General features: G+C 41.5%; 1 protein-coding gene and 1 non-coding gene across 2 annotated transcripts; both read right to left on the minus strand.

The window, feature by feature from the left end:
• Positions 1 to 8,124: 8,124 nt before the first annotated feature.
• LOC126485145 (ufm1-specific protease 1) lies at positions 8,125 to 66,721 on the minus strand. Its single transcript, XM_050108808.1, has 4 exons — positions 66,422 to 66,721; positions 65,741 to 65,920; positions 46,518 to 46,733; positions 8,125 to 8,472 (listed from the first exon to the last, which is right to left on the minus strand). Exons 1-4 carry the CDS (start codon positions 66,560 to 66,562, stop codon positions 8,323 to 8,325), a joined length of 687 nt encoding a protein of 228 aa, XP_049964765.1. The 5' UTR covers positions 66,563 to 66,721; the 3' UTR covers positions 8,125 to 8,322.
• A 12,035-nt stretch (positions 66,722 to 78,756) lies between these two features.
• Trnas-uga (transfer RNA serine (anticodon UGA)) lies at positions 78,757 to 78,831 on the minus strand. Its single transcript has one exon. It is a non-coding gene; the product is annotated as a tRNA-Ser (tRNA).
• Between the last annotated feature and the right edge of the window lie 65,348 nt (positions 78,832 to 144,179).

Genomic DNA, 144,179 nt, shown 5'->3' on the forward strand with positions numbered 1-144,179 from the left:
CCTAGTGTTAATTGCGGAATGTGCAGGTGCACCATCATGCTGATACCACATACGTTGACGCATTTCCAGTGGGACATTTTCGAGCAACGTTGGCAGATCATTCTGTAGAAACATGATGATGTTGCAGCTGTTTGGGCCCCTGCAATGAAGTGAGGACCAATGAGGTGGTCGCCAATGATTCCGCACCATACATTTACAGTCCACGGTCGCTGTCGCTCTACCTGTCTGAGCCAGCGAGGATTGTCCACGGACCAGTAAAGCATGTTCCGTAGATTCACTGCCCCGTGGTTTGTGAAACCCACTTCATCGGTAAACAGGTAGAACTGCAACGCATTCTCTGTTAACGCCCATTGACAGAATTGCACTCGATGATTAAAGTCATCACCATGTAATTGCTGATGTAGCGACACATGAAACGGGTGAAAGCGGTGACGATGCAGTATGCGCATGACACTACTTTGACTCAGTCCACCAGCTCTCGCAATGTCCCCTGTACTCATGTGTGAGTTCATGGCAACAGCAGCTAACACACCAACTGCACCCGCTTCTCCTGTGACGGGCCTGTCACAGACCCGTCTGCATGCTTCGACCATACCTGTTGCATACAGTTGACGGTAGATGTTTCGCAATGTGCGGCACGTTGGATGCTCTCTGTCTGGGTACCGTTCTGCATACACACTGCAGGCTTCAGCTGCATTTTGTCGACACTCGCCATAGATGAGAATCATCTCCGCCTTTTCAGAGTTCTAATACACCATGTTACACTAGCCCCTCTCCTCACGTTCGGTCTGTGGAATCGGTTCGTCAGTATTTGATGTGGTTTACGAAATATATCCAGCGGTAACATTAGGTGACATACTACTATATACAGACAAGATATTCTTTAATATTGTTATCAAAAAGGTCAAAAAGTTCTTGAGCAATTTATTTTAAATTTTTACGTGATGCTCAAATAAACATTCAGACAGACATGAGCTATATATACTTTTAAAAAATAATGTATAGGTTTTCTGTTAAAACTGAATGTGAGAAAGAAAATGCTGTACTATAAAAATGTGCAGTTTCGCTCTTTTTCTCTCAGTCAGTTTTAACTATAGCAATATTTAAACCATTAGAAAAGTTTTTATCCTACACATATTTTTTCTCCTTATATATCATTTTAAACAAAAGCTGTAATCACAGCAATGTGCTGTTTCATTTTCTTCCTCATAGTTGGTTTTAACAGAACACAAGACAGTTGTATTTATGGCTTAACAGCTTGCGATTAGAATACTACTGCACAATCTCATAATCTGAAGTGTGAAACTTTGAAATCCTGCCTCTTCACAGATTAAAAATATGCGAAATACTGTCATTGAAACTGTTATCCTCACTGATTCAGCAGTAGGAGAGGCCTCTCATACCCCTTATACCAATTATCCCAGATGATTTGCCCATTCATTTCAATCAAGGTTTCATTTTTAATACTGAAAAACAAGGCTCAAGGTCAGCAAAAGGGATGAAGAGATGGACAGGGGGGGGCAGGAGATGGTCAGACGGGTGGGGGGGGGGGGGGGGGGAGACGGACAGAGAAGAGGGGGCAGGAGATGGTCAGAGGGGGGGGGGGGGGGCGAGGAGATGGACAGAGAAGAGGACGCAGGAGATGGACAGAGAAGTGAGGGGGAGGGGGAGATGAACAAAGAGGGGGGGGGGGGAGCAAGAGAGAGAGAGAGAGGTGAGAAGGAATTAAGAGATAGGCCAGTTCCCATACATATTTAACATTATGAAATATTTATAAATAATATTTTTGTTGTGTGAGGCAGATGCATGGAATGTCAAATACATCCAGTAGTGCTCGAAAGTATTGTGACAAACATATTAATTGGATTAATTAAAAACAAATATGAAACCTGAAAATCAGTAATTTATTTCATAAGCAGATATTCAATGTTCTACAGAATATTGACCAAGCAGCCCTTGTTCGCAATATGATATAGAGTAATTTTTTTAAATGAGGGCATTGGTGGAGCAAAAGTATTTTGACATCATGAAAAAATATTTTTTAAACACACAATTAGCATCTACCACAATAAGAAAATCAATATTTGGTGGGATATTCCTTGGCTTTTATGCAGCCGCATACCATGCTGGCATTGAGTTGGCCTACTTTTGGAAATTAATCCATCAGAATTTTATCCCACTCAGTTTTGAGATATCCAAGAAAAACATCTTTGTTCAAATAATTTTTTATTCTTAGTCTGCAATCCAACTCCTCCCACAGATATTCCATAGGATTCAAATCTGGACTTTGATTTGGCAACTCCAAAACGTTGACTTTTTTGTGTTTTAAAAAAATCACTAATGTACTTGGACTTGTGCTTGGGATCGTTATCTTGTGGAAAATACCAGCCAGCTGGCATGTGGTGTTTAGTGTGTGGTAACATTTGAGTCTTCAATACTTTTTATAAATGAACCAATCCATATTACCTTTAATTTGAACTAACAATCCAGCTCCAGAGCATGAAAAACATCCCTAAACTACCACACTGCCACGTCCATATATGACCATGGGAATGTGGTACTGAAACTCATATCTTTTACTTACAGGAACATACTTGATACCATCACATACCATTAAATTAAATTTGCTCTCATCACTCCACAGGATTTTAGACCAGTCTGAACTTGATCATGATCTGTGCCATTTTGCAAATGCAAATCGGCCTTCCTGGTTTTCATAGATACTAAAGGCTTTTTTGTGTCTTCGTCCATGTACTCCAAAGAGTTTCAAGTGCCATTTGACAGTGGAAACATGAATTTCAATGTTATATTTTTCTTTCAGTTCTCTTTGTATCATTACAGCCAGCTTGCGAACATCACTTGTTGATAACTTTTTTATGATATGATTGACTTTAGGAGACATTTTTTGGACATCCTTACCTGAGTACATTATAATGGCATTTCTAAAGTCACTGGAATATTCCTTAAGTTTTGACGTATTGAAATAATCACTGTAAGTAAATATCAGTAGAAATCAGAACAAGGAAGCAAGTAACATCCACAAATTCATGGAGCAAACTATGTGTCAGAATACTTTTGAACTCGCTAAAAGTTGCATTCATCCAGCAGCACAAAGTATAAACAAACAAGTCGCAACCTGATACCTTCAAATAATCGCAGTTATACTGCTCTCCACTATACACAAGAAACTGACCAATAGTGTTTTATTCTAAGAGAAATAATAATGAATTTTATGCTGTCAAAATACTTTTCAGCATTACTGTAATCATACAAAGAATATATAGAATAAAAACGCAACGATTTGCCATGATGACTGTATTATCTTTGTGACAATATTTCACTAAAATTTTCAATACATACTTTGTTTTCAGTTCAAGGTGTTCAGTAAAAATGAAATTAGAATCTCTATATTTCGTCTTCTTTCAAAATTATGAAGTTTGGGAAATACAACTATTCAAAAATGCTGTCAAAAGAAACAGAACTGTTCAAAATGTATAGGTAAACCATTTGAAGATCCAGTACTACTATTTTGTGGAGCTAGCTTTTCTGTGTTTTAAGATGTGATGTACACTATTACTGGGAAAGCCGGCTAGTTACTGAAAATTTCCGATACAAGAATTTGTTTCTAGAATTTCTCTACTGCATTTTATTAAGAAGTGTTGGAGCAATGTGCACATCTGAAAGTCCATCTGTGAAAGTAGAAACAAATATTAGAGTCATTTAAAGATTACAGGGATCTGGTGAAATGGGAAAGTTTTAGGTACATTATATAGTGGTAAAACAAAGATTCTGAAAGGAAATTGTAAACTGCGTAACATTTCCACAGGAGTAGACTCTGATTAACATTTACTGGTTACAAATTGCTAATTAAATCTTGAAGAAATTGCAGGTTAAATAGAACTGAACCAGAGGTTGTTGGGAGTTACAAAGGGAGCTTTAGGCTATTGTTGACAGAAATGGGGAAAGAAATATTGGGAAGTTGTACAGGTCTCTGCAGTTCCTCATTGGGTTGGCATCACTGCAGTGTGAAGGTTTTGTTTCTCATTATTCAATCTTTTTCACCAATTTAGAGTTTGACTATCACAAATAGGAGCTTGCGTGTTGTTAACAGATTGTTTTGGTTATTTTCAAGGCTAATCAGAATGGAGTTTCAAGTAGAGAAAGATGAACACTTCCAACACATTTTACCCTTAAAACTTAATTGAGGATCTAGTGTTGCAGAAGCTACAAGAATTTGTAGTGCACATGTAAGGGAATTATTTGCTGAGAGGATGCTACAGATATGGTTTTCTCATTTCGGAGAAGGAAAATTCAACTTTTGTGATGTATCCCATTGTGGAAGACCACTTTTTTCATGAAAATTACCTGAATTAGTAGGTTCACAATAATCCTCACCACATGTGGGAAATGGCACAAATTATGGAATGCAACCACACAACTATTGTGTGCTATTTGCATTCACAAGGTGAGAAGTAAAAAGTTCTAAGCATCAACAAAACTCAATGACAAATTATGTACTGTTTGCCCTATCACAGGCACAAGGCGTTCCTTGGGAACATTGTTACAGGTAACAAGAAATAGTTCAACTAATCTAAAAAAAGACCCAATGCGAAGGATGGTGCACACCCTCAAAAAATCATACTGTGCATTTGAAGGAACCAAACGGTCATTCATCAGCATGAACTGCTGCCATGAAACGAAACGATAAAAGCTGTTGCTACTGAAAACAAAACAACTGGTAAACCGGTGTTGTTACTTCACAATAATGCACATCCACCTATGGGATTGCTGAACTTGATTGGGAACCATTTCCTCACTCTTCATATTCATCAGACTTCACCCTTTCTGATTATCATCTTTTATGGTCTCACTCTAACAAAATTCAGGAGTTCCACAATGAAGTTTCTCTTAGCAGCTTGCTAAGACATTTTTTTAACTAGACGTGAACTCTTACCTGAACTTTGGTAGGCAGTCACCACCAAAGATGGGGATTACATCACTGAATAGTGTACCAGTCTTGTTATCGTGTATCGTATTGTAATGTAATGCAGTGCTGTGTACTTTATACTAATAAAATAAAATCTTGTCACTGTAAAAATGGCACCAATCCAATATGCTACAAGGCAAAAGGGTAGCTTTGAGAGATGAAATAGTGAAGGTAGCACAATGATTAAATAGACAAAGACAACAATCAGTAGAAATCCTTAGGTAACACATGAAAGATTTAATTTAATTGATAAAAGGAGAAAATATAAAAGTCAAGCAGGCAAAAGGGATATAGACATCTTAAGCTGAGAATGCAAAGTGGAAAACCGTTAAGCAGGTATGGCTAGAGCACAAGGTGAAGGCTCTAAAAGCAAGTAGGACCACAGGAAAGATGGACACTGTCTATTCAAAAATTAAAAAGACTTTTGGACAAAATAGAAGCACAATATGAATATTAAGAGCTCAGAGGCAAAGAAAGGAACAATGGAAGGTGAAATTAGTCTATACTTGGAATGAGTCTTGATGTTTTTCAGTCTATACACTGTGCAAGCTGCGAAGGGAACAGAGCAGAAATTTGGATAGGAAGTATTTTTCCAAATGTATTTGCCTTCAAGTGTAGACTTGCACAGAAGTGAAATAAGGACAACAAACACTTCAGAAAGAAATAAGGTAACTGGATAGATAAAAAAAATCTACTCACCAAGTGGCATCAAAACACACACATAAAAGATTATAATTAGGTAAGCTTTCGGAGCCAGTGGCTCGTCCTTCAGCCAGAAGGGTTGAAGGGGAAGGAAGAGGGGTGAACGAAATGGACTGCAGAGATCTGGGAAAAGAGGTAGATTTTGGTAAAGTCACCCAGAACTGCAGGTCAAGGGAGACTTACCGGACAGGATGAGAAGGAAAGACTGATTGTTGGGAACTACACCAGATGAGATTTGAAAACCTGAGAGCTTACAGGTGGAAAACAAGCGCAATACGCAAGACACAGATTACTGCTTAAACATCATGCATGAGGTAATGAGAGAGGAAAGCTAAGTGCATTGTACGTAACACAGGAGGGAGGGGGACAGTGAAAAGTAGACAGGTAAGATAATGAAAGATGTATAAAACTAAAACAGAGTGAAGAAAGGAGTAGTTATCTTGCAGAAATGCTGAGGTGGAAAAAATTAATGTAAATTAAGGCCAGGTGGGTGGTGAGAACAAACCACATACAATGTTAGTTCCCACCTGCAGAGTTCTTAGAAACTGTGTCTGGGGCAAGAATCCAGATGGCACATGTGGTGCCTGTGGTGAAGCATGCATTGAGGTGACAATTGTCATCTTATAGAGCATGCTGTGCAACAGGGTATTGCATGATGCCAGTGTACACCCCCTGCCTATGCCCATTCATCCTAACTGAAATTTGGTGGTACTCATGAAAATGTAAAAGGCCGAACAGTTGTTTACATAACAGTTGGTATACGGCATCTCGTTTCACAGGTGGTTCTGATTTGATAGTGTGTTTTGCCAGTTACAGGCCTGGTATAGTTGGTGGTAGGAGGGTACATAGGGCAAGACTTGCAGCAGGGATGTCACAAGAGTAGGAGCCATAGGGTAGGCAGATGGGTGCAGGAGCACAGGGTCTGACAAGAATACTGCCGAGATTGGGAGGGCTATGAAAAGTTACTCTGTGTGCAGGGCAAAATCTCAGACAGAATGGATCTCATTTCAGGGCATGATTTTAGAAGTCATGGCCTTATCAAAGTAGCTGATTAATGAATTCCAGAGCAGGATAATACTGAGTGACCAGTGGTGTGCTCCGAAGCTGCTATTTGGAGGGATCAGAAGCATCAGGATTTGATGTGATGACCCAGGAAATCTGCTTTTGAACTAGGCTGGTGAGGTAACTACATCCAGTGGAGGCTGAAGTGAGAATGGTGGTGCACTACTGTTATGAGTCTGTATCCGAATAAATAAATTTGCCTCGCATGCCAAGGCTGTAAATGAGGGAATGTTTGACATGGAAAGGATGGTAACTGTCAAAATGTATGTACTGTTGTTTGTTAATAGATTTTTTGTGACAGAAGTGTGTAGCTGTCGTTCAATGAGGACAAGGAAATCCCCCATCTCCCTACCTTATGGCTCCTACCCTGTGACAGTCCGCCCTGTAAGACTTGTCCTATGTACCCTCTCCTACCACCACCTACACCAGTCCTGTAATTGGCAAAACATACACTATCAAAGGGAAATCTGTGAGACAGGGACCTCAGTTTGGTCCCATAGGAACTTCCCACAACAATCTGTTAAATGAGACAGCATATATCAACTGTTATGTAAACACTACTTGACCTTTTACATTGGCATGACTACACCAAATTATCAGTTAGGATGAATGGGCATACGCAGGGGGTGTATACTGGCAACATGCAATACCCTGTTGCAGAGCATGCTCTATAACATGACAATTGTGACCTTGGTGCATGCTTCACCACACGTGCCACATGTGCCATCTGGATTCTTCCCCCAGACACAGTTTCTAAAAACTCTGCAGGTGGGAACTAGCATTACATGTCCTCTGTTCTCACCACCCACCTGTTTTCTATTAGTCATAGGATCAGTGCTTATTAGGTATTAGTGCAATTATATTTAATGAAACCAAACAATAGAAACTCCAGGTTGAAATATCAACAACATTAGGAAAAGGACAGATTGCTACTCACAAGCAAGCAAGCACATCTCACGTCATGTGTGCATAAGGTGTGCTTTCTTGTGTCAATGTGCATGTTTGTTTTCTTTAGTAAAGAAGTTATAATGCTTGAGTCTTTTCATTGTACCTGTCTGCAACTCAACAGGTTATCTTTACATGAGCAATTGATCCTTTTCCTAATATGGTTGGCACCTCTCATGAAACAAATAAGTTTCTATAGCTTTTTAATGATAAACATTGGAGAAAACACAAAAAGGAATATACTTGTGCTGTAGTCAGACTTTTAAAAATTAACCGAAGGAAGAGCTTATAATGAGGTGCACTTTGGATTTTCGACAGAATCTAGTCAGGTCCCACTACTGATATGTAGGGGAAAAAAGGCAATTCACAGTAACTTCCTGATTAGCAGATAAGGAAATACTATCAAATATTAAATAAAAATCAATACAAACTTTTGTAATGTTCACATTTAATCAATACCATAACACATTCATAAAACGAATACTATTAATGTTACTTCAAGAAAATGTCATGTTTGCACTATACAAAAGACATGAAGTGCAACCATAATGACATACTTGAAAATAAAGATGATGATAAAATTATGGCTACTGAATGTGAGGTGCTGTTCTGACTGCAGTTATGGATCAAACTGAAGGCTCCAATTCTGAAGAAAGCTGTGGCAGGCACAGGTTGTAGAAGGAGCTATCCAGGAACTCTGAAAGCTGTTTCCAACACACCCAGCCTTCTCTCTGTAGTTGGTAGCAATCTGCAGCAACGCCCCAAAAGTGTGGGTCCTGAATGAATTATACAGAGAGCCTTAATGAATTGCAAAAGTATCTCACTATGCAAAGTGTTGAGAATGTGTCTATTTAAAAATTGTGACAAGCACTACAAATATAATACTGAAATAGTTAAAGTAAATTTATTAGAAAGTACTTAAAATTACACTTTTATATTATTTCTCTACATAACCACTATTAATATTCAAGCATTTATCAAATCTCATAATCAACTCAAAACTCTCCTTTGTATAAAATTCTGCCACATGTTGCCACTTTTTCTAGGCATGAAGAGGTGGAAATCACTAAGTCAAGTCTAGGCTTAGAATGGATGTTCCAAATCATGCCATTTTAACAGTTCTTCCCATTTTTCTTAACATCTCATAAAATACTTCAAAATTCTTTTCTTTCCATAAAATTAACAAACAAGATTCAGAAGTAATATATCAAAATTAGCAGTATTAAAAGCCTTGCGAAATCAAGCTGTCGTAAAATGGTTGCTACACTTCTGCTCATGGCATGTTTGACATTGTCAGTCAATTTGATTAATGCAATTGCAATGCTATGGTGTTTTTGGAAGCCTGATTAATATTTATCATGAATGTTTTAAGTTTTTAAGGTAATCAGTTGTAATCAGTAGTCAGTGTAATATGTATTATAACCTGAAGAGAAACTGAAGTCTTTTAAAACCAGAATTATATTCTTGGTGACAGTATACTTATGCTCATTCCATCATTACCTACTGCCTCAGAAGAGATTCTCAAGATTGATTTCCATACTGTGCTAGTAGAAACATTTTTGAAGAAAAACATCTATTTTGGAAGGACATTCTTTTGACTGAAAATTCATCACAACTATAGAGCTGACTGGTGTTGAGCAAAAGTCATTTAATTCATCTGCAGACACTTGAAAAACAGTATCATACATTGTCTTTCCTTTGCCGACCCACCCTCGCAGATTGGCCTTTCCTGATTTTGACCTTGTACATGTTTTGATTCACTTCCTTCCACAGTTTTCTGTACCCTTCATACAGTTCAAGTGTTGAATTTTCATTGAATCCTCTATTAATGAACTAAATGGCAAATATAACGAAAACATGTTTGAAAAATATAGATACAGCTATCTACCCAGCTCCTGCGTATCACTGCTGCACGTCGGTAGTTTATTTCTTTTTATTTTGTCTGAAATATTGTGACTGTTTTGCGAATAGCATGATAATAAATTAAATGAGGTAGCAAACTGTGGAATTCACAATACTATACAAGCCAGAGGAGTGCCCATGGAATGTAAGAAGTAAAGAGTATAAAAATAACACTAAAAACAAACTAAAATGCAGTTGGGAAGAAAAACAGCTTCAATGAAGTTTCCCAACTTACAAGAAAGGTGCTGTAGCAGCAGAACAAATAAGAATATGAATGTAGTGCATTCAGAAAATATGTGAGACACAAACTGTGACAACAGTCATCACCGTAGTGGACAATAACGGAGCATAAATTAAACACAGTGCTGTATGAGGAAGAAACGAAATTTTGTAAATATTTGGAGTCTTTCAGTATGTGTGGATATGGCAGCAGTATAAACCAGCTGTTATTCCCGTTACATCCACAATGAGAAACATAGTCAGTGATGAAACTGTTACTAACATTATCCTTCCAGCCTTTCACAAGAGCTCTACAGACTTGAGGTACTGTCTAAGATACTGCTTCCTTCAAAATGTGAAATAAACATACTAGACTGAACTGAATCTATCACTGGAAGAAAAGGATAGAGGGGGTAGGGCGTGGGGAGTCTTAGATTTGATGGAGTTGCTTTCCTGAAATTTGTCTTTTTTTTTTCTTCAATTTCAAAATTGGAGAATGGCACGTAGTGAAGTTATGAAAACCTCTGCTACCTTCTATATTTAACTCCCACAGCAGGTTGCCCTCACCACTTCTTCAATAGTATGCTTTCATTTGCCAGCAATGATACAACCCTTCTCATTGTTTGTAAGTATTAATAGTGCAGCACCACGTAGCAATACATCAACTACATCACTGTATGTAATATAGCACAGAAACCATGATGTAGTCAATGTGAATAAACTTGATTGACAGAATTTGATAAAATTCAACTTCATCCTACATTTCCAAAATAAGTTTTCAATGTTATCAACACTCTAAAGATTAAATGTTCAAGCGGTGTGCTGTAATATATTTTTGTTAAAGCAATGTGTTACCCAACATCTACCTAGCTAATGAATAATGATTACCACAGTGAAGGTATTTTTTCATTAGTTGATTGGTTTAGAATCACAAACTGTTTGAAAGTGTTTTTGTTTATGCATGTACAATGGAGCAAATGGTCGCAGCGTACCTCCAAAGCATGACGATGATTACAGTTTCGATACATGTTGAAGTATCTGATGGTTTGGCAGTTATTCTGTGTTAGGATGTCCCAGTTCAGAGAAGCAGGGCATGCCATCAAATGAAGGGGCTTCTTTGGCAATGGTCTTGACATCAACTGAACTGTCAGATTCATACAGAACTGTCATTGGCACTAAAAGATTGAGTTCATGTAACATCAGATCATATGTATGAACATCTTTTGAGATCAAGTGCTCCCTTATATCAACAACTGTAACAGATGATATACGAGTAGGCATTGTAAACAGTTAGTAAAGCATAGTCAGTAGCAAACAGTTTGGACTTCAAGAAAGAAACTCACCTGAACATGTTACATTTTTCTTTAATGATGACATACTAGAAGCAGTAAACTAAAAATTAGTACAACCGGGTGTTCTAACGGGAAAACACATGGCCATAAAAGAAATACAATTCACTGGGTCACAGAGTGATCAACAAGAATACAACGAAAGTAATTCACACGTCTTGAACGCATTTAATGACTGAGGACCCAGAGGCAGATGCTTCCCCTTATAAATGATGCCCAGCGGACGCACCATTTGAATTTCGGCATGTAGTATCCTTGCTGTAGTGGCTCAACTCACATCTGCTGTGGGCAGTTGGTAACTGGTGTGTTACTACACTTCTTTTCTCTTGATGGAGAGGCGGGGGGGGGGGGGGGGGGGGGGCAGGAGGGGGGCGACAGGAAGAACAGGCATCGCTGTCCACAGAGCTGTGACTGAACACCATCAATAGCAGTGCTGGGGGTGGCAGCCAAAGACAATGAGAAGTTTCCCATCCACTCTGACCGGAACTTACAGACGAAAGTGAGTGGAACAAGGGCACTCTTGTTACCTGCGAATCCCTAGGTGACCGTTGGACAGGACCAGCGATCGGACGGGAGCCATCTGGGCATCGGATTCCACGTCGAGGGGTGCTAGTACGAGCAGCAACAATGGTGGACTGGAGAGGAAAGACTTTGGAAACAGAGACCACACTTCCATCCCCACTGACAGTGGTATCTGCTCAGCGCAGTGTGAGATGCAGTACTGCTCCCAGGAAGCAAACTCCCCACCGGTGCTGATGAAGCCACAACAGCCGGGAGTATGTGGGGCAGGACACGTCTGCTCAACTGAAGAATGAGGCATTGGGCCATCAGCCCCCGGAGAGGGGCCTCCGCCCATCCTAAGATGCCACTGATTCAGGTGGCATGCTGTAAGTCGATCTTCGGTGTGAACCACAAAAATGCAATTACTGCACTGGCTGTGGACAATGGCCGGAACCCAGTGAGGGTGTTGTCCAGCTCTGGGGTAGAGTGGTGCGCCAGGTACGAATGTTGACAAAACCGGTGCCACTGCAGTATGCCTGCCCAGCAACCACTGGAGGATGCCTGCCCAACAATAAGAGGCTAGGCAATGTATGCAGCTGTCAGCCATGCAGCAGTTCAGTGGGTCTCTTGTCCCTGTACTGTATCAACCGTGTTCGATCAAAAAAAATATGCGTCAGAGCAGGCAGGTGAGAGTGTTATGCATTGCAAAGCAAAACATGGCCAATTGGCACTGCAAAGTGGAGCCAGATGGGTGTGGTACAGCAACAGTTAGCACTGCAATACGCCAGTGGCAGGACAGAAGCCTTTCCTCACTTGCCACCATGGAAGTGTTTAGAGTATGTAGCTTATGCCCTAAATGAACACAGTCTGGAATGTATCTCAGCCATTTGTGTACTAAATGCTTCTCGTCTCAGTATCACAGCTTACACTACAAGCCTGTGTTACCCCAAGCAACACTCCAGGATGCATAACAGGGTCCACTGTTTGATCATGACAGGGTCCACTGTTTGATCATGAGACAGGGCAGCCTGCCCTGAGTCACGAGGGAACTGCCCACTTGCTGAAGGGAGTTCACTGCCATTGACAGCTGTGCCACTGCACTGTCATCACAGTGAGTATCCTGGAGGAAGAGGAATGGGACATGATGGGTGCCAGCCATGGACAGTCACCAGACACCACTGAAACTGTGTTACAAGAAAATGCAAAGTGGCTAGAGAGGATTTATTTTTTCCAAAATGGCCATTACCAGCTACTCAAATTACAACCCACCTCATACCAACAGGAATTAAAGTACCAGCCTACTGCAAACAATACAGAATACCTAGGTACTTGCAGCAAATTTTGGAGGAATCTATCAATCAACAGCAGAAAGATGGAATAATTGAAGAAAATAATACTCCATTGGGGGCAGGAATGTTTGTCATGCCAGAAAAAAATCAATGGATGGAACTCAAAAATGTAGGTTTTGTTGTGATTACAGACACCTAAATGCAAAAACATAACAGACACCTACCCTTTGCCAAACATCGATCATTTAGGGCAATGCAAGTATTTTTTAGCGATGGATTTGAAGAGTGATTATCAGCAGATAGGGGTTGCACCACAGGGTTGACACAAAATAGCACTTTCGGCACCCTGAGGACACTACCAATTCAGAAGAATGCCATTCAGATTAAACAATGCACCTGAGACATTCCAGATATTGTTGGATGGCTCATGGCAATACTTAATGTATCTCTATGACACAATCGTCCATAGGAGGGATAACACTGAATACAGAAGAATGTAATTCTGTGGTGGAAGAGATAGCATACCTATATGACATCATAAGTAAAGGTGGGGTTTAGACAGATCCAAGATTAATGAGAGTTGTACATGAATCTCCTGTAAAGGGGTTTCACTCATTCATAGGAGTCATGAATTTTTACCACCTGTTAGTAAAAGGATTTGCAGATATTGCTAGATGGTTGACACAATTGTTAAAAAAAAGTACTAAATTTGTGTGGCCAGATGCTTTTGAGGATCTAAAAGAAGCTTTACTGTTGAGTCCAATATTGGTATTTCCAGACTTTGATACAGAATTTGTTTTATCACGTGATGCATCAAATCACGCACTTGGCTGTGTGCTGTCAGAAGAGGTAGAAGGCATAGAGCATCCAATAGCTTACGCATCAAGGCAACTAAATTCTGCATACAGAAATTGTTACACAGTGAAGAAAGAGATGTCAAGCCTTATTTATGGAATGACTTATTTCAAATGTTTTCTGTGTGGTAAAATGTTTAATGTAAAAACAGATCATGCAGCAAAAAAAAAAAAAAAAATGGTTGTTGGGTTTAAAGGATCATTCTAGTAAGGATTCTAACAATGGATGATAAGACTAAGTGAATTTGATTTTGAAGTCACATACAAATCTGGGAGAAGCACAGAAATACGGATGGCTTAAGTAGAGAAGTAACATTATTACATATTGGGAGTAATGAGCATAAGGAATGGCAAATTGCATAGAAAGTGGATGATGAATGTATGTAGTATTTTAAGCAGCCCAAGTTTTGCATGTAGGATGGATTGCTATGCAGAGAAACCAATTTGGGTCTGCGGATAGTGGTACCAACGAAGCTAAGGAGCTGAGTGCTCATGATCACATTAGCAGGTCATGAAGGTTGCAGATCTATCAACAGAATACTAGCAGAAGGTACTGGTGGAGGAAAAGGCAGATGGTCATAAACCAGTATATGCGGAATTGCATACAGTGCGCACAGAGATCAGGTTTGTATCAAAGAAGAGTACCATTGCAGAGATTACCTGAAGCATTAGCACCATTTGAATTTTGAGGGATTGATGTTTTAGGTTCATTCAATAAAACACTTGCAGGTAATAAGCACGTACTCACAATCATAGATCATTTTTCAAGACACACAGAAATGGTCGTAATGTCAAACCAGCAGGCAGCAACAGTGCCACAAGCACTTGTGAATAATTAGATATTGAAGTTTTGAGTGCCTGAAACAATAACAACAGACCAAGGAACAAACTTCATATCAGATCTAGTCAAGAAATTGTGAAAGTTATTAAATGTAAAGAAGTCCTCTCCATCCATAAGCCAATGAAAGAACTGAAAGAGTGCATAGGTCAACTGGGAAGATGCTTGGATACGACACTGACTCACATGACACCAACTGGGATGTCTATTTGAAGTATGCTGTCTCTGCCTACAACTCAAATCAGCATACGAATACAGGATTATTTGTATATGCAGTAGTATACGGTCATAAAATTCCATCACTGTTAGACATTTTGAAAGCGAGGAAAGGGAAGACTGTAGAGTCTGTTAAGGAATTTGCCAGAGTGATTAAGGACATTTGGAAGAGAGTACAGAGGGCAAACACATGAGCACTGGAGAAACAGGAAGAATCCCACAGTAAAGGATGGTCACTGGGTGACATTATCAACTTTGTATATGGTGAAGGAAAAAACAAAGAAATCATCAGGGGCCATACCAATTGCCAGACACTATGTCAACAGTAAATGTCAAGATTAAACTGCCGACAAGAACAAAAATTGTGCATGAAGGGTGGTTGACACCTTTTCCAGTGAGTGTGGAAGATATTCCAGGGCAGCAGATGCGACCAGAAAGGGAGAGTGAGGAGGAAGATATTGGAAGATAAACAAGAGGTTGTGAATGCAATAGTAATGAGGAACCTGTATGGAGTTAGACCTAGGAGACAGTCATTTAATATATGTATTGTTTTAGGTTACGTATAGATTTAGTGTAATTAGTAGAAGCAGCTGTAGAGCAGTAATGAATTTAAGGGAGATTAAAGTAACAGGTATTCTTGCCTGACGGTAGAATGCAGAGAAGGCAAGATAACACAGTTCACAGCTAGATTATTGTTCTTTGTTGGGGTGGAAGCATTGCGGAACCAGCACCTGGAAGTGGGAGTGCTGTTCACCAAGCAGGAAGAAGTAGTGATCACCAGTTCAAATGGCTCTGAGCACTATGGGACTTAACTGCTGAGGACATCAGTCCCCTAGAACTTAGAACTACTTAAACATAACTAACCTAAGTACATCACACACATCCATGCCCGAGGCAGGATTCAAACCTGCAACCATAGCGGTCGCGTGGTTCCAGACTGTAGCGCCTAGAACCGCTAGGCCACTCCAGCCGGCAGTGATCACCAGTCATCGCTGGGTGCTACAGGTGGTATTCAAGGCATGGGAAATAAGTAACAAGGTACGAAGATTGGAAAAAGTATTTGACAAATTCCACCAAGGAACGGAAAGCACGGGATACTCAAAGGAAGTGCCCAGGTCGAGAGAGAATACTTGGAGCATATGAGAAATTAAGGTGTGAGATGACCTAGATGCTGGAGGTTATTCCACATACACAAAGGAAGAAGGGTTGGATCAATACTTGAGGTCTGGTTGTTGTTGTGGTCTTCAGTCCTGAGACTGGTTTGATGCAGCTCTCCATCCTACTCTATCCTGTGCAAGCTTCTTCATTTCCCAGTACCCACTGCAGCCTACATCCTTCTGAATCTGTTTGGTCTCCCTCTACAATTTTTAGCCTCCACACCGCCCTCCAATACTAAATTGGTGATCCCTTGATGCCTCAGAACATGACCTACCAACCGATCCCTTCTTCTAGTCAAGTTGTGCCACAAACTCCTCTTCTCCCCAATTCTATTCAGTACATCCACATTAGTTATGTGTTCTACCCATCTAATCTTCACCATTCTTCTGTAGCACCACATTTCGAAAGCTTCTATTCTCTTCTTATCCAAACTATTTATTGTCCATGTTTCACTTCCATACAAGGCCACACTCCACACAAAAACTTTCAGAAACGACTTCCTGACACTTAAATCTAAGCTCGATGTTAACAAATTTCTCTTCTTCAGAAACGCTTTCCTTGCCATTGCTAGCCTACATTTTATATCCTCTCTACTTCGACCATCATCAGTTATTTTGCTCCCCAAATAGGAGAACTCCTTTACTACTTTAAGTGTCTCATTTCCTAATCTAATTCCCTCAGCATCACCTGATTTAATTTGACTACATTCCATTATCCTCGTTTTGCTTTTGTTGATGTTCATCTTATATTCTCCTTTCAAGACACTGTCCATTCCGTTCAACTGCTCTTCCAAGTCCTTTGCTGTCTCTGACAGAATTACAATGTCATTGGTGAACCTCAAAGTTTTTATTTTTTCTCCATGGATTTTGATACCAACTCCAAATTTTTCTTTTGTTTCCTTTACTGCTTGCTCAATATACAGATTGAACAACATCGGGGATAGGCTACAACCCTGTCTCACTCCCTTCCCAACCACTGCTTCCCTTTCATGTTCCTCAACCCTTATAACTGCCATCTGCTTTCTGTACAAATTGTAAATAGCCTTTCGCTCTCTGTATTTTATCCCTGCCACCTTCAGAATTTGAAAGAGAGTATTCCAGTCAACATTGTCAAAAGCTTTCTCTAAGTCTACAAATGCTAGAAATGTAGGTTTGCCTTTGCTTAATCTAGCTTCTAAAATAAGTCGTAGAGTCCGTATTGCCTCATGTGTTCCCATATTTCTACGGAATCCAAACTGATCTTCCCTGAGGTCAGCTTCTACCCATTTTTCCATTCGTCTATAAAGAATTCGCATTAGTATTTTGCAGCCGTGACTTATTAAACTGATAGTTCGGTAATTTTCACATCTGGATTTGGGATTGGAATTATTATATTCTTCTTGAAGTCTGAGGGTATTTCGCCTGTCTCATACATCTTGCTCACCAGATGGTAGAGTTTTGTCAGAACTGGCTCTCCCAAGACTGACAGTAGTTCTAATGGAATGTTGTCTACTCCCGGGGCCTTGTTTCGACTTAGGTCTTTCAGTGCTCTATCAAACTCTTCACGCAGTATCATATCTCCCATTTCATCTTCATCTACGTCCTCTTCCGTTTCTATAACATTGCCCTCAAGTAAATCGCCCTTGTATAGACCCTCTATATACTCCTTCCACCTTTCTGCTTTCCCTTCTTTGCTTAGAACTGGGTTTCCATCTGAGCTCTTGATATTCATACAAGTGGTTCTCTTTTCTCCAAAGGTCTCTTTAATATTCCTATAGGCAGTATCTATTTTACCCCTAGTGAGATAAACATCTACATCCTTACATTTGTCCTCTAGCCATCCCTGCTTAGCCATTTTGCACTTCCTGTCAATCTCATTTTTGAGACGTTTGTATTCCTTTTTGCCTGCTTCACTTACTGCATTTTTATATTTTCTCCTTTCATCAATTAAATTCAATATTTCTTCTGTCACCCAAGCATTTCTACTAGCCTTCATCTTTTTGCCTACTTGATCCTCATCCCTCAAAGCTACCCAGTCTTCTTCTACTGTATTTCTTTCTCCATTCTTGTCAATTGTTCCCTTATGCTCTCCCTGAAACTCTGTACAACCTCTGGTTTAGTCGGTTTATCCAGGTCCCATCTCCTTAAATTCCCACCTTTTTGCAGTTTCTTACATTTTAATCTACAGTTCATAACCAGTAGATTGTGGTCAGATTCTACATCTGCCCTGGAAATGTCTTACAATTTAAAACCTGGTTCCTAAATCTCTGTCTTACCATTATATAATCTATCTGAAACCTTCTAGTATCTCCAGGGTTCTTCCATGCATACAACCTTCTTTCACGATTCTTAAACCAAGTGCTAGCTATGATTAAGTTATGCTCTGTGCAAAATTTTACCAGGCGGCTTCCTCTTTCATTTCTTAGCCCCAATCCATATTCACCTACTATGTTTCCTTCTCTCCCTTTTCCTACTCTTGAATTCCAGTCATTCCTACTCTTGAATTCCAGTCACCCATGACTATTAAATTTTTGTCTTCCTTCGCTACCTGAATAATTTCTTTTATCTCATCATACATTTCATCAATTTCTTCATCATCTGCAGAGCTAATTGGCATATAAACTTGTACTACTGTAGTAGGCATGGGCTTTGTGTCTATCTTGGCCACAATAATGTGTTCACTATGCTGTTTGTAGTAGCTAACCCGCAATCCTATTTTTTTATTCATTATTAAACCTACTCCTGCATTACCCCTATTTGATTTTGTATTTATAACCCTGTATTCACCTGACCAAAAGTCAGGTTCCTCTTGCCACCGAACTTCACTAATTCCCACTATATCCAACTTTAACCTATCAATTTCCCTTTTTAAATTTTCTAACCTACCTGCCCGATTAAGGGATCTGACATTCCACGCTCCGATCCGTAGAACGCCAGTTTTCTTTCTCCTGATAACGACGTCCTCCTGAGTAGTCCCCGCCCGGAGATCCGAATGGGGGACTATTTTACCTCCGGAATATTTTACCCAAGAGGACGCCATCATTTATTCATGCAGTAGAGCTGCATGCCCTCGGGAAAAATTACGGCCGTAGTTTCCCCTTGCTTTCAGCCACTCACAGTACCAGCACAGCAAGGCCGTTTTGGTTAGTGTTGCAAGGCCAGATCAGTCAATCATCCAGACTGTTGCTCTTGCAACTACTGAAAAGGCTGCTGCCCCTCTTCAGGAACCATATGTTTGTCTGGCCTCTCAACAGATACCCCTCCGTTGTGGTTGCACCTACGGTACGGCTATCTGTATCGCTGAGGCACGTAAGCCTCCCCACCAACGGCAAGATCTGTGGTTCACGGGGGGAGGGGGGGGGAGGGAGGGTAGGTCTGCTTATGAAAACAATATTTCGCACTGCTGATGAGGAAGTCATCCAAAGGGTGAACGATACTGTGGAAGAGGTTAAGCAGTGGGCAAAAGGAAACAAAGTCATGAGTGACTGGCACACTATGCAGATTGCAAGTTTAGAGAAAGACAATTCAATATCATATAACTACTACGGCAACTAACTGGAGAAGTAATGCAATATGCCAGAGCAGCAGAAGAGTCAGTTAATCAGAAACCCTGAAACTACATACCAAAGTAGAAATCTTAAGGAAGTAGTAATGACAAAATGGTTGCAATCTGTAGAAGGTAGTGTTTGGGAAGCATAAAGGAAAGTAACAGAATTGCAGGAGACTATGCAGCAGGCTGTAAGAGATCAGCTAGGGGTAAACTTGTCACCAGAACGGTATTTGGAGGGCCTAAGGAAAGTACAGAAGGAAGTACTGCCAGAGTTGGGGTTGGTTTTAGAACCTGAGCACAAAAAATCCTTTTATTGCAAGGTAGCCACAGTATCAGTGAGAACTGATGGAGAAGAAATTTACATTTCCTATCAGGGAAACAAGCACATTAAGAATTCTATATAGTTCACGCATATCCTGTCAAGTGGGGGGTACTGAAGAAATTTGTAAGAGTAAAAATGCAGCAACTGCTATTAACTGCAAAAGACAAAGGAAGATATGTAGGAATAGAGGAAGCAAAGTTACAAAAATGCTAGCGAGGGGAAAATCAAAGACTGTCCGAATATAGTAACAAGAGGGGCATAATTCGTGCAGAGCGAAATTGCTAATGGGACAAAAGGAGGTAAGATAATGCAATAAAGAAGTCATCACGCCAGAATTAATGCAGTCTATAAACACACTTCTGGACCAGCAGAAGGGACAAGTCTCCCCACAAGCCTTATTGCAGCATGTAAATCCATATCAGGAAAGTCAGTACCAGAAAGAGACTACATTGACTATTGTTAATACCAACCTCCGCAGCAACACTTGTTCTGCTGAGCGTAGTTCCTTTTTTTTTTTGTACATAGAAGATTAATTACAAGACTGAGCTAGGATCCAGCCATAATTCATATTCCAGTGGACTGGAAGGAGGCTGAACGCATAAGGGGGTTGTATTAAGAATAGTTAGTTCATTTTAGTTTGTAAGTCGGGAATAGAGAGTTAGAAGTTATTGTGAAAGAAGCCTAGTAATGAAATTAGTTTTATGGTATTTGAGTTAAAGAGCACAGGAAGCGGGCCTGTGGAAATGTGAAAGATTGAGTAGCAGGGCTAAGGTTGGTTGGTTTTGGTGTTTGATGGGGGCTAAACATCGAGGTCACCAGTCCCCAGTTCCACACACACATACTTGTAAAAGGCCTATAGAGTAAAAGCGTAACCTCTGCACCTGGAGAGAACACCAAGGGGTACAGAGCTACAATGAACACCGCAGTAACACAAAATAGAGGACACTTAAAAGGAGCAGAGCAAATAGTTGACTAGAGTAAAACAGACTACAATGGTTGATGGATCAGGTAAAAGGTCAACCACTCAACGGTAAACAAAGAACCTCCAGCTGGAAAGCGTTGATAGGGATACCAACACAACTTGTTACATAAAAGACACTATTTTGGTACCCATGTCACAATTAAAAGTCGCTGGAGTGGGTGTAGCCTGAGAAATCATGCGAGAGCGCCCACGCTAGAGTGAGTGATAAAACTCAGCTGCACGGATAAAACGTAAAACTGAGTCAACTATAGAGGCATCGCCACATAGAATTAAAGGAAGTGCAGCTGGTAAATTAAAGGACTGTGACAAGGGGGCTAAAAGGGGGCAGTCCATCAGAAGATGAACCACTGTCAGCCCTGCATCACAGCGACACTTGGGCGGGTTCTCACGGCGAAGGAGATAGCTGTGGGTCAACCGCGTATGTCCAATTTGGAGGCGGCAGAGAACAACCGTGTCACTACGCGTGCTCCTCAAGGATGAGTTCTATACAGCCATGGATGACTTTACCATGCGGAGCTTATTTGGCGTGTTCAAGACAGACCATTCAGAGCTCCAGACATCGCGGACCTTGCGATGTAGCGCTGACAGGAGGTCTCTTTCCACGAGACCAAGCTCCAGGGGTGGTGAAGTGGTGGCCGGCTTCGCCAACCGATCGACATGTTCGTTTCCTGGAATGCCGATGTGGCCCGGGGTCCACACAAACGTCACTAAACGACCACACTCGGCGAGAGCAAAAACAGCATTTTGAATATCACGCACCAAAGCGTCCCGAGAAAAACACTGGTCAAGTGCTTGCAATCTACTCAGGGAGTCACTGCATATGACAAATGACTCCCCAGGGCAGGAGGAAAGGTGAGCGAGTGCACGATAAAGAGCAACCAGCTCCGCAGTGAATACACTGCTCCCACAAGGCAGGGAATGCTGCTCAATGTAGTCACCATGGATGAAAGCAAACTCAGTGCATCCATCGACCACAGAACCATCAGTGTAGACTACATCTGCATCGTGAAACAAGGCAAGAAGAGCCAGGAATTGTTGACGAAGACGGAAGGTGGAACGGAGGACTTGGAGTCGCAGGACAAATCCAAGCAAAGCCGCAAGCGAGGGAGGGACCAAGGAGGGGTAGAAGAAGAGGGCCAGAAGGATGGAGGAAGGGGAAAGGACTCGAGTGATGAGAGAAGGGAATGAACGCGGACCGCAATCGGGAGACCCGACCTAGGCCGCCGTCATGGGGAGGGGAGTGCAGAAGATGGAAAACGGAGCTTGCAGTTTGGGTGGTCGGGCGAGGCATGGACGCGGGCGATGTATGACGCAAGCAACTATTGGCGGTGGAATTGTAGGGGAGGGATTCCAGCTTCTACAAGAAGGCTAGTCATCGGATTAGTGTGGAAGGCACCTGTCACCAGTCTGACGCCACAATGGAGAATCAGGTCGAGGATCAGCAACGTTGAAGGTGGTGCTGAGTCGTATACCACACTCCCGTAGTCAAGACGGGACTGGACTAAGGCCTTATAGAGCTGTAAGAGGGTGGTTCGTGCAGCCCCCCAAACGGTGTGGCTGAGGCAGCGAAGGATGTTGAGGTGCCGCCAGCACCGTTGTTTAAGCTCGCGAAAATGAGGTGTCCAAGTGAGCTGAGCATCAAAAAGCATGCCAAGGAAGCAATGTGTCTCCTCAATACGAAGGAGTTCATTGGCAAGGTAGAGCTCTCGATGGAGGTGGACCGTTTGACGACAACAGAAATGCATCACTCAGGTCTTAGAGGCTGAGAACTGAAAACCATGGTTGGATGCCCAAAAACGTGCCTTATGGATAGCTCCCTGCAGCTGCCATTCAGCGACACTGATGTTTGGGGAACTGTAATAAAGACAAAAGTCATCGGCATATAGAGAGGAACAGACCAATGAGCCCACCGCAGCCGCAAGACCATTAATCGCTATCAAAAAGAGGGGAACACTGAAAACCGAGCCCTGCGGAACACCGTTCTCCTGAATATGAGCAGAGCTAAAATATGTGCCAACTCTAACCCGAAAGGAGCGATTGGAGAGAAAATTCTGTAGAAAAATCTGAAGTGGACCCCATAAGCCCCATTCGTGCAGCGTAGCTAGAATATGATGGCGCTAGGTGGTATCGTACGTCTTCCGAAGATCAAAGAAAACAACAACTAGATGTTCTCGCTGAATAAAAGCTGTATGAATAGCTGACTCTGGTGAGACTAAATTGTCGATCGCTGAGCGGCCCTGACGGAAGCCCCCCTGTTGCTGGGCTAGGAGGCCCCGCGCTTCGAGGATCCACATGAGCCAACAACTCACCATCCACTCCAGGAGTTTGCACACAACGTTGGTAATGCTGATAGGGTGATAGCTATCAACCACCAGTGGATCCGCACCAGGTTTCAGCACTGGGATGGTAACGCTATCCTGCCAACGAGTTGGGAAAACGCCCCCCATCCAGATGCGGTTAAACAGGGCGAGTAATTCACCCTGACAGCGCGCCAAGAAATGGCGAAGAAACTGGTTGTGGATTCGGCCTGGACCTGGAAAGGTATCAGGGCAAGCTGTAAGGGCACTTTGGAACTCCCATTCACTAAACGGGGTGTTGTATCGTTCCCAACAGTGCGTGTGAAATGACAACTGTGTATGCTCAGCCTGCACTTTAATGGCGCGGAATTCTGCGCTGTAGCCTGCTGTCGCAGAAATATGAGCGAAGTACTCTGCCAGATGGTCGGCGATGGTGATTGGGTCAGTACAAAGTGTACCCCGAAGAGAAAGGCAGGGACAGACGCATGAGGGCAAGAGCCAAAAATGCGCCGAACCCGCGACCACACCTGAGATGGGGAGGTGCGAGAACCTATGGTGGCAACATATTGTTCCCAGCAGTCCTGTTTGCTCCGCCGGATTAACCGCTGAGCCTGGGCCCGCAGCCGTTTAAAGGCAACCAGAGTCTCTAGGGAAGGATGACGCCGGTGTCGTTGCAGGGCTCGCCGGCAGTCCCGGATAGCTTCTGCAATCTCTGGTGTCCACCAAGGGACTGACTTACGCCTTAGGGTACTTGAAGAGCAGGGAACAGTTGCCTCGGCAGCAGAAACAATGGCCATAGTGACCTCGTCCACTGCCAAATCAATGTCACCAGGAATCGGAGCAATGGCCATAGTAGCTGAGGTGTAGGCTGCCCAATCAGCTCCATGAAGAGACCATCGTGGCAGCTGGTCAGGGGGTTGCGACTGAAGAAGAGAAACCAGGATAGGAAAGTGGTCGCTACCACAGAGGTCGTCGTGGACCCTCCAACTGAGGTATGGAAGAAGACCTGGGCTACCAAGAGAGAGGTCAATGGCTGAGTATGTGCCATGAGTCAAGCTAAAATATGTGGGAGCACCAGTGTTAAGGAGGCAAATGTCTTGCTGTGCCAAGAGAGCCTCAACGTTCCTACCCTGGCCCGAATCTGGGCCCCACCCCATAAAGGGTGGTGGGCATTAAAATCCCACAAAAGGAGGAATGGCGGGGGGAGCTGGGCGAACAAGGCAGCTAGGTTGGCAAGAGGGACAACCTCATCCGGTGGAAGGTAGAGGTAACAGAGGGTAAACTCCATTCCTGCCCGGACTCTTAAGAGCCACAGCCTCGAGAGCAGTGTGAAGTGGCACTGGGTCACTAGGAACAAAGGCAAGAACATAAACACAGACACCGCCAGACACCCTGTCGTATTCTACGCAGTTCTTATAGTAACCCCGGTAGCCACAGAGGGAGGGGGTCTGCCGAACAGGAAACCAGGTTTCCTGTAGAGCCAGACAAGTGGCAGGGAAGTGGCACAAAAGCTGTTTCAACTCAGCAAGGTGGTGGAAAAAACCACGGCAATTCATTTGAAGGATAATGGTATCCGACTGTGATGACATGAGAGAACCTGGAGGATGGGGGGGGGGGGGGATGTTACGCCTTAGAAGCACTAGCCGCCACCAATTGCGAAGTAGCCTCATCAACTTTCATAGGAGCTGCAGGTCGATCAACATCTAACTCCTGAGGGGACACTAGATGCTCCACATCATCTTCAGGTGCAGTGGTGAACTCCTTTTCTGTCTATGTCCTTCTCCTTTTGCTTTTTCTTCTTTTTGGTAGGGTCCCGTTTGTCCCTCAGTTTATCAGGCTGGGTGGGCTTTTCTGACCCAGGCTCATGCACCGAGGAAGACCTGGAAGCCCTACAGCTCTCAGGTGGTGGCTTTTTTTTATCTGGAGGGATAGTAACCGTGGAAGGGAGGGCACTAAGCGATCCATTCCGCGCTAAGGGAGCGAGGAGGCAGGCACTTCTCCAGCTCAAAGGTGGGGACTGAAGTCCCCAAAGAAGGAGGGGTTGTTACTCCTGATGTCGATAACAGGGGAGCAACGGAAGAGGGTGTTCCCCCAACTACCTGGGGGGCAGGAATAGACGCCTGGGCTTCAGGGCCCACAAAAAGCGGCTGAGCTTGGGGGCTCATCGCCAGGGATGGCGACATCGAAGCTGCTGCAGCAAACATCGATGAAATGCGCACAGGGTGAGGTTGGTCGTACTTGCGTTTAGCATCTGTGTAAGTGAGCCTGTCCAAGGTCTTATACTCCATAATCTTCCGTTCTTTTTGATAAACTGCACAGTCTGACAAGCAAGGTGAATGTTTCTGTCCGCAGTTGACAAACAGGGAGTGGCAAACACAGGACGTTAGGGTGAGAGGCACATCCACAATCCCGACAGGTAGGGTCGGCAACACATCTCGATGACATATCCCAAACCTCCAGCACTTAAAGCAGCACATGGCAGGAGGGACGTAAGGCTTAACATCACATCAATATATCATCACCTTGACCTTCTCAGGCAGGGTGTCTCCCTCAAAAGCTAAGATGAAGGCGCCAGTGGCGACCCTACTATCTTTAGGTCCCCTGAAGACATGCCGTACAAAGTGGACACCGTGGCATTCCAGATTTGCACGGAGTTCACCGTCAGACTGCAACAACAGGTCACGATGAAAAATAAGTCCCTGAACATATTGAGGCTCTTATGAGGCGTAATGGAGACTGCAACATCACCGAGCTTGTCACAAGCAAGCAATGCCCGTGACTGTGCAGGGGATGCTGTCTGTATGAGGACTGCTCCAGACCTCATTTTCGACAGGCTCTCAACTTCTCCAAACTTGTCCTCTAAATTTTCCACAAAAAACTGAGGCTTTGTGGTCAGAAATGAGTCCCAAACCAGAGCTGCAAACCAGAAATCGAGGAGGATACGTCGCACCAGGTAATTTAGACCGCTGTTCCTCCCCTGGTGCGGACATGGAAGGGAACGATTGGGGGTCATACTGTAAAGTATTGAACTTTCCTTTCTTAGAGACTCGTGCTTGCACACTATTTGTATTTCGTTTCAAGGTGGTCCCACGAGCAGCTAGGGGAAGGAATGTCCACCCAGACAGGGCCCCACTTGCCTGGGTAAGCCTAATACAACCGGGGATGGCTGGTTCCCCAGAGGTCACCCGGTAGCAACTGTTCTACCTCAATAGCCATGCGTCTCCACCTTGAGATTGAGGTTTTTTTTTATAGAGGTTTATACCATCCTCGTGATCCAGGTAGTTAAGCCAAGATCCCCGGACTCTGTACCGTTCAACATTCCACCGTCGCGCCTTACGGTGGTCGTTGAAGCACACTCAGAGCTTACGGTGGTGGTGGTGGTGTGTTGGGGCTTATGGGTGCTCAACATCGAGGTCATCAGCGCCCTGATACACATTAAAAGGAACGAATGTGGACAGACCTAAGAAAACTAAAGCACACACTCAAAAGAAAGCAGGGGAAAAGAGGGAAAATGCTACATAAGAAAGTAAAACCTAAGGAAAGGGGAAACATAGCAACAAGAATGTCACAGGAAATTGTTATTGGCTGGCCACTTACATAAAATATGGGCGAGCTTGTCACACAGTGAGCAAATTAAAATCCTCTCCCTAAAATCTTTGTAAAAACATTTGACAGGGCACAGAACTTTAAAACTTTAACCACATTCGCCCGAGTGTTGCCTAAAAGAGACAGCAGGTCCGCTGGCAAGTCAGCCGCGACCCGCTGGTCAGAAAATAAAATGCAATCCAATAAAACGTGACACACAGTGACCTGGACGCCGCAAGCACCACACATTAGTGGGTCCTCTCGCCGGAGCAGGAAGCCATGTGTCATAGGGCTGTGGCCTATTCGAAGCCGAGTGAGGAGAATCTCGTCCTGTCGATGGGGCTGAAAGGGAGTACACCACACACGCGTTGTGGGCTTGACTATACGGAGCTTATTGTTAGTCACTTCCAGCCACTCATCCTCCCACCGACGCATGACCCGTGAGCTCAACAGCGAGGTGAGTGCGTGCAAGGGGATAGCACACTGAGATATTTGTGGATCGAGACACGCCTCCTTGGCTGCGAGATCTGCCCTTTCATTCCCAGCAATGCCAACATGCCCCAGAACCCAGCAGAAAGCTACAACCTTCCCCAGTCGCTGTAGTAGGAGGAGGGCATCCTGGATGGTCTGGACAATTTTGTCTGCCGGATACAAACGTTGCAATGAGTGAAGGGCACTGAGTGAATCGGAACAGACAAGAAATTTAGGAGAGGAAGAATGTCTCATGTGCTCCAGTGCCTGCAAGATCGCAAACAATTCTGCATCAAAGACAGTAAAAGCCTGAGGCAGTCGGACCTTGAGGACACGATATTGAAAAACAACTGAGCAACCAACAGAATCCCCTTGTTTCGACCCATCCGTAAAAACAGCTACGTAGTCGTGGTGCTCAGGTAAAATGGCAGAAAATGCTGCATTAAAAACGGTGGCAGGAGTGCAATCTCTCTTGTACTGCAATAAATCTAAAATCGCCCCGGGCCTCTTCAGTAACCAGGGTGGCAGGCGGTTAAAACCTTGGATTTGGGGTTGTACAGACTCCACACCGAGAGACTCTAGTACACGTTGCACATGGATCCCAAAAGGCAACGTAGCCCGTGGACGGCGGGAAAAAAGGCGGTCCAGAGGTGGATGGGCAACAAGATGGTGAGCAGGCAATCTGGGAGCTGCAAGAAACTTACAAGCCTGGCGCACCAGCAGGAGCTGCCGCCGGATGGTAAGTGGCGGTTCGCCAGACTCAGCACAGAGGCTGGGTACGGGACTGGTCCGATAAGCACCCGTGGCCAGTCGGATCCCAGCATGGTGAACAGCGTCAAGAATCCGCAAATAAGATGGCCTCGCTGACCCATATACTGTACACCCATAGTCCAGCCGTGAACGCACAGAAGCTCCATAAAACTGTAGGAGACGCGCCCTGTCCGCACCCCAAGACCTGTGGCTGAGGCACTTGAGGATGTTCAGTGCCTTCAGCATTCTAGCTTTCAAGTCACGTAGGTGTGGCAGCCATGACAACCTGGAGTCAAAAATTAGGCCCAGAAACCGCACTGTGTCTCTAAAATGTAGGACAGTATCCCCCATATGCAAGGCAGGAAAAGTAAAAAGATGACGAGAATGATTAAAATGAACACAAACACACTTATCGGCAGAAAACCAAAAACCCGTCTTTGCAGCCCACTCCTCTAACTGCCGCACTGTTAGCTGCAACTGACAGCTCACGGTTGCAACACTGGAGGAGGAACAGAAAACAGCAAAGTCGTCCACAAATAAGGAGCACTGTACTGGACTCCTCACTGTAGACGTTATACTGTTGATGGCTATGGCAAAGAGGGTAACGCTTAAAACACTGCCCTGGGGGACACTGTTCTCTTGCTCAAAGCGATCAGACAGTGTGTTACCAACGCAGGTCCGAAAAAAACGCTGAGACAGGAAAGACCGAATGAAAATCGGGAGGCGGCCACGAAAGCCCCATTGATGCATTTGTGCAAGAATACAGTGTCTCCAAGTAGTATCATATGCCTTACTGATATCAAAGAAGATACCGATACAGTGATGCTGATGGAGAAAAGCCTGCTGCATAGCCGCCTCTAGGAGGGTCAGGTTGTCGACCGTGGACCGAAATTTTCGGAATCCACACTGAAAGCGGCTAAGGAGCTGTCTGGTCTCTTAACAGCCAGACCACCAGACGCCGGTTAACCATCCGTTCCAGGGTCTTTCCGACACAGCTTGTCAAGGCGATACTACGATAACTACCGGGACATGTGCGGTCCTTTCCTGGTTTGAGGAGAGGGATGAGAATTGCCTCCCTCCACGAGGTGGGGAACACTCCTGTCTGCCATATGAGATTAAAACATTTGAGGAGGATTTCCTTTGACGCCGCTGGCAGATGTCGAAGCATGGAGTACCAGATGCGGTCGTAACCTGGTGCAGTGTCAGAAGTCACAGTAAGTGCCGATTCAGGTTCCCACATCGAGAAAGGGGAATTGTAGGCCTCAGAACTGTTCGACCGAAAGTCCAAGGGCGCTCTTTCGACAATCACACGGTAGCGACGAAACGCTGGATCCTGATTTGCAGTGGCAGTACTTTGTGCAAAATGCTCTGCCAGTGTCTGAGCAATGGCTCTGGGTGTCGTTTGGAGGCATCCCTGGTTCAGGACAGCAGCTATTGGTAAACGGCTATGTTTACCGGAAATCCTCCGGATGGCTTCCCATACTCTTGTGGAACAAGTGGAATGGTTGATGGAGTCCAGAAACTCCTTCCATGACCTTTTCTTGCTCTCTTTAATGACACGACGTGCCCTGGCTCTCGCGATTCGAAAGGCGGTAAGATTGACCGTTGTTGGGCGGCATTTAAATCGGCGAAGAGCCGCACACCTGTCCCGGATGGCTGAACGGCACTCTTCTGTCCACCAATGCACAAGGCGCCGCTTAAGAGTGCCAGAAGACTGTGGTATGGACACGTCAACAGCATGATGGACCACAAGCGTGATGTGATCCACCCATTCCTGTACGTTATTGTGGCGGTCAAAGACAGCCAACTGAGTGAACAGCGGCCAGTTAGCCCTGCCAATCATACACGACGGTGGCCGCTGCTCCAGCAATACACCATCCAGGAGATGAATGCGGATAGGGAAGTGATCGCTGGAATGAAGGTCGTCAATGACCTCCCAGTGAACAGAGTCGGTGAGGGTTGGAGAGCAGAAAGATAGGTCAATGGCTGAGAATGACCCTGTAGCAGTAGAGAAATGAGTTGGAGTACCTGTGTTGAGGATGCACAACACTTGAGATGTTAGGAGGATCTCCAAAATTCGACCTCGAGCACAAAGAGAAGTGGAGCCTCACATGACATGATGGGCATTGAAGTCCCCCAGGAGGAGAAATGGGCGGGGGAGTTGGTCGATAAGATCTGTGAGAGCGTCTAAGGTCATTGCATCCAGAGGGGGTAAATAAAGGGAGCAAACAGTAAGCCTCCAAGGTGAATGAATTTCAACTGCAACTGCTTGCAGGTCAGTATCCAGGGGGAGAGCAGAGGAGTGGTGGTCATTATTGACAAACACAGCGACTCCGCCTTTGGCCCTTTCTCCAGTCAGGTCATCTTTGCGATATGACGTATAGCCCCTTAGTACAGGAGCATCAGATGGTTTTAAATGCGTTTCCTGTAAACACAAGCACAGGGGGCGTTGCCGTGCTAGGAGGTTCAGTTCCTCCACATGTGCCCGGAATCCATTCATGTTCCACTGTATAATGGGAGCCATCTATCAGGGTGGGAGTACCTTCATTCTCACTTTCTGTCGGGAAGGAGAGCCCACAACAGGTGGAGGCTCAGTTTTGGGGCGAGATGATTGCCCCAGTCTGACATCAACCTCCATCGCCTCAGAAGAGGAGTCGAGATAGATGTCAGAGAGAATGACATCCACATCAGGAGACTGTATAACTGCAGTCTCCTTTAGTGGGCGAGTCTTCACCTTTGTCTTTGGCTTCGATGTTCTGGCCTGAGGTGGCATTGGAGCCAAAACCTCAGAAGCAGTAGGGGGTGTAGCAGCGCTGGGCAGTGCACAAGACTGGACCCGGGAAGGGGCAGGAAGTTCCATGATGTCAGCTACCACGGCCTGGTCAGAAGGCCGGGGGGGAGCAGCAGACTTCACAGGAACGGCAGCAGCACATGTACATTGACAAGTGCAGGTGCTAGTGCTGACAGTAGCAACCTCCGTTTGTGTAGCGGCATCGGTTTTCAAGACTGGTTGTTTGAGAACGGAAGAAAAGGAAGCAGCGAACGTGGGTGGCTGCATGGACTTGCAAATTTTCTTCGCCTCACTATATGGGATGCGTTTTGTAGTTTTTAGTTCCTGGATCTTTCGTTCCTCAAGGAAAACTCTGCATTCCCTACTCCACACAGGGTGATCCCCTGAGCAGTTGACACACTTGGGAGGAGAGGAGCAACCAACTCCCTCATGGGCGGCTTTACCACAATTCCCGCAAGTGGCTTCCCCTCTACAGCCGAGAGTAGTGTGTCCAAAGTGTTGGCATTTAAAACACCGCATGGGGTTGGGGTAATAAGGCCGTACACTGAGACGTAGGAAACCTGCCTTCACATGCTCTGGCAATTTGGTGCTGTTAAATGTACGGATAAATGAGTCAGTCTTTATGAGAGCACCATCCACCCGTTTCATAATGTGTTGCACGTCGACAGTTCCTTCCCGGGACCATTCAGCCTTCAGTTCGTCTCGGGGAATGTCAACGAGATCTCTGCAAGTCACAACACCCTTGCTGTAGTTCAAGGTGTTGTGAAATTCAGTCTCTATCGCAAACTCCCCAAGAAATTGTGCCTTCTGAAGGTTCTGGACTTGCTGGAAGCTAGATGTTTCAACCAACAAGGTGCCATTTCGCAAGCGCTTTACAGATTTTAATGTGCCAGCAATACCTTCTAAGCCCTTCTGTATATAAAATGGCGAAACTTTTTCAAAACTCCCATCTTTTCTTTTAATTATGAAAAACACATTCTGCGAAACAGCATGTGTTCTGTTACTACTACCTGAATCAGGAGGACTGGCTACACGAGCCCTCTTGTTGGATTGGGTGTTAGAACCCACCAGCGGTCCACCCTTTCCGCTGGCAGGAGAAGAATAAAAGTTCGAGGGTTCCGTCTCGGTCCCACGAGCAGCTAGGGAACTAGAAGTCCACCTAGACAGAGCCCCACGTGCCTAGGTAAGCCTTATACAACTGGGGTGCGGCAGGTGCCCCAGAGGTTGCCCGCTTACGACTGTTCCACCCCAACAGCCATGCATCTTATAGGCGCGCAGCACACCGTAGGATTGAGGGGTTTTTGTAGAGGTTTACCTTCCTCGCAATCCAGGCTGTCAAGCCAAGATTACCATTCCCCGCAGCACACAACATTCCACCGCCGCGCCATGCGGTGGTCACTGAAGCATGTCCGGGGGTTACGGTGACAGGAGACTGGCGGCGCTGACCAGTCCCCTGCTCAGGACCCCGGGGTCGCCAAGCCCGTACCCCAGGGTCGCCAAGCCAGAGCTTACGGTATTGAGGACTGGTGGCGCTTTCCAGTCCCCAGCTCAGGGACAATGGGGTCGCCAAGCCCGTACCCAGCAACTAAATGCTGAGCCCCCTGAGGGGAGCAGGGCTAAGGAAACCAGCTGTAGAATAATTCTTAAGAGGCGAAACAGGGCCAGAGGGGCTAGCTGCCAGGAACTCTAGTGTAAAGGATAATCTAGTTCGGTTAACCCAAGGGACCAGGTCTTAATAAAAAGGAGGGCAACGTAGTGTATCAACAGTGTTTGGTGAAAACATAAGCCAAGCCAGAAGTGAGTTGTGTTGCAAAGCAAAACACAGCTGACTGGCATTGCGAAGCATAGCCAGCTGGGTGTGGTATAGCAACAGCCAACACTGCAATACACTGGTGGGAGGACTTTCCTCACTTTCTACCATGGAAGTGTTTAGAGAACTTGCCTTAAACTCTAAACTACCATTGTTTGGAGTGAAAAAAATACTCAGCCATTGGGGTACTAAATGATTCTCATCTCAGTATGACAGCCTACACCCCTAGCCTGTGAGACCAGGTGAGGCATCCTGGAATGCAGTACAGAGTCTGCTGTTCGACCACAAGACAGGGCAGTCTGCCCTGAGTGACACAGGAGCTGCCCGCTTGCTGGAGGGAGTTCACGATCATCGTCAGCTGCATCGCCACACTGTCATCACAGCCGCAGCCACAGATGACAGCGACATCAAGTGACACCATACACAGCTCCGCTATTTGGGCTGTCAGCAATGCCGGACATCTATTATTTCGCATGAAAGGCAACCGGATGCATCCACCAAGCTGTTCTTGGTGTACTACAGCTGAGGGCCAAAATAAAGAAATTAATAGAACAAATCTACTGTCATTCTGACGTCTCATTTCACTCTCCGTGGGTGACAATCCAAGGGTCATTTAATTGCCCTAATTGGTGTCATTCTCAGAGAGCAGGAGAAAATCTGAGCCTTCTCAGCCAGGGAATCTTCTACATATCTGAGCATCTGTGTTTTAACTGTTTGGACAATATGTTCCACTTTATCATTCAACTGCAGATGGAAGGGAGGTGTTGTCATGTGGCAAATGCCACTGTGAATACAGAAGTCCTTGAAATATTGAGTCACGAACTGAAGACCATTGCTGAACACCTGTGGGCAAGGCATGCATTCTGTGCAGGATACCTTTGACAGGGCCTTGTAAGCGAATCTGCTGTCACAGGCAGACGATGAACAACCTAAGGAAAATGAGAAAAAGCACCAACTGCCAATAACCTGAAAGTATCTAAAAAGTGCCACTGAAATCAATGTGGACTCTTTCCCCAGGTAGTGCAGTGAAAAAACAGTGTGCTGTGACACCTGCTGACCAAACACTTGCAGCAGGCCGTGACAAGGTACTGCACCTCCTGACTGATGCTAGGCCAAAGGAAACAGCAGCACACCAACAGTTTAGCACAAGAGATCCCCCAGTGACACTGATGTAATATTCAGAGGACTTCCCACTGCAGAGGTGCCGGAAAAACAATGCATATCACACTTGCTGCCTGCTGGAGAACCAGATCCGCCACCATGGCAGAGGCAATATGGGAACTGGTGATGGGGAAGTCATCTATCATGTGCCTCACCTCTGTATCCCATTGAAAACAAAGCAGTTTCTTCTGGCCAAAGGAGGCATGGCATCCACATTTTTATGTTGCGACATGGGACGCAAATGGATCTTCTAATTGTACCGGAACAAGAACAGAGCCCAACTCTGAAGATGATGAATGGCTTTGTCCATTAAGGGTACCTACAAGATAACAGAGATATGAAAAGGAGGGCTTATGGCTACTTAATTAAATGAAATTTTGCACCACAGATGTACACATGAAATTTTTTAAAGTAATAAACAACAGCAAGAGCTTCTTTTTCGCCTGAGAATAATCTTACTGAGTCAAGTTGAGTGTTTTTGATGCAAAGGCAGCAGGCTGTTAATAGCAATCTGAACGGTGATGGACCACGATCGCTCCCACCCCAAACTGGGATGTGTCCATGGTAAGGATCAAATTCTTGCTGGATTGAAATGTTGCAATACATGGTGCAGAGCAAAGTCTATCCTTAAACTACACAAAAACACACTCACAGGTTGCAGACAAAAACAAAAGCAGTACTTTTCTGAAGCAACAGATACAAGAAGGTGAGCGATAGTAGCTGCTCTGGGAATAAGCTTGAGATAGTACACCACTTCGCTGAACAATGCCTGAAGTTCTTGTTGATTAGATAGGCGGGGCACAGCCACAATGACAGTGACATGTTGTTCCATGGGGAACAGACCCTGTCGGGAAATTTCATTACCCAAATAAGCAATGGAAGGCTGGAAAAAGTGACTCTTAGTGAGATTATGTTTGAGGCCCACAGCCTTAAAAGAGCAAACAAAGATTGTAGGTTATGTAGGTGATCCTCCAGGGTAGCATTCAACACGACAATATCATCAAGATAGCTTATGCAACGAGAGACAACCATCGTAACCTGTTCTACAAAGCTTTGGAAAATGGCAGATGTTCCAGCAACCACCAACAATTAGCTGTTGATGTTGCTAGAGGCTGAAATGCATATTAACCACAACCAACTGTTTTGATGCCTTGTCAATCAGAATCTGAAGGTAGGCCTTGACCAAGTTGATTTTTGGAAAGAACTGACAACCCCCCCCCCCCCCCCCCACCCCCACCCCGGCCAAGTTTGTGAGCAACTCCTCCTGATGAGGCAGGGAGTAAGTGTCTATGACTGTCTGTGCATTAATAGTGACCTTTCAGTTGCCACACAGCCAAAGCTGAACAGACGAGTTCTTTACAGTAACCATTCACTTGAGGAAATCAGTCTGATCACCAAAATGACATTCAGTGTCATCTTAATGGTCATGCAATGCTAACCGGCACTGGTCGCACCCAAAAAAAGTGAGGGTCAGCAGGGGATATGGAGGGTGATGTGAGCAGTGAAATTGTTTGTGTAACTTAACACTGAGACAAATAGATCCAAAAACTCAGAAAACAAGGAATCCAATTTGCAGCACTTGGTCTGGCAACAGATGCATTGCTTTTGTAATAGAAACATGAAAACTAGCAAAGACGTTTAACCCAAACAAATTTTCAGTACCTGCTTCATTAACCACCAAACACATAACAAAATTGACGACTGACTCGTAAACTGTGTTGGCCTTGAATTGGCCAAGAATAAGAATCTGTTATCTGCTATAGCTTACCAACCAACACTTGACATGCACAAACAGTGGGGAGCCTAGCTGTGAGCTGACTAGGGACACAGTGGCCCTCGTATTGACTTGTAGGATTAAAGGGTTATCCCTCACCTGCACCTCAATGAAAAGCTTGTTCTGGTCTGCAGACAACATCAAACATGATGACAAAACATTAAATCTCTCAACAGCCACTGATTCTTACAATAACTGCTGCGTGGATGGAGACTGAAATCATGCTGGTATATGACTTCCCTTTTTTTTTTAAGGCATGAGGCCCACTACTTGCAGCAGGGCATCAGCTCATACTGTACAAAAATAAAGGGGCATGAAGGAAGCAGTGTTCATTGTTCCAGCTGCTGATGATGTGTTCATCTGAATCAGCCCAGTTGGCTTGTTTGTACTGTGGCTACCTCCTCTTTCTCTAGCATGCTATGTTCCATGCTGTCAACAACAGTGACATCACTCTAAGCCTCTAATTGCTGGTCCATAGTGCAGGTGACTTCGAATGATTGTGCAGAATTCAAAACCTCCCCTAACATAAGGTCTTCAAAGGGAAGGGCACATTGATGCACCTCCTTATCTGGTGTCCAACAAATGAGTGCATCTCTGACCATTCCTGAGACTAAGCCGTGGCAAACTGACACTTACGAATGTGGCTGTAAAGCTCAGTCGCCCAAGCTCTATATGAGTGCTGTGACTGTTTGTATTATTGGTAGAATTCAACATCTACAGTGACTACATGTGTATGCTTGTGATAGCAGGACAGCAAACTACAAATACTGTCAAAAGAAAGCAGTGCTGGTTCTTGCAGAGGAGCTAACTGGCACAGTAGGCGATACATATGAGGGGCTATCCATGCTAAGAGAAGTCTCTCTCATATCTCCATGTCAACCACCCAGAACACTACGAAACATTGCGGAAGCCACTTCTCGTATGCATGCCAGTATGGCAGTGCTTAACAACAGGCAGCTGAGCCTGGGTGAAAGAAGCGAACAACCATTCCAACACAGCTGTATGTGCCTGCTTTTGTTACACAAGTGACTGGAGTAAAGACTCCATGGAAGAAGCAAATGACAGAAAAACCTAAGAATCCAAAACACGTCAAAAATTCAACCCTCAATGTTACCACTTGTGTTCTAACTAGGAAAACAAGGAAACACACAACCGTAAAAGAGAGATAATTTACTGGGTCACAGAGTGACATCAACAAGAATGCAATGAAAGTAGTTTACACATCTTGGACACATTTAAGAACTGAGGCCACGGAGGGCCATGCACGCCCCTATGAAGATACCATCGACGTCAGGTGCTGCTAGTGTAGTGCTGCGTACGCATGGCAGACCTGGTGACAGCAGTTGGTGACAAGATTGCCCCTGGCTCCCACCTTCAGTAGTTGCAGGTGAACCGTTTGAGTGTCAGTGTGCACTACGCTTGTTGTAGTGGCGGACTTATATCTGCTGTGGTCAGTAGCTATAGTAACTGGTCGGTTACAACAATAGGAATATTTTAGACTTGATTTAAAAGTCAAAATATTAAGAAACAATGAACAGAGCAGGTTCATGAACTGTAGGTTATCTAAACGACAGAAAATAAAGTGTATTGATCACACATCTGTCACATAAAAAATAAGCACTCAGAATCAGAAATAGTACACCACAAAGTTCTAATTCAGCTCTTCTGTTGTCTCTGATATACATGTATGATCTTCAACTTGCAATTTCAGAAGGTGCAAATTTTGTTCTTTCCACAGATGACATAAGTATGGACAGAAAATGTGGACAGTCCTCTTTTAAAAAGGCAACTAACAAAATATCTGAAAGTATCACTAGATGGTTCAAGGCAAAACTATTATCACTGAATTTTGACATTGCTCAGTACAAATGGTTCAATGGTTCCCACTGGTGTCAAAACTATAAAATAGGTTTGTGAAACAATGAAATACAAGAAGCAGAAAGTAAGTTTTTTGGAACTACAGAAAAGTCACAATCTTAACCTGAGAACCCCCTGCCAAGAATTCTTGAAATGACTTGGTTCAGCTACATTGCAGTATGCATGATTACTGACATTGTTTACTTGAAAATGAATGTACTAATATGTTCTGCACATTTCCTTTCACTAATGCCTTATGAAATTTTAGGGAAACTTAATTTACATTGAGAGTATTTTCAGAATACAGAAGTTTATTAGAAAAACTTATCTGGTCTTAATCCTGGAACAGCCTGCAGAAACCTCAAAAACTTGGTATTTTGACAAATACTCCACAATGTATACACTGGTGGCCACAAAAATTGCAGCACTATGAAGACAATATGCTAGAAACTTCAAGTTGGCATGGCGTGGACTATATAGATATGCAACTGATCAGCAATTGAGCATGACAGCACAAGGATAAGAACAATGCCATCTGCATTCTGTGCAGTCTTGTGTGAAACTCAGCTTACCCTTTCCTCACATGGTATCCTGCAAATCATGGATGAAGGGCAACAGGCAAATTCAATATTCCTACATCAGAATGTATATGTGGACAAGGAAAAAATATTCCCGGATTTCCCGGTTAAAAATACACTTTCTCCTGGGTGATAGTATATTTTCCCTTATTAATCCTTTGAATGGTTATGGTTTTATACACAGGCGTACAATTTCCCGGTACTTTAGAAAACGAAACTCAGGGAAAAAGACACGTTTTGGAAATATCTTTGATGTGCAGCAACATATACACTGCATATTTTCGTATTACGAAAGCATACATTGGAATTCCACCACACACCACATGTTGATTTCCAAATTATTGAAATCAAGACTTCAATGCGTTTTTGTAAGCCGTTCGTAGCTCATGTCACGTGATCTCGCCAGCCGATGACAGCGGATGTTCAGAGCACAGGACACGTGATGTAGTCAGCCAACAGCAACATCACTGTTAAGTAGCACGAACACACAAACAGGGAAAGTTAATAGTTTAAATTAATATACATAGTGTTGTTACAAGAAAAGCAAAGCTTTCACATATAATATTGGTCTCAAGCTGCAAGAGAAGCTAAGCTTTCGCATACACTGTTGATCTTTTTTGCGCGTGTTACACTTTAAGATATATCACACAAATGTGCCAGTAAATTTTTTAATGATGTCATAAATGTCTGATCTTCAGGGTTCGAAATCCTCCTAAATGGCTTGTCATCAAAGAGTTGATTTTTAAATGAGAGTCAAACACTGTGATTTAATAAATTCATGGTACTTTCTTGCACATAGCTCTACTTACATAAAAGGGTATTTACTTTGAAAGTAATGCTTTTCAAACCACCATTCGCAATATTTTCCCACAACCTGTTAGAAATATGTTCGGTTCAGCAGTTGCCAGAGAGCGCAGATAACAGGCGACACCGCGCTTGGTTCTTAACGTAGGAAGCCCGTATGTATGTACGTGTAAAACATTGATAGATCAAATTATGTCATAAAAGAAAAAAAAGACATCAGAGGATACTGCAAGAGCGTCGAAATTTTGTGAACCATATTAAAATGTGCACATTTAAAGTGCATACTTAAAGAGCACATTCTATGTCCAGATTCTCAATGAAGTAGACCTCGACCTGATATTAAGCTTTTCAGTGTGGTTTTCTGGATGTAAATTTTCTTGGAGCACCAGTACTGTATTATATCACGTTTGGTTCTTTATTATGGCATAATGCCATACGTGCTAGAAAATGAAAACGTGCACTTGAAAAGAAGCGAACAGTTGAAACTAGCCAGTACTGTAGAATTAAAAATTTCTTTTCAAATACATTGACTGCCACTGCGGAAAAGGTTAACAAAAGTCAAATTTCTTTAGCAGACAAAAATAACTTCATTTTTCCGCAAGGCAATTAATGCTTGATTGTCAGAAAGGTGGAAATAAAATAAAATCTGAAACTAATGACGTATTTCAGCCTTCCGTAATCACTTGATTTGCTTTAATTCACTTGATAGCTCCTGGCCACAGATATCAGTTTTGTTTTCATTTGACGTGAGAGTTAACGAAGGGGAAACAACAAAATCACTAATTGTAAATACGGGTCATTTGGAGACTACCCACTATAACTCAGAGCACTGCGCATCAGTCCCGAATATACAATGTTTGCGAACTGGGTCAATACTAAAAAAAAAAAAAAAAAAAAAAAAATCGAATTTTCAAAATATGTTCATCTTGTAGCGCACATGATTCTGAAAAGACTGAAACATAAAACATATGAATTCAAGGAAATGTAAGACACATTATTTGGTCTTAAGTATGCCATCTTAAGTATGCCAAAGTGCAGTGCCACGCCTCTTCATAAGTGAGAGAACAAGAACTCTTCAGAAAATCTGAACTCTTTATTGCCTATTAGTTAATAACTTTCTGTTTTGTGTGACATAAAATTAAATATAGGATACATAAAGCCAATACTGACAAGAGATAAGCAAGAAATTACACATTTCTTCAAACGTTAGCTCCTAGCATTTTTTTCCTTTCTAATCTTGCTACAGCTTTACATGGTGTTCTTTCCTTTCTGCAAAAGAATCTATTACCTCATCAAAGTTCGTCAAACGTTTTGCTACATGAAAAATCGAAATGTCGTTATCTAATACTGAAAAAGCTGTTAATACAAATAATACCCAAGACTGGTGTGGTTTCTCGATCTGATTACGTCTATTTTGTCACTGTCTGTTAGTTTTAACAAAATAGGCCATTCTAATAAGGCAGCAATTTTGTAACACACCAAATAAACGAGATTGTTTTGGCACAAATGGCCATTTTTATAACACAACAGAATATAATCCAATAAGTACCAATATCAAATGCCTATTAGGCCTACTGCAAGCAAAAGGCTTTATGTTAGGAAATAGTTTCACATTTCATTCATACGCGCCATCTTCTCTAGCATGAGATCGATAAGTAGTATTATGAAATTTTTATATAAATTTGGGATCGTCTTATTCTTCCATAATTTGTGTGATGTCCCCGTTTCTTCTTCTTCTTCTTCTTCTTCTTCTTCCTCGTTCTAACAAACAATCTCGTCATCAGCAATTCTGTAGCTACTGCTGCCACTGTCAAAATTAGTTCGCTGATTAACTTCACTAAGCCTGCCAGAATCACAGGTTTATTTGTCCCGCGATTATTTTCCGGTTAGGCGTTATTACGTGTTCGAACAACACGTTTTCCGCGTTACTTCCAGAATAGAACTTACGGAGCTGCTAGCCAGGGACTGTACTACTGGTCCTTACTAGTGTAGCGATCTGGCCAAACATTTTCGGTCAAATTTCGTTTTCTTGGATACACCGAGAAGATAATATGTAATCTTTCTCACCTGTTATTTCTGTCAGTTGTTTATATCCATTCTGGTGGTCTGAAGCTATGGATTTCGCTAGTAATTATAACAATGCTGATCATTTGCAAACCCAATCAACCACATAATCAGGCAGCGATTGACATTCATCCGTTCGGCTTTACTCCCTAAGCTCGTATAGCCCCATCCCCTTTTGTCTGCGGAAAGTTTATTTCTAAATGCAACGAGGATTCTCCTGATAGATACATCATGTACACTATGCATGCATTCAAAAGTCAACTCATGATTCATTCAGAAATCAACTTAAAATGTGTTCAAAAATGTTCAAAAACGAACAGGGAAACATTTCAAAATCATTTGAATAATCAATAGGCAAACGTGCGGTGGATGTTAGGTGCTTTGTGAAACAAGTTTTTTTTCCCTCAAGAATATGAATTTGGCGCCCCCTTTTCCCGGTAGCATCTAGCTGCTTGCTGCGACTGCTTGCACAGCCAACAGCCACATTCCTGTTGCCAGAAGTGGGAGAATCTACTACTCAAACGTGACTCAACTGCACATGGGCATAAGCCCGCGCATAACTGCTAAAACAAATCAACTGTAAACAGTTGCGACTTTCGCTCAATGGAGGCAATTTGTTGTTATGAAGCACTGCATAGTCTTCCTAAAGCCTTTTACACATTTTCAATTGGCAGACACTTGCACGAGCACTGTGTGTCGTTGTTGTATATGGTGCATTTTCTTTGCAATTTAAGTTATTTTTGTTTTTTTCTCTTGTTTATGTTTTATTGTTGAAGTATTATTCTGCAGTAGCGGGATACAGTAATATCCTTTGTTAGAGTATCGGTTCTTACCAGTCAAAATTACAAAAATTTAACTGAAAAATTAAACAATGAAAAATTCCCGGAATTCTAAAAATATCCCAGGTTTTTCCCATTTTTCTCCCAGATGAAAAATTCCCAGATTTTTCCCGGTTGTCCCGGGTCATATACACCCTGTAGATTTCTGTAAGCCCCACTGCATACTTAAACAAATGCTCAAGCATACAAAAACAGGTTCCCAGATATGCAAGTGGCTCGCAGACTTCTTAAGTATTAGGACCTAGCATGCTGTCCCTGACAGCAAATATTCATCTGAGACAAGGGTATCATCAGGAGTCTCCCTGGGAAGTGTGATTGGACTGCTCTTATTCTCTATGTAAATACATGATCTGCTAGATACAGTGAGCAACAACCTGCAACTGTTTGCTGATGATGCTGTAGTATAGTATAGTATTATTGTTGAGTGAGTGTAAAATGACACAAGACGACTTAGAAAGTCTATTGGTGAATGGCAGCTTGTCTATATGTAGAAAAGCATTAGTTAATACAGATGAGTAGGAAAACAAATTCTGACGTTATAATACGGTATTAGCGACATGCCACTTAATGTAATGACATCAATTAAATATCTCAACGTAACATTGCAAATAAATATAAAATGGAACAAGCACATAAGGACAATAGTAGGGAAAGCATATATTTGACTTTGGTTTATTGGGAGAGTTATAGTGAACTGTAGCTCATCCGCAAGGAGACCACGTATAGAACAATTGTGTGACCGCATTCCTGAGTACTGCTTGAGTGTTTGAGATCACTAATGCTCAAGTGTTTGGGATCAATACTGCTCAAGTGTTTGGGATCACGACCTGCTCAGAATGAAGGAAGACACTGACACATAATTCAGGGACATGTTGCTAGACTTGTTACCAGTAGGTTAATAAACAACTGAAAGTTAAGAAGATGCTACATGAACTCAGATGAGATTCCCCAAAGGGAAAATGACATTCTTTGCATGAAACACTATTGAGAAAATTCAGGGTATAGGCATTTGAAGCTGACTGCAGAATGATTTTATTACTGCCAAAACACATTTCATGGAGGACCATGAAGATGATGTAAGGGAAATTAGGGTCTGTACAGACTGAAGAAACTGCAAAAAGATGGGAATTTAAGGAGATGGGACCTGGATAAACTGACTAAACCAGAGGTTGTACAGAGTTTCAGGGAGAGCATAAAGGAACAATTGACAGGAATGGGGGAAAGAAATACAGTAGAAGATGAATGGGTAGCTATGAGGGATGAAATAGTGAAGGCAGCAGACGATCAAGTAGGTAAAAAGACAAGGACTGGTAGAAACCCTTGGGTAACAGAAGATATAGTGAATTTAACTGATGAAAAGAGAAAATATAAAAATGTAGTAAATGAAGCAGGCAAAAAGGAACACAAACGTCTCAAAAATGAGATTGACAGGAAGTGCAAAATGGCTAAGCAGGGATGGCTAGAGGACAAACGTAAGGATATAGAGGCTTAGCTCACTAGAGGTAAGATAGATACTGCCTACAGGAAAATTAAAGAGACCTTTGGAGAAAAGAGAACCACTTGTATGAATATCAAGAGCTCAGATGGAAACCAAAGAAGGAAAAGCAGAAAGGTGGAAGGAGTATATAGAGGGTCTATAAAAGGGTGATGTACTTGAGGACAATATTATGGAAATGGAAAAGGATGTAGATGAAGATGAAATGGGAGATATGATACTGTGTGAAGAGTTTGAAGAGCACTGAAAAACCTAAGTCGAAACAAGGCCCCAGGAGTAGACAACATTCCATTGGAACTACTGACGGCCTTGGGAGAGCCAGTCCTGACAAAACTCTACCATCTGGTGAGCAAGATGTATGAAACAGGCAAAATACCCTCAGACTTCAAGAAGAATATAATAATTCCAATCCCAAAGAAAGCAGGTGTTGACAGATGTGAAAATTACCGAACTATCAGTTTAATAAGTCACAGCTGCAAAATACTAACGTGAATTCCTTACAGACGAATGGAGAAACAGGTAAAGCCGACCTCGGGGAAGATCAGTTTGGATTCCGTAGAAATGTTGGAGCACGTGAGGCAATACTGACCTTACGACTTATCTTAAAAGAAAGATTAAGGAACGGCAAACTTGCATTTCTAGCATTTGTAAACTTAGAGAAAGCTTTTGACAATGTTGACTGGAATACTCTCTTTCAAATTCTGAAGGTGGCGGGGTAAAATACAGGGAGCGAAAGGCTATTTACAAATTGTACAGAAACCAGATGGCAGTTACAAGAGTTGAGGGACATGAAAGGGAAGCAGTGGTTGGGAAGGGAGAGAGACAGGGTTGTAGACTCTCCCCGATGTTATTCAATCTGTATATTGAGCAAGCAGTTAATGACATTCTAATTCTGTCAGAGACAGCAAAGGACTCGGAAGAGCTGTTGAACGGAATGGACAGTGTCTTGAAAGGAGGATATAAGATGAACATCAACAAAAGGAAAACAACGATAATGGAATGTAGTCGAATTAAGTTGGGTGATGCTGAGGGAATTAGATTAGGAAAAGAGACACTTAAAGTAGTAAAGGAGTTTTGCTATTTGGGGAGGAAAATAACTGATGATGATCAAAGTAGAAAGGATACAAAATGTAGACTGGCGATGGCAAGGAAAGCGTTTCTGAAGAAGAGAAATTTGTTAACATCGAGTATAGATTTAAGTGTCAGGAAGTCGTGTCTGAAAGTATTGATATGGAGTGTAGCCATGTATGGAAGTGAAACATAGACGATAAATAGTTTGGACAAGAAGAGAATAGAAGCTTTCAAAATGTGGTGCTACAGAAGAATGCAGAAGATTAGTTGGGTAGGTCACATAACTAATGAAGAGGTATTGAATAGAATTGGGGAGAAGAGAAGTTTGTGGCACAACTTGACAAGAAGAAGGGACCGGTTGGTAGGATATGTTCTGAGGCATCAAGGGATCACAAATTTAGCATTGGAGGGCAGCTTGGAGGGTAAAAGTTGTAGAGGGAGACCAAGAGATGAATACACTAAGCAGATTCAGAAGGATGTCGATTGCAGTAAGTACTGGGAGATGAAGAAGCTTGCACAGGATAGAGTAGCATGGAGACCTGCATCAAACCAGTCTCAGGACTGAAGACCACCACTACAACAACAACAACAATAACAACAGAGGCATACAGACATTCGTTTTTTCCATGGTAAGGAAATGATTAGTAATGATACCACTACATGCGGTATAGTTGTTTGTGCCATATGTATCTAGATTTAGATGAAAGATTCTCACTCAGAAATTGAACTGAATGTCAGTTGCTTGTGAAAAGAGCATTTTGTACCTCATACAAGAAGGAACAATGTTCATCAGCACATGCCAACTATGACTACAGCACGATTGTGTCCTACTGAGGCTGCTGTTTATTGTTCTGGGGTACTGCTCCTCCACTACCAACATGCTAATATGTACAAGACCACATGTTACCTGTACTGTCCCAATCTAACTTGATACAGAGCGAGTTTGACTATTGTCCTGGCCAGCATATTCTCCAGATCTCTCACCCACTGAAAACATCTCAGTCATGGGTTGCCAAGACACTGCCATGCCTCAGTTGCTAGCGACTAAGACGGCAGTTAAAGCACCATAAAAGATGCACCCATATCTGTCAAGCAGTCACTCAGGTGACTATGGCAAGCTGTGACAGAGACAGTATTGCTGTCAGAGGTGACAGCTATCTCTACTAAATTTCATATCCTGTATCGTGACAAGTCACCTACACATTTAAACATTATTGTTCCTACTACACTCTTTATGGTCAACACATAAAATTTTGTTATCCTTTCTGATGTTGCTACACACATACACAAATACCACCAGGAAGGATATATATCTTTTGTCATTCCCAAATTAGAATTCTAGAACATACTAGAGATATAAATATAATACACATAGGTACTCATCTATTAAACACATTGTCAGAGCACATTAAATGTCAGGTAAATAATGTGATGATGTTTTAAGACAAGATTAAAGAATGTGCTGTTCAGCAACTTCTGCTACTCCACTGAAGTGTACATTGACAATAACTTAAGTTCAACATTTTAGGTTATTTTATAACTACAATAACAATTGTAATACTACTGTGTTTTGTCATGTCAAGTCATTTCACTGTACTGCACTTAAATTAAATTTACATCACTGGCTTCTTTCCACATCTTACAGACCACTCTCCATGGGATCTGTTGCAGAAGACTAACATATTGTAAGACTACAGGTTCTTTGGCCAATGTTTGTTTGATGATTTTTCTGATGTTTCGCCAGCACAAATGGCTTGCATTGTCAAATGGAGCGTGAAACTTTGACAATGCCAGCCACTCATGTTGGCAAAATGTCAGAAAAATCATCGAACAAATGTCGGCTGAACGTAAGACAAAACAAAGTGCAAAAATGTTGTGGAAACACACATTCCACACACATTTCCTGTGCATCACACATGCAGCTTAATAAGAAAAGAGACAATGACAAGTAAATGGTTAAGTAGGAAATATCACAGAAACAGTGAAAACTGAAATGCAGATGGTTACAGCATATAGGCAGATGAACAAATGAAGATTAAAAAGTTGATATAATGTGTAACAACAATAAGTCAATGATGTATTTGCTCAGCTTGTGTCTGAAACACTTTAATACTGCCCCTCTATCCTTCCACTGTTAAAAGCAGTTTAATATCTAGCAGACACACTAACAAACGCCTATCTCCATTGCCAAAGTTTCTAAATTTTAATAACTTTAGCCTACTGACAGCAAAGAACATTGTCAGGACTGTGAATGTGAAGTTATATCAAGAACCCTGTTTTGAAATCATTCACTGTTATAAAATAAACTCATCTTACCACTACTAGAAGTGACGCTTCATTTCTTTCAACATCTGTGTGTACTCCAACAATACACTTTGCGGAGCAATCTTTGTCACCACCCATCATCACTGGTGACCCTAGTTGAGAGAAGTGTTCCACTAGCTCAGGAATATGCTTGCACAGTTGTTGACCACTTGGGATGTGCATCACTTTGCAGGATACACTGTAGAGTACATCTAGGACAAGGCAGGCCTGTATGAATATCATTCAAAATCCTTAACAATCACATGAAATTATAAACAGATTCGCATACATAGCAAACATGTAAAAATAGAGATCTTAACCACTGGTACAATGTAATATAATCACAATTTTATTACAGTAATGGAAAATCCAGAACGTCAGGGCACAGAAGTTCTATTTGTAGGGTTTCACACTTCCGCTGACATACACTGGTTTGCACTTTGTTAAATTACACTTATTAATTTTTGTCCTTAATGGGAAGGAAGTAAGAATACAATTCCATCAAAAACGAGGTTATAGATGGAATACAAGCTTGGATTATACAAGGATGGGGTAGGAAATTAGCCATTTAGGGAGACCACAGGACCTAACTCTGAATGGCCAGATAGGGATTTCAGTCCCATTCTTCCAAATGCAAGTTTAGTGCTTTAACCACTGCTTCATCTGAGTTGGTGTTTGATCTTTAACGGAAGAAAACATTACACACAAAGAAGATTAATATGGACAGACTGCCACACCAGAGAAGTTAGAATGAATGAGGGTTACTTATTTTATATAAATCTTCAAAATTTTCCAGCTTCTAACACTTATCATTTATTAAAATTAAATAATGAAAAGAAAGTAACTGCATATTTGTAAAGAAAGAGCATGGCTTTTAACATGTGAGCATAAAAAATTGACATATTCAAGTTTTAAATCTCTTGCCTACACAAAATGTTTCACTGTGTTGGAACAAACGTTTGTCATTACAATGATCTGATGTCATGACTTAAGTCAAAAGATCCGGAAACCACATATTGTGACGAAGTAAGTTGGGATCTCTTTACTTCCTCTCTTGTTTTGCCATCTGCCTCCTCATTTTCATTTTTGACTAATTACTATTAACATACATGAGTATAATCTGCATTTTCATCAAAAGGAATGGTTGGCCCTCAGTCGTAAAAGAATATAGCACCAGATTCAATTATGTGCTTAGTTTTGTGAATGTCACTGATTTCCTAATTTATTTTGACTATTTCTAGTTAATTTCTTTTGTTGTAGAGTAAAATCAGTAATTGTTTTGTGACTCACATTTTATTGTTGACTTATAAACAAACATAAATTCTGTACTAATTATAAACATTTGGGAGTAGTAGTACTAGGATCCTTGAAGTATTTATTTGGCTCTAATCGAAGACATATTAGCAAAGCCAGCCCTTAATTAACCCCAAAATAATTACCAGGTTCATCAAAAGCATTGTTTGCAAAACTATATCTGTTAATTTCATTATTTAAACAAGTAATTCAGCCTAACCTTTGTTGTAGAAGGTACTGTTGAAAAGGAGGAATTTTTCAGTATATTCAGTTAATTGAATAACTTATGTTTTAATTGTAATTTCTGTAACTTAAACACCGAACAATGTATAGCATCAGTACCTATTATTGTGAGGATATATAAAGGCCCGAATTTTGATCCCGACACAGTCATTCCACAATAAATTTTCAGACGAGAAATCTATATTGGTTAGATCAACAACAATGCATCAACTTAACCATGAAATAAGTGTAACACAAATAGGCCATCTGTTAGAACAATGACAGTGTCTGTTCAATCTGTTTGAGATATAAGACATACTCTGTGGTTAGGTATTTACTGCTCATAGATATTCAACAGCAAACTTTTGTAGCAGTATGCTGACGTTTGTCTGCAAACTATTAATGAGGCTTATCAAAAGTTAACCCATAGTGAACTAGCCATATAACTGTGTAATACTGTGAAAGTAAATAACTGTGAAAATTAACTGTGCAACTGTCACCTACATCAATTACAGTAGTCAGTGTTGAACTTCCCCCCATTTTTAAGCCAGTACAACAACACAACATGTCGACACCAAGTACTATCAATGAAGAAATAAAGCAGGCGAATGTCACAGTAAGACAGGTAACAACGTTACATTATTCAAACAACACAAAGCTTCTTAAAGAAAGACCCAAAATTTGAAAATCCTTTATTAGGACTCAAAATCTGAAATTGCTTTATTAGTTTATTCTCATCTGAAGTCACTCTGTGGCAGTGATGCACTGTTTGGATCAATAAAAGTGTTTGTTATGAGGCATGGCTTGGACTCATGATTTATGATGATGTGATGTGTGATGTCCTATATGGTGGTACATTTGAGAGTTGGCATGTGAGTAGAGGGCATAGTTTTATGTGACATTCTATTGTGGTAAATTTTGTGTCTGAAAAACTGTTTGGTATGCTATTTATAAATTGTATCTAGGAGTTATTGTGTGTGTCTGGTGTGTAACTGCCATGGATTCTACTACAAAATGAAATAGAGCTGGATGTTGAATGAGAGATTGTGAGAAATGTTGTGCACCTTGTCATTTCTGCCAAAGTTTGATGCCTTTTTTTTTTTTTTTTTTTTTTTTTTGTGGGGTTTAAGGGCACTCAACTACTGAGGTCATTAGCGCCCAGTCACATTTATTAGAGCACATGGACTCTAGTAAAACTCAAGGGGAGGGCGGGACACCAGAAAGGCTTGACAAAGATGCAGATAAAATAAGTAAAAAAGTTAGATGTCTTCGGACAAGCCAGTCAAAGTTATAAAACGCAGAACACGAGCAGCTGCTCGAGCGTCATCAGCTAAAATATCCGGTAAAGTAGATGGCAGGGACAGGACAACACGAGATTGACTAAAGCGGGGACACGACAATAAAACATGGCGCATTGTTAATGCCTGACCACAAGGGCACTGCGGGGCTGGGTCACCGGAGAGCAGGTTGCGGTGGCTAAACCGGCAATGCCCAATCCGCAACCTGGTCAGAAGGACCTCCTCTCACCGAGATGGTCGGGAGGAGGTTGTCCAAGCAGTTGGGAGCGGTTTTACTGCCCAGAGCTTGTTTCCTTGGAGGGATGACCAAGCATCCCACCACAACGACACAAGCCTCTTACAAACATCCCCACAAACGTCAGATGACGGGACACAATGGGAGGCTGGCCGAGGCAGGAGGACTGCAGCCTTGGCTGCAGCATCCGCAGCCTCATTCCCAGGCACTCCTACAAGTCCGGGAACCCACAGAAATCTGACAGGAGAACCATTATCAGCGAAAGAATGGAGGGACTGCTGTATCCGTTGAACCAAGGGATGGACCAGATAGGGAGCTCCAAGGCTCTGAAGAGCACTGAGTGAGTCAGAGCAGAGTACATACGATGAATGGCGGTGGCGGCGGGTATACTGAACGGCCTGATGGAGAGCAAAAAGCTCGGCCGTAAAGCTGGAACATTGGTCGAGGAGCCGGTATTTAAAGGTGGCGGCCCCGACGACAAAGGCACAGCTGACACCATCGTCAGTTTTGTAGCCATCGGTGTGAATAAAGGTGTGACCGGCAAGTCGAGCACGAAGTTCGACAAACCGTGAGCAATACACTGCAGCCGGAGTACCCTCCTTCGGGAGTGAGCTGAGGTCGAGATAAATATGAACCGGAGCCTGGAGCCAAGGTGGTGTCAGGCTCTCACCCTCTCTGAAGGTGGTAGGGAGGGCAAAATCCAATTGTCGAAGCAGGCGATGGAAGCGGACTCCGGGGGGCAGCAGGGCAGACACATACAACCCGTACTGACGGTCGAGAGAATCGGCGAAGAAGGACTGGTAAGAGGGGTGGTCGGGCATAGACAACAGCCGGCAGGCATACCGACACAGCAGTACGCCGCGCCGGTAGGTCAATGGTAATTCGGCAGCTTCAGCATAAAGACTCTCGACAGGACTAGTGTAGAAGGCTCCGGTCGCAAGACGTAACCCCCGATGGTGGATGGAGTTGAGACGGCGTAAGAGGGATGGCCGAGCGGACGAGTAGACGAAGCTCCCATAATCCAGCTTCGATCGGACAATGGACCGATACAAGCGAAGCAGGACAGTGCGATCCGCTCCCCAAGATGAACCACTAAGAACTCTGAGGGCATTAAGGGAACGTGTACAACGGGCCGCCAAATAAGAGACATGCAGAGACCAACACAGTTTCCTGTCCAACGTGAGCCCTAGAAACTTAGTTGTTTCCACGAATGGGAGAACAACGGGACCGAGATGTAAGGATGGCGGAAGGAATGCTTTATATCGCCAAAAGTTGATACAAACCGTCTTCTCTTCAAAGAACCGGAAGCCATTTGCCACGCTCCATGAGTATAGGCTGTCTAGACAACGCTGAAGGCAGCGCTCCAGGAGGCATGTTCTCTGGGCACTGCAGTAGATCGCGAAGTCATCGACAAAGAGAGAGCCTGAGACATTAGGTGGAATGCAATCCATAATTGGATTGATCGCAATGGCAAAAAGGGCTACGCTCAAGACGGAGCCCTGAGGCATTCCGTTTTCCTGGAGGAAGACGTCGGACAATACGGAACCCACACGTACCCTAAACTTTCGATCCGTTAAAAAGGAATCAATAAAAAGGGGCAGGCGACCGCGTAGGCCCCAGCTGTGCATAGTGCGGAGGATACCTCCTCTCCAACAGGTATCATAAGCCTTCTCCAAATCGAAGAACACGGCTACCGTTTGGCGCCTTCGCAAAAAGTTGTTCATGATGAATGTCGACAAGGTCACAAGGTGGTCAACAGCGGAGCGGCGGCGACGAAAGCCGCATTGGACATTGGTAAGTAGCTGTCGAGATTCAAGAATCCAAACTAACCAAGCATGAACCATGCGCTCCATCACCTTACAAACACAGCTTGTAAGAGAAATGGGGCGGTAACTAGAAGGAAGGTGTCTATCCTTCCCGGGTTTGGGTATAGGAACAACGACGGCGTCACGCCAACGCATGGGGACCTGACCTTCGGTCCAGACGCGATTGTAGGTACGAAGAAGGAAGCTTTTGCCCGCCGGAGAAAGGTGTGCCAGCATCTGAACATGAATGGCATCTGGCCCCGGAGCAGAGGACCGGGACAGTGCAAGCGCACATTCGAGTTCCCGCATAGTAAAGGGGGCATTATAAGTTTCCAGATTCAGCGAGTGGAAGGAAGGTCGCCGAGCCTCTTCTGCCTCTTTCCTGGGAAGGAAGGCAGGGTGGTAATGGGCGGAGCTTGAAACCTCCGCGAAAAACCGGCCGAAGGCGTTGGAGACAGCCACAGGATCAACGAGGACCTCATTACCTGAGGTCAGGCCAGGTACCGAGGAGTGGGCCTTAATGCCCGACAGCCGGCGCAAGCCACCCAATACGACAGAAGAGGGAGTAAAACTGTTAAAGGAGCTGGTGAAAGAGGCCCAACAAGCTTTTTTGCTGTCTTCGATGACTCTACGGCATTGCGCTCGGAGTCGTTTGTATCCAATACAATTCGCCAACGTAGGATGGCGGCGAAAGGTGCGTAAAGCACGTCGTCGAGCACGGATAGCGTCTCTACAAGCCTCTTTCCACCAGGGGACCGAAACGCGACGTGAAGAAGAGGTAGTACGAGGAATGGAACGTTCGGCAGCATTGATGATAACAGCCGTGAGGTATTCGACCTGGCTGTCACAACTGAGAAAATCATGGTCTGGAAAGGTCGCCAGGGAGGAGTAAAGTCCCCAGTCAGCTTTCGGTATGTTCCAGCTCGAAGGACGTGGGGATGGGGTGTGGTGCAGGAGACGAACGACAGAGGGGAAGTGGTCGCTCGAATAGGTGTCAGAAAGGACATACCACTCGAACCGACGGGCAAGAGTGGTAGAACAGATCGAGAGGTCCAAGTGGGAGTAGGTATGAGTAGAGTCCGAGAGGAAAGTCGGGGCGCCAGTATTGAGGCAGACAAGATTGAGATGGTTGAAGACATCCGCCAAGAGTGAGCCTCTTTGACAGGATGCAGGAGAGCCCCAAAGGGGATGATGGGCGTTGAAGTCGCCAAACAATAAAAACGGCGGGGGAAGCTGAACAATCAGGTGCATCATGTCAGCCCGACTAACAGCGGATGACGATGGAGTGTAGATGGTACAAACTGAAAAAGTAAAAGCAGAAAGAGTAATACGGACAGCTATTGCTTGGAGTGGGGTGGTCAATGGGATGGGATGGTAATAGACATCGTCCCGAACGAGCAACATGTTGCTCATTCGGGATACCACGAGCGGGGATACCGTCCACAGGGGTGAGGTCATACCGCTCCGAGGTATAGTGGGTAAAGGCAATACGGTCAGTCGGGCGCAACTTGGTTTCCTGGACGAGCGGACAGTGCAGGCGGAGGAGCAGTTGTAATTCCTCCCGATTAGATCGAATACCTCTTATGTTCCAATGTAACAAGGCCATCGCTAGTCAAAAAAGAGGGGGAACGAGACGGGGGAAGAGCTGGTCACCTCGACGGCCGCGGAGGGAACAACGCTACAACCGGCGGGAGGCGGATCCTGTTCCATCGAGTCGTCGCCAGCTGCGGCCGCTGTCCCTGGTTGTGTAGGAGGGGCAGCATCATTTGCCGACGAGAGGCCAGCTGAGCGCCTGGCAGCAGAGCGTCCCGGCGAAACTGAGGACGGCCGGTAGCAGCGACTCACGGATGGAGCGTCAGATGAAACGCGCCGGGGTGGAGAGGGGGATAGAGACTTCTTCTTGGAGGCCTTCTTGGAAGTCCGAGGAGGCACAGGGATGGTGGGCTGGACCCGAAGAAGGTCCTCACGTGCGGGGTCCGTTTTGGAACGCTGGACCTCGGAAGCTGGGGTCCGGAATGTTTCCCCGATGGACGCCTGAGAAGAGGATCGCTTCTCAGGCAGCGGGGAGGGGGGGGGAGGAGGAGGAGGAAGGGTGGCCCCTGGGGCAGAGGGGGCGGGGGTCACAGGGGAGGAGGATTTGGAAGGGAGGGATTTGGGAGGCGGAAGCAGAGACCCCGGATGGGGGGAGGAGGCGGAGGGGGGACAGGATAGGGGTGAGGATACCGCGGAAGGAGTGGATACAACTGAGGCAAACGAAGTGGTCAACGGTACGGTATGGAGGCGGTCATACTTCTTCCTGGCCTCAGAATAAGAGAGCCGATCCAAAATTTTGAGTTCTTGTATCTTCTTCTCCTTCTGATATGCGGGGCAGTCTGAGGATCTAGGCGAGTGGATGCCAGGACAATTAACGCACCGAGGTGGTGGGGTGCATGTATGTTCCTCACAAAGAGGACGTCCACAATCGCCACAAAGGGGCTCAGCCTCACACCGTGACGACATGTGCCCAAAGCGCAAACACCGAAAACAGCGCATAAGAGGCGGGACGTAAGGTCGCACGTCGCACCGGTAGCACATCACCTTTACCTTCTCCGGGAGAACGTCCCCCTCGAAGGTGAGGATAAAGGCCCCGGTGTCGATGCGAAGGTCTTTGGGGCCGCGCTGGACTCGCCGGACGAAATGCATGCCTCGGCACTCCAGGTTGGCCCTGAGCTCCTCATCAGATTGCAGCAGGAGGTCCCGATAAAAAATAACCCCCTGCGTCCTATTTAGTGCCAGATGCGGGACAATGGATACTGGGATGTCCCCTAGGCCGTCGCACGCCTGGAGCGCCACCGACTGTGTGGCGGTGGTGGTCTTTATAAGAACGGACCCCGAACGCATCTTACTGAGAGCCTCGATTTCCCCGAAGATGTCCTCAAGGTGCTGAACAAAGAACATGGGCTTGGAGGTGGCGAATGTCCCCCCATCGGTTTGAGAACAGACCAAATAGCGGGGGAAGTACTTCGCCCCAAGCCGGCGGGCCTGTCCCTTCTCCCAGGGAGTGGCCAAGGGGGAAAGGGCAGGAGAACCAGAACCAGAGACAGTACCTTTCCTTTTGAAAGACTCGGCCGCAGAGCGACCTGATACGTGTTGACGTTGCATCTGTGAAACGTCCGCCCCGATACCACCCACTCCGACCAGGGGCTCTCCCCACGGGCGCCCCCCAGCCTCAGCAAGGGCCACCTGGCAGGATGACCGTTGCCGGGAGTCCTGATGCCCCAAGGAGACGGGCATCTACTCCTTGGCCGACGTGGGGAGGGTGCAGCTCAGGTATCGGCAGTACGATCCCTGTGATGTCAGGGGGCTACAACCTAGAGGGTACATGATGACCCCACCACAACGGGCTGGCTACCGTGCTGGATTTCTGGTGCCATGGAAAGTCCATCATGATCGTAGGTGCAGATGGGGATGCACTATGGGCGTAACTTGTACAACCCATCAGGCGTTTAGGCCCAATTTGAGGAATAGTGGGTATGGTTACAACGCCGGTACAATGCTGAGTGCCAAGGTCTTAGTGCACTGAGGACCAGTGGTACACCACGTAAGGCATCCTTCCCCAAAAGGCTCGTACTTCTGTAGAATTTTGAAAAATGGAGGTCAAACCCCAAGGGGGACCATCACATGGAAGGCCGAAACGGTTGAAACTCCTTTTAGTCGCCTCTTACGACAGGCAGGAATACCTCGGGCCTATTCTTACCCCGGACCCGCAGGGGGTAGTTCGAGCCTTGGACAATTATGTTAAATATGTCATATGTGGGGAAACTATGAAAATGGCAAAAAGTTCTGCAATCTGTACCAGCAAAAGATTTATGTGGCATTGTTAGGAAGACAATTTATTTGGGTCAGTTTGGAGAGTATGTGAGCTGTCATCCACAATGTTGTTCTGTTAACCTATCATCGTCCTGTTTGGGTCTGTCCACATGAGACAAATTAGTGAGAAAGTGGTTATAGAATAGTTTTTATTCTGTCATGAGGTGTCTTAGTTTGTTATTTGTTTTTATTTTGTGCAAGTCTTGGCTTCTTTGTGTGTTAATGTTTCTGAAAGATATGTGTTTAATTGACAGCCTTTGAGATTTTGTGATGAATGTAGGTCTGTAAGTTCAGATCTCCCTCTTTGTGTATGTTGTGGTGTCACCGCCAGACACCACACTTGCTAGGTGGTAGTTTTAAATCGGCCGCGGTCCATTAGTACATGTTGGACCCGCGTGTCGCCACTGTGTGATCGCAGACTGAGCGCCACCACAAGGCAGGTCTCGAGATACGGACTAGCACTCGCCCCAGTTGTATGGACGACTTTGCTAGCGACTACATGGATGAAGCATTGCTCATTAGCCGAGCCAATAGTTAGAACAGCCTTCAGCTAAGTCAATGGCTACGACCTAGCAAGGCGCCATTAGTAACATTGCATGTATCTATGGAGTCTCACTTATATCGTTAATAGCGATGTACCAAGGATGGATTAAAGTTAAGTGTTACAGAAGCTACGTACTTTTCTTTATAGCATTCATTACGTATCCTGTTTCAGACCTCACGCCATCCTGCTTTAACTTAGCGCGTGCCTTTCGGCTTCCTCTCATTGTGTCTAGGCTGTCTTGTCTAGACACAACATTTTTGGCGACGAGTCAACGGAAAGGGTCTTGTTCTTTCTAATTGCTTACATTTACTTGTGTCATGGCTTCGCCAGAACTCAGGCTCATGAACCTTCGCCCATGGACATTCATGTAGTTACTTCCGCTTCGTCCAGTGCCACTTTCTCTACCAGTGACTGTGTTCGTCCCACACAAAGTGTGCGTCGACGTCGCCGGAAATCACGTCAATTAGCAAGTGATGCTGTACCTCTATCAGTTCAAATTGCACGAGACAGTCGCTCTTGTCGTCAGCAGGACAATAAACTTTTTGTAGATTTGGACTTTAATGGCAAGGTCATCCCATTCCAGCTCGATACTGGAGCTGCAGTTTCATTGCTCAATCATGACACGTACAAACAACTGGGCAAACCTCCGTTGCGTGCCGCAAATGTTCAGTTAAATAGTTATTCAGGTCAGAATATCCCTGTGTTAGGACAGTGCACTCTTCTTGCAACATACAAGGGACAAACAAAACTTGTGTCATTTTACGTTCTTCGTTCTTCTTCTGCAGTGAACTTGTTTGGTTTGGATTTATTTCAATTGTTTAACTTGTCTATAGTCAATCAGGTACTATCAGTGAACCAGACTGTGCCTTCCGCCAGTGTTTCTCGTCTATGTGAAGAATTTGCAGACATTTTTGCACCGGGCTTAGGTTGCGCTCAGAACTATGAAGCACATTTGGAACTGCAAGTCAACGCGCAACCGAAATTTTTCAGAGCGCGCACTGTTCCTCACGCATTGCGTGATGAGGTCGCAAGAACATTACACGATTTAGAATCACAAGGTGTGAGTGAATGTGCGCAATGCCTCTTCCATTTCAGCTCCGCTTCATCGCTTACGCCGTACAGGTGTTCCGTTCGTCTGGACGACGGAATGCGAATGCGCCTTTCGCCAGTTGAAATCGGCGTTTCTTTCTAATATTTGCCTTACGCCATTCGATCCCCAGAAACCCCTTTTGTTGATGGTAGATGCATCGGATTTCGGGATCGGTGCTGTGCTTGCGCACAAAGAGGGATCGCATGATCGCCCTATTGCCTTTGCGTCCAAATTGCTCTCGTCTGCACAAAGAAATTACTCGCAGATAGAGAAAGAAGCTTTGGCTCTCATGTTTGGTGTTACTAAGTTCCATGATTTCTTGTATGGTCGTCACTTTACCGTCATCACAGACCACAAACCTTTGACATCGCTTTTTCATCCGCACAAGCCTGTACCTCCGCGTACAGAGCAGAAATTCATTCGCTGGTCTATTTTCCTCTCGCAGTACCGCTACGATATCTTGTATCGGTCCACTGCTAAGCACGGAAACGCCAATGCGTTGTCCCGTTTGCCTGTTGCTGAGGATAGAGCATTCGATTCTTCCGAACTTGCTTGCATGTTCATTGATTCGGAAACCGATGAAGTGGTTGAATCGTTTCCGATTGATTTTCGTCGTGTAGCTACAGCCACAGCTGCTGACCTGGTCCTTGCTACCGTTTTGCGTTTTGTTGCTACGCAATGGCCTTAGTCAAAGTCTCGGATTGAGGATCCGTTGGTTCGCCGATTTTTTGCTCACAGGGAGAGACTTTTTGTTCGACGTGGTGTTTTGTTGTTGCGTTCTGATAATGATCAGTCCAGAGTCGTGGTCCCACGTTCGTTACAGTCCTCTGTTTTACGGCTTCTTCACCAAGGACATTGGGGTATAGTGCGAACGAAACAACTTGCTCGTCAGCACTGTACTTGGTTCGGAATCGATGCTGCGATTACGAATATGTGTTCTTCTTGCATGGCGTGTGCCGAACATCAATCCGCACCGCCGCGGAAATTCTTTGCATGGCCGAAAGCCACTTCCCCTTGGAACGCTTACACATAGATTTTGCTGGTCCGTTCTGGAATGCTCGATGGTTGGTTGTGGTGGATTCCTTCAGTAATTTTCCTTTTGTTGTCCGAATGTCTTCCACGACGTCTTCTGCCACCATCCAAGCGTTGTCTGCTATCTTTTGCATTTAAGGTCTTCCACAGTCTATTGTTTCCGACAATGGCCCACAATTCATGTCCGCAGACTTTCAGTCATTCTGCCAGGCCAATGGTATTCAACATCTGACATCCGCGCCGTTTTCGCCTCAGTCAAACGGTGCCGCTGAACGATTGGTCCGGACTTTCAAGTCACAGATGTTGAAGTTGAGAGAGTTGCATTCTCGGGAGGACGCGTTGTTGCTCTTTTTGTCATCGTATCGCTCTCAGCCCCGAGATGGTCGCTCGCCGGCTGAGTTGCTCCACGGTCGTCCTCATCGAACCTTGATGTCTTTGCTGCACCGGCCGCATCAGGCTCCTGAGCAGCGGCAGACTTCTGCTTTTGCTCCAGGCGATGTTGTATTCTATCGCAACTATTGAGGTTCACGGCGTTGGCTCGCAGGGCGCATTCTTCGCTGCCTCGGCCGCACGATGTGTTTGGTTTTGGGGGCCTCTGGTGAGGTGCGTCGGCATCTCAATCAGCTGCGCCTCTGTCGTCGCACGGGTTCTGCTGCTCCCTGTCTGCTTTCAGCGACGGTGCCGTCCGGTCAGCGCCCTGGGGACCCATCTCCTGGCTCGCCTCATCCCCAAGTGTTACCGACGATGCCTTCCATATTGCCCCATGGCAACGCGCCGCCGCCTCCGCCGCCTGTCCTCCAGCCGGCGCCGCCCGCAGTGGACGCTTCGCTGCAGCCGCCAAGCGCCTCCCTGGGTCACGCGCTGCCATGGAACTCTTGCCCGCTCCGGACCACATGACGTCATCGCGCGTCGGATACCCCGACGCAATGGAGGTCGACCCTTCGGCCCCTCCTGTCTCTTTACGGGCGCATACACCGCACGTTGACGTGCACCTGGACTAGGTTTTCAGGCGTTTCCTAGATCCCCTCGGACCGAATGGCCGGGTGCGGGCGGCACAGCCTCGCCTGTTGTTAGGCTCCCCACCTCATCGCATACGTCAACATGGGGTCCTCCCCACGGCGGGCGGAAGCCTTATAACACGACCGTTCGCCAATTTGCGGGGGAGGAATGTGGTGTCACCGCCAGACACCACACTTGCTAGGTGGTAGTTTTAAATAGGCCGCGGTCCATTAGTACATGTTGGACCCGCGTGTCGCCACTGTGTGATCGCAGACCGAGCACCACCACAAGGCAGGTCTCGAGATACGGACTAGCACTCGCCCCAGTTGTACAGACGACTTTGCTAGCGACTACATGGACGAAGCATTGCTCATTAGCCGAGCCAATAGTTAGAACAGCCTTCAGCTACGTCAATGGCTACGACCTAGAAAGGCATGTATCTATGGAGTCTCACTTATATCGTTAATAGCGATGTACCAAGGATGGATTAAAGTTAAGTATTACAGAAGCTACGTACTTTTCTTTATAGCATTCATTACGTATCCTGTTTCAGACCTCACGCCATCCTGCTTTAACTTAGCGCGTGCCTTTCGGCTTCCTCTCATTGTGTCTAGGCTGTCTTGTCTAGACACAACATATGTTGTGTGAGCTTTTCTTTGTTTCCTTTCTCCATAAAACGTCTTGGCAAAGTAACACTGTTTGCTAGGCTGAGACTTGAATCCAAAACTGTCTTTCATGGGCACTGACGTTATGTTTGTCCGTGGACATTGTGGAGTTCAGTTTATCTAATACGAGACTTTTAATAATTCAACAATCAATTGTTGTAATTACAGTTATGTTAGTGGTAACTGTGACAAGACATCCTCTGATATATTAGTACATGTCTTCTCTGAAAACTAGCTATAACAGATAGATCGGAACCCCACTCACAATGGAAATGTATTACATCCAATGGCAACAAGTATGTCTGACCTAGCTTTCATGACATTCACATCAAAATCATCATCAGTGAACATGAGGCAGCTGCAGAGACAATGATTATCAAAGAACAAATGACATATAAAACATACAGAAAGATTTATTTATTCAGTAAACTACATAAAGAAGCAGTAGTGTCACATCTCGCCAACGAACTTTAAATTTTTAGCTCAGCAAATAAACATGTAGAGGAACTGCAGCTCAAGCATTGCACACATACATATCAAGTGTGATGGAAGGAACCCTAGAAGGTGTACAGTTACAATAAAAAAATTCTACAGAAACATGCACGAAAGGTGTAAAACTAAGCATGACTGTATGAGATATCAAATCAAATTTGTGACCGCTTTGAGGATTTTTTGGTAGGGAGAACACAGCAAGTTATCTCTGATGGAGAGCCATCAACAGTGTAGAACCAACTTCAGGTGTGCCTCAGGGAAGTGTGTTTGGCCCCTTGCTATCCGTGGTGTATATTAATGATTCTGCAGACACAGTAATCTTAAGCTTTTCGCAAAGGATATAGTTATCTATAATGAAGTACTGTCAAAAGAAACTGCAGTCAGGTATCAATAAGATTTAAAAGAAATGCAAAGAATGGCAACTTGCTTTAAATGTTCATAAGCATACAGTTGTACATTTCATTAAAAAAAAGTAGTATTCTATGATTATATTATCACTGAGTCTACATCTACATATATACTCCACCAGCCACCAAGCGGAGTGTGGCGGAGGGCAGAATTTGCGCCAAAGTCATATCCCCCCACTGTTCCACTTGCAGATTGCGCGAGGGGAAAAACAATTGTCTGAACGCCTCAGTACAAGCTCTAATTCCCTTATTTTTGAATGGTGATCATTGCACTATTTGAAAGTTGGTGGTAATAATATACGCTCTACATCCTCGGCGAAGATCGGATTTCGGAATTTAGTGAGCAGCCCCTTCCACTTAGCACATCGCCTATCTGCAAGTGTGTCCCACTTCAAACTTTCTATGAGGTTTGTAACACTCTCGTGATGGCTAAATGTACCAGTCACGAATCTTGCCGCTGTTCTTTGGACCTTCTCAACCTCTTGAATCAGACCCAACTAGTAAGGGTCCCATACAGATGAACAGTACTCTAATACTGGACGAACTAACATATTGTAAGCAATTTCCTTTGTTGAAGAACTGCATCGCTTCAGGATTTTACCAATAAACCACAATCTAGAGTTCGCCTTGCCCATTACTTGTATAATCTGATCATTCCATTTGAGGTCATTTCGAATAGTCACACCCAGATACTTGACGGATGTTACTGCTTCCAAAGACTGGGCATTTATTTGGTACTAATACATTAATGGGGATTTTCGTCTTGTTATACGCAGTAGGTTACACTTATTAATATTGAGAGATGACTGCCAGTCATTACACCACACATTCATTTTCTGCAAATCCTCATTGATTTGTTCACAACTTCCGTGTGATACTCCATCCCTGTAGACTACAGCATCATCGGCAAACAGTCTAATCGGCAAACAGTCTAATGCAGCTGTCAACACCATCAACCAGATCGTTTATGTAAATCGTAAAAAGCAGTGGACCTATTATACTGCCCTGGGGCACACTTGAAATTATGTTGTTTCTGTTGAAGTCACCCCATTCAGAATGACATACTGCTCTCTGTCTGTCAAAAAACTTTCTATCCAACCACATACGTCATCGGATAGACCGTAAGTGCGCACTTTTTGGAGCGAGCAACAGTGCAGAACTGAGTTGAACGCCTTTCGGAAGTCGAGAAATATGGCATCAACCTGGGAGCCAGTATCTAGAGCCTGTTGGATATCATGCACAAAGAGGGCCAGCTGTGTCTCGCATGACCGCTGTTTCCTAAAACTTTCCTAAAACCATGCTGGTTTCTGCAGATGAGCTTCTCAGAGTCTAGAAAGATCATTATGTCTTAACACAAAATATGTTCCATGATTCTACAACAAATTGATGTCAGTGAAATTGGCCGGTAATTATGTGCATCCAATTTTCTACCCTTTTTATTGATTGCTATGACCTGTGCCTTCTTCTAGTCCCGTGGAATTTTCCACTGTTCCAAAGATCTCTGATAGATGATGGATAAGAATGGTGCTATATTTGTAGCATAGTCAACATATAATCTTACGGGGATACTGTCTGGGCCACATGCCTTCCTGGCATCTAAGGATCTTAACTGTTTTGCAATCCCAGATACACTAAACACTATGACAGCCATCCTTGTGTTTGTTCGATAATTGAAAGGGGGAACGGTGCTGCAGTCTTCTACCGTAAACAAGTTTTTGAAAACTAGGTTTAGAATTACGGCCTTCTGTTTATCATCATCCGTTACATTACCTGTACTGTCAGCACGAGAAGGTATTGAATTATTTTTTGCGTTCATAGATTTTATGTACGACCAAAATTTTTTGGGGTTATTTTTAGAATCTAAAGATAAAAAATTGCTTTCAAATTCGTTAAAAGAATCTGTCACTGACCTTTTGACAGCTGCTTTCATTCTGCATAATTTCTGTTTGACAGCAGGGCAGTGACTGCGTTTAAAAGGACTGCAAAATTTTCTGCTTTCTCAGCAACTTCCTAATATGTTTGTTGTACCAAAATGGATCCTTTCCCTCCCCTATATTTTTGCTAGGCACATACTTCTCTAGCACGTGGTGGACAATACCTTCAAATTCCGACCAAAGATACTTAATATCTTTGTGTTCCGCAGTGAATGCTTGGAGCTGACTATGAAGATATTCATTAATGACACTTTTATTTGATTTACCAAACAAGAAAACTCTATGCTGTTTCTTTGGTTTATTTTGCAACTTCCACTGACATAGAAGCTACAACGATGTTTGGTTGCTAATACCTTCTTCTAGAGTAACTTCCTCAAAAAGATCAGGTTGAGTTGATTTTCTAAACAATTGCTCAAGGTTGTATGTTGAGAACACTCCTAGAATAACTTCACACGAGTCTTTCCTTCTGCCCCCTGTGATAAACGTGTAATTTTCCCAGTCAATAGATGCCAGATTAAAGTCTCCACCTATAACTAACAGATAATTTGCATATTTATTTCCAATGTACTCAAGACTTTCCCTGATACATTCTGCGATGTTTGTTGCGGATGCTGGTGGTCTATAAAAACATCTAAATACAATGTCAATCTTCGTCTGATTGACAGCTTTATCCAGACTATTTCACAGTCCGACCCAGTATCAATCTCAACTGCGTCTAAACAGCTTTTAACTGCAATGAACACACCACCTCCCATACCATTAGTCCTATCCTTCCTAAACATTGTCCAATCCGAGTTCAAAATTTCACTGCTATTTATGTCTGGTTTCAACCAGCTTTCAGTACCTAATAGAATATTGTCATTGCTACTGTTTATTTCAGAGAGTAACTCTGGGATCTTGCTAAGACACTTCGATAATTTACTAACATGAGGTTTAGCATATTCAAATCCTTAGGAATGACCTGTTTAGGTGAATTAACAATTTTTATAGTTGGCACACCCACATCAGTGCCATGAACTGGTAATTTTTCAGGCCAACGGTTTGTTTCCCGTGGAGAGGAACCTAATCTAAAAAAGCCCTATGCGCATGCCACAAGTACTGTGCTACCCATGTAGCAGCTTCCTGTATGTAGTGCACTCCTGATCTATTGAGGGGCGTCCTACAACCTTCCACCCCATAGCGTAGGTCGAGGAATCTACAACCATTTTCGTCACAGAGTCGATGTAGCCTCTGGTTTAGGTTCTCCACTCAACTCCAAACCAGAGGACCCCGGTCCACCCTGGGTACGATGCTGCAGATTGTCAGCTTGGCTTCCACTCCTCGAGAGATGGAGGCCACCTTCACCAATTTAGCCAGCCGGCGAAAGGACCCAAGGACATCGTTGGTGCCAACATGTGTAACAATCTGCAGCTGGCTGCACCCCGCACGCTCGATAGCCACCAGGAGAGCCTCTTCCACATCCCAGACGAGGCTCCCTGTCAAGCACACCGAGTGAACATTGGACTTCTTCCCCATCCTAGCCGCTATTTTACTGAGTGGCTCCATGACCCGCCCAACATTGGCGCTCCCAATAACTAACAAACCCCTACACAGTTGGAATCAGTCAACTCATTCCAGTAACGTGGACGTAACAATTTATATAGTGATATGAAATGGAACAATCACATCGACAGTAGTATGTAAAGCAGATGGCAGACAGTGATTCACTGGTAGAATACTACACAAATGCATTGTCTACAAAGAAGACTGCATTCTAGGATATTGATGAAGTGAGGAACCTGTACCAAACAGGAGTAACAGGGGATAGTGAAAAGATGCCACGAAAGAGCATGAATGGTGACGTTTCAGCCATAGGAGAGTGTCAAAAGGATGCTGAAGAAACTGGACCCAGGCACTTGGAAGACTGACACAAACCATTCCATGAAGGGCTACTTAGAAACTTTCTGGCACCAACTTTAAGTGATGACTCTTGGAATATATTACAACCCCCTAATTATTCACCTGAAGCAATCGCTAAGACAAGATTAGACCAATTACAGCATGCACTGAGGCATTTAAGCAACCAATCTTTCCACGCTCCATATATTAATGGAACAGGAAACAGCTTTAAATAACTGGTACAACATGATATACCAGCTACCATGCACTTCACAGCGGTTTGTAGAGTGTAGAATTAGATGTAGAATAGTCACACACTGTTTGGTCACATCAAATTGGTGAATTTCAGTGGTGCTGCCAGTAGCGGAGAAAACTGGCACTAGATGGAATAAACTCATTCATATCCAAGAGCTGCAATATTTCTGCATGTGTCACGACTGCTTTCGTATTAGCACAACACAAGGGCACTGTGGCAAGGAATCGGCATTGCCTTCATTTTACCTCTCCTCTCTCTTGGCAGTCCTAATGTGGGGCATGGCAAGACTCCTACCATTCCTGAACTTGTGCAAGCTTCATAACACATGTAAATACAATTTAAAGCCATATTTTAGGTGCACAAAGAAAATTGATAGCTAGGTGTTTGTATTTTGTAAGGCAGTGAACATAACTGCACAATGCAATGAAGAAATCTACTGCTTTTATCAGTGATGCAATCTACATGGCAACTATTAGTCAACATTACATAACTATCAGGCTGACAACAACATCAAATAATGAAAAGTATCTCAAAATACACGGGAATGTGGGGGATTTTGATTCTAGTTCTTTCTGTTATTAATGCAACTAAACATACCAAATATTTGAAAACATCAGACTACAATCTGAAAATATGTCTCCAATAAAGACAAATATAATTATGAATGGACACTGTATAACAAAAACCGATTAGTGTCAGGACAAACACATTGGCTTCAGCAATTCTCAACCAGATTAAAGCCTCTCAATCTAATCTAGATCCTGGGCTACACCACAACAAGTGTAATTTGCAATATAGGTAGTCAATCTGGTCTCTACTGCCCACTACTGGCCTTCCAGTTTCCTTGGTGGGCAATAAGCAGTAGTGGGTTTTAATAAATTTTTCATTAGGTTTTCTTAAAATTTTGGTACAGCATTTGGAAGGTATCTTTTGTTACATGCTTTAACTTTCTGTGACTCTGCTTTTTACAGTTTATAAAGTAAAGTCACTTTCCTAACTGCCTAAATCATCATTACTGTGGAACCAGTGGTAGGGTATAAAATTTTATTACTAACAGAGATACAAATGAGAGTGGCAGTGAAAAAGGTTGAAAATCCCTGATTTGTTTAAAAATAAATAAATACATAAATAAAAAATTTAAAAAAAATAAAAAAGTTTTCTTTCACTTGCACCTGTGGCTTCATATAAATGCATGTAACATCAACTTCTTACCTACAGTCACAAATAACAACTTACTTCAAAGCACCCAATCCAGTCCCTCGATCCTATGAAATGTGTAGGTTTGTCCTCTATACTAACGAGGACTCTCTGTATTTCTCGAATATGTGGTACTGGTGGTGGTGAGCCCTTTCCCTTCAGACTTTCCTTCACCCAGGAGCATAATGTCTGGAGAGTTCTGTATCCACAGCCCCAACCCTACAAAAACCATTAAACACAGATAATAAACACTCAGTAAGTTTGCAGAGATAAATTACAGCATGATCTGAAAGTTTACAGTGAGAATTGATTTTCAACATCCATTGAACCTGTCAACAAATGTAATTCATTCTTCGATAAATATTGGTTAGCTACTTAGTCACTAAGACCATAAACATGACATTTCGCCTCTGTATTTTGCAACCAAAAGTGCGTCTCAGCACATAGGCCTACTGCATGGTTCATGGCACATGAAATTTTAAGCAGTCCATCACAAAAACCATCTAGGAACAATGCTTTGAACATTTAAGGTGGTGTAACAATTTCTTAATATACTACAGATGGATATCTGTTTTAGCAAGAGTTAGGTACGAAGTGGCTTCTAATGTTTTACATGGAGAATATTCTTAAAATGTTCAGAACTTCACATACCTAACCGTTTTCAGGGCTGTGTGTGTGTGTATTACAAGAACTATCTGCCACCACGCATAAATATTGTACCTTATCTGAAAATCCATCACATCCGTAATGGTAATAGTCGTATGTTCCTTTAACATAATTGATGGTCCCACAATCTGTAACATTTTTCAAACCCACGTGTACATCACTAAGCAGACGGTCGCGATAGTCTTTTGGAGGCATCTTCCTAGATAAGACACTTGACGTCCATTAATGGGCGTTAACTATATTCTGTCCTTCAAATTGATTGATGTTCGGGTTCACAGAACATCAAATCGTAAGCGGTGGTACTTTGTTTACTTGCTATGTTTCGTATATCAAAGATGTTCTAAGAGTGTCTTTATCAGTGATCTCTATACAACTAGATGCAAAGACCTTGTAAAAAATAACTAGACTCACTGATGGCGCTGCAGTCGCGGGATAATTTGAACCTTCGGCTGGACGCCATTATAGTGGTGGTAGTCTGATGTGTTGTGTTGTACTGTTGTTTATGAAGACCCTGATTCAGCGTTGTATATTTGTTGGGGCGTACATACAGTATTTGTTACTCGTAATTCTGCTGTCTGTACGTTCCAATCAAAAGAAGTACAATGGTGAAGAGTTGTGCAGCGATTAATTGTACAAATAAATTCGAGAAAGGAACGAATATTACATTTCACAGGTATGTGGATATTTTAAGTTGTTTTGTATGTCAGTGCACTTGCTTAGTAAATGTTTTTGTAACACGGTATTAGCATAATGTCTGTGCATATATTTGCAGGTTTCCTTTCTCAAAACCACAGCTGTTACAAAAATGGTTACACGCTGTCAGGAGGCAAGATTTCCGACCGACAGAATACCATTTTATATGTTCCGATCATTTTGATGAAAGTTGTTTCCTTGAAAATTACGTAAATCGCAGAAAGCTGAAAGATGATGCTGTTCCATCCATCTTTCGTTTTCCAGACCATATACAGCAGAAGATAAATTTTTCTTTGTGAACCACATTTTATTTTAACTATAAAAGTTGAGTTGCAAGCAACACGAAATTTGAGTTAGCAGGTTTTTTATCGTTATAAAATGCAACTGAATGTGTGTAATTGTAATCTGATTTCACAACTTCTCTTGATGGAACAGTTGTTGAGTTTTATTTATTATATGAAAAAAACCCACATATAAACTGAAGTGTACATCTCCGAAAGTAAATATTGTGACTAATGCGATACTGGATGCCTGCCTGAAGTCTTGTTTGTTGTAGCTGTCTGATCGGTAGTGTTTTCATGGTCTAGGTTAGGTTGAAACTTGATAATTTGGTCGTGAGTTGCCAAAGCACTACGCCATATATAACGCACTTTTCGTCATAAAATCTAAAGCAAGGTAGAGTCAGAAAATATCTATTGACATAGTGGGCAAATCTTGCCCAATTTTGATGCATTTTGCGTACATCTATCGTAAATCAACTACGAAAAATGCTAGGGGTCCAGTGCATAACTTTTAGCTATGGCTGATTCCATGTACTACGTAATATAAATTCATAAACAGTGACTAGTTGCTGTTTGTGCATAAATTAAAAACTATATTGTAGTAACGTATTTAAATGAGGCATTATGTTTGTGACCTAACTCTAGGGAAGGCATTTTATAACCAAAAGCGATGTATAAACATTCGAAATCCGCGCGTCAGTTTACCACTCTAATGGCCGCCGGCCAGCTATTCAATTTGTCCGCTCTTCACAGTCGACCACTAGTGCAGTTGCGGGGGCCTGACTAGATCACAGGCCTTCATTTGTTCTTTCCAAGGAGGTTTTTTCCGATGTATTTGGCCATAGAGTATTATTGTTGTTTAATTAAGGTGACTTTTACTCTGTATTGCAGCAGGCGGCTCTCAGTGTTTTGGAATTTTACAGAGTACAGCTGCATTTACCTAAAAATTTAGTGATTAGTTTTAAAATTAATGTACAATTTTCATGAAGGACAGAGCATACTCAAACTGGCCGTCAGGTCACGTCAAAACATTCCACAACGCATTTCATATGTGGCATTAACACTGGCCGTTAGCGTACCATCACGTCAAGTCACGATGAGCAGGCGGCAACAGGTTTAAGTGCATGCGGCAGTCGCGTTTGAGCAGTGTCTTCTCCCACTGCTGACTACTTCGAGTATCGCTGTTTACTGTTTGAGCAGTGAGCAACAAGCAAACAGATGCCATCCGGAAAAATTTTTCTAGCGCGTCCAAGATGCCAGTTTCAAGCATGCGTAGAGCTGTCTGGCTTTGAGTGGGGGTAGATTCCATATCATAACAGTCGTGACACTGCTGTAAAAGTTGTTACCGTTTGACAGCTGGAGCAACACTAGCGGTCCAAGCGACGAGGAAGATAAACGTCAGACGCGTTGTAAGCATAATGTTTGTTTTGCATCCATTTCCTACGTAATTTACGAAATATTTGAGTTATTTTCTTGCTCCAAGGGTTTGTGTAGTATCAGGAGGCATATACGTTTCTAAAAATGATTCTAAAATAAGCGCAAGTATGGACAAAAACCATGGATCGAGTGGCAAGCTACAACACATTAGTGAAGAAACACTTGTGATGTTGGATAGAATTGCAGCTTACCACGTTGATATCAAAAGAATATAAACACACAGATTCACACGTAAGAAGCACAGACCTGTACCTCTACATACAAAAGCGATCGACAGCTCATTTATCGTTCTGTTGCCACAAGTATGTCCTTCATCTTTGTGTTATTCTAAGTAGGACAAGCAATTGCCAAATACGGGGAGAAATATGTTGAAAACATTACAATGAGCTGATTGCATTACATTTCCCGCAAAACCAAATATTTGAATAATTTTCAAACAATCTGTCAGTGATGAGGTGCTGACAAAATGTCATCGCAGGAAGGAAGCAAGGAAAATTAAGTGACTAACAACAGAAGTGAATGAAATACATACCAAAGAAATCAGCAGCCCAAACGAGCCAACTTCTTCAGTTTCTTATTTGTTTTCTTATTTGTTTTCTTGTTGTTATAAACTATGTCTTGATACCAATAAATATCGGGATCCTACAGTCTTCAGCATTCGTTTGTACTTGTTCACTTGATCCTTCTGATACAGTTTCTGTAGTTGTCTGTAGGCACTTTCCTTGTCCTGTAATAGTTTTGCTCGAAGTCTAGTGATCTGCACATTCTGACAGTTCACACGCTTTTGTAAGACACGAATAACTGCACTTAATCTAATCACTTCATCAGCAACGCAGGGCTGTGTTGACAATTCACACAAATCTGGCACCGACACATGGAGAGTGAACTGGTTGCTTCTGTGTCATAGGATTGTTTTACAACTTTAGATGGATTGTCGAAACTTTGTGGCAATTTCCTTTTCATCGACAGTTGAGGTGGCTTACTTAGGATGTCAAACAGTGTGGGTACTGCATTCCACACGAGTTTATTATTGTCTGCGTTCATGAATTGGTTTTGTTCGAAATGTAGGGAACAAAACCTAATATTACTGTGCAAGTAAACTGGGTCTCTTTTCATAAGGCTTCTCGCTGCTATTAACTAGCCATTTTCTGCTCCTAAAACGAAACATTAATCATTAATACACATGTAGTTTGTAAGCGAATCCTGACGATACAGTTTATTAAAACGATCGTATATACCTCTCAGGATCCTTAGGAAACCTAAAAAAAGACAGCTGTGGTGTCTCCTTCCTGTTGTTCCTGCTTGTAAAAACCATTGTAGAAATCAAAATAGACAACCAGTATTCGCTTTCACGATCGCTCCGAACTCAACAGTTTAACCCACTGGCCGCTTGGGACGCTGGTGGCGTGGTAGGCAACAAAATCGAGGCGAAGTGTCGCGACTGTTATATTAGACTGTGGTATAATTGTTGTCTATTTAAGGCGACTTTTACTCTGTATTTCAACAGGCGTCTCTCACTGTTTTGGAATTTTACGGAGTACAGCTGCATTTACCTAAAAATTTAGTGATTAGTTTTAAAATTAATGTATAATTTTTATGAAGGACAGAGCCAACTCAAACTGGCCGTCAAAGAACCATCACATCAAGTCACGATGAGCAGATGCCAATGGGCTTAAGTGCATGTGGCAGTAGCGTTTGAGCAGCATCTTCTCCCACTGCTGACTACTCCTAGTATCGCTGTTTACTGTTTGAGCAGTGAGCAACAAGTAAACAGATGCCATCCGGAAAAAAATTTTCTGGCATGCCAGTTTCACGCATATGTAGAGCTGTCTGGCTTGGAGTGGGGGTAGGTTCCATTCCACATGACTTGTGTTTACTTTTCATTATTTTCGTGTTTTAGTGCAGCTCTCACGTTAAATTGAAGCAAAACGGATTTCCATGGCTGGAATTAAAATACATTCAGGTAATAGCAGAAGACTAAAGTAATATGTTATTAGTTTCAGTTTTCTGATTTATTTCCACATTATTAGCTGCATTAATCGTCTTGCAGAACAATGAAATTATTTTTGTCAGTTTACTAGAATGAACTATTCTTTACCACTGAGGCAGTCAATTAATTTGACACACACCGTATTTCATTTCATACTGTGGGCAAGATTTAACTGTTCGCTCAGTTTCATGGGCACATTTTCATTTCTTCGTTCTTATAGCATTAATAGATCACATATTAAGCCATGATAAAGAACCAAGTATGTGAGAATACTCTCAAGCAAATTGACAGCCTGAAAACCACAACGAAAAGCTTAATACCAGGTACCTCAGTGTGAATCCAGACTTACAAATGTGCAATTTAAGCTGAATTATGCTTTTTAGTAGGCAGTGGATACTGAAGACATTAAAACTAAAACATGTATTTGTTCCAAACGGGTGACTAGATGCAGCGCCATATTTACTTACACATATTTCGATGTTTTGTATTACGATTTGCAGCATACCTTTTCAAGGTAAAGGCACGTTGAAGATTTATCACAAACACGACACACTTACGATAAGACCCACTTATAAGGCGGTGCAACATTACAACATCTATGGCCGCCATCTTGGATTTGCCATTTTGAATAAATTTGGCAACAATGCACAGTGGGATGGTGTTCTCTTTGCCCTACTGCTTGTATGCAAATTTTATATGTGGAAGTGCAAACATGTCTGATCAAAAACGTGTGAATCAGAAAAAACTCATGATGTAGTGAATTAAGTGTCCCAAAGATGTTACGATAAAGTGGTAAAGTGCAATGCAATGCAATGCAAGTGCAAATCAATCCATCCAGTGAAAAAGTAATGTGCTGCACATTGTTAAAAGTACAGTCTTTTTAAGTGCACAAACCAGGAGAAGGAATCCATTTTATAACGAAGACAAACTTTATGAGTGGAACAATGACGGAATGTTGGCGAAGGCATGCCATACTCACCTCGTGTACTGAGATTATTTCGTCTGGCATTGATGTTCCAGTGGGTTCTTAAGGCGATGGACATCCATGTTGTTGGAGTCTGTGTATCACGTAGACAAACTGAAGAAGAACTGGTCTGTGACTCGAGGGTTACAAGAGTAGTTCGTGTGTGAGATCGCAAGGTACCACGTATGAGTAAAGACAACGCCATGACTACTCAAACAATGAACAATAGCTAGCCATGGCCAGTGATAGTGCTAGTGGCTGTGAAATCCAGAAATGTACCCAACCAGTGGCGCCAACAAAAACAATCAAATTTTTCCTTTCCCTGCAGTCAATAACGACCTCGTGTAAACTCACAATATTAACTGGAAAGTTTGCAAAACTTATTAAGGAAAGAACAAAAAAACAAAAAATGACATGTAGATAATTAATTGAACATCACTGTATGTTCCCAGAGAAAAGAGTAAGATTGCAAAATACTGAAAAATTAGGGCTCTGCCAATATGACCTTACTAATAATAACATAATGCCTCCACTTTTATATTTGTGTATGTAAATTTTCTGTGATATGCAAAATCTTTATGTAAAGGCAACGACAATCTATCTGTAAGTACTGTGTGCTAAATATCTTTCTATACATCACACATTAGGGTGCAGACATGGCAGTAATTTTTAAGCTGATTAAGGCAAAGGGAGAGAAGGAAACGTAGTAGGTGAATATGGATTGGGACTAAGAAATGAAAGAGGAAGCCGCCTAGTAGAATTTTGCACAGAGCACAACTTAATCATAGCTAACTCTTGGTTCAAGAATCATAAAAGAAGGCTGTATACATGGAAGAAGCCTGGAGATATTGACAGGTTTCAGATAGATTATATAATGGTAAGACAGAGATTTAGGAACCAGGTTTTAAATTATAAGACATTTCCAGGGGCAGATGTGGACTCCGACCACAATCTATTGGTTATGACCTATAGATTAAAACTGAACAAACTGGAAAAAGGTGGGAATTTAAGGAGATGGGACATGGATAAACTGAAAGAACCAGAGGTTGTACAGAGTTTCAGAGAGAGCATAAGGGAACAATTGACAGGAATGGGGGAAAGAAATACAGTAGAAGAAGAATGGGTAGCTCTGAGGGATGAAGTAGTGAAGGCAGCAGAGGATCAAGTAGGTAAAAAGACGAAGGGTAATAGAAATCCTTGGGTAACAGAAGATATATTGAATTTAATTGATGAAAGGAGAAAATATAAAAATTCAGTAAATGAAGCAGGCAAAAAGGAATACAAATGTCTCAAAAATGAGATCGACAAGAAGCGCAAAATGGCTAAGCAGGGATGGCTAGAGGACAATTGTATGGATGTAGAGGCTTATCTCACTAGGGGTAAGAGAGATACTGCCTACAGGAAAATTAAAGAGACCTTTGGAGAGAAGAGAACCATTTGTATGAATATCAAGAGCTCAGATGGCAACCCAGTTCTAAGCAAAGAAGGGAAGGCAGAAAGGTGGAAGGAGTATACAGAGGGTCTATACAAGGGCGATGTACTTGAGGACAATATTATGGAAATGGAAGAGGATGTAGATGAAGATGAAATGGGAGATACGATACTGCGTGAAGAGTTTGACAGAGCACTGAAAGACCTGAGTCGAAACAAGGCCCCCGGAGTAGACAACATTCCATTAGAACTACTGACGGCCTTGGGAGAGCCAGTCCTGACAAAACCCTACCATCTGGTGATCAAGATGTATGAAACAGGCGAAATACCCTCAGAGTTCAAGAATAATATAATAATTCCAATCCCAATGAAAAAAGATGTTGAATTCTGTACAGACGAATGGAAAAACTAGTAGAAGCAGATCTTGGGGAAGATCAGTTTGGATTCCTTAGAAACGTTGGAACACGTGAGGCAATACTGACCCCATGACTTATCTTAGAAGAAAAATTAAGGAAGGGCAAACCTACGTTTATAGCTTTTGTTGACTTAGAGAAAGCTTTTGACAATGTTGACTGGAATACTCTCTTTCAAATTCTGAAGGTAGCAGGAGTAAAATACAGGGAGCGAAAGGCTATTTACAATTTGTACAGAAACCAGATGGCAGTTATAAGAGTCGAGGGACATGAAAGGGAAGCAGTGGTTGGGAAGGAAGTGAGACAGGTTTGTAGCCTCTCCCCAATGCTATTCAATCTGAATATTGAGCAAGCAGTGAAGGAAACAAAAGAAAAATTCGCAGTAGGTATTAAAATCCACGGAGAAGAAATAAAAACTTTGAGGTTCGCCGATTACATTGTAATTCTGTCAGAGACAGCAAAGGACTTGGAAGAGCTGTTGAATGGAATGGATAGTGTCTTGAAAGGAGGATATAAGATGAACATCAACAAAAGGAAAACAACGATAATGGAATGTAGTCGAATTAAGTCGGGTGATGCTGAGGGAATTAGATTAGGAAATGAGACACTTAATGTATTAAAGGAGTTTTGCTATTTGGGGATCAAAATAACTGATGATGGTCGAAGTAGAGAGGATATAAAATGTAGACTGGCAATAGCAAGGAAAGCGTTTCTGAAGAAGAGAAATTTGTTAACATCGAGTATAGATTTAAGTGTAAGGAAGTCATTTCTGAAAGTATTTGTATGGAGTGTAGCCATGTATGGAAGTGAAACATAGATGATAAATAGTTTGGATAAGAAGAGAATAGAAGCTTTTGAAATGTGGTGCTACAGAAGAATGCTGAAGATTAGATGGGTAGATCACATAACTAATGAAGTACTGAATAGGATTGGGAAGAAGAGAAGTTTGTGGCACAACTTGACTAGAAGAAGGGATCAGTTGGTAGGACATGTTCTGAGGCATCAAGGGATCACCAATTTAGTATTGGAGGGCAGCATGGAGGGTAAAAATCGTAGAGAGAGACCAAGAGATGAATACACTAAGTAGATTCAGAAGGATGTAGGTTGCGGTAGGCACTGAGAGATGAAGAAGCTTGCACAGGATAGAGTAGCATGGAGAGCTGCATCAAACCAGTCTCAGGACTGAAGACCACAACAACAACAAAGCACAAGCTCTGTAGCTAATAATTAGTAGTAACACCTGTGACAACAATAAAAAATAGCGAGGCGAGAAAAGATTATTAATAGGCTATGCAGATACACTAATTATGTAGTAGCTCTCTGTCTGTACTGAGATCTAAAGAGACCAGATGCATGTGATGTATAAAAATGTATGCACACCGATATATTTGAACCTTGTGAATGTATTTCATGTAGGTTATGTGTGAAAATATATTCAGGACAGTTTTAAAATGTTGTTTGAGGACGATCATGTGAACCTCCAAGGACACCAGTAAAAATGGAGGGAAACACCAACATGTCACCACAGCACTGAAGGGTACAGTAAGTAATTTCAAGAACAAACATAAGAATATTTCTAATTTTTATATTTGTGTATTCAAACGAAATCTTACTGTTCAGTGTTTTATTCATTAACCATGGTGACCGTTTGGATAATCATCACTTGTCTATTATCTCATAATATATTCAAGAATAATCATAAAAAATCATTTAACCCTTTAAATAATACTTCCTTTATCATTTCCAAATCCTTATCCCATAATTTTACAATGTGCAGGGCTGATTACTAAAGTAATTTCATCATGTTTGTTTGAGGATCTTCTTGAGGGCAATCGCAGTAGTCCTTATTCTATTATAATAAATGAGAATATGTCCATTGACACCCAGAAAATGTTGTGCATCATTGTGCGTTATTTTAGTGAAAACCCAAAGAAAATAACAACGTTTTCCAGACTGTTGGAAACAAAAGGTGGTGATCAGCTGACTCTTTAACTAATGTGTTTAAAAACCAACTAGCTACAGACTGCCTTGATGTAAGTAAGTTAATAGATATACGTGTGGACAGAGATAATGTGATGGCAGGAGAGCTTCATTCATTCTCTTCAATTTTGAAAGAATCTTTGCCCCATCTTACTACAGTGAAATATGTGTCACACTCACTGCATCTAGCCACAGAAATCGCTTGTAAAGTATTACTTTCGAATTTAGAATACATCGTTGGAGAAGTTCACAACTGTTTTAATGAAGTACCAAGCGGCAAATTGAATATTCTCTGCTGCATGAAACTCTGGCCAGAATGAAACCATTCAAAATAGACATGCTGTCAGGGAGGCACTGGCTGGCTTGCACAGGAGCCATTACTAAAATTTTAGACCAATAGGATGCTTTAGAGCTTCACTTTAAATTAGTCAAGTATAAAGAAAGATTCTATGCTCCTGGTCAATTACATGTTACACTATTATCAAAATCCAATAAATTATATCTTACAGTTTTGAAACACTCAGTAAAAGCAACAACTGATGTTAATCACATGCTCCAGGCTGATAATGTTGAATCTCTTAAAGCTGTTATCAGAACTACATTCTTTGCTGCTGAACTATCTATCAGTTTCAACTCTCCCAGAATGATTAAGTAATGTCAAGAGACAAGATTTGATAGGTTTCGGTTTCAGGGATTATGTGATGAATGTTGAATGCATCAATTTTGGATTTAGTTACAATGAAGCGACAGGTGGTATTGACCAAACAGATTTGAGAGTTATAAAAGAACAGTGTGTATCATTTTTTGTCTGTTATGCCAAGAAATTCAGAGGAGAATTTCAAAAATCTAAATCTGTTGGAAAAACTGCCTGTTTCACATCTGATTTGGCTACTAGCCACGTCTGGCCTGATGTGGAGGTATAATGGCTAATTTTAAACAATTGTTTGGAGCTCACAATGTTGACAGCACTTTGGATCAATGGCGAGTTCTTAATTTCCAACAACAGAACAAGATGAATTCAACAGCAGAGGTATTTTGAGGCAAAGTGTCGGCCTTTGAAGATGCTGCTGGAGAAAAGAAATCTCAATTACCAGCAAATTGGTGACAGGAGGTTTGAGTCAGCTATTCTCCAGTGCTAATGTGGCAAGGACATTCTCCACAATGAATGTGGTAAAAGACAAATTGAGAAGCAGAATGCTCACAAGCACAGCAGATTGTGTAATTAGAGTGTTATATATTTTGAAGAATGAAGGGTGTAATAAATTCCAGGCATGTAATGAAATGCTTAGCAAATTTAATTCTGAGAATGTATATAATACTTACAATGATGTTGATGTCATGTCACTTCTGGCACAAAAAGATTAATCATACTGGCTTTAATGTTGTTTTATTGAAAAAGTAAATGATAATGAACAGTGTTTACATTAGTACAACAATTATAGTAGATCTAGTTGTCACATAATTTCATTGCATGTACCATGTAACATGCCACCTTTATGATGATACATCAATGTACGATAATTTTTATGGTAGAGAAAACTTTCATTGTTTATAAGAGATTAGAAAATTTTAAAATATGTGGCCATACTTGTACTTTTTTACTCTCTAAGCCACAGAATAGCTCTTTTATCTGGTTCTAAAGTTTCTGTAGCATCTAATGGTAAACCAATGGGACAACAAAAAAATTATGAAGAAAGCAATTGTGGTGCCCATAAATCATGCTTTATATTTTTTTGCTCAGGCTATCTATTTTTATTTATAAATTAAAAACTTTAGTTGATGTATATTCTTTATATGTATGGTAATTTTACAGTTCTGGACATGTAATTCTACCTCTTCATGTTGCCAATACTGATGATAAACACACCTACACCTTTTAACTATTATTTAAGATCTTTTGAGAAAAGTGCCCAAATAGTATCATTTTGGGGGAAATTTGTCTGAAGAAATTTAGAAAACTCAATCTGGAATCGCTGCATGTGTGGCTAGAGCTCACAGTAAGTTAGCGATACAGTGTCATTGCTAGCATGTTATGTGAGCTTTTGTATGGGATACCTCTTGAATTAGCTCAAGAACATCCTTCTTCTGCACACTTGAACCACAGGAAACTAGTGACTCAGCGGACTTAACACAGACAAGCGAAGTTTTCACCTCTTGGAAGCGTCTGTGTCAGCGAAACTCTGGTTGCACTATGCAACATATGCCAGTCATATGTTACACAACATACTAATGCCTTTTAGAGGTTGGCTGTCACTCCAGCCTGCGAAAAAGTTACGTAATGAAACGTCCTGGCAGATTAAATTGTGTGTCGGACCAAGACTCGAACTCGGGACCTTTGCTTTTCGCAGGCAAGTGCTCTACCAACTGATCTACCCAAGCACGACTCACGCCCCATCCTCACAGCTTTACTTCTGCCAGTACCTCGTCTCCTACCTTCCAGACATTACAGAAGCTCTCCTGCAAACCTTGCAGAACTAACACTCCTGAAAGAAAGGATATTGCGAAGACATGGCTTAGCCACAGCCTGGGGGACGTTTACAGAATGAGATTTTCACTCTGTAGCAGAGTGTGCGCTGATATGAAACTTCCTGGCAGATTAAAACTGTGTGTCGGACCGAGACTCGAACTCGGGACCTTTGCCTTTCGCGGGCAAGTGCTCTACCAACTGAGCTACCCAAGCACGACTCACGCTCCGTCCTCACAGCTTTACTTCTGCCAGTACCTCGTCTCCTACCTTCCAAACATTACAGAAGCTCTCCTGCGTACCTTGCAGAACTAGCACTCCAGAAAGAAAGGATATTGTGAACTCATGGCTTAGGCACAGCTTGGGGGATGTTTGCAGAATGATATTTTCACTCTGCAGTGGAGTGTGCGCTGATATGAAACTTCCTGGCAGATTAAAACTGTGTGCCGGACCGAGACTCGAACTCAGTACCTTTGCTTTTCGCAGGCAAGTGCTCTACCAACTGAGCTACCCAAGTACGACTCACGCCCCGTCCTCACAGTTGCCAGTACCTCATCTTCTACGTTTCAAACTTTACAGAAGCTCTCCTGCGAACCTTGCAGAACTAGCACTCCTGAAAGAAAGGATATTGCGAAGACATGGCTTAGCCACAGCCTGGGGGATGTTTCCAGAATGAGATTGTCACTCTGCAGTGGAGTGTGTGCTGATATGAAACTTCCTGGCAGATTAAAACTGTGTGCCGGACCGAGACTCGAACTCGGGACCTTTGCCTTTCACGGGCAAGTGCTCTACCAACTGAGCTACCCAAGCACGACACACGCCCCATTCTCACAGCTTTACTTCTGCCAGTACTCGTCTCCTACCTTCCAAACATTACAGAAGCTCTCCTGCGTACCTTGCAGAACTAGCACTCCTGAAAGGAAGGATATTGCGAAGACATGGCTGAGCCACAGCCTGGGGGATGTTTCCAGAATGAGATTTTCACTCTGCAGCGGAGTGTGCACTGATATGAAACTTCCTGGCAGATTAAAACTGTGTGCTGGACCGAGACTCGAACTCAGTACCTTTGCTTTTCGTGGCCAAGTGCTCTACCAACTGAGCTACCCAAGCACGACTCATGCCTCGTCCTCATAGCTTTACTTCTGCCAGTACCTCGTCTCCTACCTTCCAAACTTTACCGAAGCTCTCCTGCGAACCTTGCAGAACTAGCACTCCTGAAAGAAAGGATATTGCGAAGACATGGCTTAGCCACAGCCTGGGGGATGTTTCCAGAATGAGATTTTCACTCTGCAGCGGAGTGTGCGCTGATATGAAACTTCCTGGCAGTTTTAATCTGCCAGGAAGTTTCATATCAGCGCACACTCCGCTGCAGAGTGAAAATCTCATTCTGGAAGTTACATAATGTTCTATCAAGTAAATCAAGCTTTTCTTCCCATGTAATGTTAGTAGTTAAGGTGTTAGTCTACATACAATGTCCCTTTATCTAGCAGGTCCGATCCCAGAACTGTATTTAGTGTTACAGAGAACACAGCAGAACTTACATTGAGTCAAGAAATGTTAGCTTTTGCCAGCGTGGAAAAAGACCATATACCTTATGGATTATTTGAACAACAAGACCTGCCAGTAATAAGGCCTCAGACATATGCTATTTAAAAAGTGTACTCTTTGGAATTTCTGTAACAGCATGTCCAAAGTTTCAACTGTGTGCAAACTGACACAATTATTTTGTTAATGACATGTGCATCCTGGACTAAATGAATTTGGTCGTTATGTTTATTTACTGCTAATAATGGACTGGAGTGTGGGGAGTCAGGTGGCTTAATAACATTCCAACAAAGTAGTCATTTTATTCCTTTGGAATGAAATAAGTAGATTTCGTTACTTTTTCTTGGATGTAAGGTTGGTAATCCTCATCCTTACTGAGAGACTTAAAGAATTACTTACAAGGGTGCTCTATGTTTTCAGGAATTTTATTTTTATACCCTGCTAATATTTGTCATGTACTACTGGTGTTTGTATTAAATCAACTATGATATCTTTGCCTTTGGTGCATAAATAATAGTTATTAAAGAAAACTTTTGCATCCTTTACTCTGAAAAAGGTAATTCCAAGGAAGTATTCAACTGTGAGGACCTTCAAGTATAAGAATGGGTATAACATAACTTCGTTTCCTATTATGACATCTTGTTGTGTCTGCCACTTGGCAGGTTGTGACTTTACACCTAAAGTTCTGCACTGTGTAAGTTGGCACTTTACTTATCTCTTTAATCTTATGGAATAATTTGTGTGACCATTTTAATGCAGGCAACTGTGTCTAAAACAACTTAAGTAAGAATTTTTACAACTATGACATCAGTTCAAGCTTGAACTAATTTCTGTGTGTTATTAGAACATGTGTGTTGATCCATACTCAAATGGCTCTCAGCACTATGGGACTTAACTTCTGAGGTCATGAGTCCCCTAGAACTTAGAATTACTTAAAGCCATCTAACCTAAGGACATCACACACATCCATGCCCGAGGCAGGATTCGAACCCGCGACCATAGCAGTCGCGCGGCTCCAGAGTGTAGCGCCTAGAACTGCTCGGCCACTCCGGCCAGTGATCCATACTCAATTCATCACTTATATCAAGACCTTCTTTATATCTTAACAGGTAACTGTGATTGCTGCCCTCACCCCATGAAACGACCATCATCAGAGGCTTAATGAGGTCGGAACCAGATTGACAAAGCTTTGTTGTTAGTTGTGGTTCATTGGTCATTACAGTGATATTTATCAATGGATCCTGATTCTGCCAGTATCATGTGGACCATTATACAGTGGATTAATTGACAGATGAATATTATTCACACTTCCTTGACTCTGATTCACATTACGTGAATTCCAGTGACTATTACCATTGTTTCCATAAAACTATCTGCCTCCGCTACCTTGGTTTCCAGGATGATACCGATTATTGTACTTTCTCCTGTTATTGTTATTCACATTCAGCAGGCGGCGATCATTATGTTGTGTGTCATGGCTGGGTGATGACAGGGGTGATGTCTTGTAGACAGTGTGACAGCCATTTGGCCAAGCTGAGCTGTGGCGCTGATTTGGCGGTTGTGTGTTATTGTAGCCATTACTGTTATTATTATTGACCTTCATGTCTTCTCATGTCAAGTCTATGGAGCCTAGTATTGACATAAAATATTCTACGTCATCATCTGGATTATGTACTAATTTCTCGTGAATGTCTAAAGGCACCTTCGCTTTGAGAATTCTTAACACATTTTTATGAGAAACCAATTTGTCCCAAAACGAATTTTATTGGAGTATTTCTGAAAATATTCACTTAGACTACTCTACGTAGCATGAAAGAGCTAATGATTGAGTACTTGTTTCCTAAGTATATCCTGCAGACGTCTTGACCGATCTTAGGTAGAAATGCTGTTTCAAATTGCTTGTATGTTTGGGATCAGCCACTTCTGTGGCCCAAATGGTGCCATCACCCTGTATGTATCCAGTTGTGAAGCGCAACTTTTGTTGTTCAGTTTAGTATTAGAGTAGCACATCTTTGAAAGTCTGTATGAATACTGCGGGATGTGGTACAAGTTTATGTGGCAAAAGGATTTGGAATTGTCTATGTTTAATTAAACTTCCTTCAGTTACGAAGGTTGCCCAGAAAGTAATGCACCGCATTTTTTTCCTCTCCGAAAACAACTCCAAGAATACGAAACGTTACATATTTATTATTTGAAGTCTTCTGAGTGAGCGCGCCACGTTTCCATCACTTCCGAAAGATAGCGTAACTGCAGGACAGTTTCAAAATGGCCTCTGTAGGTGATGTACGTAACAAGCAACATGCTATTATTAAATTTCTCACTGCAGAGAAAGAAACTGTGGGGAATATTCACAAACGCTTGTGCAAAATCTTGGAGCATACGCTGTCGAAAGAAGTGCAATTAGTCGCTAGGCACAGAGGGTGAGGTCATCAGAAGGGGGTTCCGCGGATCTCCACGATTTGCAGCGCTCAGGGAGACCCACCCACGGCTGCCAAACCTGACATGTTGCAGCGAGCTGATGTTGTCTTTCGTAAAGACAGACACATTACGATTCAGCATTTTGAGAACGATGAGGACGTGATTCACGAAGTGGAGCACTGGCTCCGCCACCAGGACAATGTTGATACCCACAGGGCATACACTCCCTCGTTTAGCGCTGAAGGAAGGCCATAGAACGGGGTGAAGACTACGTGGAAAAACAGGGTGTATAGATAAAACACCCTTCTTTCCTGTGCGTAATTCTCATTATGTTCAGAATTGTTGAAGAAAACAAATGAGGTACATTACTGTCTGGGCAAACCTCGTGGTATTAAAGATAGTGAAGGCGCTACTCCTACATCGTATGGTATATGGTTTGGCAATACATCACGGGAATTCATTTTGTACTGTGCGTCATGTAATACTCAGCAGGAATGCTGTTAACTATCACGTACTTTCTTATCAGATGACGGGGTGCCTTGAACTATGCACATGACCGCAAACAGTTCCTTATGCACTGTCGTAATTAGCTTGGTCATGTCATTGCGGCAAATCTTGGTTTAAAGTGACTTCTATCTATGCTAATTTGGGGTTTGCTGATTCGCCAGAATTGTCTCGCTCGGACGTAGTGGCTGTGACCGATTCACATACAAAACGTTCGGATTCTGAATTTAGTTTGTCATTAGTTTCCAAATCCCTATAGGGAAGCCATTGTGAAATGTCATTAACAATGTGCTTGCACTGATAATTAAATTGCCTATGATCTTTAGGTCCCCACTCTTCCACAAAAGGGTCAACTTTATTTTCTGCTTTTTGTACAGTATCTTTTAATTGTTTTTCTTCCTTGGAACAGAACATATGGGCTCCGAAAGATCATTACAGAACGTTTTAGTTATGTAACTTGATCTGCTACAGCATTAACCTGCAGTGACAATTTGTTAGAACTAGTAGCGAACTTTGTTAAATCACTGCACTGTTTTTTCAGTTGCGCCGCTATGTTGTTTTCCATGGCTTTAAAATTCATTGTTGTTCAGTTATAAGATTTTTGTGCTTTCTTCAGTTGCCTGAAAACTTCGTAACAGTTCCAAAATCGGATCGGTGTGCTGACCATTTATTTGCTCATTCGTTTCACATGAAGTATTATCATTTGGAACATTTACTTCACATAAAACATTAAGGGCTGATTCAACTTCATATAAATAATCACCAATTACAGTATCTGTATCGCTTTCAGAGCACGATTCTAGATCGGGTCTGAAATACGTGAATTTTCAATTCCTTCATTAGCGAATTCACTTTGCTCTACGCCAAGATTTTTTTCGAATCATCAGTCTTCTGGATGATTTGATGCGGCCTGCCACGAATTGCTCTCCTTTGCCAACCTTTCCACTTCAGAGTAACACTTGCAACCTACGTCCTCAATTATTTGCTTGAGATATCCCAAGCTCTGTCTTCCTCTATAGTTCTTAAGCTCTTCAGCTTCCTACTGTGGAAGTCACTCCCCGATATCTTAACAGATGTCCCACCATCTTGTCCCTTCTCCTTGACAGTGTTTTCCATGTCTTTTTTTCTTCGCCAATTCTTGGAGAACATCCTCATTCCTTATCTTAGAATTATTTCATTTGCTTACTTGTATGTTATGTTCGTCCAATATATGCTAGCATTATTTTGCATTCACTAATTAAGCCATAATTAAGAAAAATTAGGTTGGCATTGTTGTTTTCCACTACTTTGTATATTGTGATGTATATCTGAAGTACAAATCTGTTATATTGTATATGCCAGATTGGGCATAAAATACGAAAGGTTTCGTGTATAGTTATTTATAATAACTTTGGACTTATAATTGTTAATTTTATAAATTTGCACTTTAGTCTTGTTAACATCACTGTTAAGAACATATAAATAGGGGTAGCAGAAGGCCCAGAAAAGGGTCAGTTGGAGACAGCCCATAGACGCGACCACTGTGTCGCACGTCAGTGTAATAATATAATTGTTGTACTACGATTTTGTGACTCTGTAGCCTGTTATGTGGAGTGGGCTCCCAGCAAGAACAAGTTTTGCAGCTTGTCATTAATAAACCACTATAAAACGACTTGATACTGGGATTATTTCATGGAATTCATGTAAGTAGATCCAGTTTGGAGATGAAATAGACCAGGACGACGACTTCAGCAGCACCAGCAGCAGGAAGCAGATTACTCCGAGTTACACAGAACTAAGATATTTATAAGCTATGAACTAAACTTTATAGGTCACTGCAGAACTAATTACTAAAGTGTAACGTTTGGAAACTGTTCTAGCAGTAAACATATGTAGGGTATGGGCAGCTATAGTGGCCAGGGCGGGCAAAGTAGCCACTTGCTTTTATTCCCTTCGAGAGTGCTGCAGCCTAGTGGAGAACATGTAAAACTATTCAAAGAGACTTCTTTGGTATTGCCATAGAGTAAATATCTCTGGAGTGAGCATTGCGTTCTGCGCATGTTGTCAGCATTAAACCAGGATTGTCACATGTTTTCCGGACTTCGCTGTGCGTGTGTGCTTTCCGCATAGTTTGAAGTTTATAATAGCAAAAGTTTTTGTTGTGTTTTCACCGTTTGTTGATAGTGTAATAGCGGTGGTGAATTACTGTTGTTGCTACGGATGGAAAGAAAAACATGTGAAAGGAGGGATAGTAACTTTTCATAGGTACATACTATGTAGCTCTAATTATAGTTATCATATTAGTAAGGGACATTGTGTATGTTTAAAAATTTCGAGACGCATTATAATTAAGGCTTGATTCTGTAGACCATTTTTCTACGATTTTATGACTATTTAATAAATATTACGGCTCGTACAAAAGCTTACAAACAATCGCTTCCTCTCGTAAATTTGCTAGTGGAACAGGAAAGGGAATGCTTAGTTGTTTCAGCAAATGAAATGATAATTAAATGGACACCCTAGCTGCAAACAGGCGTTGATGTACTTCATTGGGGACATGTTGAAAATATGTGCCCCAACCGGGACTCGAACCCAGGATCTCCTGTTCACATGGCAGATGCTCTATCCAACTGAGCCACTGCGGGCACAGAGGATAGTGCGTCTGCAGGGACTTATCCCTTGCACGCTCCCCGTGAGATACACATTCCCAACATGTCCACACCAATACATTCGTAGTGCCCCTAATAGATGTTTGCCCATCATACTCATGCATGGTCATCCACGGTAACTGTTCCTTCTGGAACAGATACTACCGTCATATATAGTTTCAGCAAATACTATCCTCCATGCATTTATCAGTCACTTGTCCATTATGTATACAGATTTGAAAGACGGGAGACAGATAAATTCAGTAGCGTGGGAGTATGTAATTGTCTTCGTATAACATGTGTGTCCAAACCTTTTTGTTTACTGTAAAGTTACAGTAGAAGACCATGTTAAATGTGTCTAGGACATGGAGAATGATTATGTGTGATTTATATTTTAGTTTCCCGAAGGACGGACAATGAGTAAATATGTGGCTCCAGAAAATAAGGAGGAATAGTTTTGTCCCCACAAAATATTCCAAAGTATGTTCAAAAGACTTTGAAAAGGAATGTTTAGACAGAGAAAAATTTGGACTAGTGTGGCTGAAGGTAGATGCTATACCAACTATTTTTAATTTTCCACAGCACCTACTACCAAAAGTACCCACACGAAAACCACCTGTAAAACGAAATTTGTCAGGTTCGTATAAATAACTTGTGGTTATCATATTTGCTACTTTCTTTCACTGAGAAATATTTATTTAATAAACTGTGAGCAAGTACGTTAAAATGTGTTAAATAAATACTTCAAAGTGACAACAGTAAGAAAAATTGTGCTTTAGGTCGCAAAAACGAGAAAAAATAAATACGCAGAAATAGCAGAAAAAAGGACGAATTAGCAGGGATATAATCGCTAATGTGTGGCAAATTCGGTGTTTTTCGGTCACTTGCAAAAGTACTAGCGTACCGTCAAGCCGTTTTGCAAGACTATCACTGCAAAAATGTATGTCAGGTTCTGTAACAATATAAAGCGGCGTATCATACCGAAAACTACCAAAAATCGAGTGCATCTGGACTGTGACACCAATAATCGCAAAGAAGCAGAATGCAATATCACTTGCCCTTAAAAGTTACTTAGCTGGTTTATTCCCGGTATCAAATGGGTTCTATTAAAATGTCTGCGCAACATATATAAATAACCCACGACACCTACGAAAAGAATCCGTCTGTACTAGGGATGTAGTGACATTCTAAACATACAGGGAGCTATACGGACAAAGACACGACGTCCCGAGAACACGTGACTAGGCCGCCAATGTATGTCGACAACACTAAATCTGTTCTATGCATGTGAACGCTCACTCCAGGGATATTTACTCTATGGGTATTGCCAGCGAGTCCCCTGGAGATAGACGGGCGCACTCGTCTGCAGTGACATGTTTTGTGTTTTCTATACCTCTGATTGAAAGTAGGTGACCAATTCAATAACGTATATTTACAATATATGTACTCCGACATTTAATTGCTATAGTGCTGGTAAAATGTTATATTTTAACCTTGGGAACTATATATTTATGTATTTGGTAGTTATGTATTGTCTTTTTCAGACAACAACCAGCGTAATTTCGACCAGTCGGGCGAAGTGGGCAGCCGTCTGGCAGGGCAAAGCGGCCAAGTGGCCACTTTGTCCGAACATACTCTCAATAACTTGCTTAGGCTATCTATTTTAAAACAACCGACTGATAATAAGAAAATATTCTGCCTGAAAATACTTAGATATACTAAAGCATTAGTGTATTAACCGATTTTTGAAACGTATATTCCATTATTAAATGAGTGTGCTAAGATGCCGTCAAATTATTTGAGAAAAACACAGCAACAATCGTGGGATTCCCAGGCTATGCAACAGGCACTAGAAGCTGTGAGAAAAAAAAAAGATGTCCTTTGCAACAGCAGCCAAATAGTACAATGTTCCAAGAAACACACTTAAAAGAAGATTCCAGAAGAAAATCCGTGATGCTACTGAAACTAAGAGGATTCTTGGAAACTGTATATGTGTTTTCAACGAAAAGCAAGAACATGAACTTGTTAGCCATATTTTTGACATGGAACGGAGATATTATGGCACATCAGTAACTGATTTACGACACTTGGCGTTTCAACTTGCTGAGCAGAATAATCTACCAGACCCGTTTAATAAAGAAAGAAAGATGGCAGGCAAGGACTGGGTGGCACAGTTTCGGAAAAGACATCCAAACATAAGCCTTAGGAAACCAGAATCCACTTCAATTGCCAGGGCTCAGGGCTTTAATAAAGCTAATGTGCAAAGATTTTTCAATGTTCTCTAGGAAGTGCAAGAAAAACAGTTTTACCCTGCTCGTAGAATCTACAATGTTGACGTAACTGGTCTAACGACGGTTCAGTCTAGATATTTCAAAGTTTTCCCTTGTAAAGGCAGACGCCAAGTTGGTGCTATTACGTCAGCAGAAAAAGGTTTGCTTTCAACAGTAGCCATATGCATGTCTGTAGGGGGGACATTTATTCCATCCTTTGTGATATTTCCCAGACAAAGAATGAAAATTGAACTTCAAGATGGTGCTCCTACAGGAACCGCATTTGCCTGCCTTCACAGTGGATGAATGCAGATGGATATTTTCATAAAATGGTTTGAGCATTTCTTGAATTACACAAAACCTACGGCTTACGATCCAGTCCTACTTATTCTGGATGGACACGCCACCCACACAAATTATATTGACTTCACAGAAGAAGCCAGAGAAAATCATGCAACCGTAGTGCGTTTGCCACCACATTGTAGCCACAAACTACAACCTCTAGATGTATCATTTATGACACCTTTCAAGACATTCTATGCCAGAGCTTGTGAAACAACCCAGGAAGGGTAATAACACAATTGTAAATCAGTAAGCTTCTTGGAGAGGCATTTCTGCTGGGAGCAGTACCGTCTACAGCGATAAATGGATTTCGTAAATGCAGGATTGTCCTTTTGGACCCCTCTTTATTTTTAGATGCAGATTTCGTTGCTGCAGAGGTGTGCATATCGGACATAGGCATAATCTGTGGGCAAAACTTAAATGCTAATAGAAGGGGCACAGTAAATGAGACAAACAAAGTAACTGAAGGTGTTAAAGATGTAGTTCATGGGCCTACGCAAATTGAAGAAGACGAATTTGATGTTGTAGCAGCAAATAGCGAAGAAGCAGTTGATAGACCTACTAATGAAAATGAAGCTGTGCAGGAAGGAGAAGTGAGTGGCAATAACAATAATGAGGGCACTTTCACGGCCGACGCAAATGAGAAGGTAACACTGTCAACATGTTTTGCAGTAAGTCCAAAAGATATTATAGGCCTACCTTTACCAAAATTAAAATTAGGCCAGCAGCAACAACAAAGAGAGAAAGGGCAAAGAAGGGGTCAGGCAACGATGATAACCTCTAGCCCTTACAAAACCGAGCTGTTAGAAGATAAGGCGAAGAAGAAAAAGCAGATCAAGAAAAGAAGAACAAACCGTGTAGGAAAAGAAAAAATGACTAACAAGTCTAAACCAGCTGTTGAAATAAAAAGGCCTAGTAACAAAGCAAAAGTGCAAATAGGAAAGCTAGGAGTAAAGTGCAAAAAGCAGCTTTTTGGAGAATACAGTGAAGAAGAATATAACGAGGAAGATAAGGACAGTGAATGTTTTTATTGTAATGAGGCTTTCTGTAAATCTAAAGACAATGAAGGTTGGATTAGATGCTCTGATTGCAAGCTGTGGGCTCATGAAGAATATGCCAGATGTGATGAAGATGACGATGTGTTGGTGTGTGAATATTGTAGAAACAAGTGTCTTATGAGCCTAACTTGACTTTGATCTCCTGACAAATTATGCACTGTAACTTGGAAGGTAAAACTATTAACGTTTTGTATAATTTGGTAAATTGTTAATAAGTTTGAATTTTTTTTCTCAAATTTAGATAAATTTCATTCTCTAAATGTGTAGGCTACGTTCTTCATTTAGCAATTCCTTTCTATTCACAGTGTCCTAAACTTGTTCTTTGAGTCTTTTTTACCTATTATCATCCACCTGTGGCCACTCTGCCCTACCTACTGGGCAAAGTCGCCATTTTGCAGACATTCATTGAAGCCCACTTATCTACTTCAGAACAAGGTATTGAGTAATAATACAAATTTTTTACGGTTCTAGAATGTACATAGGTCAATAAGATACATTCCACATGCGTATATGTCAAATAAGGTAAATGAAACAGCACGTTTTTCTTAGGGTGGCCACTTTACCCAGCTTTCCCCTATTTGTCTCAAGTGGTGGAAGACACCCCAGATCGCATGTTCTTGATGTCATTGGAACAGAAGTGTAACAACAAACTTTTCAAATGATTTGTTTAATTAGATAGTCTTTCAATGATTATTTTTGTTGTATTTTTGATACAATTCCAGTCTCCCCCGTGCCAAATTCGTTACATAGTCAATGTCTCACTAATATACAATGCTGTCCTCTATGCGCACATTATTAGAAATTTCTTCCTCAAATAAAGACATATGTCTGATGCTAGTAGAATTCTCTCAGAAACGCCGCTTTTGCCATTTCTAATCTGCTTTTTATGTCCTCCTTACTCCGTCTATCACAGGTTATTTTGCCGCTTAGAAGAATTCCTTAACTTCATCTCTCTCGTGATCACCAATAACGACGTTAAGTTTCTCGCCATTGTCATTTCTGCTACTTCTCATTGCTTTCGTCTTCGATTTACTCTCAATCCATATTCTGTACTCATTAGAGTGTTCATTCCGTTGAGTAGATCCTATTAATTATTCTTCACTTTCATTAAGAATTGCAATATCATCAGCAAATATTAACATTGGTTATCCCGTCACCTTAAATTTTAATCGCATTCTTGAAACTTTCTTTTATTTTCGTCATTGCTTCTTCGATGTGCAAATTGAGCAGTAGGGGCGAAAGACTACATTCCTGTTTTACATCGTTTTCGATCTGTGCACTTCGTTCTTGGTCTTCCACTCTTGTTGTTTCCTCTTGATTCTTGTGCATATTGTATATTACCCGTCTTTTCCTGTAGCTTACCCCTATTTTCCTCAGGATTTCGAACATCTTACACCATTTCACACTGTCGAACACATTCTCCAGGTCGACAAATGCTGTGAACGTGTCTTGATTTTTTTCAGTCTTGCTTCCAATTTTCAACTTTAACGTCAGATCTGCCTCTCTTGTGCCATTACCTTCCGTAAAGCCAAATTGATTGTCATCTAATACATCCCCAATTTTTGTCCATTCTTCTGTATATTATTCTTGTCTGCAGCTTAGATGCGTGAGGTGATAAGCAGATTGCGCGATGATTATCGTACTTGTCGGCTTGTGCTATCTTAGGAATTTTGCGGATTACGATTTTCTGAAAGTCTGATGGTATATCGCCACTCTCAAGCATTTTACACATTATTTAATCGTTGTGTTACCACTTCCCTAGAGTGGTTTTCGAAATTACGATGGAACGTTACCTATTCGTACCGCCTTATTTCATATTAAGTCTTCCAAAGTTTTTCTAAATTCTGTTTCTAATACTGGATCCCCCACCTCTTCCCTGTTTACATCTGTTTCTTCTTCTATCACGTCATTAGATAAGTCCTCCCCACATAGAGGCCGTCAGTGTACTCTTTCCACGATTCGCTCTCTCCTCTGCATTCTTAATGTAACCCCCCTTGCTTTTAATTTCACCGGTGGTTGTTTTAAATATTCTATACGCTGAGTCAGTCCTTCTGACAATAATTTCTTTTTCGATTTCTTCACATTTTTCGTTTCGCCATTTCGCCTTAGCTTTCCTGCAGTTCATATTTATTTCATTCCTAAGTTTCAATTTTAATAATCAACAGCTTCAGTTGCACCGTTTACCTAGAATTTTCCTGGGTAAACGGTGCAACTGAAGCTGTTGATTATTAAAATTGAAATTAATATTTATGCAGTTGCTGACAGGGCTGCGAATGGTGAAGATATTCATTCCTAAGTGACTTGTATTTCTGTATTAATGAATTTTCCAGAATGTTTTTGTGCTTCCTCCTTTCATAGATCAGCTGAAGTATTTATCGTGTTACCCATAGTTTCTTGGCAGTTACCTTAGTTGTACCTACGTTTTTCTCTCCAATTTCTGTGGTTGCCCTTTTCAAAGATGTCCATTCCTCTTCACCTGAAGGTGCTACTGGGCTTTTCATCATCACAATATCTATAGCCTCAGAGAACTTCAAGTGTATCATTCATTAATTAGTACATCCGTGTCCCACTTCTTTGCGCCTTGATTCTTCTTGACTAGTCTCTTAAACTTCCAGCCTACTCTTCATCTTTACTAAACTGTAGTCCACGTCTATATTTGCCCATGGGTATGTCTTAGAATCCAATATCTGATTTCGGAATCTCTGCCTGACATGATTTAATCTAACTGAAATCATACCATATCTCCCGGCCTTTTCCAAGCATATCTCTTCCTCTTGTGATTATTGAACAGATATTCACTATTATCATTTGTCATTTATTGCAGAATTCAGTTAGTCTTTCTCCTCTCTCATTCCTACTACCAAGGCTGTATTCTCCCATAACCCTTTATTCTGCTCCTTTCCATGCAACTGCATTCCTGTCCCCTATAATTATTAGAATTTCATCTCCCTTTACGTTGTATATTACCTGTTCAATACTCTCAGATACTTTCTCTATCTCTTCACTTTCTCCTTATGACGTCGGTATGTCTGCCTGAACTACTTTTTTCGGTGTTATTTTCTCTCCATTTCGATGAGAACAACCCTGCAACCGTCTATCCTTCCTTCCTGTTTATAAAATTCTACCCCCATTACACCATTTTCTGCTGCTATTGATATTACCCTATACTCATCTGAGCAGAAATCTTGTGTTCTTTCCATTTCACTTCACTGACTCCCATTATATCTAGAGTGAGCCTTAGCATTTTCTGTTTTAGATTTTCTATCTTCCCTGCCGCTTTCAGACTTCCGACATTCCGCTCATCGAATGTTATTCTTTCTCTACTGGAGATCCATATGGGGTATTAGTCCGGTATCATTTGCCAGTGGAGAGATCATCAAGATACTTTTTCATTTATAGGCCACATATTCTGTGGATACACATTATGACGTGTCTTTAATGCAGTGATTTCCATTGCCTTCTGCATCCTCACGCCGTTGACCATTGCGTATTCTGCCGCCTTTTAGGGGCAGTTTCCGACCCCTAGGGCAAGAAAGAGAGTGCCCTAAGCCTCTGTCTACTCCTCCGTTCTTACGCTGGAAGTCTTTGGCCATGACTGCTAATGATTTTTATTCAAAATTAAAGCAGTTGATGGGGTTGAACCTGGGTCCTAGGACTCTACGCCTAGACCATCTAGTAACATGTTGTAATTTTCTCAAGTAGCAATTTTAGTGTTCTTTTCTATTTTTACCACAACAAAAAATTCAAACAAAAATGTTTAACAGAATTTTGAATGACTTATGATTTGCAAAACATGCTAACCTTCAATTTATCTGAATCAGTAATGAAGCATTATGAATATAGCAATATGGCATAACTTTGGTACATGCAGTATGTCACTAGAAAGGCCAAGTGTGAGCAAAAGAATAAATGCAAAATAATATATCTTACACATAGTTAAAAATTTTTACTTATGATTGACAAAGATCTTAATGTCAAAAGCTGTACACGCTTTAAAGGTAATCAAAATAAGTCTGCTGTCTTTACCTTAAGTAGTGACGTGTTGTAATTCTCAATAACATCTCCCGTTAAATATTTTTTGTGGAAATCCTTCTCGTTTTATTTGATTTCCGCCCCGTCTAGAGTTTTCTCTCATTTCTATCATAATAATTTTCACAACTCCGGTTATGTATTGTACATGAAACATAAAACAAACAATGTAATATTTTTACAAGTTGTCATGTGGTCTCGCCATTGTAATTTTCCCTTCTCATTAGTGAATAATTACATATTATTTGTTTTATATGATTAGCAAGAAGTGAAGGTGGAATTATCTTAATGATGGGAGTAGTGTTAGAAATCGGCATGACAATGATGGTTGGTCCGTTACTAATAGAGTGATGCCTGCTGGTGGAAGGAAACGCCAGTATTTCAACATCAATATTTTATAAAGATTAGAATTTGTAAAAACGAATTTTGAATAAACAGAGGTTCTTTTATTGACCGTTCAATGCGCATTTAAGGTTGCAACAATAGTGGCCGGTCAGTAGCATCACCATGTTAGTAACACCCAACTTTATTTGATACTCTCAGTTACATTCTTGAATACACATTTAAAACATTATTGAGGCAGGGAACATTAGTGATATTAAACGAAAGTAATGCAGCTTTGGATCATACACAATTAAGGTACACGTGCTGTGCTGTGGGGCGATCGGTACGGTTGAAAATGAACACACACCATACACCACAATCGCAGTAAAGACACTTTTGTTGAGTGCAAGAAGACCAGTTTCAGTAGTCTTATGTTGCCATTATCTGATATTAAGGAACTTGCTATAAAACTGTCGTGTTACATTACATGAAGTCAAAGCATAAAAGTCACTCCCCACATAAACATGGATTGATTAAAATCCAGTTGATAAAATACACGTAGTTGGTAAATCGTCATATCGTCCATGCATGCTGGTGGCGAAAATAATTCTCATAAGCTTGGTTTGACTTTATGTAATGTAACATGGCAGGTTTATAGCAAGTTCCATAAGAGCAGATTATGGCAGTGTAAGACTGCTGAAACTCGTCATCTTGGAGCAATAAAAGTGTCCACACTGCGATTACGGCCTACGAAATATGTTGATACGCAATTAATCTAAGTTGTACAATGATTAATGCTATCACCCACTGCTTTCCATGCAGACAGGAGAGGCCTGAAGAAATAAGCGATACAAGAAGCTGAGCTAGTCCCAACAAATGTTTTGAAACAAAACATAACGAAAAATTTACTTCATCTCAAATCTTGGGAGGCTGAGGATTCTCTTTCATAAAATTCTATTATAACAAGAATATTAAAAATTTAATGTGGCAGTAGATTAATTTCAACTTGAAACTGTATAATACCATTTTTGCGATTTTTAATATCTAAGAACAGGAATTAAGAGTGATTTAGCGAATGACACAGGACCAGATATTCGTACCGTTACATCTGGTTTAACAGCGTAACACATGTTGCAGTTACCCTTTCCACCTAAATCAGACATTTCAGAAAAGAGCAATGAACAGCACAAGGTCGACAGATACAGGCAGAAGACCTCTTCTAAAAGTATTTAACGTATTTCATGTCTTAGCAGTGTCTACATGTCGAGATCATCAAGTCTGTTGGAAGAATAAGCAAAAAATTATACGCCCACGCTCAAAGTATCGTACACGACATAAAATAAACCGCTATTTCTGTGCAATAGAAGCCTTTTTTTATATAAAAGTAGCCCTTTTCATCAAAGAATTCAAATATAAAACGCGCCAGCATAAATAAAATATAGACAACACTTTTCCACTCTGCTAGAACGCTGCACTTGTTCTAAGTGCTTTCTGAAGATATTTTATCACTCTTATAGTTTATAGGTGCATGAGGGGGATTCGTGATGCACAACATCAAAACGTTGCTTGATTCGGAACAGTAAATAGAAATAGATTGAAGGTAATACATTTGTACATGACAGCTGCATTTTCCGATTTTAAATACATCAAGTTTTTCTGCCAAAAATAACGTTCTTTTGATAGATCTTTGAAGCATCAGTGTATCTATCCAGGACATTTTTTTACTGCGGAAACTGTGATACAATAACTAGCAAACACAGCAATTTAGTTGTGGAACGATAAAATCCAGCGACGCATAAAAATAAATTGGAGGTTAACAACCAGTACCCCAAAATTTAATATGACAAGAAGCATTTAAGCAGCGCAGACACCGACCAAAGGGTTCATACGTGATGGCAGCTATGCATGTGCAGTAATATTTGTTTTCTGGCCCTTAAAAGTGATTCTCTGCCAGTTGCTCAAACTAAACTAAGGTTTCACTGGCATAAAAGTTTTGGCAGTGGCGTCGTCTGCTAGCATCGGAAGGTAACCTGTTTTTGCCGTGCTCACCCATACTGTAGTATGTCTTCTTAATCTTTATTTTAATATTGTGCTTTGTTTTCGTGGCAAATTAAAAATGTTCCATGACAACATGGACACATTTTCCACTGAGTGTTCTTTCACAAGCTAGGCCAGATATCTTGAAACAAAAAACTGTTTAGTTTTTACGATAATGGGACAAAGCTGACGTCCATATAAACAACAGCATAGGTTGATGAAACTATTTTCATTATATCGCCCACACAGTATATAAATAGCAGCATAAGTTGATGAAACTATTGTCATTAAATAAGTTTTTGAAGTGAAAAATTTAGCTCTAATGAAGGTGCATAATGCAGTTGCTCATGGTGCTATTAGCTATGTAAGACGAATAAACATAATGGATAAACAGGCTCTAATATTCCCTGATCAGTACTGTTTGATGTGTTTGTATGTCTATATTTTCCTAGCAAATAAATGTTTTGAAATGTTGTTTTACTTCTCAGAGCTCTAAAACACGAAATTGATCAAGAACATACGTTATGAAGTTTTCTTTGGTCACTAATAAATTTTATCGTTGTTAGTTCCTCAATTCCTGACTTTATGTATCACAGATGGTTAACTCAGAACCACGCTTTCACCGGTTGGTACTAGGCTTCACGAACTGACGTCATGTGGCGTGATGGCCAGTGGGAATACACCCTCACATGATGGTGCCATGATGCGATATGATGTGGCAGCCAGTGTGAATTGCCTCTAGTTAGGCCACGCCATTTCACTTAGCCCAGTACCGAAAGGCGGAGGTGATGTTTTGAGTTAACATTCATGGCGTGGTATTTTAAGTCTAGCTTTCCCTGTAACATTTGGCCTACACTCCTACAGTCACTGCTACCTAGCAGCAGGACTCTTTTGCTTTCTACTTGACTTTTCAACTAATCTAGCTTTAAAATTGCTCTTACGCGTCTGCTGCACTCTACTTTGTTCAAAAAGTGGTTGAGGCTCCTCTCCTGTTTCAGATAACAAGTCAAACTGATTGCCAACCTGAATCTGAAATCTTTTAAATTTCCTTCTGATATGTAATGAGAAGCCATCGAAAAGTATCAACCTGCATTCACTGACGGAAAAAAATCGCAACACCAAGGAGGACTTGTGTGACATAATCAAAAATAGGTAGGTGTGTTTCTAAGTCTCAAAGATGATGTCTATTCACGCCGGCCGCTGTGGCCAAACGGTTCTAGGCGCTTCAGTCCGGAACCGCGCTGCTGCTACGGTCGCAGGTTCGAATCCTGCCTCGGGCGTGGATGTGTGTGATGTCCTTAGGTTAGTTAGGTTTAAGTAGTTCTAAGTCTCGGGGACTGATGACCTCAGATGTTAAAGTTCCATAGTGCTTAGAGCCATTTGAGCCATTTTTTTTAATGTCTATTCAGATTTCGTGACAGTCGCATAAGTGTGGCGCTAGTGGCGCCACAAAGAGGATGCGAATCAGGTTTGCTTCAAATAAACGATTAATGGTCGTGAGCGTTACTTACCTTTAAGATTTGACATGGCCAGGTGGCACTAGTTAAGAACGCCTTTTAAGGCGACAAAGACGCCGTTGTCAGTACCTCAGTGAGTTTGAACGAGGTCGTGCAATAGTGCTACGAGAAGCTGGATGTTTCTTGAAAGATATTGCTGAAATATTTGGCAGGAGCGTAGCCATTTTACATGACAGCTGGCAGAGATGATCATGAGAATGTACGGTCGCAAGGAGACTGGGCTCCAGATGGCCACATCGTTTCCACATTGAGTTTTCTAAATCTCCCCATAGCACACAAAAAATTTCCCAGAAATGATACTATTTTGGCAGTTTTTCCCCAAATACCTTAAATAATAGTTAAAAGGAATAGGTATGTTTATTATCAGTATTGGTAACATGAAGAGGCGGAATTATGTGTCGAGGACCGTATAATTATCGTACATATCAAAAAATATACAACAACAACTAATATTTTTAATTTGTAAATAAAAATAGATAACCTGACCAAAAAATACAAAGCATGGTCTATGGGCATCACTTCCTTTCTTCATGCTTATCATCGTTCTCTTCGTTTACCATTACATGCCACAGAAACTTTAGAAACAGATAAAAGAGCTATTTTGTGGCTTACTAAGTGACAAAAGTACAAGTATGGTTGCATAATTTAAAATTTTTTAACTTCTTAAGTATGTGCTAATACAAAATATAACTTTTATCTGCCACAAAAATTATAGTACATTGATGTATTATCACAAAGGTATCATGTTCCACGGTACAGTGAATGAAGTTCGTGAAATGTATGCCTACGTCTACGTGACTACACTGCTATTCACAAGAAAGTGCCTGGCAGAGGGCTCAATGAACCACCTTCAAGCTGTCGCTCTACCGTTCAGCTCTCGAACGGCGCGCGGGAGAAACGAGAACGTAAATTTTTCTGTGCGAGCCCTGGTTTCTATTATTTTATTGCGATGATCATTTCTCCATATTCTAACAACCCTACCACAACAAAGGTCAGCATTTAATAACGATTGTGGTGTTGCTCACGGGGACTGATGACCTCAGATGTTAAGTTCCATAGTGCTTAGAGCCATTTGAGCCATTTTTTTTAATGTCTATTCAGATTTCGTGACAGTCGCATAAGTGTGGCGCTAGTGGCGCCACAAAGAGGATGCGAATCAGGTTTGCTTCAAATAAACGATTAATGGTCGTGAGCGTTACTTACCTTTAAGATTTGACATGGCCAGGTGGCACTAGTTAAGAACGCCTTTTAAGGCGACAAAGACGCCGTTGTCAGTACCTCAGTGAGTTTGAACGAGGTCGTGCAATAGTGCTACGAGAAGCTGGATGTTTCTTGAAAGATATTGCTGAAATATTTGGCAGGAGCGTAGCCATTTTACATGACAGCTGGCAGAGATGATCATGAGAATGTACGGTCGCAAGGAGACTGGGCTCCAGATGGCCACATCGTTTCCACATTGAGTTTTCTAAATCTCCCCATAGCACACAAAAAATTTCCCAGAAATGATACTATTTTGGCAGTTTTTCCCCAAATACCTTAAATAATAGTTAAAAGGAATAGGTATGTTTATTATCAGTATTGGTAACATGAAGAGGCGGAATTATGTGTCGAGGACCGTATAATTATCGTACATATCAAAAAATATACAACAACAACTAATATTTTTAATTTGTAAATAAAAATAGATAACCTGACCAAAAAATATAAAGCATGGTCTATGGGCGTCACTTCCTTTCTTCATGCTTATCATCGTTCTCTTCGTTTACCATTACATGCCACAGAAACTTTAGAAACAGATAAAAGATCTATTTTGTGGCTTACTAAGTGACAAAAGTACAAGTATGGTTGCATAATTTAAAATTTTTTAACCTCTTAAGTATGTGCTAATACAAAATATAACTTTTATTTGCCACAAAAATTATAGTACATTGATGTATTATCACAAAGGTATCATGTTCCACGGTACAGTGAATGAAGTTCGTGAAATGTATGCCTACGTCTACGTGACTACTCTGCTATTCACAAGAAAGTGCCTGGCAGAGGGCTCAATGAACCACCTTCAAGCTGTCGCTCTACCGTTCAGCTCTCGAACGGCGCGCGGGAGAAACGAGAACGTAAATTTTTCTGTGCGAGCCCTGGTTTCTATTATTTTATCGCGATGATCATTTCTCCATATTCTAACAACCCTACCACAACAAAGGTCAGCATTTAATAACGATTGTGGTGTTGCTCACGCTGCTAAATACTGCATTTTCGGGCAACAACAGTCATATTATGTGGCAGGTGTCATTAGAGAGCACAGTTAATAAAGTCATTTCATGTGATGATCAAAAAACTAGGCACTCATCTTTTTGTGTTTCCCACGCTGGTCTCGTCGTAAAATCATGGCTCAATCGTTGAAAATCCAGGTGGTTATGATTCCAAGCTCGGATGCAAAAAGGCCTAGGTTTTATTCTGCTATATTCAAAAGTTTTGTAGATGCGCTTCTCAAACCATTCTTGGAGATTAAACCTTTCAAAGTTAGCACAATAGTGATGTAAAAAAAATAAACAGCACTCCGAAATTAAGTTACACTTCCTTTTAATTGCTTTCATTGCAATATCACGTAAACACAAAACATCACTTCACAATACAAAACATACTTGAAAACATCTTCCTCACAGTCACTGTTAAAGTTCACATTTTATAAGCGGACTACAATATACGTCTTTCCAACAATTGACTTTCTCAAGGTCCGAGTCTCTAACAAGTTAACAACCAACTAATAATCGCTTACGCGCCCAAAAATCAGAGTTACAAGTACGTCAAAGATCATAGTGACAAAAGAAAGAATACACATAACAATAATATCATTGCAATATAAACATATCGATGTATCACAAATGAAATCAAATCTGAATGTTGTCTCAGAAACATGTCAACTACTTTGCAGAAACACAGTAGAATATAGCTGGTATTGAGAGGTTCAGGTGAGGTGCCATAATGGTTGCGTAATTCAAGTACCATTACAATGTGTAGGTGGGCGCCAACAGTATGTCTCCACAATTGGAGGAGAAAACTGGTGATTGAAATTTACTGAGAGGATTCCGTCGCAACGAAAAACGCCTTTGTTTTAATGATTGCCATTCCAATTCACGTATCATGTCTGTGGCACTATCTCACCTATTTCGCGATAATACAAAACGAGCTGCCCATCTTCGAACTTTTTCGATATCATCCGTCAGTCCCACATGATGCGGATCCCAGACGACATAGCAATACTGCAGGACAGGGCGGACAAGCATGGTGTACGCAGTCTCTTTAGTGGACTTGTTGCACCTTCTAAGTGTTCTACCAATGAGTCGCAGTCTTTGGTTTGCTCTGCCCACAACATTATCTATGTGGTCGTTCCAATTGAGGTTATTTGTAATTGTAGTCCCTAAGTATTTAGTTGAATTTACAGCCTTAAGATTCATGTGACCTACCGCGTAATCGAAATTTAGCGGATGTCTTTTAGTACTCACGTGAATAACTTCACACTTTTCTTTACTCACTTTTCCTTATTTTCTTGCCACCTTTCGCACCATGCAGATTCTTATATAAATTATTTTGCAATTCGTTTTGGTCACCTGATGACTTTACAAGACGGTAAATGACAGCATCATCTTCAGACACTCTAAGACGGCTACTCAGATTGTCTCTTACGTCTTAATATAGATCAGGAACAACAGGGGCCTATAACACTTCCTTGGGGAATGTCGGATATTACTTCTGTTTTACTAGATTACTTTCCGTCTAAGAACTGTGACCTTTCTGACAGGAAATAACGAATCCAGTCGCACAGCTGAGGTGATATTCCATAGGCACACAGTTTGGTTAGAAGACGCTTGTGAGGAACAGTGTCGAAAACCTTCTGGAAATCTAAAAGTATAGAATCAATTTGACATCCCCTGTCAATAACACTCATTACTTCATGAGCATAAAGAGCTAGTTGTGTTACACAAGAACGATACTTTCTGAATCCGTGCTGACTATGTGTCAATAAATCGTTTTCTTCGAGGTAATTCATAATGTTCGAACACAGAATATGTTCCAAAACCCTGTTAGTGATAAGGGCCTCTAATTCAGCGGATTACTCCTATTTCCCTTTTTGGGTATTAGTGTGGCTTAAGCAATTTTCCAGCCTTTAGGTGCGGATCTTTCTATGAGCGAGTGGTTGTGTGTAAATGATAAATATGGAGCTATTGTATCAGCATACTCTGAAGGGAACCTGACTGATATACAGACTGGACCGGAGCCTTGACTTTTTAGGTGATTTAAGCTGCTTTGCTACACCGAGGATATCTACTTCTATGCTTTTCATCTTGGCAATTGTTCTTGATTGGAATTTAGGAATATTTACTTCGTCTTCTTTGGTGAAGGAGTTTCGGAAAACCGTGTTTAATAGCTCTCCTTTATTGGCACTGTCATCGGTGACTTCACCTGTGTTATCGCGGAGTGAAGGTATTGGTTGCGTCTTGCCACTGATGTGTTTTATGTATGACTAGAATCTCTTTGGGTTTTCTGCCAGATTCCGAGACAGGGTTTCGTTGAGGAAATTATTAGGAGCATCTCACATTGAAGTATGCGCTATCTTTCGAACTTCTGCAAAACCTTGCCAATCGTGGGGATTTTGCGTTCTTTTAAATTTGGCGTGCTTTTTCGTTATCTTTGAAATCATTCCATGTCTTTTCTACACTTACATGATCAGAACGGAAGGCGTGGAAACTGTCTCTTAAAAGGGGTTAGAGCATTTGTATCAACTTTTTTAAATAGATGTACTTTGCGTTTCTTTTTGATGGTTGAGGGTGTTCCAGTATTCAGCCTAGCAGCAACTGCCTTGTGGTCGCTAATCCCTGTAACCGTCATGATACTCCCCACTTGTCCAGGATTATTTGTTGCTAAGAGGTCAAGTATGCTTTCGCAAAAATTTACGCTTCGAGTGGGCTCGTGGACTAATTATGAAACGTCCCCTTTGAACAATTATACAGGACTGTGCTTAAACTGACATACAATATTTTTAGCGCAACGCAATCTGACTTTCAAAAATCCCTACAAAAGAATGGCCCTGACTAACATTAAACTATACCTTCCAGAAATCACTTACCTCACAAAAATCTTCATTACTCGAACTACTGCAATACAGCGAGCGCCACTACTGCCAGCTAAATAAAAGATTCAAACTAGGGAAGGCACTAACTACTGATAGGGATAGTTAGCAAATGAAAGATATTAATAGAGAACAAACGATGTATTTACCTTAATAGTCATAATATATGTAGCAGTTCATGACAAATTACAAAACTCCGCCATCTCTCTCCCCACATCCACCACTGCTGGCGGCTCACCTCCAACTGCGCAACGCTACGCGCTGTTCACAGCCAGCTGCCTAACACTCCAATGGCGAGTATTACAACAATGCAAAGCAGCCACAGACTGCACACAGCACAGCCAGTGATTTTCATACAGAGGTGGCGTTACCAATAAAAAAACCTAAACAGCCTACTTACATAGCCCCCATGCTCCCCACAAAAAATTTTACAAATTGGATTGTGCAGTGGCCAATACAGTTTTGAAAAAATTTTTCATAATTACAATAACAAAGAAATCAAATGCTCACACTTATTGATACTATGTTGGTCAAAAGCTCAAATTTTCTCACAGTCTATAAAGACAGTCCTGATCGTTCATCACGGTAAAATAGTAGTGTTTTTCTGAAAGTCTGAGCAGTAGAAGAAAATGCACACGGAACGGAAGTAGTGGATTTCCATGCAATCTTGAAGAAGTAGTGTTGTCCTTCCAACGGAAAGACAGTGCTGACTCTTGACATGCATACAGGTAATGGGCCACAACAGAGCAAACCCACAGCAGAGTCAGTCGAAATTTTGAAGAGTATTGGTAGGTAGGTCATCACAGAGCAGACCCACTGTAGTCCTGGTGGAGATTACGGTATTGGTGGGCCACCAGAGGTGCAGACCCACTGCAGTCCTTGTAGAAATAATGGTATTGATGGATCATCAAAGATGTAGACCCACTGTAGTCCTTGTAGAGATAATGGTACTGGTGGGTCATCAAAGATGCAGACCCACTGTAGTCCTTGTAGAGATAGCCAGCAGCCATCTGTTGTGACTGTGCAGGTGCACAATCACCATTGAAGAGTCTTGCGGATAATATAGCAAGTCCATAACCACCACTTGTGCACTCACAAAGTTTTTGGAATTGTCCTTAGAACCAGCAATGCTGTTATCCAGTCCCTTGCTGAATTATTAACACACGTGCAAACACAAACAGTCCCTACTTCTCACATATTGCCCATATACCATGACCAACAGAAACGTGTGCAGTGAAATGGAACTTACAAGTTACTTAATTTGATGAACTGGTGTCAATTACAATTTTGTAACATAAGAATACAATTACAAAGGTACAAAATACATCATTAAAGAACATAATAGTACAGATAACATTTGTAGTAATATGGGCTTTACAAAAGAATCGAAATAACATATACATCAGTGTTACAGGGATTATGACATAAGTACATACATAAATGATCAGAATAACTTTTGAAATATTAACTTCACACATGAGCATTAAAACAAAACAGAATAAATAATGTCTAAGCATATTTACAAGGTAAATAACATATTATTAATGCCAATTATATTTGAGGATAACAGTATTCCTCATCATAGTGAATGTAGCTTAGTATTAGAAGAAGAAAAAATCCTATGAAACTACACAGAGACAGGAAGAAAACAAATACACAAGGGTACACAAACATATAGTGGGATAATACAAAAGGAAAGGACAGGGTTTGTTGTACTGCAGTATTTTGCAAACAAAACTTTCTTTACTTCTTGGAGATCTCCCTTCATTCATCATTATTCCCAAAAAGTCCTATCTATACCTGCTTTCTGTATTCTATTCATATTTCTTTCAAAATAATTATGTCTCAGTGCACAATACTCATTTTTGCCAAATCTGTTTCTTATATCTTCTCAATGCGTTTCTTCCAATTCATCGCAACTCATTCTCTTATATAGTCTACCCCCTCTTAAGCTAACTTAAATCTACTGAGCTCAGATGCTAAACTAAGGCACGAGGCAATGCAGCAGCACAAAACAATTAACGCAAACTGCAATGAAAAAAAAATGGAAATTTGCAAAGCAAGCTACAGTAAATCTAAATTACCAAGCAATTCAACATTACAACTAATATGAGGCAATGCGCGGGAAACAAGAAAAATAAATCTGCCTTAGCAGAGTAACACAAATTGAAATTCAGTAGCACTATGCCTGGCAACCAACAGCAGCATCTAAACATGACAAAGCTCAAGCAGAAAAAATATTACACTAAAAATGGCCATGTCTAATACCTATGTCACATCTTAATACTAGAGTGATGCATCACGAGAACTTACACTAGCAGATAAGTTACCAAATCGTAAAGAAATTATTTATGCAATTCCTGTGAAGGGAAATGTCTATTTATGTGCCCTCGTTTTCTTGGAAGTAGATCATTAATTTCTTATTGACTGGATCTGTAGGCATAAAATAACTATATTAGTACATATATTAAATTTTATTTTAACCAACGCTGCAGTGCAGCTAGAAACTAGATATTAAAGAAAATGAGCAAATATGTACAAAGGACGGCATGAAACATCATTCATTAACCATATGGCATTTTATAAGGCAGTAAAAATTCTCTCAATTCTCGAGAAAAACGCTTGTCATAATCAGGTGTGCAGATGTAAGTATCTTTCCAAGTAATGAGCGTGTCGTATTTGCGGTGCTTTCTACAAAGGAATGTCAATAGCGAGGGTAATGGCCTCCCTTTTTTTTTTCTTCCTGTGCTCTGAAAAGGCACGCGCTAATGGCTTTTTCTCCAGGCGTCTGACACAGCTGGGTGCCCACGACGCATTACGTGCAGGTGGTCACTTAATTTTCTTACGGAAATATTTACGACAGCAGTTTCCGCTACAGTGACAGTCTCATATAAAAAAATTCACAGGTTAAGAATTTGCGTTACAAATGTGTAGAAACGAAATCCTGTAAATATAACAGAGTCCAAAAAATTTTCGCCAGCATTGTGATACATTCACGCATTTACACACATTTCATAACTCTTAAAGTACGATTCTTGGTTTCCAACAACCTTTTCCACAAATCAGAGTCCCTAAACACTACTCATTATTCCTTACCTCATTATACATATTCATATTCGTCGACACTTGTTCAATATTTCATCATGAGAAATACGTAGCATAATAAACATTCCTCAACAACATAATACACATCGTCGTCATAATAATATCATAGCACCTCAGTCAAATCTCAAAAACGTCATAGCTTTCTGCAATAATTTCAAACCCTAAAAAATATTCTCTGCTCATTTCAATAATGTCATCTACCTCAAACGTACTTTAAAAATCATGATCTCATACCAAATACATCATTCAAAGCTCTCGTAGTATCACAATGGTTCCGAAAAATGAGCAGTTCACAAAGTACAGCAAAATACAATTTCATAAGTGTGAAGTTATCCAACTGTGTAATTACGTAAACATCTGTCACTGATGTAGTAAAAAAAAATGTTTATCTCTCAGTTAAATGATCAGATAGCTGTGTAATTCTGTGTTAGAGAAATATGGTACCGATGTGTAAAGTTGTATAAGCAAATACCATATTAGCTAGGGCTCCTTGTGCTTGCCAAACACATGATACTCAAAGTAAGCGTGTACCCCCCTGAGGATTAATGTAATTATACCCTCAGGTGTTACAGATTACAGCAATGGAATGAAATATATCACAGAAAACTTTCTTTGTAATTCAAAAATCTTGAAAAATAAATGGCTTAAGTACAAAATCTCTCAAATGCGTGTCCTGTAGCGCTAAATGTGCGTCTTGCTGTAAGATAATTCTGTGGAAGTGTCGTAGTTATCGTCCTCCGAAACCTAAGTTCTGCAGAAGCCTATGTACTTACCTCATGATAAACAAAAGTGAAATGCTTTGCGTATAGATATCTTAGTTATTACACTTATTACCGTGATGAAGAAAGTACTGTGCTGAAACGTATTGTTGTGCTACAGAAAAGGGTGTCTCCTTGTAGCTATACCACAAAGTTACTACTAAAACATGTTTTACTTTCCAGAAGAATTCAGAAAAATTGTGCAGATATAAAACAGAAACACTGCCAAAGCAACATTGTAAATTGTCACTCATTAGTAGCGTCGTGATAAAATCGTGTAGCTGTCACATAAACTAACCACTGTGCCATCTGGTATTCACTGAAAGTACTTTAAATCCAGAATATATTTTCAAGTAAACCAAAATGTTGCATTAAAATCACATTAGCAGTACTGGTAAATGTTCTAAGTATGTAAGCCTTATAGTCGTTCCATAATCGTGCAACTAACAAGCAAGAATTTACACACACAATAACACTGTGACATCTGTTCACTATAACAATGCATTCGTCATTTCTATTTAAATAAGTTCTCTTGGTTCTTGATTGGATATTTAACTTCAAACATTGTTGTATGTTAACAGATTCTAAGTCTGACAAAGCATACTAGAAATGTGAAGTGAAAAGTTTTATGGCAAAGACAAAGTTAAAAAGCAGATTATCTCTCAATAAATGGTTTTACATGTGAAATGTGGTGTAAACCTTTACTCTTCCTAGTACGCAGAGTTTCAACTTCAACGCAATTATCATGTGGTATACGTCGGATTCTGTAAGGTCCATTGTAAACTAGAAAGAATTTGTGAGTCAAGTGTTTCTTCTTATGTGACAATGAATGAGCTTTAATGAGAACTTTCTGACCAATATACAACTTCTTTGCATTTGCTTTACCGTGTAGTTTTCTTCTTTTGTCTGCTGCAGATATTATATTTTTAAGAGCCAAATCAATTATGTCTTTGTGTCGAAGTTTACGTGTATTCGGGAAAGGTACAAGCTCTCTGATTCTGTTCGGTGGTTCTTCATTCTTCAGTACAAGAGTAGGTGGTAAAGCAGTGGAGTCGTGAGGCATTTCATTCAGCACGTTTTGAAATAAGTGTAAATATCTGTCCCAATGCTGATGCTTTCTGTGACAATAAAGTCTGCAAAGCTTATTGATTTCTTTCATAATCCGTTCAGACGGGTTACAATGTGGTGAGTACAATGAAATAAAAACGGGTTTGATTTATGGTTGCGAAGCATGCGTGACCAAACAGCAGATCTGAATTGCGGTCCGTTATCTGAAATGACTTTACTAACGTGTCCCACTTCACGTAAGAAATTTTTAACAAAGGCGTTGGATACAGACCGTCCAGTGGCTTTACATAACGGTGTGAAAGAAACAAATTTTGAAGTAAGTTCAACAGCGACTAGAACGTACGAAAATCCATTAGATGTTCTGACAAGCGGTCCCAAGAGATAAACAGTAGCAAATTCTTTTAATTTAGAAGGAATGATAGGAAACAGCGGAGCACGATGTGAGATAGTAGATGGTTTCGCCTTTTGACAAAGTTTACAAATAGACAAGACCCTTCGAATTCGCTTTTCCATATTGTTAAAATAACAAGTCGTTCGAAGAATATGATAACATTTTCGTGGGCCAAAATGTGCGTAGCTGAAATGAATGTACCAAATGAGCTTATTAACAAAATCGTCTGGAATGCAAAGTACCCATAGCTTGTAATCAACAGTGCAGCGTTTGAAGAGTATGTTGTTTCTAACCAGGTAATAATGCCGAATCTGAGTGTGTGTCTTTTCATGACATTTACTTTTGATGTCTTTCCAAATCGGATCTTTATCTTGTTCATGAGCAATGTCCTTTAAAGATGTGGTGATAAAGTTTTCAAAGGCGACTTTCTGAATGTAAAGAATACTGAAATTTTTCTCAATGTTGCCTTCTGTGTTACTTTTCTCAAGCCCAGCCGGTGCGCGTGACAGCGCGTCCGCAACAATGTTCTCCTTGCCGGGAATGTAGACTATTGTGAAGCGGAATTCTTGCAGAAACAATGCCCAACGTTTTAAACTGTCATGATTTAATTTTGAAGACATAAGAAATTGTAATGCACGATGATCACTGTATACTTTTACGTGCTTACCAGAAAGAAAGAAACGGAATTTGTTAAATGCCCAAACGATAGCTAAAGCTTCTAATTCAGTAACGGAATAATTTTTTTCAGATTTTGTTAGCACTCGGCTAGCAAAAGCAATGGTTTTCTGAACGGTCGTGTCATTTTTTATGGCTTCTTGAAATAAATGGGCACCAAGACCAACTTTAGAAGAATCCGTGCTAAGGCAGAAATCTTGTGACAGATCTGGATGAGCTAGTATTGGCGCGTTAAGTAGCGATTCTTTCAAAGAATGGAATTCCAACTGTGCTTGTTCATCCCAGTTCCAAATAGTATTTTTTCCAGTGAGAGAACAAAGTTTTGGTGTAACAAGAATTTGCATATTCAGAAAACGACGGTAAAAATTTACGAGACCTAGAAAACTGCGGACTTGTCTTTTTGTGGATGGAACTGGAATGGCTCTGATTGCTTCTAACTTTTCAGGATCCGGCTGAATACCTTCAGAAGAAATAATATGTCCCAAAAACCTCACCTTTGACCTACCGAATTCAGACTTTTCCAAGTTAACTGTAATTCCAGATTCTGCAAAAATACGTAACAAACTGTTGAGGATGCGATTATGTTGTTCCCATGAAGTTTCCGCTATTAGAATATCGTCCACATATAAGGTGATGTGACGTTTTAGGAACTCAGGTAATATGGAATTTAGCCCGCGAATGAATGCTGCCGAAGAAATGTTCAAACCAAAAGGAAGTTTCCGAAACTGATAACAAACGCCGAAACAAAGAAAAGCTGTGTATTTTCTACATTCTGGATGAAGTTCGATCTGATAAAAGCTGGATCTGAGATCAATGGAAGACAACACTTTTACGCCATTAAAATTTTGAAGAAGTTCTTCCAACGTTTGCGGCCTGTCTGTTTCAGGAATGATGACAGTATTGATTTGTCTCGAATCTAAGACAAGCCTGATCGATCCATTTTTCTTCTCGACAACATGTAATGGATTGTTGTATGAGCTTACTGCAGGCTCAATAATGCCCTCATTAAGCATAGATTGTATTTCTGTTCTAACACGGTCCCTATAATGTGCTGGAATTACGTATGGTCTAACACAAAATTTAGTATGCTCACGAACACGAAATTGGTATTGCAATCCCTTGATTGTTCCTGTTTTGTGAGTAAAAACTGTGGAATGTGCTTGTAAAATCTCAAAGAGGTCCTGCCTATCAGTGTCCTTACAATTCTCAATTGTTTGAATTTTATTCTGAATTAACTCATTAGTTTCAAATATGCCGTTGACATCATCCCTGTCAGTACTTGCAGAGTGATTGTTAGGGTCTAGTTCCGTAGAAAATTCCGAACTGTTGTCTAACAGAAGGTAAAGTCGATTAATTTCTTCATCATGATTTGAGAGCCAATCTTCAAATTTCAAAGCTACTGACTTACCTTCTTTTTCTAAACTTATTTCAGCATCGTGAAAGTTTAAGATTGCTTTGTATTCATCCAAAAAGTCTACTCCCAATATAATTTCCGTCGACAATAATGGAACAATAAGAAAGCTCATAGAGAAGCTGTGGCTTTGACAAAAGAATTCTAAGTTGGTTTGTTGGCGTACATCTACACTTTTTCCAAAGATTGCACCTTGTAATTTAATCTTACGTAACGGAAGTGTGGGACAATCGTTCGATTTGTTGCATTTGCTAAAGGCTGTTTCACTAATTACTGAAATGGGACTGCCAGAGTCAAGTACTGCCGTAAATTTTACAGCATTTACCGTAATGTGAATCACGGGATATGCAATGTTGTTATGTTTTATGTCGTGTTCCTGGAGTAAGATGTCCCTAATGTCTTCCATTTTTACATAATAACTAGCTACGGCAGCTACGTCGTCAGTTTCATAAGTACGTTTTGTGGCTGCCAGCGGTGTGAGTCATTGCCTATTGTCTCTTTGTTGGCGCGCGTCGTTATTGGGATTTGGAGACCTAACTTCTACAAATTCACCGTGACGAGAGGGCCCTGCCCTGTTTAAATCCCTCCATTTCTGATGCAATTCAGGTCTGTCATTACGATCACATTGTCTGTCGTCATGTCGGTAGTTCCTGTAGTTTCTTTCTTGTCGGTTAAGTGGTGGAGAATTTCTCCCTGAATCGTAACTGCGCGCTGGACCGTTGCGTCTAAAGTTATTCTGTCTCCCTCGATAATGATTATTTTGGTTCCCAAATTGTCTGTTTCTCTGATTGTCTCTGTGATAGTCACTACCGCGGAGCGGTGATCTTTCCCTGTAATTATTACTACTCTGCCAACGGTTGTCATACGGGTGGTGTCTGTTTTGGTCACGATATGTGTTGTGAGAATAGCCTTGTCGTGTCCAGTTATTATTTCTTTCATCGCGGAATTGTGACAGATGTGACCTGTAATTGTTGTGCTCCTGTTTCCGCGTTCCCCGATTGTCAGTGTCAATTTCCAATTCTTGTAACAGACCCTGAAAAGCTGCAATGTCATCTTTGCAACGTCCTGCTAAAATAATATGTCGTAAATGTTCAGGCAATTTGATTAAGCAAATGCGGATGAGTTCTGAGGGGCTGTATGGGTTTGACAGGTACTGATTTTTATGCAACATGTCTTCAAAATATTTCACAAGACTGGAAAATTCAGATTGTTCAAAGTGTTTCATCATCATGATGCTATATTTTACTCGGTCTTGTGTAGCTTGAGACCAATATGCTGAGAGGAAGGCATGGTAAAATTCTCCTTCACTGAGGCGATCGTGAATGACCGATCGCATTTTACAGCTGGTTCATTCTCTAAATAGCCACACATAAATTCTAATATGTGTTCTAACGACCAGTTGGCAGGAAAACAATGAGAGAATTAATGGAGCCATGCTTGTGGATGAATGTCGTTGCCGGAATTCTTAAATGTTTTGAATTTATGTGTAGTAATGAACAGCTTATAGTCAAAGTCATCATGTCGGCGAGTCGCATATCGGTCATTGTTACGTCGTTTTGGCGGTTCCATTTCAAAATTCGGTGCACCTTGCCAATTTCTTTCATAATTTCCGAAATGCGCTGTGTTATTATTTTGTGGCTGTTCCGTATTTCTATGTCCCTCTTCCCGTATTGGGGCGCGAGTGTCCTCTGAAATATGTAATTCTTGTACTACCTGTGTCAGCTGATCTTGTACTTCGCGGATTTCTCTTTGGTGTTGCGTATTAATTTGATTCTGATTTTGTTTGAATTTCCTAATTTGTTCGCACTCTTCTGTGTCATTAAAGACTACCAGTTTTGTGTCATTCAGATTATCATCTACCTTCGTAGATAAATTATTTAGCTGATCTGAAAGTTCAACTACTTTCTCTGATAAAGTACTAATTTCCTCCATGTGTCTTTCTACTGTGTCCTTTAAGTTTTCCTGAGTTTTTGCAAGTTCCGTAACCGAATCGGTAGACGCAACTGAGTCAATTTTAGCTTGCAAGATCTCATGATTTTCATGAACAATAATTTGCAGTTCTTTTATGGCTGCTTCGTGATTCTGTAATGCATTTTCATGCCGCGAAAAAATAGGTTGAAAATGCTCACAAATTTGAGTTTTTACGTCATTACAGACTTTTTGACATTTCGATTCAATGTTATGTAACTCAGTAGTTAAATCTTCACGCGTTTGTTCAAGAGTTTGTTCCAATGAGTCTAACTTTTGAAGCTGTTGCTGTGTTTGTCTCTGATTTTGTTCCAGTGTGTCTAACTTTTGAAGATTTTGTTCCATTGCGTCTAACTTTTGAAGATTTTGTTCCATTGTGTCTAACTTTTGAAGATTTTGTCCCATTTGTTTCTGATTTTGTTCAAGCGTTGTGTCTAACTTTTGTAGCCTTTGTCCCATTTGTTGCATTAACTGTAATAACAATGCACTGGTGTCTGAAACATGTTCCTCAGTGCTATTCGGCAGTGCATTTGAACCGGCAATATTCGCATTTTGTAAAGCAGAAAATGTGTCTTGATTTATTTGAGAAAACGGTGAGGACGCAAAACCCGAATCTACAGTATTTGCAAGATTGTGTCCTGTCATTTCGGAATCCTGAGGCGAGCTGTTGCCGACCGATCGATCGATAACGCTTCCCTGTTCACTAATTGTTTCACTGCCTACACCATTATTTACAGCCCACTCCATTTCCCTATGCACAATTACCAAATTACTACTTTGAACATTAGTTAATTCATTACTCTGCGGCGCTAACACACTGCTTTCGTCTTCACTGTCATTTCTCAGTTTACTTTGAAGCCTAGTATTACGTTTTTCACACGCCATTATTGTCACAATATTTCACACGACAACACAGAAATACACAATTTGAAGAGCAAAAATAAGAGAACACATTAACATAGCACGGAAAATAATATCTAGTTAATTGCAAGCGCAGCAGCGAAATACTTGGTGCAAATCTACATGCATGCCACAACTGTTTTACTGTACAACAATGAAAGACTGCAACTACAAAGGAGATTCTCTCTACAATTACGCGCTAGCAATAAACAAAATCTACACTAATTACACAAACTACAAGAAAAAAATCAGAAGATTCCAGTGAGGTATCCTCGGCTAAGGGTCGACATATGAAACGTCCCCTTTGAACAATTATACAGGACTGTGCTTAAACTGACATACAATATTTTTAGCGCAACGCAATCTGACTTTCAAAAATCCCTACAAAAGAATGGCCCTGACTAACATTAAACTATACCTTCCAGAAATCACTTACCTCACAAAAATCTTCATTACTCGAACTACTGCAATACAGCGAGCGCCACTACTGCCAGCTAAATAAAAGATTCAAACTAGGGAAGGCGCTAACTACTGATAGGGATAGTTAGCAAATGAAAGATATTAATAGAGAACAAACAACGTATTTACCTTAATAGTCATAATATATGTAGCAGTTCATGACAAATTACAAAACTCCGCCATCTCTCTCCCCACATCCACCACTGCTGGCGGCTCACCTCCAACTGCGCAACGCTACGCGCTGTTCACAGCCAGCTGCCTAACACTCCAATGGCGAGTATTACAACAATGCAAAGCAGCCACAGACTGCACACAGCACAGCCAGTGATTTTCATACAGAGGTGGCGTTACCAATAAAAAAACCTAAACAGCCTACTTACAATTGTTCAAAATAATTTTGTGAGAAAGCGTTCAGCACAATTTCGGATGTTGTTTCATGCCTTCCGCCGGCTTTAAACGTATTGTTTTTCTAGCATATCGAGGGTAGATTGAAATCACCACCGACTATAATTGTGTGAGAGGGGTACCTATTTGAAATGAGACTCTAGTTTTCTTTGAACTGTTCAGCAACTATATCTTTTGAGTTGAGAGGTCGGTAAAACGATCCTAAACTATTTCTGACAGAAATAAGTACACCATCACCAACTGTATTTAATATATCGTTTCTGAGTACTTTTAGATCGTTTGAAAAAATTTCTGCTGAACTTATTTCCGGCTGTAGCCAGCATACCGTACCTGTAACTATGTGAGCTTCAGTGGTTTCTATTAGAGCTTGGAGCTATGTTTATTTCCCAACAGAGCTACAATAATTTACAACTACAGTAACGATTGTTCCTGCACCAACTTTACTGTGTTTCACCTGCTCCCTTTTAGACAGATGCCCTTTCTGTGGTTTCCTGAGACCATCTAACCTAAAAAATCGCTTAGTCCCTTCCACACACCTCCGCTACCCGCGTAGCCGCTTCATATGTGTCGTGGACTCCTGACTTATTAAGCAGAACGCGAAAACCCACCGTCCGATGGCGCAAGTTAGGAAATCTGCAGTCTACACGGTCAGAGAACCTCTGATTCAGACCCTCCACTCGGCTCTGCAAGAAAGGACCACAGTCGGTTCTATCGATGATGCTGCAGATGGTGAGCTCCGCCTTAATCTCGCAAGCAAGATTGGCAGTCTTTACAATTTCTGCTAGCCGCCCGAAACCAGAGAAAATATCCTCCGATCCGAAGTGACACACGTCATTGGTACGGACATGGGCCACCACCTGCAGTTGGCTGCACCGTGTACTCTTCATGGCCTCCAGAACCACACTTTCCACGTCCGGAATGGCCTTTCCTGGTATGAACACGAAGTACACACTGGCTTTCTTCTCCTCCTTGGCAGCCAAGTTCCTAAGGGGCCCCATTATGCACATAACGCTGGAGCTCCTAACTACCAGTAAACTCACCCTCTATGAATGCCTAGACCTTATGGGCCGAGAAGCTTCCTCTAGAACACAATGGACGACTGCATCCGGCTTAGAGACTTCCTCAGCCACAGATAACGCCCGAAACCTGTTCGTCAAACGAACAGGGGAGGTCCCGCGATTGGCCCCTCGGAAAGTGTTTCGCTACCTGTCAGACTTTGGAATGATTTTCCACTCGACCACGGGTGAGAGGTCAACCTCAGTGCAGGCAGTACCCAGGGCGGCCACAGCAGTGGACCGATCGGGAGACACGTGGGACGTGCTCGATGTCTCTCGCATCTCCGCGTCCAACCCCTCACAGTGATGCCCCTTGGAAGTAGCCTCAAGCTGTGTGACAGAAGCCAATACGACCTAGAGCTGTGAGCGGAGGGTGACCAACTCAGCTCGCATCTGTACACAGCAGTCAAAATTTCTAACCATTACTGAAGTTGCTCGTATTTGAAGCTTGTAAACATATGTAAGAAACCGACGGTGTACTCGGCTTATTAGCGACAGGAACTCGAGGTGCTCTCTCACTGACGGTCTAACTGACACTGAGCTATATTAACCAAAACAAACAACAGTCTGTACGTTATGAGAGTCGATACAAGGGTCGATAACAACGGCAGTACTTAACAATACACTGTTATTAAAATAAAAGTAAGCACTAAAACACGCAAGAAATTTCAAAAAATAAAGTAGTAACTACACAGATAACTGAAAATAAGTCAGTCCTGTTTGAAGCTCGTAAAAAGATATAACAAACTAATGTTGTACTCGCCTCATTAGCAGCAGGAACTCGAGGTGCTCTCTCGCTGAGAATCTAACCGACACTGAGCTGAGGCTTTAATTACTCGGTCTGAATGAAATTTACAACACTTACGTGCGATTTTCGTAATAAAAAATACACTGCCTCACAAAAAAGTGAAGTGCACACAAGGGGAGGAGTGAACGAAATGAAACTTGATCAGTTGTGAGGGTATGAGATACTGTGCGATTAGAAAATTTCCAAAGAATTTGGTAGGATAAGACCACTTATCTGTGTGACACTGTACACCTGATCTGGATGGGGTTGGAAATGGTGTCCTAAAGCTGTTGTATTCTCTTCTGAGAAAAGCTGGCCCACAAAGGTTGTAGCTGTTCCTAGATACCCTGGATGTTGGCACAGGGATAGAGTTGAGATCCGAGCTGGTTCAACACATGTTCTATTGGATATATGTGTAGTGATCTTGCTGGTCTCGAGAGTAACTCAGTATCATGCAGACAGTTCATATGAGTAGAGACACGTGCCATGTTTGGATGAGCACTGTCCTTTTGATAAATGGCACGATAAGACTGTCGCATTAGAGATACCGAATTAGGAACCAGGGTGTACGAGATGTACCGCTGTATTGACAGAGTTTCCTCAGTCACTACTAGTTATGATCTAAAATTGTACCCAGTGGTTCCCCACTCCACGACGCCAAGAGTAACTAACACTGCTGTAACTCTCCAAAACATTGGAAGAACGGGCCCTTTTCCCAGGTCGTCGTCATTCTTGCTGACAATAGTCATCCGAGGTAGTGAAGAACCGCAGTTCATGAAGAACACAGTCAGACGCCATTATACAGCATCCCATGTCTCCTAGTCACGACACCAGTCCAATCACAGCCGTTTGTGTAGCAGTGCTGTCGACAGCCTACGATGGGACTATTAACTAGTTCGGCTTGTACTAATCTGCAACTAACGGTGCGGAATGATACAGAATGTTGCATGGAGTCCACTCGCATCCGGATGGCAATCATAGATGTGAAAGAGATACGATGTGCTTGGTGTACAATATGGAAAACTTCCCATGTGACTGTCGGATATGGTCGACTGTAAACTTGACGGTGAGTGTGTCTGCTCTCACGTTCCCACTGAGTCCACCACTGTGCCACTGTCACTTCCGAATGCTCCACAAATCTGGATCCTGCACAATTCGACCAGCCAGCCAAATGGCGACCCACAATTAGGCCCCTTTGAAACTATTAAGTATTGAGAGCGCTGTCTTATACGAGCACGACATCCAGCAACTCGGTGTCCTTCGTGGTGATGACTCATCTGATGCTGTTCACTCTATTTACATACCCTACCAGGCCTGGTAATAACATTAATGTATTCTGGTTGTCGTTCTACCTGTCGCGGAGACTTACAAGTCAAATCATTTACATACTCACTGATATCCGACCATGTCTTCTCGGTTCCTCACTTTTTTGGTCAGGCAATGTATAATTAATATTTATTAGCGCCCCAACTTGGGAAGAGAAAAAGGCCAACATCACATAAGTGGCTTTCCTAATGTGGGTGTAAATAACAGAACACGGAAAGTCAAAAACACCCATCAGGTCTTATCTCTACTGAAATATCTACTATATAATTAACACATGACATCAGTTGAATCTTTGGCAGAGACATACTAAACGCTGTGTGCTGTCGACGCACGAACACTGACAACTACACAGGGTGTAAACATTGCAGCGTTTAGAGCACTGTTTAACCACAGACGTTTCCAGTTTATGAGCCCATTTCATTTTAAATCACGCTGTTCCCTGAAGGTAAAACCTAAATATTTTGTGTTGAGAATGAAGTACGTAAGCTAGTATCACATTTGTGTAACTGAACATTTTAATTTTCTTCTAGTACTCTAAATTCCTAACATATTACAACAAAGAGACAGATACTAAATATTAATTCTTAGAGCTTCCAAAAGAATTTCACCGAGCGTGGTGGCGCAGTGGTTAGCACACTGCACTCCCATTCGGGAGGACGATGGTTCAAACCCGCGGCCGGCCATACAGATTTAGGTGTTCCATGAATAGTGGCATATAGGGGGGCAGGCAAAATAATGGAAACTGATCGATAATTGCTATTTGAATAATTAAAAAAAATTAATTGAAAAGAATATTTGAAAGAAATTGGAAGGTACACATATCCTGGGTGAACTTTAGCTGGTCAACAGACCTTCAGTGCCACCCAGTATTCGTTATTTAAAGTTACTTACTTCTTCTCATTAGTTTCATTGTGCATAGAGCTGATTATGACAATGGTGTCACCGGATCGCCCTCCACTGCTCACGCAAATTCCTCTTGTCTGTTTCAAACCTCCTGATGCAGGATTCTCGGCACAGGGCAGGGCCCTCCCCCCCTACTTTGCACTGACGTCGTAAGGGGGTGCACAGTGTCTGAGCTTATTTCCCTTTTTGAGAGTTGATAACCCTGGCCGGTATGGACATAGCCTTTATTTCCGGCCAATTCTGTATGGTTATCAATTTATATGCGCGTGGCAGCTTTTTTTAACACATACACGCATAAGTTTTCTCTCCTAATAAAGTGCTTGCTGTAACCGCGCAGTACCATTGTTGTTATTCAGCATCTACAGTGTTTAGCTTGAAGCATGCGCGCGCAGCGCAACGGTCCTTGTCCCAGCTCACGCTCGCATGTCTAGTACAAAGTCTGTATATTCGTGAAGCTCGTGGTGAGCGGCGTGATCCTTTGTGAAATCTTCGATGCGATGACAACTGGTTTCCATATTAGCAGCCCGAGGAATTTATTTCACCTCGTCACTCTAATCACTGAGGACACCAGCCGTATACACGACATCCGTCGACAAGGTAAGTTTCTTGCCGCTTTTACGACGTTGTCGAGTACAGAAAATTCATGTCTTACGACGTTGTCGAGCACAGAAAATTCATGTTATACGAAATATTGTCATCTTTAGTTTATCACGCTTTCACCTCTGTATATCACACGCAAACTAAACTCTTTGCAGCCAGGTTTCGTATGTTTTTGCGCTTTGTTGTTGAGCGTCTTTCATACAGTTGCATTACATAAAGTTTCTGTAGTGTCCTTTCCACATACTATACACATAACATAATAAAATACAAATACAATTACAATTACAAAACACACTTATCTATTCATTTGCGGGCATGCCATTATTGTCACTTATATACATTATAGTCTGTTTGTAGTTTCGTTTTAGTACATTTTGTTAAATTACAATTTCGTTACATTTTTCGAATCCAAGTATATGAGTACACGTATTACTCTCATTTCGTTACACATTCTTCCTGTAACATTCATACAATAACAGATTCTGTTTTCCTTTATGGCATAAATTGACATACATTTCATTTCAGTTTACAGTGACTTCTTGTTGGAGCATATTTATTAATTCCAAAGAATTAAAAAAGTACACAATAGCTAAATAGATAGCTACTACGCGTTGCTCAAATAACTACGCATGGCCTCACCTCTCTAGTATTCTCCAGGAAGGATCTACTCACTACAGGGTTGAGTAAATTCCACGTAAAGGCATTTACGTTCTCAGTTACGTCTCGTTACTAGATTTAACTGTGATCCCAAGAACAAATTAATTTGTTGTTTATAGACACAACTCAAATCTGATGATACCAATCGTATCAAATACCAATTCAGTGTTTAAAAGTGCAGCTCAATATTTACTTGTTATTGTTCATTGTATAAAGGATAGCCATTTGATATGCTGAGATATACAGAGTTATATCGTCAACAGGCATGTTACATACAATGAACGTAAAACAGTGTTTACATAAGTAACAAACGTGCATAAAAGTTTCAATGTAGATCAGGTGTTTGACGCTTTCATGGGTAGTCGGCGCTCACAGTAGTTATGTTTCAACCCCTTGATTATTTGGTAGTGCTCAACCTTAGTTCAAGATCGTGATATATGACGTACTGCAACTGTTTTCTTCTTCATATACTTTCACACTATCACATTCATACATATATACTATGTTTATCTTGCAGTATGGTCCTTCCTTATTTTTATGCGGTACTTAACACTCTACAAGCATTTATCCTTCTTCACTTTAGGACGTGTCGATGCATTGTTCCCTGGAAGAAAAACTTAATACCAACTTAAAACCAAATCTTGATAGATAAGTGTATAGTGGCTACTAATACTATTTTCATATATTCAATCATGTATTCATTCACTTCAGTGTGCAGTCGTGCTATCACAAAACTTATTTAATGTCATGTGCGCGTCTATTTACCTTATAAATCTGAAAGATAAAATGTATTATAGGCGTGGTGCGACCTCTTACTCAGTTTTCCCCTTGTACTGTACTCGCTTGTTTACCTACAGCAAGATTTTTCTGGTCCATCAAATATAATTAGTACGTGTACCTTTAATACTTATATTTGTAAATATTGTACATTCTTTTCTTTCTTTCTTTTGCTTGTGCCCTTTTTCCCGCGGATATGCAGGGTCTGCATGGTTAATCGGATGAGGCAATGTTAGTTGAATGGGTGGCCGGATGTCCTTCCTGCCGCCCCCCCCCCTCCCTCCAGGGGGAAGGAATGAGTGTACCCCAACTGTCTGCGACTAGTGTAAGCCATGGAATAGTGCGAAAGTGTTCAGAAGCCTGCGAGCTGTGTAACTAAATATTGTACATATATAGACATAATTTATATAGTAGCGCAACTTCAGTAAATGTCTCATAGTTTAGGGTCTCTTTCAGTGTATATAATCCCTTAGCTTATCTTTTTATGTGAGTATTGTGTATATAGTCGTAGTATAGTGTTCTACGTCCCTGTTTATGCAATAGGCTTTACAGATGCTAGTACAGGCTGTAGCTAACAGGGTTTGTTTGTCTTGGGTGCTCCAGCACTCTCAGCTGTGTCTGTCTGGCGCGCACGCGCTTGCGGTTTGTTCACCAGCTTGCTCCCCAGTGCGCATGCACCGCGTTCCTCTGATACCACTTCCGTCACGGCGAGTTGTGTATTGCATTGCGTACTACCGTGCGTTTCACAAGTTTATTTATTTGTTTCTATGTGCAAGGCGAAACGTTGTATTTAGAATGTCGTCGTCTCTAGACACGTAAAAGTGAAATTCTTCCTTGTCACACCCTCTCATCGTATCGTTTACACATTTGACATATAAGAAAAAACACAAACAAAAATTTTCCTTATCAACTAACAACATAAAATCTGGAATGTGATTTTCCAGCATCCTAAATCTTATTAATATACATATATACAACTTAGAGGTTATACCTACCTTGATCATATCTGATAAAGCAAGTGTCTATTAAGCTCGTGCCCTCACTCTCCTCCAAGGTCACTGAACGGGGGCCTACCGTGACCGGTTCAAGTTTTCCGGTGTCGCGGTGGCATCGGTCTCTGGGATAGGCGTAACTTCCACTGTATGGACTGATGGTGTTTGATTACGCCAATTAGTACCCTGTGAGGCCCTCTACTGTAATTCTCTTTACCTGTGCGCGTTATTCGGGATATGCGCGTTACTTTGCTGGCCGAATTCTGCTCTCCGTGGATTATTCGGCTGTCTGGTATTGTTTTGTGTTTGCCAAGCGATCGGCTGATTATTGCCGGTAGCTTGTATCTGTACAAATTGTACAGGCTGGCCCTACGCCACTTGCCCGTCGTAGATATTTTTGTTACATTTTTGCACATTTCCTTTATATCCGCCGTTGAATTTACGGCCTTGTCCGTTGCCGTTTCCGTCGGGCATGGGTGTGTGTGTTGTCCTTAGCGTAAGTTGGTTCAAGTTAGATGAAGTAGTGTGTAAGCCTAGGGACCGATGACCTCAGCAGTTTTGTCCCATAGGAACTTACCACAAATTTCCATTGCCGATGTGATTACCGTTACCGTAGGTCTGTGTGGGGTAAGGTCGCCATCCATGTTGTACTACGTATTCGTAAATCTCTGTGGTACTATTTGCGCGTTAACATTCTTGGATTGTACTGGGTTCTCTTCATATATCAAATCTATTGAGTCCAGTACAGAAAGAAAGTATTCGGTGTTGTGTTCCGGAATGGTAATTAGTTTTTCCCTAATGTGGGCAGGAAGACGGCTTTTTAAAATTTTCAGCACGTCTAATGGAGATACCGGTTTCGTCCAGTATCTGATTTTATTCAAATATTTTTCAAAATAGTCCCTTAAGCTTCCATGTTGCTATTGAATGGAGCTGGGTTGAATACTTCAGGTCAAAGACTCTTTTGTACGACCTCAGACCAATATTTATCCATAAAGACTCTCTCAAATTTTTTCATAATACTGGCAACGTTCCGCCATTACGTAGCCCATAGCAGAATGTTATCCTGTGTGTAGCCAACAACAGATCTAATTTTCTGGGCTTCGGTCCAGGTACGGGTTAAGACATTTCGAAATGCTCTGATAAAGACCACTGGGTTTGGCAATTGCTCTTGTTCGACTGGCACAGCTGCCGGCAAGTGTTGTTGCATTCTACAAACCTTCGCTATTTTCCTTCGGCGGGCTAGCCCCGTGTTGTGGGTAACCAGTGAAAGTATCTAACCTCACTAAAGGCATGGGTTTGTTTTCTGTCATACGTTGTTTTGGAATGTCAGTAGTTTTAGCAATACTGCCTCTTACCCATTCCTCCGCTTTCTTTAAACTCGAATCTATTTTAGCTAGAAGCTGACTTTCTTTCTCCTTTAGAGATTCATCTTCAGTATCTACATAGGCCTACATAGGTTTTGCACTCTGACACTACCTTTTCAGCAAGAGTGCTGCCCTTACCCAGCATCCCAACTTCAGCTTTTTCAGTTATTTTCTTTACATCTGCACATATCTCTCTGTTTTTTGGCAAATTTTGAATCTAAACTTAACTGGTCTACTCTCAGACTTAACTTTTGTGCTTCTGTAAGCAAGTTTTTACATATGTCTTGCAGCTCGCTGACTGAATTAGTCACGTTTTTTACCGACGCATTCACTTGGAGATTGTGTCTCCTGAATTTGAGAATATGTTCCATTAAGGTTTTGTAACTCACTTGCAACTCTTCCTGTTTACCTTCTACAGATGATACTTTTTCCGCTAACGTGTTTATATTGCGAGAGTTGTCGGTAATTATTTCTTGTTTTAGTTGTTTGCCCAGCTCTGTCAACTTCCCGGATAATTCATCAGATAATTCAGTGCGTATAGTTTTGGTAACCTCACTGAACTGTTGACTAATACTGTTCTTGAAATCGTTAAATACCTGATTTTGCTGTATAAGCTGTTGTCCTATATTTTCCTGATGTTTTGTGAACTGCTGTGCCACACCCATAAGTTGTGCTACGCTTTCCTGTTGTTTTGTTAACTGTTGTGCGATTAGTTGCATGAATTGTGTGAAATTGTGTGTCTCACTAGTATTTACATTGCTTTTAGAACTGTTTCTTGTTCTGGCGTTCGAGACGTCGTGAGCAAATAGTCAAAGGAATTTAGCTGTCGCATGCTTTAGTTTCACTATTTGGAAAAATGTTTCCCGTTAAGAACTGAGAAATTGTCTCACCGAGCGTCATAAATGACGACATGATTAGTTATATTACCAGTGTCATCATTTTTTGATATTGGGACGCCAACCTTATTGTTTTGGTTGCCATCAGCTAGTTCACGAGTTGGCGCGTTACTTTCAACTGTTATCAAGCTCGAATTTCCGACTCTTGGCATATTGCATTTTGTAATGAATTTTCAACAATGCCCGTTTCCTTTGATTCCATTGTGAATAGTGTTTAACAGAATTACGAATAAAATTTTTCAAAACTGAAATTTTTTCTGTATTGGAAATTTTCAATTAAAGTAGATTTATATGCGTATTCACTAATGAACCTTATTATTCTCTGACACAGTCTTATAGAATTTGATGACTTATCTTGCACTTTAATGTTGACTTTATACAAATTTTCGTCCTTTCTTTAGAAATGCACTTTCCGTAAAGGATATTAATTGGAAGGAAAAGAGATTATCTGCTGCCAGAGAGACGGCGCCAAGAGCGGCCATATACGCATACAGCGTAGCAGCTTCCTACGTTTACCGCCGAAATCAGCATTCCCGGCGCGTCTCGTGTGTAGGCAGAATTTAATTTTAATTCGCTCCTTCTATATTTTTCTTATTTCCAATCTCACGGACAAGTAACAAATACAGCAAATGTTTCATTAGTTTCTTGTGACAATAGAATGTATCATTTATCTCAAAAAAATTTTATCTCAACAATTGAAAGGTCTGTTCACATTCCGCTCGGCGCTGTCCTTTTAACGGTCGCCATTGAATAGTGGCATATAGCGGGGGGGGGGGGGGGGGGGGGGCGGACAAAGTAAGGAAACTGATTAATAATTGCTGCTTGACTAATTAAAAACCGAGCGAGGTGGCGCAGTGGTTAGCACAGTGGACTCGCATTCGGGAGGACGACGGTTCAATCCCGCGTCCGGCCATCCTGATTTAGGTTTTCCGTGATTTCCCTAAATCGCTCCAGGCAAATGCCGGGATGGTTCCTCTGAAAGGGCACGGCCGACTTCCTTCCCTGTCCTTCCCTAATCCGATGAGACCGATGACCTCGCTGTTTGGTCTCTTTCCCCAAAACCAACCAACTAATTAAAAAAATTATTTGGAAAGAATAATTGAAAGAAATTGGAAGGTACACATATCTTGGGTGAAATTTAACTGGTAGTATTATCAACAGACCTTCAATGTCAATACATTTAAGATCAATATTCATTATACGTACTTCATCTCATTAGTTCCATTGTGCATAGAATTGATTCTGACAGTGGGTTATCGGATCGCACCTCCGCTGCTCAAGCAAATTCCTCTTGTCTGCTTCGAATCTTCTGATGCAGGACTTTCTGCACGGGCGAAATGACGAACAGGCGTAAATATGTATATGAATATTCTTGACTTCCTGATAACGCTTATAACACTTTTTAATATACGGTTGTAATACACATTTTTAAACAATACTTGCATGGCGGGACTAGTCATACGACCGCCCCGCTACCATGTGTAGAAACAAACAGGAGAAGCTCCGCGCAGTGAAGGTGTGGTTTGAGGCGGCATGTCACGGATTGTGTGGCCTCTCCCGCCGGAGGTTCGAGTTCTCCCTCGGGCATGGATGTGTGTTTGTTGTTCTTAGCATAAGTTAAATTTAGTGTAAGTAGTGTGTAAGTGTACGTTTACACCGCCTGCGATGCGATGCGATGCGACGCGACGCGACGCGATGCGAGGCGTAATGGCCAAAGCGATGCAATGCGATGGAGCGTTCACATTGCACACGATACAGCGCGCGCGCGCGCGATCTGGCAAGCAATTGAGCAGTCTCGGCACGATGTCGTGTTTCCTCGACCCAGTAAATTCTTTTTTATTAGAGAACAGTGCTCTGAGAATTCAACGCAGTCGTGAATGGGTGCATGAAATCAACAAGGAGACAGTACAGTTACTTGAGAAAAGATGAGGATAAATTTTGGAGTTATTTCAGAATGAGTACAGAGACATTTGATTATATAGTGTCGTCTGTTTCAAATAGATTACAGAAGCAAAACACAAATTTCAGAATGGCTATTACCCCTGAAGAGTAAGTTATGATCACCATCAGGTAAGTACAATATTAAGTTTACAGCAATCTTTTATTATGAAAAATTTACAAATTGTGACAGATTCAAACTTTCTTTTAATAAATTTTGACACAGTTGACAATGAGAAGTAAAATACATCACAATTCACTCACTTAAGTATCAAAGTTTTCAGAATCTTGGTGGCTTGAAATAACAATGTCATCAGGTTGAATTTCAGAAATGACTATTTCATTCTGCGGATTTCCATCAATTACGGTTTCAACTGGATTTTCAAGTGCATAGGGTGACATCAACGAATGTGCAGTGGAAGTGGTTGATTGCTCCAATTCTTCCAAAAGAACCTGCATACTGGCTCTCAACTGAGCTGCTGGTGATAGTTTTCGAATTGCTGGCAGCAAACGCACTACAAAATGATAGCTGTCATCTTGCGTTTCTGATTTCGACATTTGTTGTTCAATTAGCTTCAATTTTTTCTTCTCTATATTTAGCAACTCAAGAGTTTGTCGATTTCTTGGATCTCTTGTTTTGGTTTGTGTGTAGGGTGGGTGAGGGAGGAGGCATCGAAACGCTACCCTCTGAACTTACAGACAGTCTTGAAGACCTGGCTTGGTTGGTTTCATCAGGTGAAACACTCTCTCTCTCTGTAAGAGCTGGTGAAAATGGTACGTCGTCGTGTGCGTCGTTGTGTTGCGATGCTGTTCTTTTACTGTGATGAACATTAGTCTTCGTCTTCCGTGGCGTCATTATGTCAGTCAGGAAGGTCATTAGCTCGTACCACGGCCAATTGGGTTGGAAAGGCGGCATGCCACCTTCGTGCCCTGAACGTTCAGCACGAGTTTTTTTGAGTTCAGAGCGGAAAGTGTCACGTAGGTTCTTCCATTTATTCTTCAGTACCTCGCCTGAAAATACAGACGTGAAATTCCAAAATGACAGAGCAAACAGTAGTGTTTCAAGAAGAGCGCGGAGTGTCAGAGAGGTCTTCAAAAACTATGTCAACAGTCATTAACGCAAATATATTTCATGTCGAAATTATCAAATACTGTAACTATTGTGAACGTCATTTCATTATCAAAATACTGTAATAGTATCTATACACAATTAAAATTAGAAAATAAACCAAGTTGTTTGTGTTACTTATTTCTGGGAGTCTTGTAGCTATTTATTTTACTTTTTTGTAGTTACTCTCTGTTCCACAATCTTCAACTATTTCATTCCATTCTTGACGAACAAAATCCCTATTGTGGTAATATTTATTTTTCTGGTCCTACAACACGGGGAGTTCACGCATACTGTTAATTAGTCTGTCGATGACCATTGCAAGCAAGCAATTACTTCAGACGCAAGCGCAAACAAGCAATCGCTCCAAACACTCGCGCGAAACGTAAACTCGTTTGCGACTACAGCGGAGTCATCGCATCGCACCGCATCACATCGCTCGGCCCAGCCTGCAGTCTAAACGGGCACCGCTCTGTTGCCACTGTTAAACCAAGCCTGCCCATTGTCACGCGATTTCAGCGCCTCATCGCTCCGCTCGGCTCGGCATCGCATCGCATCGCGGGCAGTGTAAATTTAGCCTCAGTCTAGGGACCGATGACCTCAGCAGTTTGGTCCTTAGGAATTCACACACAGGTGAAGATACAGAAAGTAATCAATTGAAGAGCGTATCTCTTCTCTTTTTTGTATCAAAACATTATCTCTGGCACAAAGCCAGAAAAAGAAGAACTAGGAAAGAAAAAATAATACGACCCATTACATCCATGATTTCCCTAAATTGCTTCAGGCAAATGCCGGGATGGTTTCTTTGAAAGGCCGCGACCGATTTCCTTCGTCAACTTTCCCTAATCGAACTGGATCGGTGACCTATCAACCGATCGCCCAACCAACAAAAAGAATTTCAATAAGTGTAATGTAGAAGACGACAGCTGCAGGACTTGGTGGCGGGCGCAGATCAGCCATCTGCTGCCTGACCGAGGGACATGGTACGCTTACACAGCTCTCGTAAGTCTTTATATTACCAGGCTCGTTGCAGAAGCACAGCAGTGTTCGATATGCTTCATGATGAGATGGACGGATTTAAATAGGTAAGAAGAAAAACATTACGAATAGAGATTATGTCTGCCAGTTTTTGCAGCGCGCACCTCCCTTTAAGGCCGATGGAGCTGACGCCGTAAGACATTGCTTGTATTCGGGAAGAGCTGAGCATAAACCCTTTTCCTCTCATCCACAATATGGTTTTATGTAAAATGATTAAACAACTTGAAATGAATGGAAGGTTGGTTTGTTCAGAAAGGTCACAACCAATTTCCTTCCAAATATCTCGATGGTCACGACGACACATTATTTGAATATTGAAGTGCTTACTGCAGTAGAACGCTTTTTACGGCATGAAGTAGACAAACAAATCTGATGCTTTTACATCGATGTCTTTTTAAGGGAGAATGATGATTGTATGATTTTTATTGAAATTAATATATTGATTTACGGCTTGTTGTCAATAGACTACCACGTTTTTATGTCTCTAATCAGTTTTGCCCCAATAAAATATGTCAGCGCCTACACAGTTGAATGATGCCTCAGCTTGCGTGCTGTTGAACTTGCTTTCCAACCAATGCTTGCATATTTCAATATTATTTTGTCTTTGATGCCTGCACGCTCAAGTATTGCAATACCTTTATATTAGGTATAGGAGTCAGCCACGGATGGCAATTATTCGATGACTAAACTTGTCTTGGATGTCAGTTAGTCCTTTCTCGAAAGAGTACTTCAAATTATATAATTACTGATGTTTATACAGGGCAGATGTGAGTGTTGTGAGTGAATTGTGTATATATTATCCACAATTATGCACAGCTTAAAACGGAATAAACGCAAATCCGCCGGGAATCGATTTACTAAAGGAAATGCGTGCCAAGATCCATGTGGAGGTTCTCTTGATGAGAGTGCTCCTAGAAAAAGATAGTTCTAACTTGCAGTCGCAGTTTGATAATTCATGTGAACAAGAGGCTTCTGGGTTAGACTGATAGATATTAACATTTTATGCTACGAACTTTTCTCATTTTTACAATGTAGTGAGGATGGTGTTGGTGGCAAAGTGGAAACTATAGAAAATGTTAAGTAAGAGATGTAGAATTCTAAGTAATTTTATTTTCATTACAATAATTTTGATGCAGAGGGTTCATTTTATACATCAAAAGCATACAGTGGAAACTATGAGGCAAATCTAAGGTTTGACTATGCTTTGAATGTGATAGGTAGAGGGCGAGCAGCTGGTGTTATTGGAAATGGAGGGAGGCTGGTGAAACATATGACCATAAAATAACTTACCCGCTCCAATTTAAAATGAGTCAAAGCCTGTGTACTGAGATCTTGTACACCCAAGGCCTTTAGAAATATGTTTACTTGTAGGTACACTGAACTGTAATGAAAACTGGAACAATCAAATTTTGCTGTGACGCCCTAAAACTAAATTTTGTGATAATAAAACTGTTCAGACAGCAACATACATTACTCATCTGTATTATAATGATGGCAATGAAGGAAAAGTGAAGGTATTAGAACTTTTAGCGATGAATCCAGGGATGCACACATTACAAACATTTAGAGTCCTGGTCAAGGAGTGGATCGATTGGGCTGAAGCATTATTGATAAACGCATCCAAAATTTACAGGCATTTGATGAGATCATACAAAAGCAGAAGAGAAGAGAAGACGAGAAGGACTGACTGTGGTGCAGGAAGGTTTTAAAGCTCATAAAATCCACATATTTCAGTTACAAGTTGTAAAATTTAACAAAGTAAACTTTAAACCTATTTTCCTACAAATGTTATTTTTTAGTTTTTAGGTACAAAAACTTCCATGACGCTTTAAGCTATAATCTTCGAATTTTCGTAGCTTGTGTATATAGGCAAGCTGCTTAAAATGGACTACCATGAAGTTGGTAGAAGGTACATTACACGTGGTATATGACGAAACACTTGAAACATTGGCATTCGAAAACTGAACGTATTATAAACAATTCATAAAACTAAGGAGTGGAACTGTACTATTCCTTTAAGTGCAAGTTGTGTGTTGAACCATTAACCTGTTTTATTTGGATTTCATGATAGTATGTCATTTGGTTGAGAAATTGTGTGTTACTAAATATTTATTAACAACTACTAATGTTCATGTTAATTGTTTAACGTCTTTTTTATTAAAAAACTATAATTTCCTTCGAATTGGTGTACCAGGTCACATCCAGATATGTTAATATTTAGCGTTTACTTTTAATTAGATGAAATACTGCTGCAAGTTCACCATTATCCCTCTTAACAGAGCTGTAGCTCCATTGTTGAACCTAGGTACCGGTGGGACAGTGTATCAGAACGTCACGTCGTGGGCTCCCCAGCAAGCTTGACGCCGGAAGTAATGCGCTGTTCTGTCGCGCCTCTCCTTCCTCCATTGTTCTCTGTTCCTTGTTTTCATACGGGCTGCCAGACGGTAATCTTTGTGTGACAAACTTGGGCTGGCAGATTAGCCAATAATCAATAGAGAGGGGAGTGCGGCTAACCATGGTTCACAGCGTCAGGAGAGAGCAACTCCTTGTTTACAGATAAAGGCTGAGAAACAGACTTCACGATACGAAACACTTCGTATTACGTGTGTATTTCTCTCACTATTAATTTCTTGTAATATGGGTCCACAGTTTCTGTAAAGTTTTTAAATGCGTCATATTAGCTTTTAGCTGCCACTGTTCTTATTTTACTATTGCCATTTCGGAATCTTTGCATTTTGAAGCCCAGGATTTGATGGTATATTATGTTCTAGAAACAGGCTAAACATGACGTTGTTGTAGGCAGGACGGATAAACAATTTTTATTCTATCCTGGAGGGAATATATGAACCAAAATTACTAACGTTGTGTAGGTCGACAACGCACCATTTTTAGACTACGGAAACTTGGCGCCACACGCTCTGATTGACCGTGGGATTGTCCTGTTGCCGTTCGTCGGTTGACGGGCAACGCTATGGTTGTCGGTTCACACATACAAACGTGTCTCGCCTAGTCACTGCCACAACGTGATACGCAAACGTGTCGAATAGGTCTTGCAGTTTGTCTCCACCTCACGTTAGAGGCATTCACACGTAAGCTTCGCTTCGGAGCACACACACGTCACCCGCGATTTAGTCATACAGTATTCGTTTGAAGAACAAGGAGATACGGTTTTTGTTTATGGACTAGCTGATGGTAATGCGCATGAAGCTCGACGGTTGGATAAGGAACGGTATCCAGCAAGACGCCACCCACACCCGCAAACGTTTACAGAAATTCACGGGTGACTTGGCGAAACAGGCTCGTTAGCGGGATATCATGGTGATGCTGGAAGACCTCGAACACGACGGGATGCTGCATTTGAAGAGACTGTTTTCCAACGCTTCGAGGAAGCACCTACGACAAGTACTCGAGCGGTTGGACATGACATGGGGTTCACTCATCAGTTAGTCTGGGAGTTTTGAGGGATGACGGTTAGCATTCATTTAGTTTCCACCCTGTCCAAGACCTAAGTCCTGTGAACACAGGCTAGGGTTTTGCCAGTGGTTTCTGCGACGTGTTGCACGAGATCCCGACTTCCCTGCCCCTCCATCGGGATGACACTCGAAACGTTCATTACTGGGCAAGGGGAGATCCTCACGTCACGTACGTCCACGGACACCAGGAAGGATTTTCGCTCAACATTTGGGCAAGGATTGTGGGAGACCGCCTGATTGGGCCGGTCCGTCTACCTCCTCGACTTACCGGGGCAAATTACCGTCACTTTTAGCAAGAAACTGTAGCCGGTCGGCTGGAAGATGTTCCCCTGGACATACGGCTACGTATGTGGTTACAGCATTATGGGGTGCCCGGACATAACAGTCGTGCTGTGAGCGGATATTTAAATGAACTCTTCGACGGCCGAGTAATTGGCAGAGGTGCTCGTAGAACATGGCCCCCACGATCACCAGACCTCACGCCACCGGACTTTTGCCTAGTTCACCCACCCTGACGCGAACCACGTAGAAACGGAGAGGAATTAATGGATTGCATTCAGCATGCCGCCAATCACATCAGAGCAATGCCAGGAATCTTTGAAAGAGTTCGGCAAAGCACCGTTCGACGTTACCAAGCTTGTGTCGCGTCAGAGGGTGGCCAGTTCGATCACCTGCTTTAAGCAAACAGTGTCCTAGCTGCAAAAAAAGGGCCTTTTCAGGGTCGACACGATTTGTAAAAGACTTCCTGTACGCGAAATAACAGCTGTTGACGGGTTTGTTCCCAGTACGTCTTATCACGAAACTACAATGGATGTTTCGGGACCCCGGCAGGTTCGGCTCCAGGTCCCCAGAGTGGAAGGCTGGCGCACAACCACCGAGCGTGCTGGCCGCCTTGAATACATCGCGATCAGCGGCAGGCAAAGCATTCGTGGTCATGCTTTGTCCAGAGCATCCGGCAAAAGGGCAATCCCGCGGCCAATCGGAGCTCGTGATGCCAAGTTTCCGTAGTTTAAAAATTGTGCGTTGGCGACCTACACAACAGTAGTAATTTTGGTTCCTACTGGCATCAGCTATCCAGGGTTAAAATTTCGTGACACAATATTTTCGGATCAAGAGAAGTTATAATTCCAATTTGTTTGTCTCGGAGGGGAACATCCAGTGATACCAAACTCGACCGCTTACCCCTGCCCGTGCATGGGCGGCGGGTGGCAACTTTTAAATCTTCAATGGGAACTCCTATTTTTTATTGCAGATTGCAATTCTACGTTAAAAGTTTCATACATTTTGTCTTAAGCAATTTCTTACTTACGCCACAGATGGTGCTGTAATTGGAGGCATAGAACTGTGTGCATAATCGTAATCTACGACATGCTATTCAATGGCCCTTGAATATCCAGTGGCACATGGGACCCTACCTTCATGCTGCGAGGGTAGGGTAGGACGGGCCAATATTTTATAACTTCTGACTGGAAACTCCACTCGCAACGTTGTATTCCTCGGACGTATCGAACAGTGGACTACGCGAACCGCCACTGTGGCTGTGGCTCAAGGTGAACGCTACTCTACTTTTCCAATTAGAGTAGGTGTTCAAACGTAGCACTGCCAACTTCAATACACTTAGTGATCCGCTTCTCAGATGATCGTACGAAGGACAGAAGCATATCTGCAGGAACGGCAGCATAGACGTTTCTGATATGGTCGAGCATGTCTTTACGGCCTGTTGGCACTTTCTGGTACACCTTATCTTTTAAATAACCCCCCCCCCCCCCCCAAAGAAAAAGGCGATGTCAAATTCGGCGATCTGGGTGGCCAGTTAATAGGGCCACCTCTGCCAGTCCACCGACCAGTGTTAACATGGTGTCATACCTCCCGTGCTTCCATTGCTTAATGCCCTGTGCAACCATCATGCCGCAACCACGTTTGTTGCCGAACGCCCAGGGCACATCCTGCAGTAACATCGATAGTTCCTGTTCCAAAACGTTTGATATTTGCGTCCATTCAATGTGGCGTCCATAAAATACGGATTGATGAGCTTATTCCCCGTGATGCTAAACCATACGTCAACCGACCAAGGACGTTGACGGTCAACTTGTTGGAACCGGAGGGAATTGTTTACACTTCAGGAATGCATGTTATGCCTGTTAATGCTACTATGGTTTGTGAATGTACATGGGGGTGGTTTGCATTTGTTGACGTGCCCATTCACAAAACACTGCCTGTTTATGGAAACCGGCGCCATGAAGTTCTTAGTGCAGTGACACATGGTATGGATGATACCTATGACGATGCAATATTGTGAAAATGCTACATAGGGCTATATCGGAATTGCGATGTAATTGGCGAGCGATTATCTGTGGGTTGTGGTGCACTGCCGCTAGTACAGCTATTTCATTAGCTTCTCCTGTAACACGTTTGCCTCGTTTCCTCTTGCCGCTCTGTACGCTGCCATCAGACATAAACATCGTAAAAGAACGAACGACAGCTAGCTTTCTCTGGAAAACGCTCGGCACAGAAGACAACAGCAGCGTCAACATTTCTCCTGCATGCTCCGTAAATCAAGATCATTTCTGCTATGGTTGCAATATTCATCGTCCACTTGCACGTCTACTTTCCAAATGACAGATAGGTGTGCAGGCAACTAACATTGCGCAGGTACTGTAATGTTCAGAGCCGCTATCTTTTTCAACGGAAAATGCTATATATACTTTCACTAATGAAATATTAAATGGTCTGAGTAACCGGAAGTCACCCGTTGGGATTTTTTGTGATCTATCAAAGGCTTTTGATTGTGTAAATCATGGAATACTTCTAGATAAGCTCGAGTACTGTGGCATGAATGGGACAGTGCTCAAATGGTTTAAATCATACCTAACTGGAAGAGTGCAGAAAGTTGAAATAAGCAGTTCACATAATATGCAAAAAAACTGGTGATTTCTCAAACTGGAGAACAATCAAGAACGACTTGCCATTCTATATTCACGAACATGCAAAGCTGGTACTTTTTGCTGATGATACAAGTATAGCTATCACACCCAACAGACAAGAATTAACTGGTGAAATTGTAAACGATGTTTTTCAGAAAATCATTAAGTGGTTCTCTGCAAATGGGCTCTCATTAAACTTTGACAAAAGACAGTATATACAGTTCCACACAGTAAATGGAATGACACCATTAATAAATATAGACTTCTATCAGAAATCGATAGCTAAGGTAGAATATTCGAAATTTCTAGATGTATGCATTAATGAGGGGTTGAACTGAAAAAAATACACTGAGGATCTGCTGAAACGTTTGAGTTCAGCTACTTATGCTATTAGGGTCATTGCAAATTTTGGCGATATACATCTCAGTAAATTAACTTACCACGCCTATTTTCATTCTCTGCTTTCGTATGGCATCATATTCTGGGGTAACTCATCATTGAGTAAAAGAGTGGTCATTGCACAAAAGCGTGTAATCAGAATAATTGCTGGAGCTCATCCAAGATCATCCTGCAGACATTTATTTAAAGAACTTGGGTTCTTCACTGTAGCCTCACAATATATATATTTACTTATGAAATTTGTTTTTAACACTCCGAACGAATTCAAAAGTAATAGCAGTGTACATGGCCACAACGCTAGGAAAAAGGATGGTCTACACTACTCAAGGTGAAATCTAACTTTCGCTCAGAAGGGGGTAAATTATGCTGCCACAAAAGTCTTTGGTCACTACCTAATAGCATCAAAAGTCCGACAGATAGCCATATAGTATTTAAAAGAAAATTAAAAGAATTTCTTAATGGCAAATCCTACTCATTAAATGAATTTTAGGATATAGTAAGAGGGTAATTTCCCGAACCCCCACAAAAAAAATTAAAAATATTAAGTGTCATGTAATATTTTGTGTAATGTAATATCTTGTATAGACACCTTTTATTAATCTGACACGTTCCACATCGTTACGAAGTGTCGTATTCATGATCTATGGAACAAGTACTAATCTAATCTAATCAAATCAAATGTAATCTAATCTACGAGAGGTCAGGATTGAAACAAATCTTCAGTTTAGGAAAGAAATTAAACAGCACAATTCTAGCACATTGGATCACCAATCACAGCTATCAATTATAAATTTTCACCAATCACCAGAAATTTTATCTCCACCAAGTTGTATCTCAGTCCTAGGTAATTCCATTGATGAATTAAAGTCATCCAACCCAGTTGACATAATCTGCCTCTCTGAACACCATGTGACCACTGGTATAGGAACTAGGCCTAAGCACAATGAGAAACTCAGACAGGAGAGTACTGCAAATGTTAGAATAAGGAAAGGTTCTCATAAAAGTATAATTAAAAATAATGTAAGTATATTTCATCAAAATATTGGGAGTTTAAAGAATAAAGTAGATGAGCTTCTGGTTTGTTTAGAAGATTTAGAAGCTGAGAATGAAATAGATATACTATGCCTGTCTGAGCATCACATTGTTACTGATATGGATAAGGTAAATGTAAGTGGTTATAAGCTCTCTGCACATGTAATGAGAGAAAATATGGAGAAAGGAGGAGTTGCCATATATGTCAAAAGTTATCATTGTGCAAAAAGTATAGAAACAAAAAAGTTTTGTGTAGAGAAACATATAGAAGCATGTGCCTGTGAGCTTAAATTAAATAAAGGCACATTTATAATTGTAACTGTATATAGGTCCCTATCAGGAAATTTTCATCTATTTCTGAAAAATTTGGACTCCTTGTTGTGCTATCTGTCAGACAGGGGGAAGCAAATTATTATTTGTGGGGACTTCAATGTAGATTCTCTGAAAGAGGGTAATAGGAAAAATGACCTTGAAGTATTACTCGGTTCTTTCAATTTGACACCCGTTATTGATTTTCCTACTCGGGTGGTAAAGGATAGCAGCTCACTGATAGATAACTTCTTTATAGACCAAGATAAGTTTAACCAGATAAATGCTCAGCCTGTTGAGAATGGTCTTTCTGATCATGGTGCACAGCTAGTTACAATATATGACATAGCTCCATTCAGCAATACTAAACAGTCCTCCAAAGTAGTACGTTCAGTCAACGATTTAACAATTGCAAATTTCAGGGAAAGCCTACAGCAGTTAGACTGGGATGAGGTGTACCGTGAACCTGATGCCAATTTAAAATATAATTTATTTCATGACATTTTTGTAAATGCATTTGAAAACTGCTTCCCCAAGAAAATAGTTAAATATACTCGTAAGAAACCTTGTAACAAACCATGGCTTACTAAGGGTATAAAAATATCTTGTAACCGGAAAAGGGAAATGTATCTGACAGCAAGAAAGAGTAGTGACCCAGAAACTATCAAAAATTATAAAAACTACTGTGTTATATTAAGAAAAGTTATTAAAAAATCCAGGAGTATGTGTATCATGTCTGAAATCAGCAACTCTGATAATAAAATTAAAACAATTTGGAATATTATTAAAAGAGAAACAGGTCAACCAAGAGCAGAGGAAGACAGTATTACCATCAAATTGAATGAAAACTTTACGAACAAAAAGTCAGAAGTTGAAAATATTTTTAATAATCATTTTCTAAATGTTGTGGATATAGTAGGATCCAGGTCTTCATTAGAAGATGCTAGGCTGTTAATGGAAGAGGCCATACCTATGCAATTTGATACAATTGAAATCTCACCCACTTCTCCCTCTGAAATTAGGAAAATAATAAACTTGATTAAAAGCAAAAACTCACATGGAATTGATGGCATTTCCAGCAAAATACTAAAAGCTTGTTCTCAACAGATAAGTAAGATTCTCAGCCACCTGTGTAATAGCTCTCTGGAACAGGGCATTTTCCCTGATAGACTGAAATATGCTATTGTTATACCTTTGCATAAAAAGGGGGATAGATCTGATGTCAACAATTACCGTTCAATCTCCCTTCTAACAGCTTTATCCAAAATTTTTGAGAAAGTAATGTATTCAAGAGTAGCTTCACATATCTGTAAAAATGAAGTACTAACAAAATGTCAGTTTGGTTTCCAGAAAGGTTTTTCAACAGAAAATGCCATATATGCTTTCACCAGTCAAATTTTGAATGATCTGAATAACCGAACACCTCCCATTGGGATTTTTTGTGATCTCTCAAAGGCTTTTGATTGCGTAAATCATGAAATTCTGCTAGACAAGCTCAAGTATTGTGGCATGAGTGGGACAGTGCACAAATGGTTTAATTCGTACCTAACTGGAAGAGTGCAGAAAGTTGAAATAAGTAGTTCTCGTAACATGCAAAGATCAGCACATTCCTCAAACTGGGGAACTATCAAGAATGGGGTTCCACAAGGGTCAGTCTTGGGTCCTTTGTTGTTCTTATTATATATTAATGACTTGCCATTCTATATTCATGAAGAGGCAAAGTTAGTTCTCTTTGCTGATGATACAAGTATAGTAATCACACCTGAGAAACAAGAATTAACTGATGAAATTGTCAATACTGTCTTTCAGAAAATTACTAAGTGGTTCCTTGTAAACGGACTCTCACTGAATTTTGATAAGACACAGTACATACAGTTCCGTACAGTGAATGGTATGACGCCATTAATAAATATAGACCTTAATCAGGAGCATATAGCTAAGGCAGAATATTCCAAATTTTTAGGTATGTCCATTGATGAGAGATTAAATTGGAAGAAACACATTGATGATCTGCTGAAACGTTTGAGTTCAGCTACTTATGCAATAAGGGTCATTGCAAATTTTGGTGATAAACATCTTAGTAAATTAGCTTACTACGCCTATTTTCACTCATTGCTTTCATATGGCATCATATTTTGGGGTAATTCATCACTGAGGAATAAAGTATTCATTGCACAGAAGCGTGTAATCAGAATAATAGCTGGAGTCCACCCAAGATCATCCTGCAGACATTTATTTAAGGATCTAGGGATATTCACAGTAGCTTCTCAGTATATATACTCTCTTATGAAATTTGTTATTAACAACCAAACCCAATTCAAAAGTAATAGCAGTGTGCATAACTACAATACTAGGAGAAAGGACGATCTTCACTATTCAAGATTAAATCTAACTTTGGCACAGAAAGGGGTGAATTATACTGGCACTAAAGTCTTTGGTCACTTACCAAATAGTATCAAAAGTCTGACAGATAACCAACAAGTATTTAAGAAGAAATTAAAAGAATTTCTGAATGACAACTCCTTCTACTCCATAGAGGAATTTTTAGATATAAATTAAGAAAAAAAATATTAAAAAAATAAAAAAAATAAAAAAATAAAAATAAAAAAACACAAAAAAATAAAGTTGTTATATTAACTTAAGTATGTTGTTAAATTAACCTAATTATATCATGTATTGGAAAATTCGACTCGTTCCACATCATTACGAAATATCGTATTCATGATCCATGGAACTAGTATTAATCTAATCTAATCTAATCTAATCTAATCTAATCTACGTCTGCACGATACGTGAGCTCTGGTTGCGATGTACTGCCCGTTTTGATACGTCTTAGTTCGCTGCACGGCCGCAGTGGCGCGACGTGTAGTGTCCAGTTCGATATGTCGGAGGAACACAGAGTTGCGAATGAGGTTTATAATTTGAAGTTATGAAATACTGGCCTGTCCTGCCCTCGCATCGTGGAGGTTTGGTCCCACGCACCATTGGATATTCATGAGCCACTGAGCAGCAGGTCGGAAATAACAATTGTGTACCCAGTTCTTTTCCTCCGATTACAGCGCCATTTGTGGCGAAACGAAGAAAATGCTTCACACAAAACGTATGTAGTTTTTGCCGCAGAATCGTAATCTACATTAAAAAATGGGGGTTTTCATTAATGATTTCGAAGTTGCCCTAGCCACTTATGCACTGGAGGGGAGTGCGGGTTGAGTGTGGTATCATTGGATGCCCCCTCCGAGACAAACAAATAGGAATTATAACTTTCTTTTATCCGATGTGTAGTTTCTGAGGTTTTTCAGTGTCTTCAGTTTTTTTTTACAGTGATGCAATGACAGTTTGCTCTCGAATAATTTCTTACAGAAGATATCCAACACTTTCTCAGCGTTCATCATTAATGCAATGTCTTGATGAATGTGCATCAGTGACTGTTCACTTAAACGATCTTCTGTCATCCTGCTGCGAAGACGTGTCTTCAGACGGCGGGAAGTTGGGAAAAATCTCTCTACACTGCTAGCTGTTACAATAAATGTGCACAACGACTGATAACTAATGTTTGATAGTGCCGTTGATCTTTTATAGATCTCTACTGGCAACCTTGGCATATTTTCCTCAATTGCCAAATTTGTATCTCTCTCTTCAAAGCTAAAAAACGAGGGAGATCATCTCTGCATGCTTCTGCGATAGCAATTTTTGTAGATGACGGATTCTTTGTGCCTGAGTTGTAGGGAGTCTTAATGCCGTTTGATTTAACAAATGGTCGAGAAAACACTGGCAGGCTCTTCTACAGACTGTGTGTGAAAATTAGGTCTGTTGGTCTACCAGTTTGCTAGCCTGCACACTGTGATTTCCGTTCCAATCTCTTCTGCTGGGCTTTCAGCTCTATTCAGAGTTATTTTAAAGGCTTCTGTGCTAATTTTGCGTTACTTTTGGAGGCTTTCCGTGGTTACGTCGACAAGCTTTTGACGCCTGTAAAGATCAAGAAAAACGTCAGCGAGGATGACAAATGTCACCCTGAATTCCGCCTAGATTACAGCTTGGAGCAGTGAAAATTCAGGTGCAGCATGTCAGTCATTTTTTGCCACAGTAGAAGGAGATATGGGAAGACGTCTAAACATGTCAAAATCACCTTATGTATTTCCACACATCTTGTCTCACACACGTGTTTTAGAACATTTTGTTTTTGGTTGCTCAGATTACTTCAAATTTCTTCTTTGAAGAGATACTTTCTTCCAGCTGACTCATGGAGACATGTTGCTACAACAAATAAAACTCACAGCATTTCTTATGCTAATAGTGCAGACGGTACTGATGGCTAACAGTAAGTTAAGTCGGTGGCATGCACAATGAATATAAAACACTAAAATACTGGATATGCACACCTGTACACGTTTCATTTTACCACTCATACTGGCCCATCCCCCCCATGAACCATGGACCTTGCCGTTGGTGGGGAGGCTTGCGTGCCTCAGCGATACAGATAGCCGTACCGTAGGTGCAACCACAACGGAGGGGTATCTGTTGAGAGGCCAGACAAACGTGTGGTTCCTGAAGAGGGGCAGCAGCCTTTTCAGTAGTTGCAAGGGCAACAGTCTGGATGATTGACTGATCTGGCCTTGTAACAATAACCAAAACGGCCTTGCTGTGCTGGTACTGCGAACGGCTGAAAGCAAGGGGAAACTACAGCCGTAATTTTTCCCAAGGGCATGCAGCTTTACTGTATGATTACATGATGATGGCGTCCTCTTGGGTAAAATATTCCGGAGGTAAAATAGTCCCCCATTCGGATCTCCGGGCGGGGACTACTCAAGAGGATGTCGTTATCAGGAAAAAGAAAACTGGCGTTCTACGGATCGGAGCGTGGAATGTCAGATCCCTTAATCGGGCAGGTAGGTTAGAAAATTTAAAAAGGGAAATGGATAGGTTGAAGTTAGATATAGTGGGAATTAGTGAAGTTCGGTGGCAGGAGGAACAAGACTTCTGGTCAGGTGACTACAGGGTTATAAACACAAAATCAAATAGGGGTAATGCAGGAGTAGGTTTAATAATGAATAGGAAAATAGGAATGCGGGTAAGCTACTACAAACAGCATAGTGAACGCATTATTGTGGCCAAGATAGATACGAAGCCCACGCCTACTACAGTAGTACAAGTTTATATGCCAACTAGCTCTGCAGATGACGAAGAAATTGAAGAAATGTATGATGAAATAAAAGAAATTATTCAGATTGTGAAGGGAGACGAAAATTTAATAGTCATGGGTGACTGGAATTCGAGTGTAGGAAATGGGAGAGAAGGAAACATAGTAGGTGAATATGGATTGGGGGACAGAAATGAAAGAGGAAGCCGCCTGGTCGAATTTTGCACAGAGCACAACATAATCATAACTAACACTTGGTTTAAGAATCATGAAAGAAGGTTGTATACATGGAAGAACCCTGGAGATACTAAAAGGTATCAGATAGATTATATAATGGTAAGACAGAGATTTAGGAACCAGGTTTTAAATTGTAAGACATTTCCAGGGGCAGATGTGGACTCTGACCACAATCTATTGGTTATGACCTGTAGATTAAAACTGAAGAAACTGCAAAAAGGTGGGAATTTAAGGAGATGGGACCTGGATAAACTAAAAGAACCAGAGGTTGTACAGAGATTCAGGGAGAGCATAAGGGAGCAATTGACAGGGATGGGGGAAATAAATACAGTAGAAGAAGAATGGGTAGCTTTGAGGGATGAAGTAGTGAAGGCAGCAGAGGATCAAGTAGGTAAAAAGACGAGGGCTAGTAGAAATCCTTGGGTAACAGAAGAAATATTGAATTTACTTGATGAAAGGAGAAAATATAAAAATGCAGTAAGTGAAACAGGCAAAAAGGAATACAAACGTCTCAAAAATGAGATCGACAGGAAGTGCAAAATGGCTAAGCAGGGATGGCTAGAGGACAAATGTAAGGATGTAGAGGCCTATCTCACTAGGGGTAAGATAGATACCGCCTATAGGAAAATTAAAGAGACCTTTGGAGATAAGAGAACGACTTGTATGAATATCAAGAGCTCAGATGGAAACCCAGTTCTAAGCAAAGAAGGGAAAGCAGAAAGGTGGAAGAAGTATATAGAGGGTCTATACAAGGGCGATGTACTTGAGGACAATATTATGGAAATGGAAGAGGATGTAGATGAAGATGAAATGGGAGATATGATACTGCGTGAAGAGTTTGACAGAGCACTGAAAGACCTGAGTCGAAACAAGGCCCCCGGAGTAGACAATATTCCATTGGAACTACTGACGGCTGTGGGAGAGCCAGTCCTGACAAAACTCTACCATCTGGTGAGCAAGATGTATGAAACAGGCGAAATACCCTCAGACTTCAAGAAGAATATAATAATTCCAATCCCAAAGAAAGCAGGTGTTGACAGATGTGAAAATTACCGAACTATCAGCTTAATAAGTCACAGCTGCAAAATACTAACACGAATTCTTTACAGACGAATGGAAAAACTAGTAGAAGCCAACCTCGGGGAAGATCAGTTTGGATTCCGTAGAAACACTGGAACACGTGAGGCAATACTGACCTTACGACTTATCTTAGAAGAAAGATTAAGGAAAGGCAAACCTACGTTTCTAGCATTTGTAGACTTAGAGAACGCTTTTGACAATGTTGACTGGAATACTCTCTTTAAAATTCTAAAGGTGGCAGGGGTAAAATACAGGGAGCGAAAGGCTATTTACAATTTGTACAGAAACCAGATGGCAGTTATAAGAGTCGAGGGACATGAAAGGGAAGCAGTGGTTGGGAAGGGAGTAAGACAGGGTTGTAGCCTCTCCCCGATGTTGTTCAATCTCTATATTGAGCAAGCAGTAAAGGAAACAAAAGAAAAATTCGGAGTAGGTATTAAAATTCATGGAGAAGAAATAAAAACTTTGAGGTTCGCCGATGACATTGTAATTCTGTCAGAGACAGCAAAGGACTTGGAAGAGCAGTTGAATGGAATGGACAGTGTCTTGAAAGGAGGATATAAGATGAACATCAACAAAAGCAAAACAAGGATAATGGAATGTAGTCTAATTAAGTCGGGTGATGCTGAGGGAATTAGATTAGGAAATGAGGCACTTAAAGTAGTAAAGGAGTTTTGCTATTTGGGGAGCAAAATAACTGATGATGGTCGAAGGAGAGAGGATATAAAATGTAGGCTGGCAATGGCAAGGAAAGCGTTTCTGAAGAAGAGAAATTTGTTAACATCCAGTATTGATTTAAGTGTCAGGAAGTCATTTCTGAAAGTATTCGTATGGAGTGTAGCCATGTATGGAAGTGAAACATGGACGATAAATAGTTTGGACAAGAAGAGAATAGAAGCTTTCGAAATGTGGTGCTACAGAAGAATGCTGAAGATTAGATGGGTAGATCACATAACTAATGAGGAAGTATTGAATAGGATTGGGGAGAAGAGAAGTTTGTGGCACAACTTGACCAGAAGAAGGGATCGGTTGGTAGGACATGTTCTGAGGCATCAAGGGATCACCAATTTAGTATTGGAGGGCAGCGTGGAGGGTAAAAATCGTAGAGGGAGACCAAGAGATGAATACACTAAGCAGATTCAGAAGGATGTAGGTTGCAGTAGGTACTGGGAGATGAAAAAGCTTGCACAGGATAGAGTAGCATGGAGAGCTGCATCAAACCAGTCTCAGGACTGAAGACCACAACAACAACAACTGGCCCATCCATCGTAACTTGCTCCTGGCACAGTGAAATGTCTAGGACCAAGTGTTCCAATTCTTGCAGTATGTTTTCACCAGTATGAGTCACAATCTGGACAAACTTGAGGAAATCGTCCTTAGTTTCATTGGTATCCACATAGAAATAGCGAATACAAGTGGATAGTTTGCTCACTAAAAGAATCATCTGTAGTCTCATCCTCAATAACAGAAAATTACTTATAACTTTTAATTATGACTACTGCTTATTAATTGCCCACAGCTCCCAATTAATTCATTTTGCATCGATTTCCTAATGTAGGAAGCACTTTTAACACACGTTTTCACGTGTTGGAGTTGTATCTCACCTCCAGCATCTGTTCGGAACTTCAACAAAACTGAAGTTGCCTTCTCCGATTCTAAATCACCGTCATCCCCGTGTTCCCTCAGTGGAATGTTTTGCATTCAGTATAATGTATCGGTAAATAATGGGCATAAGTTTTTTATGATTATCTTCTGCAATTTTGCGCACCTGGGATCTCATTTGGGCAGAAATGTCCATCGACTTCTCCTCCATCACCATCAGGAAATTGTGAGAGGTTACCGTATTACCTTGGTGTTATTTGATGTTCACGTGGAGTGTAGAATTTCAATGCCTTTCTTGTATACTTTCAGCGGTTCTGCCACTAATTTTGCCAGTTTCGCGTCATTTGCATCCGCCTCATGCCGTCCGAAAATTGTACGAGTACACCTTGCATAATCCGCCACCTGCAGTTTTACTGTATACAAGCCATATAAGCAACATGCTGCCCAGTCGATACGTGGTACATAATTTGCTGTCATATTGAAACATAAATCTCAAAAAATCTAAAAAGAAGTCCGCGAGAACGAATGTTTGTCTTGTATGGTTAACCCATAATCAACATTTTTTGTCTTGCGGATTCGCTACGTCAGGAGCAATCAAAAGACAAAAATGATGATTATGCGTGAACCGTAAAAGATAAGCATGTAATTTCGTGCACATTTGTGTAGATCTTTTTGAAGTCCAAAATTTAGTACTTCCCAGTTTGACGTAGCTCTTACCACCTACGCAGAATATTGCAAAAGAGTGTATTGCCAACAAAACGTTTTGCTGCCTTTATTCGTCGTTATCAACTCAGCCTAATGATTTAATTTTTTTTAAGTAGCCTATGTCCTTCCTTACGGTTCAAGCTATCTGCATACCAAACTTCATCAAATTCGATTCAGTGGTTCAGCCGTGAGAAGGTCACAGACAGACGGTTACTGTCACATTATAATGTTGCTACCTTATGGATTGTTTGCTGTACCTTTTAGCAAGAAGTGAAGTGCTGTTTCATGACTGAAATAGGCTTGTTCCTGATAAAAATTCCAAACACGTCAGAAGGTACTATTTGCCAATAAGAAGACTTTGCGAAATGTCTAGGCGCATAACAACAAATGTACTGACTGTAAGAAGCCTGATGGTGATGGGTAATCGAAACGTGTACCTTGAAATAAAGCTATTTATAGTAACTGGTGGTAGTACTGTTTCTTACTGTTTAGGAAAAGAATCCAGAGAGCTCAAATGTTTACCGAAAATATCTGAATGTGTGAGCCTGTACGCAGCCATAAAATTTACAAATCTTTCACCGATAAAAGGTTTATCTTAACTTGAATAGCGAATAAAACTTACACAGTGGCTCATTTATCTGTACGCAGTTACGAAACGACAAACGACGTCATGTTTTGTTGGACATATATCGTAAATTCTGCCAGAAAGTGCAATGAAGGCATAGCAGAAGTAACACTTCCGCTAATTTCAAGCCTTTTCCATGCTGCCTGTAAGAAAAAAATTGATTATGCCGCGGTTCTCTCTCTTTTTCCACTTTCGACCTGTCTGTGGAGGGGGAGGGGACCTCTTGCCCCTCGTGCCATGGCCCCCAACCCCCAGA

This window comes from Schistocerca serialis, chromosome 6 (genome assembly GCF_023864345.2).
Source record: "Schistocerca serialis cubense isolate TAMUIC-IGC-003099 chromosome 6, iqSchSeri2.2, whole genome shotgun sequence".
Lineage (NCBI taxonomy): Eukaryota > Metazoa > Arthropoda > Insecta > Orthoptera > Acrididae > Schistocerca > Schistocerca serialis.

Bases quoted from the DNA above. Each gene is read 5' to 3' on its own strand.
- LOC126485145 (XM_050108808.1), bottom strand. From the start codon at position 66,562: ATGCCTCCAAAAGACTATCGCGACCGTCTGCTTAGTGATGTACACGTG. The intron at 65,921-66,421 runs GTACAATATTTA...TGGTTTTTGTAG, and splicing joins GTGATGGATTTTCAGATAAG to GGTTGGGGCTGTGGATACAG. The intron at 46,734-65,740 runs GTAAGTTGTTAT...ATATTCATACAG, and splicing joins ACTGGATTGGGTGCTTTGAA to GCCTGCCTTGTCCTAGATGT.